A 144,179-nucleotide genomic window follows, 5' to 3' on the forward strand; every position below is an offset into this window, starting at 1 on the left:
ATTACTGCTCCCAAAGAGGAAGGGGGTTTAGGATTGAGAAGAATCGCAGATATTGACACTGCTGGGAAAATCAGTCTTGCTTGGGATTTCTTATTGTCTAAGGATAGGCTATGGGTGGCATGGTTTTCATGTTGCTATATGAAAAAGGCTTCTTACTGGAATGTGATTCCTAAAGTTGTTTCTTCAGTTGTATGGAGGAGTATTGTTGATGTTAAAGAGCTTCTGAAGGTCAATTACAGATACATTATTGGAACTGGGCAAAAATGTTTAAGTATTTATGGATCCTTGGTGTGAAGGCAGGTTCTTAAGAGAACTTTTTAACAATAGGACTCTTAGGTACTCGAGTCGTGATAAGAAGATTAGTATGTGTGACTTCATTAGAAATAGTCAATGGGATGATAACAAACTAAGCAACACTACATAGGAGCTGCTGTTGCTATTTAAAAACTAGTTGATAATGTAATACCCCTAATTTTCGAAAAGATAGTCTGGGTATTTTAATTAGTGATTTTAGATTTTATTGTATTTTTATTTAATTATGTGATTTATGTGCTTATTTGCTTAATTGACTAAGTGTGTATTTGTTTTAAATTAATTGTTTATTTATTTTCCTTTAATTGTTTAATTGTGATGTAATTTAATTATTTGATTAATTGGTGTTTTAAATGACTTGTGTTTTATATGGCTTGTATGACTTATTTGGTTTATATCTTATATGGTCGTATGTATAGTTTAGGTTTAGGGTTTTTCTTTTATGAAGATAGATGAGCCGACTTATAATTTAGTTGGAATTAGAAGTAGGGTTATTACAAGCCTATATATATAGAACAGTATATGTCTGCTAGGGTTGGAAAACTCTATTCATGTAATAGTTCTTGAGTGGAAACACAGAGGCACGTAATGGTTCTTGAGGGGAAAAACAGAGGGGAGCTTAAGAGGAAACTGTGAGAACCATCAGTTAGGATTTTAGCCGTGGACTGAAGGTCGTACCAAGGAGAAAGGAGTGGATGGCTTGTGGGATTGAAATCGAGCAGTAGGAGGTTTACCGGTAGTCGCAGTCGTCGAAGAATTTAGAGACGACGTTGAAAGGCTTCAAACCAAAACCTAAAGGCAAGTTTCATTCTATCTCCTTCCTGTAAACTTGTGTTCTATGCATTCTATATAGTCTCCAGGAATCTAATTTAAATTTTAAAATAGGTGTTGATGCATAATGAATCGAGCTGCAAACTGTTTTTACGTTTTGTGTAACTGTAATTGTTTTCTTGCATAAACCGTTTCGATTCTGTTTTAAATTTTTGTCAATTAATTTATAATGGAATTTGAGGAGTTTCTAGGACTGTTAGGACTTGGATTGGACTTTACAATCTTTTAAAAAAATTAGGACAGACAACTGGAACTTCGCCGGAAGCGAAGAAGAAGACAAGAGGCGGAGAAGCTGATCTCTCAGGAAGAGAGCCAGCTCCCTAAGGGAGGGAGCCGGCTCCCTAGGTGAGAGAGTTGGCTCTCCATGAGGGAGAGCCGGCTCTAGAAGCTTAAGAGCTGGCTCCCATGATGGGGGAGCGGGCTCTCTTGGTTGGAGCACACCTACGGGTGTTTTCTGAAGGTTTTTGGGTTCGAGGGGCTTAAAAGTGATTTATGGAAAGTGAAGAGGGGTTTTAAATGTTTAAAATTAACCTGTTAAACCCTTAAAATAGTTAGTATATGATAGTGTGCTAATCTTAAGAGACATCATGAAATATAAACATATAATTGGCATGCTGTCAAGGAATGAGGAAGATTTAATTGGCTAATTTGTTTTAGCAACTTAAACGGACTGGTAAGAAATTATTTATGGGCTGTTATATAAATGATATATATAATTTAATGAAGGCCAGAAAGGTTGGTTTAGGATATGGTTATAGACATCATGAGCTTTAAATACTAAGTTATATGCTGTCAGGAGTTAAGGAAGTTTTACTCACTGGTTTTGTTTTAACCAATTTAAATGGATTAGTATAAAATACTATTGGGGTTTCATATAATGTGCAGTTTAGACTTCTGAGTGTCATTATATCATGCACAGGTTTTATAATTGAGGATTAAATGGATGTCATGAGATTTAAATATTAATTTGCATACTGTCAAGGATTGAAGAGGATTTAATTACTAGTCTTTGTTTTAGTAATTTAAATGAACTTGTGTGAAAGTATCGCTTGGGAATTTTAGTATAATGTGCTCAGTTTATAATTTTGATAATCATTATATCACGCTATGGATGTTAATTGATGAACTATTATAATTTCTATTTTGTCAATTGGATGGTAATGGATGGTTTAAATTGTTTGTCATTACTTTAGCAATTTAAATGGAGGTTCTATGATTATAATCATATACTGGATGCATAATAGGATCTTGCCTATATTTGATTTCTATTATGTTTATCTCTGGATGTATTTGATGTTCATTTGAGTGTGCATCATTTATGGATCATATGCATTATATGCACCGGTATGGGACGGTGGCATATTGAGGATGGATTGGATCAAAACGCTAAGTCCTACCTATTCATACATACGGAAAGAATTAACTAAAACAGTTAAATCCTACATGGATGCATGTCCTGTCAACTAAAACAGTTGAACGGCATAACAGATGTTTGTTTTATTTTTCTGTATTAGGAAGATTTATATATATACTTATGGTATTGTGATATGAGCTTGAGTCTCAGGATGGTTAGGGTGCGTATATCGCAAAGGATGGGTAACTGGATATTGCTGATTTTCCCTGATAGGTCTAGGTGTACATGGCTACTGGAAAGTGTGATTTACATGTTACCTTCTATGCAGACTGAACTACACTATAGGCTAGTGAGCATCCTATAGTGTGTATCTATATCTATATGGACTATTTTAGTTATTACCAAGCTGTCTAGGATGTATCTACGTATCGGGTTTAAGTATGGATTGTAGTAGGATGGAACTTACATATGGGCCTGACCCACTTTTATTTTTTAAGTATTCGTTAGTACCAGGCTTAGAGCTTGATCATGATGAAACAGATACAGTCACTCACTCTTCTGACTATGTAGGACTTCCTTTCATATTTTTAGTTTTAGATTTTGGCTCTGTAATTATTTTCATTTGGAATTATTAGGGGTCCACTTGATGCATTCCCGAGTTGTACGGATTAAAAAGATTGAATTATATTAATCTATTATTTTGGAGGATTTTTTATATTTAGAATTCTTTTCAGTGTATTATTTTATTTTTAATTTTTTTGTACTCTTGTTTGTTTACATATTAATTGTCTGGTATCCCTCGAATCTGTACTCGGACTTGATCACCCGTGACTCTAGAATCGAGGGGTATCATAGATAATAGGTGGGGTGGATCAGATTAAATGGCTTCAACCTTTTTATTTCAAGGTCGCATGGGAAACTGCTAGAGTGAAATTAGAGGATGTGGTTTGGGCTGGTTTATATTGGAGTAGAGGGAGGCCAAGATGGTCGATTGATTCTGTTTTGGTGATGTAGAAAACAATTGTAACTCAGGCTTTTTTTTTGCTGAAAAGAGGTTTTAATTTAGCATCAAGATGTTATCTTTACTATAGAGATGATGAAACTTTGGATCATTTGTTCTATAACTATGATTATACTTGGAAAGTAGGGTGTTGCTTTGCTGAAATATGTGGATGGAATTTACAGAGGGGTTTAGGAGTTCACGATTTAGCAACTCAGTTTATTCAAGTTTAGCAACGAAATGATGTTAAGAAGATGGCTAAAGTTATGTTTAGTGCAATATTGTATTTCACTTGGTGGGAAAGGAATAATCGTTTATACGATAAGTAAAAAAGAGAGACTAAGGAGCTAGCTAAAAGTATACTATGGGAGGTTTTTGATGTGTTGGGGGTTAACCTACTGGACATGTTGTAATTTTTTGTTGCTTTTAGTCTAGGTTATTTTTGTCCTTTTTTTAGGACTTGGTTTGTTTCCCTTATGAGGGCATATCCTCATCTGTTTCTATGTACTATTTTGTTTTATATATATATTCCTTTCATTTAGGAAAAAAAATATATATATACAATACAGAGTTCTTTCTTTTGTGTTTGACATGGTATCAGAGCCAAGTTGAATGTTTTTGTTGTGTCCATTGGAGCTTCTGTTCTTTTTCAACCTCATCAAAGAAATAAGTTACAACCACGTTCTCGACTTTGTTGTTTTCTTGGCTATGGAATTGAACAAAAGGGGTATAGATGTTATGATCCAATTGATAAATGCCTCAAAATTTCTCGTTATGTCATTTTTTGGGAGCATAAACTGTTTTATACATTATCTAAGTTTAATGGTGTTCATGGTCAAGCTTTTCCTCTTCCCCCATTTGACACCTTTGCAGATATCTTTCCTGATTCTACAGAATCATCTGATATAGTCAACCATCTGCCAGCTGAGTCCCACTCATCTGCTCAGTCTGAGGTTCCTGACAGTGCGCTTACCACACAACTTCGTCCTCATTCAACTCGGGTAAGAAATTGTAATACCCCTAATTTTATAAAGGATAGTCCTGGTATTTTAATTAAGTATTTTGTTGCATTTTTAATTATTTAATTGTTTTATTATTTGGTTTGATTTAACTGTTTAATTGTATTTAATAATTATTTAATTGTTTGTATTTAATTGGTGATTTAACTATTTAATTGTGTATTTAAATTACATTACGTGATTCATTGTTTTAATTGAATATAAATGTTTTAATTATTTAACGTCGCTTTGTTAATTGGTAGCACACATAATTACAAGTTAGGTTTTTGTTTTATGGGCCGAGTAAGTCAGTTTAGGGTTTGATATGTTTTACGGTTAGCCGACTAGTTGTTATTTAGTTTAGGTTTCTGTATCATGTTATAAATTAGAATTAGTGTTTCCTTAAACCTATAAATATAAGTATTAAGGTTGCTTAGGGTTTTAGAACCCTATTCACGACTGTGGAGGCAGAGAGAGAACAGAGGAGGATTACAGTAGGAAGACGATGCTGGGATTTTGAACCGAAATCTCGGAGGCAAGTTCTAATCCTAACTCTCTTCCTTTGGCTCGTGTTCTTTACATGTCTAATGCAACTCTAGGACTAAATAAAGATTAAAATTAAACTGGATTGCATGTTTGAATGCTTAAGAACTGGTTATGTTTACAAGCTATGTATTGGTCGTTTTAAATTCTTTCTTGCGAAACTCCTGAAGTAATTCATGTAAACTGATGTAATAAGAGTTGAATTTGTCTGTAACACACCGGTAAGCATTAACATTAATCTGGTTCTCATGGTTGATTTATTTAGAACAGTATGTGTTCATGAATCGGTAATTGCTTGTTTCAATTCTTTCGTACATAATTCTTGTGTTGATTGATGTCGGTTAATGATTGATGATTTTTAAAATCTCTGGAACACACTGGGATTTAGTATTAACCAGTAGGAACCTTAGCAATGGAGGTCGCCGGAGCTGAAACGGGTGAAAGAAACAAGCAGTGTGGGTTTATGTGAGAAGAGGCGGCTCCGCACAAGGGTGGAGCCGCTCTAGTGTGTGTGGAGGCGGCTCCACATGGTGTGGAGCCAGCTCCATTCAAGGGGGAGGCGGCTCCCCTTGTTGGGGAAGCGGCTCCTCCCATTTTTGATGGATTTTTGGCGCGTTGTTACTTCTGGGGTTATTTTCTGACCTTCCTGGGGCAATCAAAGGCTGTAATTAGGGAATTAGATAATACCTAAGGTCTTGTTAAAACTCCAGAGAGCAGGATAATGGATAATGAACCACTTGGGGTTTATAGCTTAAAGCAGTATAAAGTTCCTACATAGTTTAGAGTACTGTTTTGGAGGTGGAAGATTTAAATTGCTTAACCTTGTTTATAGCAATTTTTCTGGAAATGGTTTATAGTCTAAATCATGTTTAAGAGGTATCAAGTAAGCATGCTAATGTATTTATTATCATTATTATGCTTATCACGGATTAAAGGATGTTTATACTTATTCTTTGTGCTATAAATTATGTGAGAATCATGTAACAGTGAGATATGACAAGCATGTTAGTTTACAAAATTCTATTATGCTTTGTATGGATTTAATTAAAGAAAACGTTTATTTATGTTCTATCAATTATATGGATTCTGTGGATTAGTTGGTAGTTACATTCATTATCTGTATTATCAACTATTGGATGTATGGATTGTATGCACCGGTATGGGACGGTGGCATACTAGGGATGGATTAGTTTCAAAATACTAAATCCTATCTATACAGAATAAGGGAATGGGTTATAAAACAAACCCTACTTATATTTAAGTCAAAGAAGCTGCACAAGCTGAATGACTAACTGGACTACTTACTATCTATGTTAAGTCAAAGAAGCTGCACAAGCTGAATGACTAACTGGATTTATTATGGATGGATAGGACGGACTTTAAGTATATATAATTATGGTACAACGATCTGAGCTTGAGTCTCAGAGTTGTCGGTTAGGAAGCGTATATGCAGTAGGATGCGTAGCTGGATATGATAGGTCGAGGTATACCCTGTTAGCTTAGGTACTCATGCCCACTTAGGTGCGTTTTGCATGTTGCATTCTATTCAGGTTGAGACCCCCTGCATAGTCTAGTGAGAGTTCTGTAGTGTGGATATATATATATATATATATATATATATATATATATATATACGGATTATATAGCTATTGTTGAGTTGGTTAAAATGTACATGCGTATCGAGTCTCTGCTTGAATTGTAGTAGGATAGAACTTGTTCGTGGGCCTGACCCACTTCTATTTTTCATGTGTTCGACAGTTCCAGTCGTAGGCTTGATCGTATTGAGCAGAGACTATCACTCACTCTTCCGACGATGTAGGACTTCTCTCCGTGGTTTAGCTTTGGATATTCTTTCAGTTGTTTACATTTCAATTTGGATTTTTATTAGGGGTCCAGTAGAGATGGATTCTCGAGTTATTTAAACTGTTCGAGGTTTTGGAAGGATTTAGATTTTATTAATCTTTAATATTAGAGGTTTTTATATTTAGAGCTCTTTCAGCTTTTAATTATTTATTTCTTATTTCATTTTTGTATTCCGTGTTCGTTTTAAATATTAATTATTTGATATTTCCCTCGGGCTTGGGCCTGGGCCTGATCAACCCGTGTCTCGGATCCGAGCGGTATCATAGAAATCCACCTGCACATCTTAATGATTTTCGTTGTTATTATGCTCTTGCTATCTTACTTTAACCTTAAACTTTTCGTGAGGCATCCTCTAACCCCATATGGCAGCACGCAATGCAAGAAGAGTTAGATGCACTATCCAAAACTTATACATGGGATGTGGTTGATCTGCCTCCTGGAAAGTCTATTGTAGGATACAAATGAGTTTACAAGATCAAGACTCGTTCAGATGGGTCAATTGAGCGCTACAAAGCTCAACTTGTTGCTAGAGTGTTCACACAGGAATATGGCATTGATTTTGAGGAGACATTTGCTCCTGTTGCCGTGGTAGCTTTTCATCATTAGGGACTTTTTCGGATGGATGTTAAGAATGCTTTTCTCAATAGTGATTTACTCGATGAAGTATACATGCAGCCTCCTCCAAATTCTCCTCATCCTTCTAATAAAGTCTGTAGACTTAAACATGCCTTGTATGGTCTCAAACAGGCACTGCGAGCTTGGTTTGCCAAATTCAGTCAGACTATCTCTCGCCTTGGCTACTCTGCTAATCCATATGACTCTGCTTTATTTGTTAGACGCACCAATCGAGGTATCATTCTCCTTTTACTTTATGTTGATGATATGATCATTACTGGCGATGATTTGATAGGAATTCAGGAGCTCAAACAGTTTCTCAATCAATCGTTAGTTCGAAATGAAGGATCTTAGACCCCTTAGTTATTTTCTTGGTCTTAAGATAACTACATCTACAGATGGTTACTATCTTACTCAGGCGAAATACATATCCGATCTTCTCTTGAAATCAGGTCTCACTGACAGCAAGATTATTGATACCCCCTTGAGTGCAGTACAAGACTTAATCTAGATGATGGAGAATCTCTTTGAGATGGTACTTTGTATAGCCAATTGGTAGGTAATCTAGTTTATCTCACTATCACTCGTCCCGACATCTCTTATGCCATCCATATAGTTAGTTAGTTCGTGACTATCCCTCGGTCCACTTATTTTGCTGTTGTTCATCACATCCTTCGTTATTTCAAAGGCACTATGTTTCATGGACTGCATTTTTCTTCCCAATCTTCGCTTATTCTTCGTGCCTATTCAGATGCAGACTAGGCAGGAGACCCTACAGATCGTCGTTCTACCACAGGTTATTGTTTTTTTCTTGGTGATTCACTTATCTCTTGGCGCAGTAAGAAACAGACTGTGGTTGCATGATCTAGCACAGAAGCTGAATACAGGGCGTTTGCTGATACTACTTCTGAGCTTTTGTGGTTGCGTTAGCTCCTTTAAAACATGGGAGTTTCTTCATCCACTGCCACTCCGTGTTATTTTACTACATCATCAGTTGCCCAATTAGCCTCCAAGACACATCAACAGCGGTGTCAGCAGTAGTGTGTCACCTGCCACATCAGTTGCCACGTCAGACACAATCAGCAGCGGTGCCAGCAGTAGTGCCACATCAGTTGTTAATCGTATCTCCATCTTCATCATAGGTGAAAACCCATCTTCACGTTACCTACCACGTCAGTTGTTAATCATGCCTCTATCTTCATCATGGGTGAAAACCCATCTTCACCAAATCACTTCCGCTATGCCGCTTTCAAGATCTCATTTCCAAACTCAAGATGATTTCATTCAATCCACCTTGATTTTGAGGAGGGCCGTTAGAATATATTGTAGAATATATTATTACTATATAGTATAATATATTCTAATCTTATATAGGATTAACCATATATAGGTTTACCTTGTATAGAATTATCATATATATAGTTACCATATACATATATGGTTTACTTATTCATCACACATAACCTCTCTTATATAAACTCCTCTTATATATATCTTATTACACATCAATATATACAATACAGAGTTCTTTCTTTTGTATTTAACAAGAATGACTACAAAAAGTAAGCACACCACACAAAGAGCACAAAGATTTATACGTGGTTCGGCAATAGCTTACGTCCACAGTTGGAATCCGGCGAAAATCTTTACTATGTGTAAAATTAAAGATTTCAAGTTTTCAACCATACTCTATTTATGTATGAATTTCAGAGTCTTTTACTTTCACCACTCCAAATCCTAAGCGTCCTTATATATTGGGTTACAAGTGACTAATTAGGGTTCAAGACTCATGAATAAAAATGGGTTTAATATGTCCTAGAAGTTTAAAATTTTAAATTTGAATATTCAAAACTTAAAAGGACAAGTTAATAACTTTTAAGAGTGATAATATTTGGCTCGCAAGTCTCCTTAAAATTTTCTATTCTTCAAAAAAAGACATTCTTAATTATTTGATGACACAAATGACAGATATAGAAAACTTTTCTCGTGATGGTGACCACTTGAAATGAACCACAAATAAAGAAACTACTCCTATGATATTCATAAGTGGTTTGGCTGAAAGGTTTTCTTTTATCACTAGCTTTAATGTAAACCACCTTACTAATCTATTGTCATTAATACAGTCATTTTGAAATGTATTAATTTTCTTGAACTAATTTTGTTTGTGTATCAAGTTTTTTTTTTTTTTTCTTGAAAAAGTCCCATCATTTCATAAAAATTGAAAAAAAAAAAAAAAAAAAAAAAAGGAAAATTGTTTGGAGGTTTAAAAAGGCCAAATCGGAAGAGAAATACTTCCCTCTTTCCTTCCCTCCCTCCCTTTCACATGTAGAAGTGTCAAACACACCATAATTACTCCCTTTCCATCACCCTATGGCAAGACAAATAATGCATGGCACAGTTAATTAATAGTAGTAGTTTGTAATGTCTTTAATGAACTATCTATATATATATATACTAAAAAATAAACCAAAAGATGATTTTAACTTAATTTCATGGGAATCGTTTCTTGGATGTTAACCTTTTCCCTACTCTTAGGTCAAGGGAGGCTAATGATGTTGATGCAATTTCATGGGGCCTTCCAAACATTTATCATCTACCATCCAACTGCTGACATTAATGAAACGATCAAGAGCGTGTAGACTTAGTAATGCATATATATATATATATATATATATATATTAATAACCTATATACATAAATAGTACTCATATGAATTCACTAGTCACATCTCCTCACCCCAATTAATCTAACACCTTTTCCCTCTTTTATCTAAATGGATATCAATATATATATATATTTATTTATTTATTGTGATATCCATTTAGATAAAAGAGGGAAAAGGTGTTAGATTAATTGGGGTGAGGAGATGTATAATACACGACTAGTGAATTCATATGAGTACTATTTATATATATATATATATATATATATATATATATATATATATATTTATTTATTGTGATATCCATTTAGATAAAAGAGGGAAAAGGTGTTAGATTAATTGGGGTGAGGAGATGTATAATACACGACTAGTGAATTCATATGAGTACTATTTATTTATTTATTGTGATATCCATTATATATATATATTAGATTTAAATTTTGAAGAACATTTCTTATTTTCTAATTCTATGTTAATTTTGGTCTGACTTCTGTCTTTTACCTATTCAGCAAATCAATATTCTTTTTCTCACCAAATTATTTACAGATTTGGTTTGAATATGCCCATACTTTGTAATTTCTTTTAGGTGTTGTTTGATAACACATCCACCACTAATTCTAAATGGATTAATTGTTTATTCAATTAATGCATTTGATAGCACATTTTAAATATCACTTAAAAAATAAGTGTCACTTAAAATGAGTTAAAATTTTAAATGACAACGGCCTCACTTGTTACTGAATATTGAACCATTAAAATAAAAATATATACATATATGTATCAAAAAAAAAAAAAATACAATTACAGCTTAAAACTTTAGCACACCTAATCCATTTATATCCACATGCCACTTCTTATTCGGATCCACACCTGAACTTGCAACCCGATCGCTTATATCAACTGTAATGCTTATATCAACTGTAACTGGTAAGTACTTCGCAATCTTATCTAAAAATTTAAATTATGAAATAGGACTAACACCTAACCCATTTATACCCATTTCACTTCCCATCCAGATTTAATATGTGCACACACTATTTTGCTTAGATTAATATATCACATGACTATTTTAAGTCTAAAAATTACAAGTGCTAAAGTTTTAAGTAGTAATTATAATTTTTAGTACTTAATTCTCAAATAGGTGGGTTTTGCTTAGATTGATATAGATTACTCACTATTTTCAGCATATATATATATATATATATATATATATATATATATATATATATAGACACACACACACACACAATTTGATCGTTAGATGGTATATTTTAGATTTACATGCACTGATGATATTGGAGGGTCTCCCTACAGAACTTAAATCATCGTTGAAGTTTGTTGTAGAATATTATATATATATATATATATCAATGTACACTCAACTAAGAAAAATTTGGATACATATATATACACACGTTATTGTAATTTTTTTATAAAAAGATTAGTCAACTACGCGTATAGAAGTTTGGACAGCAACATATAGAGGACATATGAGGCCAATTTCAGCAGAGTAGTAGTTATATTTTTACTCATAGGTAAACGTTCATCACAAATGTTGATAAATAATGGCTTAAACAAATCGGTTGATTTTTTTTCCCATGTTTTTTCAATAAAATGAGTTTCAACAATCAATCATATCTAATAATGGTATCATTGGAATGAATCAATATTGGAAGCCCACCTAATGAAAGGTTCGAGTAGTCGGTGAGCATCACGTTTAAGGGTTAATTCTTTTAAAATTAAACAATTTTTTGAAGTCACGTTGGTAGATAAAAAGTCATAGTTTTACGTCCTCAATCTCTATAAAGGAGGTGCTTTGCAGGTGTCTCGAGAATTTAATCGGGAGGAAATTCCGATCACCTAAAAAAAATTAAAGATATTTATGGTATCGATCAAATTGATCAAACTTCATAAGCATAATCATTTTAGTTGTTGAATATATATATAACGGTTCGCCGTATTATTTGATACACGACTACTTTTTCAAGTATGATACGTTATTCTTATTGGTCAGTTTATACTGACTTTATTCGAGTTCGTTATACCGCGACCACGATCGATATAGCGAACTATAATATATATTTATATCTATATATATATATATATATATATAACAGAGGAATTTTTCTCTTAACTTGAAATAGAAACATTTTTGTGGGAGAATTTGCATTTTCTCTTGTTGAATTAAAATGAACGTGTATTAGACAGGTACGTGCGTGTAATACCAGGAGATGAATCGCGGTCCTCGTGGAGCCAACTTTAATTGTTAACATCATACTTGACATTATATTAGCCACAGGTTTGAATGATTCAAACAAAGTGATGGTTGATAATGTTAATGATATATATTTCATCATACATTTTTATATATATATATTGTACGTAGTATGTATTATGCATCATCACAAAGATTTAATTGGCTAAGTACAAACTTTGTATGACACCCTCTTTGATACGAACATTTTGGCATTCTCATGCACACACACAAATGCACGCCAGTTTGACAAAATAAACAAGCGATTAAGACTATATATATATATATATATATATCTAATCACATCAGAATAAGAAATAAATAGGATTCATATATGACGATGAAGATAGCCTTGAATCAGTTTTTTTTTTTTTTTTTCCTGATCTTGAATCAGTTGATTTGTGATCATATATTACAACCTAGTTGACCTAAAATCTCAGGCCAGTGACATGATCAACACGTCTTAAAAAAAGTTGGCGGCAGAAGACCTGGTCAAGAATTAGGTGGGCCCTATAAAAGTGTGAAACACCCAATTGGCACTTTGCATATTAGTCAACTTAAAATTAAAAATTTTACGAAGTCATGGAAAGAAACCTGCAAAATGGGTGACCTAAGTAGGGTTCATCTTGGCATGCATGTCCTTCCTCTCACACCAATGGCGTTGACTCAACCACCTCCAATCCTTTTACCCCAAATCATACCGCAAAAGTCATCTGGACCGTCCATTTTCAACCATCTACTTAATTCATGATCTTAATCACCTTTCAAATCCTTAGAAAAATTAGACAACCTTTAAAAAAAACCATTAAATAGTAATATAGATTAATTTCCAAAGCCCCCTTAATAGTCACCCATTCCCACCTTCCATCTGCTACAAAAATAATACATATACATATATATATATACACACACACAGCCCTTTCGATCATTGTACAAAATGGTCCGTCTAATTCCATTAGACACTAGTGATCATTTTGGTTCCATACCATTAGCAATTGGCTTGTTCGTCTCAGTATCAGCTCTTGTTGCTCTGTGTGCAAAGCATGCAAGAACAAGCAGAGTCTCAACAAAGAATGTTGTGATCACGGAGACGAATAATCCGAAAATCGCTCCACAGTCACCGTTGAGGTCAGTGCCGAAGCAGCTCATCACAACAATCAGTAACAAAAGAATTCCATTCATCTACAACAGGAAGGGTGGAGATGATCCTTCGGAATCCGAGCTCGGGAACAGAGCTGGGGAAGGGTTCGGGGAGGGCGGGCTGTGGCAGAAGAAGATCCTGATGGGTGAGAAGTGCCAGCCACCGGAGTTTTCGGGTGTGATTTATTATGATAATTGCGGGAAACAGATTTCTGAGCTGCCTCCAAGGTCACCAAGGGCCAGCCACTTGCCTAGTTTTTCTTTTCCTGAGGTGAGAGAAGCCAGTTAGCTGCAAATATTATGTATGTATATGTACAAATTGGTTTTTTGATGGAGTACTCAATAAATCGCTTTCCTCTAGTTTTGTTTTGTGGGTATTATCAAATGTTAATCAAGTGGTTTGCAACAATTAGTGATATGGTTCTTTATGCTTGAATTCATTACTATTTTACTTGGGAGTTTACAATTGAATGGAAACATAGGTTACGGGTTCTAACTAGCAAACAGTTTTTTCGTGTGAATAAGACTGTATATATCTGACTTTCTACAAACCTCACATTGTCAGAAGTCTTAAATAAATTAGCTGGTTTCTCACCCAAAATTAGGTGCCACATAAATAAGTGCTGCTAATTTTGGGGACAAATGTGTTCAACACATTTGAGAAAGAATGCATAGATTGGGGATTGTAGCATTAGTGTCCAAAAGTCCCAAATTATTTATTTTATTTTATTTTATTTTTCATTTTTCCTTCCTATATTCTCAAACACAAAGGTTCATAAAATTCCACCTAATTTTTTTTTTTGTGTCATAAAAGCATAGTTTTCATCATATTCCCATATTTATAACAAGTATGATCACACTTTTATTACAAACCAATTCAAATAAATAAGAATAAAAAATTTCCTTTCGTTTCATCAGTAGGACCTTGTGAAACAATAAGAAATTAAAATTCAGATGTTTCCACCAAAACAGAGTTGTCCATTAAAATGGTCAAACCGACACTAATAGAATAAATTGAAACAATCAAAATATTTCATCTATATCACAGCATTTAAACTGAACCAACTCAACAAGACTTGTCGCAAATATATAAAAACAACCACATGAATCCATTTTTACTAATCTAAATGAAATTCTGTTCGAAAAATGCAATATTAAAGACCAATAAAAAGCCATATTTTCTTTCTGGCAAGGACAACAATCAGGCTATGGAAATGGCACTCAAAAACGCACAGGTAAGTAACCTAATATCCTAATGTACATATGTATTGTTTTGAGTATGGCAAAAGCAAAATTCAATCTAGTTCTGCATTGATATATAGCTGCGCAGGGGAAAATGGGGTGCAAATTCCAATCGGCGTCATCTGGTAATTCTGTAGCCCTACATTAAAAGAAACAGTCGATGAGATCTACAGTCTCTGGGGAAAAAAAAAAAATTTAAAAAAAACGCTAAAATTAGAATGGGAGTGAGGCGTTACTAAATATCGAACAAGAAAAATGATGCTAGCCAGAACATACCCTCACTGTTTCCAGTAGCTCCTTGAGATTGGCATCACTAATAAAGTGATAGCGAACTGGCTGCATAGCACAAGGAATATAAAGTCATCACACTGAAACGTAAGGCACATTGTTTGTTGATCAACTTGATAATTTTATCTTTGCACATTCATACACAAGGAATACGAATGAGAAGCTGGTTATTTATCCACCCCAAAAGTGCAAACGAGATCGTCATAAACCAAGTTCTATATTATTCCACCTAGATATGGCAGCAGGGGTAACACTTGATGAAGCCTTCTCCGAATGTTTGGGGTTGGCTACATTAATCCTATTTTATTATTCCAGGCTCTCTAATGACAAAGCCTTCTCCGAATATTTGGGGTTGGCTACATTAATCCTATTTTATTATTCCAGGCTCTCTAATGCCATACCTTTAGATAAACCACATGCTATCGTATATTTCCTAAATATATTTCAAGTTTTCAACCATATTAATTTTGATCTTTCCCTAATCCTAACATTACCCTCAATCAGAATCATGCCATCATTTCTAACTGGTGCAATCATTGACTGTTGTTTTACATGGTCAAACCATCTCAATCGATTTTCATGATCTCCAATTGCTGCTACTTCAACCGCTAAAAGAATGTGTTCTTTTCAAATTTTATCCCTCCTCGTCTTAACACACATCCATTTAACATTTGCATTTCTACTACACTCATTTATGAAAAATACGGCAGTGGATATATGACCACAATCACAAAAATAAAATCTAAGGACAAATTAAATATAAACACTAAACAGCAAATAAATAAGAGCAAGAGATGTAATTGGCCTGATTGAAACAGCTTTTGGAAATGAGCTTAGTGAATGTTTTCAGTTTTTCAGTACTTCTAACTGGAAACAGAAAACAGATAACAGAAATAATCATCCTGATGTTTCCACAATAATGATCCTTTTTTTTTTTCACTCAATTTCCTCAAATAATATTTCGAGAACAAAAAACCAAGCAATTTCTTTTTATTTTTCTGTTTTCATTACTCCGAGAAAAGAAAACTGAATTGGAAATTGTGGTGAACAATTTCTGAAATTTGGAAGGGTGTCAGGTGGTTTATGTTCTGCTCTGGCAAATTTGACAAGGAACTGAAGCACAAGACAGAGTAGAGCAGGGCAATCTGTTTAGCCGTCAAAAACAATATATTAGGACTCATAAGCAGTGTGTTGAATATTGAATCCGTTAGACACTTGCAAAAGAGCATGAACAAGTCTAGCAATTGGGGATGCAACTACAACTGGGAAGACCTTGAGGCATTATATGCATATAATGCTTGAGCATTAAATAAGTGATTGATTGCTCCCACAAAACATGAGGTTTTTTGAATCACACCACTTGTCAATTACATGATACTTGTCAGAGATACTGGCCAAGGGATGACAGATTAATCGCAATTATACAGGATTTAAACAAAGTAATAAACTCCTTGCAAAAGGGAATAAAATTATATGCTGAAAATAAAAGGGAAAAATGTAATGCAAACGCATGCACATAAAACATATATACGCATACATCAAAGAACTGTATGAAGTATTAACAGTTGAACACCTTCCTTATTGTTTATTGCTGATTATGAATCAATCAATTGCTTATATGCATTCATAGATCGCACGACTTTGAATTTTTTTGAGATAAGTAGATCGCATGACTTTGTATTACATTTCAGAGTGGTCAATAAGAAAACAATTTTGAAGGATGGTCACCCAAATGCTTCACATTAAGTTGGACAAAGATTCTTTTCAAAAAAAAAAAGAGTTGGACAAAGATAATGCAACCCAAGTAACAAAAAGCTTAAATATAAGGCATAAATATATATATTGCTCATCAAGTTCAGAGTAAAGACCCATGGTAATGAAAATCACTACCCAGGGAAGAGCCAGTTGGAACATAGAAAAAGACGAATGTGCATACCTGCAGTATCTTATTCAATGCTTTGGATAAAGCAGGTTTCAAGTCTCCAGGATGCAATTTCCCACTTTGGTAGTCAGCAACCAGTTCTTCGAAATTGCTGAAAGTCCTGAATTTAGAAAAACAAACACAGACATTTGATGCCATCAAATAAAGCCAGGATAATCAAGATTCCAAAAAAAATAAAATCTTCAAGCACCAGATTAACAAATGAGAAAGTAGAGGAAGTATGGCTCGCACAAACAGGATCAGAACATCTAGAACAAATATAAAATTTAACACAAGGTAATAAGAACCAAAAAGTTCGACAAGGTTGTCCAAAGCAATCATAACTCACTTTTGACCACCATTTTTTGCACTACGCTCAACCCTGAACTCATGAAACCATGGAAAGATAAGGTATTTGATGTACTCTAGACATGGGTTCCCCTCAACGTCTTTTTCCTTACAGAAAGCTCGCTTTATCTTCTCATTTACACGAGCCTGTGACATTCATTACAAGGTATTCCATAACTATAGCACCGAAACATGGGGAAAAATGTTGAATAACAGGGGAAGCTTCTATAAACAGGTAAGTTCAATGCTACATTCTGTTTTCAATAAGCAAATACTGTAAAAATTCAACTCCTTTAAATTCCAACTGTGTAACACCATATGATACCTCATTATCATCCATGAAGATGGATGAGTCTGGGTCACTTTTTGACATCTTCTCTTGCCCCTCCTTCAAACCAGGAAGCATGTCTGCAAGTCAATATAACTGTAAGTAACTGACTATATCAGGATAGAGAACAAATAAGAACTAAGAGAAGTAGGAAAGATGACAGATGTATACGATGAGACAATATGATAGGCTTGTTTATCCTCTTAATATCATCACAATATTCCCTTGCAAGCATATTCACTTTCCGCTGATCCATGCCCAATTGACAAATGTCAGCCTGTTGAGATTGGACAAATTGTATAATTTTACATTATCATTAAGCAAGACATATTAAATAGCAAAATAACCTTTAATAAATTGAAACTTCCTATTTATAAGCAAACAAACATTAAATATCGGAAAGCAAGTAATGATCATATTATATTAGCATGGACAAGCTAAACTCATGGTTTAAAAATGAAGGTGGTACTAGTAGTTTCTATGGCTGGAGCTAAATAGGAATAAAAGTAAAATTCCGCACATTACCAAGACATGCCTTAATAGTGATATATATATATATATATATATATATATATAATAGAAATTCCACATTTGGGAGCTTGAGGTTAAACATTTCATTGAGAAGATAAATAGCTAATTGCATCCACAATTTCATGACAAATACCTCAAGGAAAAATATGTCAGCACATTGCATGCAAGGGTACATAATCTGGGCTGCTGTCAAATCTTCTTGCTCTTTACGACCCATGATCTGAACACACCTGAAAGAGAGAAAAGTTCCTTGTTTGTAGGGGTTACTTTACAAAATAACAATTGAACAGTAATTAATCAGTGTCATAAATCTTGAACCTCAAAGTCCTAGCAAGTGTTATCCTTGTAGCAATATCTGTTACTAGATCCCAATACTCAACTGCCCGGGAATTAATTTCTTTAGAGAACCATAAAAATTCTATTTCACCACCTTCAGGATTTAACCCGAAAGCTTTCCATACCTCAATCATATAACATCCAACAGTTTGACTCTTTTTCAAGTCACCCCCCATTTTGTTGTTTAGCAGTGCAAACCGATCTGCAATCCAGATCTTTACTTTGCAACCAGCAGAAATCAGTTTGTTTATACTAATAATCTTCATAACTCCCTGTTAAGCAATGAAATGAAGGTAGCCATCAGTAAACAAAAATAACCAAGTGTACATATAACCCAATTTTCAACATCCATTTTTCAAAGTTTTACATGCAACTGTTGGATATAAGCTTGAGGAATCATAAAACTCTGATTTTTATACAAACAGAAAATTTTAAAAAGAAAATGAGGCAAAAAGTGGAGAGAATAAAAGTTTGGATGCATTACAATTCAATTGACTTTAAATAATAATATATAGTTAAATGTACATAATCAAAAGCTTCAAAAGGGTAATAAGATGTCAAAGAACAGACCTGAGCAATATGCATTCGGCCGGAGGGTTCAAACCCATCATAGCAAATGGGTTGGGGCTTCTTGGAGAGAAGGTTAAAGAGCTCATCTTCTTGTATGCACTCCTCTCCGATACTCCTCACAATCCTGAATTTTTCCTCTGCACTCATCCTGTTTCAACAATTAAACAGAAACCACTATCACTAATTTTGGCGTAGATTAGGGGAAGGTCCTGTTGAGTTCTTAATAATCATAATACTTTTTTCATAAACATGACAAAACCGAATTTTTAGGGATATTTCAAAAAACTCCATTCCACCCTTTTCTGATGTGATGATTTTTAGAAAAATGAACTTCATTGTATTGATTCAGAACACCGGGTCCTTCAATAGCATCAATACTTTTAAAGTTACAAGAAAGAGTGAATCCCCCGATTTCCCAGATGACATAATTGATATTTCTGTAAATTAAATATCATGCAAACCCTTTCGATACTAATTGAACCTTACTCTTACTCTATTTATTTTCTTTTAGTATCTCATCAAAATTAAAAAAAAAAAAAATTTATAAGTTTATTGAAGAAGTTTTATTTGCTCAATAAATTTCCCTTTTAGGCAGTTCATACCATCCATACATAGTGTTTTGATTTAAGAATCTAAAATTTAAATTCCTTACAAAGCGAAATAGTTAGTGAACCACTAAACAGCCGCTACAACAACCCTCGCCGTCGCCTATCCTCCCCCGTCATCATCAGATCGTTGCCATCGTCAACGCCGCTGTTCTCTTCTTTGCTGTCTCGGCGTCGCCGGAGCATTTTCATTGTCACTCGCCACTGTCGCTGGCGTCAAAAACAGCCGCGGGAGAGATATAATAGGGTTGTCTGATGTGTCAGTAATCAGTATAGAAGTAAGGGCAAAAATGACTTTTCATGATAATTAAATATATATTATATACATATAAATAACCTTTTTCACTAAAAATCAAACTGATTATCAACCTATTACATCAATTTTTTAACATACTATATCTATTTTTTAACAAAGTAATTTTAACGCATTAAATATGACTAAAATATTAAATTGGAGTTGAAAATTTCATTTAATACCAAAAATTATCACCTCATTTTGTGAAGAAAAAAAAAAAAAAAAACCACCCTCATTTTTATATATTTAAAGTATTTGGTTCATCATTTCTATTCAAATATATACACATAATATTATTCTAAATAAATAAGTATTTTGTTGAACGGTGTTTTAAATACAAAAACATATCTGATATAATGATTAGTTTAAACAGTTTATTTATGAGTTTGTCAATTTTTCTTTTGGGTATTGTTCAATGTTGCAATTGCTATAGTGAGGAAAACATGTAAAACACTAATAATATATTTGGTTTGTAATTATGAAAACAGTTTTCTGTTTTTAAAAAATTGAAAATAGAATTGTACAAAAAATACTGTTTGATTTAGTTTTCTGAAAACTTTTAGTTATAAAAAAAGCTTGTTTTTAGAGAATAAGGTCTTGCTTGGATTGTATTTTAGAGAACAATTTTAAGTTTTTTCAGATTTCAAATCTGCTTGGTTAAGAGAATTTACAAAACAGTTTCTGAAAAATAAAAACTCATAAAACTACTTGATTGCATGAGTTTTTGAAAATAGTTTTCTGAACTAAGAAAATAAATAAAAATATTATTGTACACTCTTTTATTTCTTTAATTTATGATTTTAACTATTAATGTAAACACACACACACACATATATATATAAAATTGTTAGAGGTGAATTCATTTTAATTGATATTCTTAACTTAATAAAAGTAACTTCATCTAGCATTACCTCTTAATGATGTCCACATTTGATTCATCAGATGAGTTCTAAAGGCTCTCATTTGTGCTGCATCATTATCAAATAAATTAAGTGCATTTAATACATCAATATTTAATATTAAGACGTGTGTATCCTGCATAGATTGGGATAAAGACATATAATAAGATATGTGTATCAAAACAAAAAACTATTTTGGGAGTTCAATTCCAAAAAAGACCTAATATTCTCTTAAGATTGTTCTTTATTTTTAAAATTTTTGAGAACTCTTTTTAGAGTTACAAACTAACCTGGTTTTAAAAAAAAATTTGGTGACCACTATTTACGAATATAGATACTCTAAAAAATAAAATATCAAACCCCACGTGTCAAGTGGTAATATTAACCCCCAGTTCATGTAACAATTTCCTTTAAGCACAAAGCTGACATATAATTGGCCCACTCCCTTCCAATTAGTCTACCTAATGCTTGTATATCGAGCAATTATTCGTCTATCGTTCCTTTCCTTTCTTCGTTCGCTACAACATTTTTGCTTATATAAAATGCTTGTATATCAATACATCAATATATATATATATATATCTTCTTGTTTCACTCGCTATTGACCGTCAAGAGATGGCTTCGAACGCTCTGCCACTCCTCCTATCATCATCTTCTTCTTCAATCAACCCACCAAACCCAAATTTCAGTTTCATCATTCGAACAAGTACCAGAACTAATCGAAGGAGGGCTCGAGCTCTGACCATGGTCGCTTCATCAGAGACCGATGCTCCTCCTACACATCAGAAATCCACAAAATTAGTGACATTTTTAGGGAAAGGTGGTTCTGGCAAGACCACTTCGGCCGTCTTCGCCGCTCAGGTATATTCCGATAGAGCCGTGTTTGGATGTAACTTGCATATGCATTTTCTTTATGGTGCTTTACTGTACATTAATGATATCTAGCTGATTGAAAATTTTTAGAACTGTTTTATTCTCCCAATTCTTAGCATAAAGATTGCATTTTTTTTTAATTGCTATTACTGTTTATTACCTTTTAATTTTATTTTAATTTTTTTGGTAAAGGAGATATGTGAATTTTCTCTTGAGCTTGGATTATAGTAACATAGACACTGTTTGGTTAGTACTTTTTGAGTAGTTCTAGGCCCTGTTTGTGTTTGGGGAGCTTCCTATTATCGAAAGTCCTTCCTTAATGGTTAATAAGGCCTTTGTTAAAAGGAATTCATTAGCTAATTTCTTGGTTACTTTTAAGTGTGACAGTAAAGGATAGGGGTGAGACATTTTTGTAATTGAAAGATATAAATGGGACATTGTAAAAGGTTGAAAATTATGATAGAAATAAAGAAGCATGTAATAATTTCAAAGGATTTTGTAATTGAATAAATATAAAATTAAAAAAAAATTAACTATATTTAAAATGTAGATTGTAAAAAAGTACTGAACTTTAAACACTGGTATAATAGAAGAAATGACATTAAAGTTTCTCAACGAAGCACCATCATCATCTATACCTTAATGAATTATGTTTTTACAATCTTTTCTGAATAAGTCATTTCTCCTATTATATTTTACATTCTAAATTCTTTTTGATAACTCCATCCCATACTAGCTTTGTAGAATCATTTCTCAACAAAGTATGCCATCCTTAAAAAATGAAAAATAAATAAATAAATAAATTCCTCTTGAGTTATCTTGGACCTACTGAGACTTCTTTTTTACCCCTCCTCCTCTTGAGTTAGAGGATTGGGAGTAGGGAATTGAATTTTCTTTGCTTAATTTATTTAGTTGATGGGCTTTGACTACCATATTTATCTTGTTCGCTAGTTAATTTGACATCTTCAATTACTTTGCATAATTAAGTTTATGCTATAGTTTATTTAAAATTAAACTTCTCATCTTAATTAATCTAATGTTTTTGGTGCCCAGAACTATGCCATGGCTGGGCTTAAAACTTGTTTGGTTATACATTCCCAAGATCACACTGCTGATTATCTTCTAAATTGTAAGATCGGGACTTCTCCTGTCACATGCAATGACCACCTTTCGGCTGTTAGGTTGGAAACTACTAAAGTGTGTTATTTTCTTCGTTCCTTTTCAGTTTTTTTAGATCTCACATTGAGGTTTCATTTCAGTTGTGTTTTACTCTCGATGAATCATTCTCGATAACTGCAGATGCTTCTTGAACCTCTCAATCGGCTGAAGCAAGCAGATGCTCATCTTAATTTGACCCAAGGAGTTCTTGAAGGGGTGGGTATGTAACAATCTTTTTGATTATTTAGTGAACTGTCATCTAAAAGAGCATGGTATCTATTTTATTTCGTCAATATATGTGGAGAAATCTCATGCTTCTCTCTTCATAATGTAGTAGGTGGTGGGAGAAGAACTTGGGATTCTTCCTGGAATGGACACTATATTTTCAGCCTTAGCACTTGAGAGGCTTCTGGGCTTCTTTGAGAATGTGGCTCAAAGATCCCACCAGAAAGATAAATTTGACATAGTTATATATGATGGCTTAAGTACTGAAGAAACTATACGGATGATAGGTGCTGCCAGCAAGGCAAGGTAAGGGAACTATCTCTCTCTCACACGCGCGCACACACACTCTCTCTCATATTGATCTGTATGCAATCACTTTCTGCACAGATTGTATTTGAAATATATGCGCAACTTGGCTGAGAGGTCCGATCTTGGAAGGTTGGCCAGTCCCTCTCTGTTGAGACTTGCTGATGAAGCACTGAGTTTAAGCAGCAGGGGGTTAAATCTCAATGGCAAATTGAGTTCAGAAATATGGGACACTCTTGAACAAACTCTGGAGGTATGTTATTCCGTTTTTTTTAATTATAATTCGGGGTTGTTGCAAGTTGCAACTCAATATGATTTGGGATTTGATTATTGTGCTCTGCAGAGAGGATCTTGTGCCTTTGCAGAACCACATAGGTTTGGCTGCTACCTTGTGATGGACCCGAATAGTCCACCTTCTGTGGATTCTGCATTACGTTATTGGGGTTGTATAATGCAAGCTGGTGTGCAGGTTTCTGGTGCATTCGGAATTGTGTCTCCAAATTCTCGTGTAGAATCAACAGAAACTGTTGCAAAGAAATTTTCGCCTATGCCTTTTGCTTTCATTCCACATGTTTCAACGGATTCCCCTCTGGATTGGAGTAAGATCATGCTGAATGGTCTCAGTAAAGATGCACAAGAACTTCTTACCATGCCAATAAACCACAGCAGCAATATTATGCCTTTGGTTAAGTTTGATCAAGCCAAGAAATCGGTCACCCTTCTTATGCCAGGTTTTGACAAGTCAGAAATCAAGCTATACCAAGTATGTGCATGCCATCCTATATTTTGCAGTCCCACTTCTTTTATTTATAGTAAACTAGGTATTGCTAGTATCGATTCTTTTAGTATCAATTTACTGTGCTGGCACCTGAAGGGAGATGTGATGACTGGAGAACACTTTTTACACACAGCAAAAATGAAAGCCAAGCATAGGGGAAAAAACAAATTGAAAGCCAAGTTTAATAAGTTGTGATTTATTTATACTTTTTATACCTATAGGACATAATTTCTTTTTTGTACTTTTTCTTCTAATAAATTGTGATTTATTAAATGATCAAATGCGAAAAAGATAGGGAAGTGATGGCACTTTAAAATGCTTTATTAATGATATGTGAATTAGCACATCTAGTATACTTTTGTTTTTGTTTAGCTCAGAGAGATGTCACAGTGGATTTTGTATTTTCTTTTTTAAGAAAACAATATATATTTGTATTCCATTGGCCTGATACTGAAACCATCATCTGCATTACGTTTGTGTGCTTTTATTGTCTGCTTTTTACTTGTAGAATCTTTGGACAGTTCAAAGAAAGTACGATTTTGATTAAATTTCAATTCCACCAATTGCAGTTCAGGGGAGGATCTGAGTTGTTGGTGGAAGCCGGGGATCAAAGACGCGTCATTCATCTCCCGTCTCAAATCCAAGGAAAGGTGGCAGGTGCCAAGTTTATGGATAGAAGTCTTACCATCACTATGCGATAGTTTAAGCATCTTTTCTTGCTTTCGAGTAGAATTTACCTAGTTTCTTTTATGGAACTATGAACAGTGGCAAGCATTGCCAACATTTTTCATATCAACACTATCAAATATGGGATTGTTTTACGAAATTCCAGATTCATTTCATCAGATGTTAAAAACATCTCTTGTACTGTCTCTCTGGGGTATGCCCCTTGTAGCTTGTATACCTCTTATTCTGAATAAAGCCAACAAATGACAGTTATATGGGATCCCTACGGTAGAGGTTTCTACATTTATGTAGGATACACACACACACACACATATATGTATATATGTTTCCCAACAAGATTCTTAACATCTATAGTGCTATAGCAGGGGACGGTTCGGGATAGTTCTACAAGATGTTTACCCCCACATAAGAAGTAAGCATTGGGCTAGCTATGCATAGAACAGTTGGTTCACATTTCTCTGGCTACAACCTATGAACATGCCAACCTGAGCAAAATTGCATAAGCAGAGAGGCTTTGTGAGTTGAGTTGTATTAGCAGAAAGTTCAATTCTACAAAAATAGAAACAAATCGGCTTATCAAAGTCTCGAACATCAAAGTCTCGAACACGATCAAGACGATCACCTCAGGGCTCTTACCTACACTGCAATTAAACAAACTGGACGCAGGACTGAGAATGCCATACATAATAGTGTAATTATTTGCATCTATTCAAACTTGAAGTCTCGTCTGTTCCTTTCTCCCTAGAGCACAACATATACGCACTGTTTCTTCTGCACAAAAGACATAAATTCGAAGCCTATATACGGTCCAAACATAAATTGTACCATGTAGACTAATTCTGACAACTCTTTGTTTGGCTATTGAGTCACACCTACAGATTTCCAACCCCTGCATCTTTGCTTGGTCTTTGGATCTGGTAAGCACATTGAGATTAGCTTGGATTAAGAAATAAACCCTGTATATGTTTTTTTTTTTTTTTTGATTGTACAATGTCCAACAAAAAAGATGTTTTCATCCCTATGTAAAGATGACAATGAAATATACAACTGAAAATCGGGTATATATTAGGGAGGAAAAACAAATAAAGCCGTCATTCTTCCAACTTATTGTCTTCAACTGTTTGTGCATGGACACGGCCCCTGAGTTCTTCAAAAGCCTTCATGCTCTCTGCATCAAAGCCTCCCGCAAACTAGAAACAAGTAAAACATTTCATTCAGTATCTGTGATAATTTGTCATGTTTAATGTTTTGAAAAGTTACAAGAAAGGTGAGAAGCAATGCTTTAGCAACACAAGCGTGCACAAACAAACACACATCTATTGAAGATATTACATATACTGAAATCCTCACTGAAAACCTGCTGGATAATTGACAGACGTGAGGATTGAACCTCAGGACTGTCTCAGCAGTCTACATTCTCATGGTTATTTCTCCTCCAATTCCACAAGGAAACTTAAAAACATTCAAGCTTGAGATGAACACAGATGTAAATACCTGATGAACACGGAAAGCAAAACGAACGCCTTGCAGAAGCAAAAATTCTCTGTTTGGCTCCTTCTCGGGTCCACTCAATGCGTCAAGTTCTGATGCTACACGCTTCATGTATTTCCTTGCCAATTGTACAGATGAGAGCTTGATCTGCAGGGAGAAGACATGAGAGTAGACCAATTTTTAGAATTAAACATCTAAGATTTCTCATTTCAGTGATTAAATTTGAATCATATAGATATCAATGCAGTTTATAGTTTGTCGTAGTATATATTTATGATTTCTCGTTGATTTATCAGAACAACATATTAGAGCTAACTAGTATCTGTAAGAGCTTGCTCATCAGTAAAAAGCACAAGTTACATAAAACGATAACACATTCAATGATCCCTTACCGGGACGAAAAAAAAAAAAATCAATAATCCAAACATCTACTGATCTACAGAACTGAATCTGCATTTAAGCACCATGAAGTTAGTTTCTTATAGTTTTGAAGCATACCTTGCCGACAACTCCTGTATCTAGCAACCAATCAACTGGAATTCCAAATTCTCGATATCTTGAAACGGCCATGTCCCGTGTACGCAAGAGTGCATACACACTCTGTTCCACTCTGGAAAAGAAAATTCAAAATACATATTATTAGCAGTTCAAGTTCACAAAAGAAAAGGAAAATTTTGAAATATTTTGTGTTCATTTAAAATCTTAGACAACAATACTAACAACTCTAACCAAGACTTTGAAAGAAAATAAAATTGCTCAAACATAGAAGGGATGGTCTTTTCCTAGCATGTAGAAATTTCTCAATTGGTTCCTCGGAACCTTCTCCTAACTATTGAAATGGCATAATTTTTCGAAAAAACAAGAAGACGACGTCCTGTCCTAACCATATAAGCCATCTCAGTGCTCTATATTAAGTATTAACTAATACATTCATGAGAAGAAACACATACTTTTCAAGCAACTTGTACATTTTCTTCAAAGCAGCTTCGCAGGAAAGTTTGGGATCATCAGCAAAAGAGGAGATTTGCTTCTCCAGCTTCAGCAGATCCTGATATTCAAAGGCTGCCTCTCTCAGTGCATCTGCTTTCCCTTCAGGCCAATCAAAGTTCTTGAGGACCGCTCGTTCATCAACCTTACAAATTACAGAAAATAAAATTTATTGACCGGTTTCATATCATGCATTGCAAGATATTCAAATGCTAATGTGGTTTATATAGTCATGATAATAAGAACAGTTTCCTGCAGTATGAAAAGCTCGAGTAGGGCAGAGTTATTTTATTTTCATAGAGCAATGCTGAACAAGAAGAGAGGTAATCTTAGTAAATTATATCAGAGTAGACTTCATGTTTTGTCAAGGGCATGACAGACAGATTTTTCATATTCCTGTAAATTTCTAATTCTTTATATAAAATATGAGCCCTTTTAATTCAAAACCGTGTAAATCTCTGATATACAAATAGCACATTTCAAGTATTGAAGTTTAGTGAATACCAGGAAGGAGAGTTCCTCATCTAGCCAGTTAACGAATGTCACCAAATCTTCTATGTTGGTAAATGAAGCTGCTCGAACTTCACTTGCCAGTGACTGCACAAAATCACCTTGAGTTTCCACATCAGCTTTTACCTGGGTCCAGGACAGACAGTATATCACTCTTTGTTAGAATTATGTAAAGAGCATCTTTACTTCATGCTCGAGATGTAACGTAAAATGTAATTCTTGAGAAATAAGATATCATACAGCTAATAGGAATGATGATCTGTTTTCAATTTCCCCGATCATGTTGCTCCTAGCATCTGCCACATTGGATGTTGAAGAAACCAATGATGATGGATCCTTCTTTGCCTCACGTTTCATCAATGATTGATAGAATTCAACCAGTTCAGGAGCTCTGTGAACTTTGTCACCACTCCCAGCACCTCTTGGTAGACTTCCTGGTGGAGGAGGCGGACGAGGTGGTCCACCAGGGGGGGGTGGCGGCGGTGGAGCACCTGGTGGAGGTGGTGGCCGGGGTGGAGGGGCTGGTACTCCACTTGGAGCACTAGTATTTGAACCAACAGGAGCACCCCCAGATGGTTTAGGAGGTGGCCGTGGAGTCCTAGGAGGTCTTTTCTCAATATGTGCAAATTTCATCTTGCTCACCATTTGAGAATCAACTGTTTTATCATCACCTAATTGAGCACTTGAATCTCCTGAAATAACTGCCTTCTCCTTTATTTGAGCAAGTTTTGGTGGTAAATATGCAGGTCTCTCGCCTGCTTTGGCTCTAAACTTATTGCTTGCACTCAAATTGTCACTGAACCTTGCTGCTCGTGCTTGGTCAGCTTTCTCCTTAATTTGCTTCTCCCTCTCTAAAGCTAACTTATGCCGATCTTTATATGCTGGGTACTTTTCATCTAAAACTCCTTCCACCGACTTTGACATCACCTGAAATGATGACGCGACATTATTCAGCGAGTCACTAGATGAAACCCGTGTCCTAATGTGTGGGAGATTTGGAGATTCTGGAGATTCAGGAGCTTCCTGCTCCACCTTCCCGAATGAAGTGATGGCTACACTATCACCTGCATTTCTTAACATCAGAGCTTCCAGTGGACCCCTTGGTTTAGAGCTTCCACTGAAGGACCTAGAAGGGGATAAAAGAGAACTTGAGTCATCTTTGCTTTTTCCCCATTTCTTCAGTTTTTGGATTAAACTTGGCTTTCTACTGAGACTACTGTATCTACTTGTAGAACTGTCTATAGAAGCATTGTCAAAATCCTCACTTCCTGGAGAAGATGGATGAGAAAAGTTGCTTTCAACATCTGTGTCCCCCTGGCCACGTTCTGATCCTGCATATTCTAACATCAGCTGTTTAGCCTTTTCTTGGGATCTTGGACTCAAACTCTTATTGAGATCACGAGCTGATACTTTTCCTGCAGGTGTTTGGTAATTCCGCAGCTCATACCTCAAGCATGCATTGACCCAACGAAGATACACCAGCTCCTCCACTTCACTGAACCTGTTCATCTGAAGTCCTTCGACTTGTTTTGAAAGGTCTTCATTAGCATGCCTTAAATTATTTACCTCCTGTCTCGTCTTGGCAACCATTTCACTCTGCAGCAGCATGAAGTGAAGTATCTCAAGTTAATTGATGTGGCTATTTTATTGTTACTTAGCTAGAAGGTTTATTCACTAAAACATAAAATACAAAATCAAATGTGGCTTGCTCAAAAGAAAATATATATCTCCACAGTCCAAGTGTCATATAATTCTTCGTATTATATGACACTTGAGAAATAAGCACACGGAGAAAGAGAAACATAAGCTAAATTGAGCACAAATGAGCACATGAATATGCTGAGAGCACCGGAGAGTTTTTACCTCTGTCATATTAGAAAGGGCTGTTACTCTGGCTTCAGCAGCATCCAGCTTAACAGTCAGCTCTCTCTTTTCATGCTGAAGCTCTCGGTTCTTCCGCTTTAGCTCCACAACCCCCACCTCTAATTCTTTGAGAGTTTTAAGCTGCTTCTCGACTTGGGCATCTTTCTTGAAGGCTTCTTCCTCCTTTGACTGAAGACCACTCACTTGTTGTTTGAGCAACAAAAGCTGGCCTTTTGTCTGATTAGCTTCGAGCTGAATCTGTCTCTGCAGCTCCTTTATCTTATTCCTAGCCACCTCAAGTTCTCTCCTAGCAGCAGCTCCCCGAGAGACCTCTTCCTGAAGCTTTTTCCTCTCGGCCTGCAAGGAATTGATGGTAATATTCAGCATGTCAATCTCTACGGTCTTAATCTTGAGCTGCCTCTGTAACTCAGTAATGTCCGACTCCTGCTCCTTCAAACCATAGTACTCGAGCAATTCACCTTCGAGCTTCACTTCCCTCTCCTCTAGTTCCTTCACTAGATTGCGTAGTCGCTCCAGTTCACTTGCATTGTTTGCCATCTCAGTTTCATAAACTCTCTCTCTCTCAATCTTTGATATGGTTTCTGTATCATACTTGTCACTGGGTAATCCAAAATCAATATCCCCCGATAAAAGGCGTTCAAATTCAGGTAAAATATCATCTTCAATCTCAGGTGAACTACTCCGAGCCAAATTTATTACACTGCTCATTAATTTAACCTCTTCTTTCTCCTCTTCCTCCTCTCCCTGCAATATAATCTTCTCAAGTGAAAATATAAACAAAAATTCAATTTCAATTCACTATTTAAACATGTAAACTGCATATTAAAAATATTTTGATGAAGGTTCACCATAATACTTACATCCTCCTCTTTGAGGCCATAACTAGAATACGTAAACTGCTCTCCGTCTTCCCTTTCATTCTGAGGTTTTTCAGAGGTTGCTTTGCCATTTTCTGAGTTCCAATTTTCGCCAAAACGCAAGTTAAACAGATTAAAGACCGAATGACAAAGTATTATACAACCAGAATAGAGTTCACAACTGTAATAAAATCTATTCCTCAATGGGAGCATACCTTTCTTAGACTAGTAAATTTATCAAACAGGTAACAAACAATCAAATGATAGATAGAAAGTACCTGAAGGCTTGGTTAAAGAGGGCGGTGACCTCGAGTTTTTGACATTAATCTGCTTAATTGCATAGGCTGCAATTGAAGCAGCAACCAGGAAGCCTAACCTGCTTATCATGTAGGTATTGTTGTATGTGAAAGATATTCAACTCTCCACTCATCTACAAACACAACCCAATTCTTAAAAGACAATCCCATAGCATATAACTCATACCATCAGACCAATAGAAATGCAAGACAATCCAGACTCAACCCTAAACCCAGGTCAAGAATGTTGAAAATATGCAGATTTAATGGCTATTTCCAACTACAAAACATTTCCACATCATTAACATTATCATCTTATCAGCTTTATAGACTCTTCAAAAGGAAAACCAAAAAAAAAAATAAAAAGGGTTTGTTTTTGATAAATAGAATTTAATCCCCACTGCCCATCTCAGAGCGACAGCAGCCACCAACATAACTAGTGGCTAGTCTTTCTCCAGTAGGATTGAAATTCTTGAAATGGGTGGTTTAAATCCTTTTTTTGCAGTGGAATGTCCAGTTAAACAACTAATAATATACAGACTGAAAAAGACACCAGCAACTGTAAAATTGCACAAAAACATTTGCGCTCAAATTTTTTTTTTTTCTTGCCTTGTCTTGCTCAAGGTTTATCTGCTTGTGGGACAGAATAGGAGAGGGTTAGACAATTCTTTAGTGCCCCACAATATACCTATCTTTTGGATTTTATACAGCTACTGGGTGGTCTTTGTCCATTCAGACTCTTCAATGGATGATACTCATATATACACCCACAATTCAAAACTATCCATCAGTCCCAAAAATCATATTAGCCTCACCCTCCACTGCAAAATTTCACATTCATATGTGTTTTTTCATACTAGGAACCCAGTGTTTTTTTTTTTTTTTTTTTCATAACTGCAGAAGGTTGTTTTTGTTTTTGTTTTGGGTAAATCTTAAACTAGGACATTTTGAGTTCAATTTTTGTAAAAACATCATAATTTAAATCATACTTGTAATTTAAAGGTGACCGCAAGTTTACAATATTCACTAGATCAAAGGTTGATTTTTTAATTAAAAAAAAAAAATCATTGATTAGAGTTTTCAAACCACCTTATTAAATATGAGGACCTACAAGCAAAAGGTGGGCCTACACAAGTATGGAAATCATTTATTCACAGTAGAATATGTATGGATTTAGATTTTAAACCCATTAGGGGTTATGGGTTTTTAAAAAAATCCGCCCGTCCTTTCTTTATTCTTTTATTTAATATATATATATATATATATATATCATTATTTACTATATATTTATAGTGTATAAAATTTAGATATTTTATCAATTTATTTATATAGATAAAAAAAAAAACAAAAACACGTAAATGGTAAACCTTATGTCCGTAAATATAAATTATGAACTTTAAAAGCAAGTCTAAATTTGAAGAAACACAGGCTCCGTTATCATCCTTAGGTGGGACCATTCAAAAGAGCACATATGTTTCCTTTTATCATGGGTTTGGCACAAAATAAAGCAAAAAAGTAGATGGTGGTTTTGGTGAAGGAATGTAGAGCTTTAATTCCTTGTGTCTGGGGATGGAATGGATATGTGGTGTGGAAGATGTAACTTGTAACATGTTAGCCAAAAGGAAAATGGAATGAACCAAACTTTTTATGGGAAAAGAGGATTTGACCTTTTTGCCCACCTAATTGCCTTTTTGGCTTTTCTCTCCCTTCTTTGTTTTTTCTTCTCTCCCTTCTTTGGTTTTTTCTCTTCAGTTATTTATTTATTTTTATTTTATATATATAAATTTTTTATTTCTATTAGGTGGATAGAAAGCATCTCACATATAAAACCTACGCATATTTTGAACATCCTTCACACAATAGCAATAATACTTTTATAAACTTCATTATTATTTTTATTGTTATTATTGCTGCTCCTATACACTAGTCAAATGGCTTTTAAGTTTTAACTCTTACATATATTTTAAGTAAAAAACATCTGTTCCACTTTAAATATATCTATGTTACAGTTGTGGCTCAAATTGTGGTGGGGAATTCTATTCTGAACAAGTAGAAATCTTTAATAGGACCGGTTGCATTTGGATAAAATGATTGTAACGATATTTTAAAGAATTGGAATCGGTTAAGCTTGGACATGATGGTTGTAACGATAAAGACTTGGAATCCGTTGTGCTTTAGCAGAACCGGTTGTGGATTTCGTAAATTAGTTTCCTATTTCAATTGGAGAAGTTGTTAAGCAAGATTGATATGGAAATTTCTTGGTAGGGAAATTGTAAACTCTTATCCAATAAATAATTGGTGTGAAGACTAGATAAATAAAAGATGGGTGTGAGAGATTAGGGCAGAAACAAAAAAAGTGATAATTGTAAAAAGAAAAAGTAAGTTGACTTTGTAAAAAGAGGAAAAGTATGTAATCAAGTTTTGAAGTTAAGATACTTATCAATTACGAAAATTTTGTTTTTTTTTTTTTGTTTTTGTGTTTTTATCTGTATTATTTCCCAATTTTGTGTCTGAAATCCTACCAACCTAGGATAAATCTTGGGCTACTCATGTTATACATTTATTCATTATATTTGTAGGTCTAGCAAGTGCTTGAAATACAGAAAATGATAGAACATTATGAACCCATCTGGATGGTGACATGGATGTCTTGATTGGTAGGGGGTGGAGCTTATGATGATGTCCATCCAAAAACAATTAAAGGTTTGGCACAGGAATCTATTAGTCTAAACCTGTGAAAAAACAAAAAGAATTAAAACATATCAGAAAGGGAGAGGAAAAAAAAAATCATTTTCTAAGTCATAAATTCTTAGGGCCTACTGCAGAAAACAGCCACAGTACTATCCCAAGCACCACTGGTTCTTGATGATCATTTTCTAAAGTCATTGTTTGGATGTTCCTAACCTAGTTTTAGTTTCAATTAAAAATGATCATCAAGTCCGGAGAGAATTGAAACTGTCCAATGATTTTTCGGTGCAGTTTCGACTAGTATGTTTTTAATTAAGAAGAACAATTCCTCACTGAAAATGGGCCAAAAATCAATACTCAAGTGCTAGTTAAAGGTTAGTGACGTGCCAATTTTAAGTCAAATTTCGTATTAGGGTTTTGTTTTTGTGTTTTTCAGTGCTAGAGAAGTTAGAAAGACTATTGAAAATTTCAAAATTTTTATTATGATCGAAGCTAACTCGGATTTTTTTAAAAAAATTTATAATTGTTTTAGTTCATTAGCTGCACTTTAAATTTATGAATCATTGCATGGGCCATGATGGGCTTTGTGGTGAAAAATAAAATAAAAATTGATGGGCTTTGCAATTTCCTAAATTATAAAGGAGAATCTTTTTCTTTTGGTTTGGTGGAAAGTATTCTTTTGTAAAAAACAATGGAACAATAGAATAGGTTGTTTATACCATTTTGTTACAAAATATAGAAAAGTATTCTTTTGTCAAATGAGAACCAAAAGCTGCAACTACCACTCCAATCATCACCCTCACCACAAGAATTGTAGGGAATCCAACCATAGGAAACAATTTTTTTTTTTTTTGAGAGGGGGTTGTTAAACTTGATTTAGAGATGTGTGTATATTCTTGAAAAGGGTTACAACTTACAACATACCAGAAGTTCTATGTACTTCGGACTATCATACTTCTAGAGTCTCTCAACCTTATATTATAACATCACATGAGTCTCTATTACATTAACAAGTTCTATATACTTTGGGGTACCATACTCCTGGAGTCTCCCAACCGTTAGATCATAACATCAGATAAACCTCACCATTACATTCAACAGTTGGAAGACCTAGGTACGGTACCAGGACTATTTTAGAATTTTTCACAACATAGATCCACATAATTGCAGATTCTATATGCAAGCTATTCTTAGAAAGTCCACAAGTTGGTCTAGGTTTAAAACGAAGTTTACCATTCAAAGTTTAGCATGGAACTTGCTTTCTTAAATTATAGTTTCAATGATAGCCGGGTTGGTTAAAATGTTCCTTACTCTTGCTAGGGTTAAAATAAATAAATTTTAATTTCAATGATAGCCATGCCACTTGCACACAAAAGGGTAATTGTTAGTATTTTAAGTCCACCTAATGCTCCTCAGTCGCCTAATTGGTAGAGTGTTCAGCTCCCAAGTGGGTGTGCCGTGTTCAAGCCTCTCCTCCCCTTAGTTTGTCAGAATTTAATATATATATATATATATATATATATATATATATATATATAGTCCACATGATGCTGGAATACAATCAGTAACACTCCCCATTCATAGCACAAGGACTTCTAAAAATAGCACCAAATCTGTATATAGGGAGGGTCTAACATCCATGTTCTAATTCAGGCCTAGCACAAGACAACTTAAATTTACAACTATCAGAATAATTTCAATCTGCTGGAATACTTTGAAAAATAAAAAAATCTTTCGTCCATTATTTCCTACAAATCTCTACTGAAGCAGTGTCCAAATTAATCTCTACAAATACACACAATCATCAAATGTATCCAGGAAAAATGCAAATAGTAAACACCAACTAGGAAAAAGCAAACAAACCATTGCTCGAAATATGCCAGAATTTTTTCTTTCTTCTCTCTACTAGTCTTGAAACCTCAACCTGTTGCTTAGAAAATAAAGAGCCACAGCCATCAAGGTAGAGAGATAGATCGGCAACATAATGCCAGCATTCAATACTCCAATTTCTATTTCCCAATCGCTTTACAACAAACACTCGTAGGTATGGAACACGAAAGATAATATTGTACAGATCAGTTTAAGACAAATGCTTGCCATTTGAATAAATGACCTTAGTTTGTGGGGTTTGGTGCTTTGGTGAGGCAGCAGCTAATATTACAATGCCGCTGAGCAGAGCCAATCCAAGTCCTATACTATTTACAATCATGGACTCTCTGCAATACTTCAATACATTTCCGTTCGTTTGTAAAAACGTCAACTTCTCGAGGAGCCCGGTCTCTGCTGTTACCACAGCCAAACCATATGTGTATAGGCCAACGAAGACGTGCCAAGGCAAGATTCTTACCCTTATTGCGCGCACCTCCCCTTTGTGCCAAAAGCTCAAAAAACCCATCAACCACTGCACCAACAGGGACAAATGTATCAAGTGATAGTTATACATAGATATTTCATCCACAGTGCATTGTAAAATCATATAAAGAGTACCAACAAAATTATTTTGCCGTTGCTCTTTAATTCGATACATCATTGAAGATGGTGCAGAAAATGTAGTTAACAATTACTCTTCAAGCTAGCTGAGAATGAATTAGGCACTAATCCTAAGCGTACACAAGATGATTAGGACACTGTTATAAGATGCTGAGGCCCCGAGTTCGAGCAATCCCACTTGGAGCCATCCCTTGGGAATTTATTAGGACCGGGGCATTGCATGTATATAAAGATCAGTGGCATCTAAAAATGGCCAGGACATCTACCTAGAGAGAGAGAGAGAGATGTGAACAATATTAGGCGTTTGAAGACAATGTTTAGCATGGAGCCATTAGAAGTTTCTAAAATTACAAATCATCTCAAAATTATGTTTTCCTTCTTAATAGTTTAGAAATTTCAAGTATTATTAGAGATCTATTCTATATAATCCAGGCTCCTCGTAAAGTAGTATAATAAATAATTATACAATGACCATGCATGTAAATATTGTTTTCCTTTTTTCTTTATTTGTTTTTGGTGGTGTTTGGGAGAGAAGGGGAAGGGGGTGTTAAAATTTTGGGCATTATTAGTCGTGGCTTATTAGGTCCAAAGACATAAACAGACATCAAGTCATTGGTTTGCATTATTGCTCTATAATTTAATTATATCCAATGGCAACATAAAAGTTGAATATGTGATTCCTAACTAACAAATAATCCAAAAACATCTATTCATGATGTTATTGAAATTTAAAATATATATATATATATATCTGGCACAATGATAAAGGTGCCTATATTTGTTTGAGAATTGAAAACAATAATTTACTATGTTTCTTGTCGATTGAAATTGATAGCAACAGGTGGAAAGGTTTGAAATGTTAGCATACCACCAGATGTGTAGCTTAGATAGTATCTTCAGCTAGACAAAGGTGTATAGTTCAAGACAAGTCCCACAAGAGGGAGGTGATGGGGATGGCCACCCATACAGAATGTTTCCGTTAATAAAAATATTAAAATAAAATGCTATAAATAAATTTGAAAATTCTAAATATCATGAAAAATAGTAATATATATATATATATTCTTCAATCCAACAGTTGCATCGTCAAAGACAAACATTGAGTAATCAAAGGGGGTACAATTAACTTTGTATTTCACCCTACAAACATATTCTACATTACTCGATGTATGTCCCACCTAGGACTGCAATTCGGGCGGGTTGGGCAAGCTTGGCACTCATCTCGGGATAGACCCATATAGAAAATCTTCAGCCCAAGCCCATCCCGAGCCGAGCTGCCCAAGCCCATCCCATACATAATTTGCCCTGCTCGAGCCCGCACTAAGCCCACCTCAGAAGAATTTGTGTGTAACAATTGAATCAATTAATGCTACACCCATGACTTAAACCTGAAACATTAAGCATAAATACCAAGCACAATACTAACTTAGCTACTACACTCTTGTGACTTAGAAACAATTATAAATATATATAATATTTTCGAGTTCGGGTTGGACTTCGGGCTTCATCCATATCAACCCAAGCCTAATCCGAATTGAATTCGGGCTCAAAATATATATCCCAGGCCCAAACTGAAATTAAAAAAACATTGTCCAAGCCCACAAAATTTCGGACTAGACTCGGGTTATTTCGGGTTGGGCTCACCCGAGTTGCAGCCCTAGTCCCACCTAATGTTACCATGAAGTTGACCTCATGACAATTGCCATGAGCTCTCTGCCATTTTGTCGTGATCATGTATAAATGTTGAATCATGAATCTGTTAAACTTTTACATTCTCTTTATTTTGACTTCATTTGACCAAAGTAAACTATCATCTTTGACCGCCTCAAATTAATTTTATTTTACAGTATTTTGAGCTGAATTTTTTTTACAGTGAGATCACCTTAATATTGGTTACGTGAAGATATAATTTGTGCACTATTTTCTTTTATCCAAAAAGTGCTAATTTAGAGAGCTCATGACAACGTATCCCTGGCATCATATAATAACAATATGTATCTGCGAATGTGTCTGTCGGTGTGCGCGTGTGTATGTGCATAATGCAGTTGTGAATAAATAATGTGGAGGGACACAACGGCATCATCACATTATTCTGTTGCTTGTAAAAAAAATATTATATTATCTGAAACTGATCAATGATATAAGAAGACAAACAGCAATAGGACTAATTTAATTTGGGAATTAAGAAGAAGTTAACCTGAAAGCCAAACAAGGAGACACAAATCAAACCCATCCATGAATGCAGACTGTAGAAATTAGCCACAACCCCATCTTGGCTATGGAACTTTGTCCAGATCCCAAAAATCCCAGAAGCCAAAGCCACCCCTTGAAGACAAAGGTGCACCGATTTCTTCAAATTTCTCGAGCCGGGCAACCATCTATGGACCAAAATCGCTGAAATCACAAAAGTCATAAAAAAACAATCACAACCCATTTTTCAAAATCAATTTCTTGTTTCAATAAGAACATGGGTTTGGCTCACAACCCATTTTTATCACTTTATTGTTTCAATAAGAACATGGGTCTGGCACAAAAATCATAAAAATCAATCCACTTTCAGATTTCAATAAGAACAAGGGTCTGGCAAAAAAATCATAAAAATCAATCGCAACCCATTTTTAAAAATCACTTTATCGTTTCAATAAGAACAAGGGTTTGGAACAAAAATCATGAAAATCAATCACAACCCATTTTCTAAAATCAATTTATTGTTTCAAAGAGAACATGGGTTTGTTCCAATTTCACAATTACCTTCTCCACTGATGAGAATGAAACCAATCACCATACATATAGGATGAAGCACCTGTTAAAAATACAGAAACCCCAACATTATTAGTTCAAATACAAATGCATGTATATATATGTGTATGTGTTATATATATATATATATGTAGAGAGAGAGAGTTACAGCATAGATGAGGTCTTCTTGGGAGGGAGAGCGAGGAATGAAGCTAGTCTTGAAGACAAGGGCCCAAATGAGGACAAGAACAGCAACAATGAGAGCAGAGAGTCTGGCAAACAAGAGGAGAGAGAGTGAAGGAGAGAGTGTGGCCATGGTTTTGTGCCTTTTTTGTGGGCAGTAGTACTCTGTCGATCACTCAGGACTTTCTCAGCTCATCAGTAAAGTTGCAAGAGTGAGTGACCACCGACACAGCTCTAGATCTGCTCCGAAAGGTTGATTAAAGCAATGAATCACAAAAAACCAAAAGCATAGTAATTAGTAAAGCAATACTTACAAGTAATAAATAATTGAAATAATGAAATTCAGCACATGAATACTTCAGTTTTTTTAGTATTCTTTCGATTCCGTAACCAATACAGCAATATTTTTATTAATACTTTATTGGGAAAACTATCTGTTCTTTGGAGTGTCATGCTATTTTACTAAATGTGGAATGATTATTCCAATAGGTTTCTAAAAAAACTATTATCCAGTGATTTTAAGTACATTTATAGAACACCATATTTTAATAATTAAAAACTCGACCACACTTAATTTTTTATTTTTATATTTAGATTCAGTGGATTCACCATACTTTTTTGAAGTTCTGATATCACAATGCGTTGGGGGTGGATAAGTAAAAATAAATCAATTACACACAAAATACAAAATTTATATAGTTCGTACATTTACATTTAAAAAAGAGATTCAATGTAACCGTGGAGATATATTACATGTAACAAGAAATTAACTAATAAAATATTCATTTTTATCAAAAATGATAATTTTTTAAAAGTTGTTACACGTGTGTTGCATATTGAGTGCGTCTCGTGATTTGCAATATCGGTCATGGTTGTGATATCGGTCGCGATGTAAAAGGACTCGGATAAAGTCAGTATAAACTGATCGATACGGATCGCGAATCGGACTTGAAAAAGGGTAATGTATCGGACGATATGGTGAACCATCTTAGCCGTGACTTTGTGATGAGTGCCTCAGTCTGTGGGTGGTGTGGTTTAGGTATCGACATGTCAGGACCGTTATAAGTTATTCAGGTAATTCTAAAATAAAAAATTAATAAATATAAGAATTAGAGATGCAATACACAGTGATCTCAAATCTGTTGAATAAGAAATATGAGATTGCATTTTATTTTTTTGAAAACAACTAAAAAAAACAACACAAATGCTTTTCATTTTAAAAAATTGAAGTGTAGCGATCCCTTGCGAATTTTTATATATCACATCCTTTTCTTAATATTAATAAGATCCAACTGTGGCATGGGTGCTTAATAAATTTTTTTTTTTCTTATATATATATATATATATATATATATATATCTCGTTAGGCTGAACACTAACTCCATAGTCTAATATTTCCAAAGCTACATTAATGTCATTTGCCTCAAGTCTTCCTAATTGTTAAACTGTTATTGTCAAATTTATTTTTTTATTTTAGTGTCATAACGGGCAAATACTGAGTTATTGATTGATGATCAATGTGCCTTCATCTTGTTATCTTGAAGTTTCCATAGCCAGCTCAAAAGTTTCAAAGCCCCAATTAGCCATAATAAAAGAATTTATTGAGTAGGATGTCAATTTTACCCTGCTCGGCCGTCGCTTCGTTTTTATTGGCGGATAAATTTGAAAAAAGAATTTAAAATTTAAATATATTTAAGATATCACTGTCCTTGAAATTGAGACGGATGGAGACGGATCTCAGATGTTAACATAATTGTAGATGATTTATAATGTTAATTCTTATGCAGAGGACATGCATTGTTTTTTCTTGTTGGCTTCCTTGGTTTTCCCAAGTCAACTTCCTTGTTTCTCATTGTTTCATTGTTTCTGCATTGTTTTTCTATAGTGAAAAAATGAGCCATAATGAATATGCAGCATATATATGCTATATCAATGCAAGGTTATGTTGCAAAATAAATAAATAAATAAGAACAATAAAAATGTAAAATAATAATTTGTAAGGTCTAAGACCATTATAAAACCTCCACCCTTTGATTTTCTACCAACCGCGTAGGAATTAAAGTTTTTTTATTTTTTATTATTATTTTTAGATTAAAACAAACACACTCAAACTCTCAACCTCAAATTTGAAGATAAGAGATTGTCTACCTACAGCTTGGACTCGAGTCATACACGAAATAGCATATAAGTTAGTGTAAAAGGAAGATGCACTGTCTGCTTTTATATATATATATATATATATATATATATGAGGGGTGTTAAGTTTAGTAATTGACGCTTGTATTTTATTTTTTATAATTAATTATTATTTTTATGCTAACTTCTTTTTGAGTCTCTCATTATATATAATTACTATACTAGCCTCCTAATTGAGAAGCTTCAGAAACTTCCACGATTCCATTTCACTTTAAAATTTTATTTTTTACAAAATTTTATATCTAAATATTTGAAGTTTCAACACTAAAATTTTCTTTTTTTACAAAAGTGCATATCTAAATGTTTGAATTTCAAATCTGAATTTTTTCAAATCCGTATTCTTTGTATTGTTCTGATTTTTCATATTAAAAAAAAAAAAAAAAAAAAAAAAAAAAAAAAACCTTTATCGTAAAATAAAAAGAAAAAAGTACTATAATTTTTTTTTCAGATTATACTTTTTTTTTATTTGATTTGATTTTATTTTTATTTGAAAATCAACCTAATACTTCGAAACAGAGAATAGGGATCTGATAGTACTTTTTTCACTGATTTTTTTTTTATTTTTTTAATCTGAAACCTCCACGGTTCCATCTCACTATAAAATTTTATTTTTTACAAAATTCCATATCTAAATATTTGAAATTCCAACACTAAAATTTTCTTTATACAAAAGTTCATATCTAAATGTTTGAAGTTCAAATTTGAATTTTTTTCAGATCAGTATTCTTTGTATTCGAAGTATTGCTCTAATTTTTCAGATTAAAAAAAAAATTATCATAAAATAAAAAAGAAAAAAGTACTATAATTTTTTTTTTTTTTTTTTTTTTTTTTCAGATTATACCTTTTTTTCATCTGATTTTATTTTTTTATTTAAAAAACAACCGAATACTTCGAAACAGAGATAGGGATCTGAAAAAACATAATTTTAGAAAGAGAATCAAATTATAATACTTTTTTCACTGGTTTCTTAGTTAGGAGGTTAGTATAGTAATTATATATAATGAGAGACCTAAAAGTAAGTTAGCATAAAAATAGTAATTAATTATTAAAAAAAAAGATACATGCGTTAATTATTAAACTAGCTACTGAAATTCTACACTCGCAAGGGCGACTGTGATTAGCACTCCTTTTTACACAATGTGCGGCCGGTAAAGACATTTCCAAATGAAAAAGTTATCCTATGTCCATTAGTATGCACTAACTTCAAAAATAAATAAATAAATAAATAAAAGTTAATAATATTTTGGCCTGCCCAATTACTCATTTTTGAAACATGTATCATCATAACCCAAATTAAATAAATGTGTCCATTGAATTTTAAGACAATTTATGTGAAAACCTAAAAATATCCAATCACTCCAAGCCAGTTAAGACAGACAATGAGCCAAAAAACATATTCAAAGCCTTGAACAAAACGACATGGTAAAGAATCTATTATTTGCCTATTGTTAGGCCAACTCATGATACCATAGTAAATACCGATTCATCAACCTCCTATTCCTATATATATACAAACCTTACCAATGCCAAGAAAAGCATTCAACACACAACACACCAATCACACACACAAACACACACAGAGATATGGAATTCTCTTGCAAGGATTTCAAGGTGGGGAAGTGTGAGGGTGAGAAGGTGGTGCACGGTGAGACCATGCCACTAGTGCTACAACCCCCAGAGCCTAGCAAGAAGGACCTGGAGTCTCTCCTCTTGGCTCTGAGGAACAACAAGGAGTGGTTTGACCAAATGGTGATCAAGAACAGTGCTGTCCTCCTCCGGGGCTTCGACGTCACCAAGGCAGAGGACTTCAACGACATTGTGGAGGCCTTCGACTGGGATGACATCCGCTACGTTGGGCCGGCACCGAGGACACATGTATACAAACGTGTATGGACAGCCAATGAAGGACCTCTCTCTGAATTCATATACTATCACCATGAAATGGTCCTAGTAAGTACCCCACACACATACACACACACATATAATTTGAAGTCATTGTATGAACACAAATGATATTGTTGTAGGTGTTGAATGGTCACTATTGATATGACACTCCAGTATTAATCATATTTTACAACTCAAGCGCACACTTGATCAAAATTGTCAAATAATCTTCTTGACATCAGCATATATATATATATATATTAACAACTCAATTTGACTAAAGCACAAACATGATAAGAAAGTGATTGATATGAATACAGATCAAAACATAACAACACACTGAAATTGTAATCAAGAGTTGACTTATTCATCAATTTTAAACATGTCTTAACATTTTAACTGTTATGCCTGCTGGCTCACCAGATTAAGGAATATCCCAAAAAGGTGATACTTTTCTGTGAGGTACCACCGCCAGAAGGTGGACAGACGCCTTTCGTGCCAAGCTTCCGAGTAACGGAACAGATGCTGGAAGAGTTCCCAGAAGTGGTGGAGGAAATTGAAGAGAAAGGGTTGAAATACACATTCACTGCTCTAAGCAAGAATGATACCGCTTCCATGAGAGGTAGAGGCTGGGAGGACACTTTCGGAACTTCAGACTGTGCCGAAGCTGAGAGAAGGTGTGTATATATATATATATACAAGGAAAATGATATTTAAGTCCATGAATTAGACCTAAAATATTAATCCAAGCAGAAGGCATATCTAACTTCAGATATGTTTGAAGTGGGACTTGAATAAAATTCATTCGGCTAGTGTTTTAGGTCTAACTTATCGGATAGAAGAGCTTGTTTGGTTAATGTTACCAATGAGGTACTTAATTAACCTGAGCAGAAGGCCTATCTAACTTTAGATATGTTTCGAGTGGGACTTGTCTACTTAAAAACAAATTTATAGAATAAAAGTCATTTAGCTAGTGTTTTAAGCCTAACTTATCGGTTAGGTTAACATTGTTTGGTTGACGTTACCAATGAGGTACTCAATTGAATCAACTTCTTTGAAGTTGACAAAGTTAGTGTTTTGTTGCAGGGCAAAAGCTTTAGGGATGGTGTTGGAGTGGCTACCAAACGGCGGGGTTAAGGCGATCCTGGGGCCGAGGTCTCTAACAAAGGTGTTTGAAGGAAGGAAAGGGAGAAGGATGTGGTTCAACACTGTGGTGGGGATGCACGGAAAGGAGATCAGCTCGGCAATGATGGCAGATGGAAGTGAGATACCAGAGAAGGTAGTGAAGAGATGTGAAGAGATCATTGAAGAAGAGAGCATCCAGTTTAAGTGGGAGAAAGGTGACGTGCTCTTCTTGGATAACTTGGCTGTGCTTCATGGAAGGAGGCCTTCTCTTGCTCCTAGAAAGGTCTTGGTTGCTACATGCAAGTAGTTAGTTATTGCAATGGTGTGTGTCGTTCAAAAATATAAAATGTAATTCTGAATAAATCATTATAACAAAACATTGGAACTGTTTGGTTAATAATACTTTCTTTTTCTGCCACAATTGGGATTACAGTGGATTAATTATCAATAATAATACTTCTTTTTTCTGGCACAGTTGAGATGATATTGATTATTTATAAAATATATTCTTTTTTTTTTTTTTTTTTTGTGAGTAAGCAGTTGATTATGAGCAAATTGTTCTTGATAAATTTAATGCAATTATACAATACCGGTTACTTTGTAGAAGGTGACTCCATTTGAACTCGCATTCTTCTACTTGTGAGGTCAAACTTACAGAACTTTCTAGGTGTCCTAGATATTTATGTTGGGAAACGTGCAAGTTTTAAAAACTTTTCGAGGGATTTTGATTCATAAATCTTGATTCATCACATAGAGACAAGTTTTATGCAAAAATAAAAATATGATGTATCATTCAATTAATGGATTAAATACTTATATCAAAGGTCTGAGTAAACCCTTAAAACTTTCCTCTAAAGTGAATGTTCTCACTTATTGTAGATCCCTTAGCAAGATGCCTTCTCCTTGGATCTCCATCTTCTTGATAATTATTTTGCCTTTAGGAATCACTCATAAGCCTCCATAAATTACCTTGGAAAAACTAGGCTTGTGGGAGCCTCCATTAGATGAGAACATAAACCCTAATTTTCTAGAGAGAGAAAATATATTCCTTTTTCCTTCTACTAAAAATCACCTCTAAAATATACATAGACCATGTATATTTATAGGCAACATAAAGGTAAAGAAAAGGAAACAACTAATCCTTCTCAATCTCTAATTCACATGTCTCAAATCTAATATGATTCCAATATCAAGTTGGGCTATGAGTGAGAATCCATTGGGCCTATTATTTTATTGGCTATAATGAATTAATAATTGGCCCGGTCCATAGACCCAATTCAATTAATTCATAAATTAATTTCTACTTCACTAAAAGAAATTAATTGAACTCCAATTAAATAATAAATAACCTCTAAGTCAATATTGCACTTTGACCCCTCTATGCATAATTAGTTATCGGATAAATAAAGCCATCAATCCGACTACTTAATTAATATATCTATTTTGGTACCTCTGATTATTTCTGACTCGATCACAATAAAACATTTGTTTGACAAAAATAATAATTTAAATAAATAAATATATAATAAATCATTTTGTCTAAAAACACACGAAGGCCTTCGAATTTACTTTGTGATCAATCATAATCAATACAAAATAAATACAAGTAGCAATGATGCAAATATTGAAAATATAACCCTCTAACTATTAATTACATAATTACCCAAAGTGTCGGTCTAAGGATCCCGAAGAATCCGCCGAACAAATCAAAGTAATTATTAATTAATAAAAGAGTTTATACTTTTCTCATGCTTAAGAGTCAAATGCCATGATGGTGATAGGGAGTAATTGCATACGACGGCTCTCGCAATATATCTCAACCTAACGCGGATCAAGTTCAAGTCTTAATTAATTATGAGTCCATCCATAATTACCGACTATGAACAATTTATAATTACTATTTATATATCATGCATTGATTGTTATCACATACATATATATAAATATTTCTTGTAATTACATGGACACTATCAATTTCATAGTGAATCGAAACATAATACATTGAATTCACCAATTATATAAATCATAAATATTTCAGATATGTCAGGAACATATGTCACTATAATCCAGATAGGAATTTGCTATGCCAGGGCATATAAATCCCAACAGCTCCCACTTGCCCTCATAGCCAATTCAAATTGCACCTAACTCCAATGTTATCCAGATGATGATCAAAATTATTGATCAATGACGCCTTTGATAATGGATCAACAAAGTTGTGTTCCAATGCAATGTTCTAACTACAAGTGCATTTTCTTGCCGGACAATATCATGTAGAACATGATACTTCCTCTCAGTGTATCTTGTTCCTCTATGGAACCTTGGGTCATTGGTTTGGACTACTTCTGCACTATTGTCACAACATAGCTCAATAGGCAGGCTAGTATACTCCACAACCTCTAAATCAGTGAGATCAAACTAAAAGGCTTCCTTTGCCGCCTTTAAGGCTGCAATATATTCCACCTACAGGTTTGAGTCAGCAGTTGAAATCTGCTTAACAATCTACCAACTGATCTCCCTTCCATTAAGTGAACATACACTAAGTCATGAACCTCATAGTATCTACTTCTGATTGAAAATCAGAACTAGCATATCTGACTAGGACCATATCATCACATCCATAAATGAATATGATATCATTGGTTCTCCTTAGGTACTTAATGATATTTTTCACAATAGACCAGTTGTCAAGTCCAGTATTGGACTGATCTCTACTGACTATCCCTACTATGTAGCGGATGTCCTGTTTAGGATAGACCATGGCATATATGAGACTCTCATATGCCGAAACATATTATTCCAGTCTCATTTGCTCAATCTCCTTTGATAGTCTTGAAAAACTACTTACTAGAGAGAGCCATCCATATCAATAAAGCAAGAACTCATTCTTTGAGTTATGCATACTAAATCTGGTCAAAACTTTATCAATGTAGGATTATTAAGATAAGCCTATTTTCCTTTTAACCTGATCTTGCAAAAGCTTGATCATAGGAATCTAGTTTACATCCTGAAAATCCTTCATTTAAAAGTAATTGAACAACTACCTCTTTATTGATGACAAAACTTCCACATCATTCTAAATGAGTAGGATGTCATCAATATATATAAAATTAGAAAAATAATGACATTCCATTGTACACTCATGATTTATTCACTAAGAAATCTTCTGGTATCTTTTTGTAGATTAACTTGCCTTCCATAGGAATCACCCTACTAGAAAGTTCTACAAAATCCCAGAATTTATTAGAATACATAGACTCCAACTCTGATTTCATAGTAACTCACCAAAACGATCTGTATCCACATCGGTTCACGCTTCCGTGTAGCTTACTGGGTCCAACTCATGTTTAACAGGGATGTCCATAATGGTCTCACCTAAAAACATGATTCTGTCGAATTGGATGATAATCCTCCCACTACATCAATGTACCGATGCAAGAATCTGTGTAGTAGATGATGTTAACGCATCAATAGGGAATTCATATATTATTCTCAATCTCTATAATAAGTGTGTTCACATGTGGTACATCTGGTACTCATACCAAATTCTCTAACATTATGCTACTAGGTATGTGATTCATAATATGATTCTCCTATAGATAAACAGTGAGTGAAAACAATCAACTTTTATCTTTGAGATCATGAAATAATCCATCCTAGTGACATTTAGAGTAGCTATCAAATCTAGCATGCCTATGATTTGCTTCCAACTTACTTGTCCATATCAAGCGCACATGTGCAAGACTACCCCATATGTGCATATAATTCAAACTAATATTTAGTAAAAAACACAGCTCAACGGTATCCTTGAGACAGACTAAGATGGAATGCAGTTCATAATGCGCATCGATGTCATTAACGCTAAACTCTTAAATGAAAGAGATAATGTAGCATAACTGATCATAGATCTAACCATGTTAAGTGGAATTCTGTTATTCCTATTTGACACCTAAATACATTTAGCGTCAATTGCGGAAAACTGGTACATAATACCCTCATTGACCATATAGTCTTTGCACTATCCCAAGAAATACTCATATCCTCGATCAGATCGAAGTGTCTTGATAAGTTTACCTAATATGTGTTCCACTTCAGTCTTAAACTTCTCAGAAAATACCAAGAGTTTAAGACTTGTGTTGCATCAGATAAACTTATCCAAAACGTGAGTAATCTTGCTTGGATGTTTATAAGACCACACGTGTCAGTGTGTACCGACTCCAATTGTCCTTTATGTCTATTTCATCTGGCTGATTAAGTCCTAAGAGTTATCTATCCTTCAAAATAGGGTTCACAAGTTTGGTTTAGGCTCCCCTGCCTCACTAGGTAATTAACCTTCTTTGACCAATCTTTGAATCTTATTTTGATTGATAACAACCTAAAAATAGACATTAAAAATACAATGAGTCAGGAATAACAATTTTTCTCTTAACATTCAATTTAGAAGATGCAACATTAGTTTTTACATCCTGCAAATCTTAAGAGTTTGTGATTATAGTATATTAACCATCTTTCAATGCACCAAAAGCAATCGCATATCTATTCAATTTTATAAAACTAGTTTTACAAAATAACAACACAGTTTTTATAAACCAAAAGTGAAATAAGAATGAGATTGCGTTTCACTTCTGTGCATAAAGATAGTTCTTTAATACTAATATCCTCATACTCTCTAATTTCAGATGTAATACTCCCACTGACCTAACTACAACCTTGGCATCAGGTCAAAAGATAAATATATATCCATATCATCAAGGCTTCTGGATTCCTGAAATCCTTATGATGAATTGCAAACATGTTTAGTGGCTCCAGAATCTATCCATCAAGAATTAATAGATGCAACCACATAACATGGCTCAATAATTAAATATATATTTTCCTATGCCACGTCATTGCTTAGACAGTTCGTCCTATAGTGTTTTAGTTAGCGGCAAAAGAAACAGTTTCATTCGCCCTCAACATACACTGCCTTATTCCCTTTAACCTTTTAGATACCTATGTTTTGTACTAGCCTAGTCCTCTTATCATCCTTCTTCTTTGCTTTGCCCGTCCACTTGGGCCTAGAAGAAGATGGTATAGACTAGGTTAGATTGATATGATTATCCCTTCATCTGTTACCAATTCTATAAGAATATCAGCGAGTGTGAACTCAAACTGATTCCTTATTTAGTTTACTCTAACAGAATCGAATGAGTTTGGTAATAAGGCAATAATCATGTTAACTTGAAACTTACCACTCAAGTCAGCCCTATTGATCTCCAGCTAATTTTTAAATAATAAACAATCATTTTCCAAAATTCGATTTCATACTGGAGTTCCTTAGGCTATCTTGATGCTATTCAAGTCTGATAAAGTACTTTGGCATACTCTCTATCTAATCTCACCAAAACATCTTATTGACATTTAACATGATGCTTGAAAAAAATAAAATAATGTAAATGTTAGTTTTGGAGCGTATTCGAGTTAAACTCTAGAATATTGCACCAAGTCATCTCATTTGCGTTATTTCACTTATTCAAAGCATTAATGTTCTCTTGGGTATCTTAAAGTAAAAGGATTGGGTTTAGGAGTAATAAATACATTTGTACCCTTACGTTGTGAATAAAATATCTAAGTTCATTTCTCAGTTAATATTAATGAGGTCCAGTTACATTGAATATGTAAGCAAGTAGATAAATTGGATTAAACATAATTAATCTGAATATAAATACATTCATACAATATGCAAGGTGAATTATTAATACTGTCATGCATATTTAAAATTAAAATGAGCTTGTTAACCACATAATACAATAAATCTCAATCGAACAAGCGATCATTATCATTATTGGTGAACAATCCCTTTTAATTAATGCGGGTCCCTCAACTCTGTAGCATAATAAATCAACTAATCAATATGTCAATAACTTATCCTGTTAGAGGAGTTCATTATTACTATTGTTGAGATTCATTTACTATTAGGCGAGCACTTCCATTAAAATAGTATGTGGGTCCCTTAACCACTGCATGAAAAATCGAATAACCAATACGCCAATAACTTATTCGGTTGGCGAAGTTCATTATTGCTATTGGCGGGCAAATCCCATCATTTCCATATCTCTTAAGACAATGTCTTGTCTATCTATATGAAATAATTCCCGATTATGTTTAGCCTTTCTAAAATCACCTAGTATAGACCACTCCGTTGGGGAGCTAACACTATTGATTTTAGATTGAGTGTATAACGTTATTAAAGCTCTAATGAAAAATAAAACATTAAATATCTTGTCATTATAATTTAGATTCTTTAAATCATGCGTAGGGCCTTATTTTTAAAGATCTAATTACAACGAACATTTAATATTATTATTTTTATGAGATAACCATTCTTGTAATATTAAGATTCTTCAAATCATGCGTGGGGCCTTATTTTTGAAGACCTAATTACAATGGTGTTAATAACGAAGGCCATGGGGCAATGTATAAAAATTCCGGCTCACACTCAATTTTTAATCATCCATAATTAGGGTTTTCATTTTATTCATTTACATGATATAATGCATGCAAAACGTCTTGATTTTAATCCAATTAAATTTAGAAAATATTTGGACTTTAAACGATTCACTAATATTTAATTTGAAGCACACTTTAAAAATAATTTACAAAAAATAATTTTGCGTTTCCCAATAAGTGCCCTCAAATTAATTAGTAATCAGATCCAATTAATTTTCATAACTTAATTAATATAAATCAAGCCATTTAAATAAATATCATGGATCCAATGCATGAATAATAATTAATTAACAATTATATATTCCATGCATTTCATACATCGCATAAATAAATAAATGACAGATAAAGCAAATAAAACGGCCAATGGAATCAGCTTTTAACATTTAACTACTCTAAGTATCGCGGGAAGATCATCCATCGGCTTGCAAACACCCACATAAGGCTGGTACACACCGAGAGAAGCAAAACACCGCTTGGAACGCGCCTGGAGGGCCCCACACGCGCTCACACGCGCCTGAGGCATGCTGCAGGTGAAGGCACGCGCCCCCACGCGCTGGCACGTGCCTGGGGCGTGTGGGACCCCAGAAAATTAAATTAAGCCTCAAAAAAATTCCAGAAAAATTCCAAAAAATTCGGAAAAATTCCAGAAAATTACTGAAGCATAATTTAAACCTTTTGGACCTTCTTGAAGCTTCATAGCATCCTTTGATGAATATTACATGGCTTTAAAAATATTTACAACTTGAAATACAATGGGAAAAATAAATTACATCATTGAACTTTCAAACGGCTAAATCAAAGCCTTAATTACATTCATCCAAAGATAAAATTACATTCAATATTCCTATAAGCTTCATCCATGGCCCAACCATACATCATTATTCATTCACAATTATTCATACATCATCATGTATCAATATATATCAACATATTAAATCATACATCAATAAAAATATATATGAATATAATTTTGGATCCATGAATGATGATTTTCATAAAATCATGATCTTTAGTAATGAATCAAACCATACTCTGATACCACTGTTGGGAAACGTGCAACTTTTAAAAACTTTTCGAGGGATTTTGATTCATAGATCTTGATTCATCACATAGAGACAAGTTTTATGCAAAAATAAAAATATGATGTATCATTCAATTAATGGATTAAATACTTACATCAAAGGTCTGAGTAAACCTTTAAAACTTTCCTCTAAAGTGAATGTTCTCACTTATTGTAGATCCCTTAGCAAGATACCTTCTCCTTGGATCTCCATCTTCTTGATAATTATTTTGCCTTTAGGAATCACTCATAAGCCTCCATAAATTACCTTGGAAAAACTAGGCTTGTGGGAGCCTCCATTAGATGAGAACATAAACCCTAATTTTCTAGAGAGAGAAAATATATTCCTTTTTCCTTCTACTAAAAATCACCCCTAAAATATACATAGACCATGTATATTTATAGGCAACATAAAGGTAAAGAAAAGAAAACAACTAATCCTTCTCAATCTCTAATTCACATGTCTCAAATCTAATATGATTCCAATATCAAGTTGGGCTATGAGTGAGAATCCATTGGGCCTATTATTTTATTGGCTATAATGAATTAATAATTGGCCTGGTCCATAAATTCAATTCAATTAATTCATAAATTAATTTCTACTCCACTAAAAGAAATTAATTGAACTCCAATTAAATAATAAATAACCTCTAAGTCAATATTGCACTTTGACCCCTCTATGCATAATTAGTTATCGGATAAATAAAGCCATCAATCCGACTACTTAATTAATATATCTATTTTGGTACCTCTGATTATTTCTGGCTCGATCACAATAAAACATTTGTTTGACAAAAATAATAATTTAAATAAATAAATATATAATAAATCATTTTGTCTAAAAACACACGAAGGCCTTCGAATTTACTTTGTGATCAACCATAATCAATACAAAATAAATACAAGTAGCAATGATGCAAATATTGAAAATATAACCCTCTAACTATTAATTACATAATTACCCAAAGTGTCGGTCTAAGGATCCCGAAGAATCCGCCGAACAAATCAAAGTAATTATTAATTAATAAAAGAGTCTATACTTTTCTCATGCTTAAGAATTTACACTCCACAAAACTTTTATTCTCGTGAAATATTTTATAATCTACTCTATCTTTTATAAGCTCTTCAACATTCTAGAATCTTCTCTCTCCGTAACACCAATTTTTTGAATTTCATCCGATAAAAATATTAACTCTCTTCCTCTCTTCTCTTCAAGTAGGTGAAGAGTAGTTTTTATTAAATGATGGGATCAATTTCATTATATCGTGCATTCTTATTAACCAGGCATGCCATTCTCTTTCCCCCACTCTTGGAAGCCATGTAGATGGTTCATCCCTCCATTTCCTTCCCTCCAACTAAAGCACCAAGTGGTAGATTAAAAGTATCTACATTTTTAAACATCATATGTAGTGTTTTGGGCAAGTCATTAATCTACATTTTAGGCTACAAGAATCCTCTGTGAAAACCCAATCTTTTACTACCTCAATGGCATCAGAATCATTCTGCAAGTTGTAATGTTTCTGATTAATTTTTCTTATTTCCCATTTTCGGAGATTTTTCAATCTTTCATTGTCGTACATTGTTTTGCGTGTTGGACATTGTGGGGTGTACCGAGTGAATACTGATGTAACGACCCGAACTCGAAGGTCCGTATCGCTAACCGGATTCTTACCCGAACCCGAGGTCAATTAAAAATATTACCGTCCTCTTCTATATCAATACATAATATACTTGTCATCCTAGGGTTTATAAATAATATAATAATAATAATAATAATAATAATAAAATGAGATCATAGCTACAAAATATGTCAAACAATCCACTAACCCATCAAAACTTGTGGAGGAACGTCGTCCGCCACTTTCTTCCCATGACCTGAAAAAAATGTTAAAATGATGAGGTGAGTTAAACGTTCAGTAGGAAGTGTCTAAGACACACCTCTTATGACCCCGTGAATCCACATAGAGAATAGAAAGCAAGAGAACAATATCATATCTCGGGAGGTAAGTAAAACCATTGTATCATTAACAAACATACATATCTCAACCAATTATCAAACGCACCATATATGCCAATGATGTGCCATGCCATGCAATGTCACTCCCTGTTTCCGAAACCATACCGTTTCAACTTCCAAATCGTAAGTGTAATCCGATCCAAGGCATCCCCAAGGTGTCATGAAAGGGGGATTGACTAACCATCCATGACCATAAGGCACCTCCAAGGGGTCGCATCCGGCCTGGTTAGCTCAACCACACTAGGGTCTCTCCCTAGTCCCCTCTCTAGACCACATTAACACCACAGATCACTAGGCGCCTCCTAAATGTCCGGGTTTTCACAAATACTTTTAAAAAAAAAAACTTTTCCCCAAAATAATTTCATTGGTTTTAAAAAAATATATTTTTCCCCTTTTTCTTTCCCAATGGATGCATGAATACTTCATACTTCACAATTTATCATAATTTTTATATCATCAAACCTTAACAACATTTCATACTAAAAAAGAATTTTCTCATGAATTTATAGCATGCTTTAAGTCAACAAAATTTTTACAATTATACCTATTAAATAAGGACATAATCACAAAAGCATGCTTTCCATATCCAATCAACAAATCATACACATATATATTATTTACACATAACACACGTAGAGATACACATCATATCTCTAGCATCATGACAATTTCTCAAGAAAAATTTACAGTAAATCCCATACATTCCATCTACATCATGATCACATTATTAAGGGAAATCTTAACATTTATTTTCATAATTTTAACATCACTTTTCTTAACAATTAAAAATCATGGGGCACTTAAAATGTTAATACTAAGCATGTGTCTTCACCAACAAGTATATAATCATAATCATTGGTTCAATTAACACATATAATACACATTCATCACCTTTATTACATACCACCACAACTACATAGGCAAAATTGCTAAAATCAAACATGCTTATAATCAAATTAAAAGGGAAAACTTACAAAAGATTAAAGAAAATATGAATTAGAGCACCTTACCTCAAAGGATGCAAAAACCTAATTCTAAGCCCAATTTTTGAAAATTCTATGGTTGGCCAAAGATAAAATTGCTTACATCAACTTGAAGATCTCGCCGAGCTCTTCGTTTCGCAGCAAACGGCACCAAAAATCTCTCAAAAATGAGAGAGAAATCAAGGCCTTAAGGATGTAAATATAGAGAGATAGGAAGTTCTGGTAGTGAGAGAAAGCTTGGTCACGATTTTTGGGAGAAAAATAATCAGCCAAAAGATGATATAACAATGTAATAAATTAGTGCTTCATGGGGCCCAGTAGAAAAATAAAAATAGGAAATATTACAATCTACACTCCTTAAAAAGATTTCGTCCTCGAAATCTACCCTCCTTAAAAAAAACACTCATGGCCACATGCCTTTTTGAGAAAGACCCCACAAAATTGCAAGACTAAGAACTTACTAACTTTATTACCTTTGATACCGGACGTCACCAGGCAATCACACACCACTGCCACAAAACACAATGCTCACCACCCTATGAGGGTACTCATTACTCACGACATCAGAACACGAGACCAACTAGACCCTACAACCGACTCTCAACGGACATCGGTCTACTCTACACTACTACGTAAGACTCCGAAGCCCGAAAGAAGAATGGTCACTAGACCACCGAACATAACAACATTCACTCTCAATTCCTCCCTAAAAGGATACACAAAATCTCAAACAAAGAACCCCGTTCATCTCACAATCAAGCTCAACTCTAATTTACACATCTCTCTCAGACTGAACACTCACTACCTAACACTAAACTATACCATTACATACCCGTACAACGACTACCAACCACACCAAGTGGCAATCACTAAACTTATCATCCTCAAGATGACTAAACAACAAATCTCCCAATGACTACATAATCATGAGTCACCAGAGCCATAAAACGTACTATCTTGTACCTATAACTCAAATCCTCAAAACAAGATCTTTAATAATCAATGATCATACCACACACCCTTTACCAGACACTTGGTATTACCTAACACACTCTGTCACCCAAAACAAACCATATGAATCCACACTGTCACACCAACACAACGGACAAAACCGTACTCTCACTATCCCTGAGAAATCGAAACAATCATTGACCTTTGACCCTACATCGTGCTAAAGAGGGACTAATTCAGGAGACATGGTTGGCCAGGCCATTCTCGTCATCAATTCGGTCTCAACACAGACGTAGTTCCTGTCTTCAGGTCCAAACCTCAAACACACTCCTACACAGTCTACAAGGAAACCGTGAGATCCACTTACTTTCAATCCATCGCTCTACGTAACCTCAACAATTATACAGTCATATACCTACTCTAAAAATCCCAATTATACTTCAATAAAACAACCATAAAAAGCTAAAAGTAATACGGCACCAAATACCACAGTTATCAACCAACATAAAAGATCTTTAATTCCCCTTTTAACACCCATACCAGGTAAACAACACCATAGCATTACTCGATTCAATTCTTACCTTATCAAAACACGCAATGCAACTATTTCATGCCTGATATCACAAAATCAAAGTCAATCTTTCCCATTATTTCTCAACGGAATTCCACATTCACTTTCTTTAATCACGTATTTCTAAGGCGACATCGACACTTGTCCTCAAGACACTGCTCGAATCAAACGTCTATAAAAACATCCAAGTACATGACTCACATCACATCATATCACTTAACCATCCTCAAGCTTACAGTTCCCAACATACCCCTAGCCATCACCGAAAGTTTTAGACACCGAAAACACAATCCTTATTCGGCAACTTGTACCGTCAAAACCACCCTCAAAATAAGCACTACTAAAATCAAAGACTACACCTCCCTCCGTGGGAATGAGTTAACCAAATCAACTAAACCTTTACCGATCAACTCAGCAACATAACAAATCATACACAAGTCCGTCCACCTACGAACGTGCATAACTCTTAAATGAAAAACAAAACTCATGACAAACAACGTCCTTGCCAGAACTAGAACAAATGGAAAGGATAACAAACCCCGCTATCATAAAAGACTGACGACTCGCACTTGAATGCACCCGACACCTTGTCACATGTTACACACCAACTGTCCAACCATGGACACCCAATCTCACCTAAGATGAACTGAACTCCTTACACACAAAGAGAAGAACCAAATGAATACCCTTACAAAACTACGAACTTAATTCTAGGCAACCTCGCCACTAACGGACCATCATACACTATCAATACAGAAACCTCGCATACGATACCCCGCAACACCCATGCTAACCAAAACCAATCAGATCCCTACCACCTATTCGTCGAGTACTAAGATACAACTCACAATGCAACCATCAGACAAAAGCATCAATGCTCACAACATACCAACATTAGAAACGATCACAACCCATCGGACACCACATCCCGTCACTCCCAAATAACAACCCATATGCCATAAAATGACACTCTACCACCCGTTCCATTACTACCTTCCAAGATGATACTATCTCGATCATCGTGCACACCCGACTCATGACCTCAGTCACATTAACCCACTGATTCGTCAAAAGAAGAAGGCAATTATCTGGCAACATCGTCCCCATTGGCTCTAAAAGGCTAAACAGTCCTCAATCGCCTCGACTAGCGCACAACCCCATCACCTACCTGACTACACAGAACAAACGACTCACAATCTTTAATCCATCCTCGGATCTTACCCTAAACCATTATGCTCATCCATACAAAACATCACGCCATTACACCTTCACTGTCACTCATTCTAAACAACAGTTTAAACCTATCATCCCAGTAGACCATTAAGCCACTACCAATCAATTCTTCTTCCAACATCCTTAAGACAATACCATCATAACAAGAGAGTATACCTCACTCTCGACACTCCCCACAGTAACCGCTACATACCACTAGGATAGAACCCTTACACGGCAATGCCATGCCGATAGATCCTAAAGAAAAGGAATGAACACAAAAACCAGAATGCTTAACACCCAACTATCTCCTTAAACCATCTATAACATAGTCAGTCACTAACACTTAATCGGCTTCTCCGACCATTCTTCCCAAAACAATCTACATACTCAACCAAAGAAACCTTACGCCCTAGCGTCAACACCATCACTTTCCCTTTTTACCATTCCTCTAAACACCCCTGGCCCTGATAAAAGTCAAATGGGGCTACCAACTAGACCTACGAGATCACCCTCGTTGTAATCATTTTAATCATCAGTCTATCTCTTCGGATCCTCAAACAACTAGCATTTCAATGACCCCATACTACCTGCCTTATTGTGCAATCCTGCACTATACAGCTAAAACTAATCACTATACCTTACCTCGAGACTTTCTTGACAATTGTGATAACCTATAACCCCGCTCATCCACCGTGCTATGTAATCAACTTATCGGGAGTTAATTACCCGCAACACACTCCTGTAGCTCTTCGAAATGGGATCACTCCTCAACTAACCAGTCTCTAAAACATACTGTTGCAAGATCACGTAATGAATCACATCTAACAATCAGTTACTCGGCATAGGCATGACTCTAGTCAATGCCTACGCCACCCTAGACTTATAGAGCCCAACAAGTCCCCTTAACAATAAGAACCAATACATTTCCTTGGACTATACCAGAATACCCCAAATACACGTCTACAACCCATAGACTACACTCGTGACTTAAGCAACTCCTGTCACACCCACCACAAACTAGTTCGAAAAGAACCTCCACACCAAACCGTGACCCAAGTCACAAACACTAACCTCCTAAGGTCATACATTTCTCCCTCGAAACCCTCACTCGTACACCTGACTTCCACGGTCACAGGAACCCATTCACCGATGCATGAAACTCACATACAACAAAGACACCATGCCATGAAATATGAACCCATTCTAAAGTCATGCCCTAAGCACCGCACAAAATGTAACAAGAAAATCAGAATGACTACACACTGAATAGCTCAATCCACGAGCTAGAAGTCTACACAAGTCGTTCGATAAGAACCAGTACCGAACAACCCTGGAGCAACTGAGCTCCTCGCTTACTCAGGTTAAAACTTACACAACTCTCAATGCCATGACAAGTACTCTACCATACTAGCAACCATCCACTTGCTTAACCGCATAAACACATAAAAATATAGATACATATACATATACAAAATGGATGAATCCTACAATATCGTATGAAACATGCTTACTTATACCATGATCATTACTTGTCACATTATCATAAAAGAAAATTGCACCAACTGTGCCTACTACTTGTTATCGTCATGTATCACATACTTTCCACCTTATCATGTATAACATGCTTTCAAATACGTTCACATTTCATTTACATAGTTGGGTTATATAACTACTTTACATGCATGGCCATGTAACACAAATTTTAGCATTTAAATACAAGAACATGTGAACACTTTATTAGAAAGCATATGTTTCAAAACCGTAACACATAAGCAAGTAACAAGTAAACATGCTTCTCAAAACAATAAACATTTTAACATGCAATACTTCTAAATCAACTTAAGTCCCACTCAGGTTAACCCTACCTATCGTTCTTAGGTTTTTGAACCTAAAGTTCTGATACCAAATTTGTAATGACTTGAACCCGAGGGTCCGAATCGCTAACCGGGTCTTTACCCGAACCCGAGGTCAACTAAAAACATTACCGTCCTCTCCTATATCAATACATAATATACGTGTCATCTCAGGGTTTATAAATAATATAATAATAATAATAATAATAAAATGAGATCATAGTTACAAAATATGTCAAACAGTCCAATAACCCATCAAAACCTGTAGAGGAACGTCGTCCGCCACTTCTTTCCCGTGACTTGAAAAAAATGTTAAAATGATAGGGTGAGTTAAATACTCAATAGGAAGTGTCTAAGATACATCTCTTATGACCCCGTGAATCTATATAGAGAATAGAAAGTAAGAGAATGGGATTATATCTCGGGAGTCAAGTAAAACCACTGTATTATCAACAAGCATACATATCTCAACCAATTACCAAATGCACCACGTATATCAATGATGTGCCATGCCATGTAATGTCACTCCCTGTTTTCGAAACCATACTATTTCAACTTTCAAACCGTTAGTGTAATCCGACCCAAGGCACTTCCAAGGCGTCACGAAAGGGGGATTGACTAACCATCCACGACCACAATGCACCTCCAAGGCGTTGCATCCGGCTTGGTTAGCTCAACCACATTAGGGTCTCTCCGTAGTCCTCTCTCTAGACCACATTAACACCACGGACCACTAGGCGTCACAAACACTTTTAAAAAAGAAAACTTTTCCCCAAAACAATTTCATTGGTTTTAAAAAAAATACTTTTTCCATTTTTCTTTCCCAATGGATGCATGAATGCTTCATACTTCACAATTTATCATAATTTTCACATCATCAAACCTTAACACCATTCCATACTAAAGAAGAATTTTCTCATGAATTTATAGCATACTTTAAGTCAACAAAAATTTTACAATTACACCTATTAAATAAGGACATAATCATAAAATCATGTTTTCCATATCCAATCAATAAATCAAACACACATATATTATTTACACATAACACACATAGAGATACACATCATATCTCTAGCATCATGGCAATTTCTCAAGAAAAATTTACAATAAATCACATACATTACATCTACATCATGATCACATTATTAAAGAAAATCTTAACATTTATTTTCATAATTTCAACATCACTTTTCTTAACAATTAAAAATCATGAGGCACCTAAAATGTCAATACTAAGCATGTATCTTCACCACCAAGTATATAATCATAATCATTGGTTCAATTAACACATATAATACATCCATCACCTTTATTACATACCACCACGACAACATAGACAAAATTGCTAAAATCAAACATGCTTAGAATCAAATTAAAGGGGAAACTCACAAAAGATCAAAGAAAATATGAATTAGAGTACCCCTACCTCAAAGAATGCAAAAACCCCAATTCCAAGCCCAATTTTCAAAAATTCTATGGTTGGCCAAAGATGAAATTGCTTACATCAACTTGAAGATCTCGCTGAACTCTCTGTTTCGCCGCAGACGGCACAAAAAATCTCTCAAAAATGATAGAGAAATCAAGGCCTTAAGGATATAGATATAGAGAGATAGAGAGTTTTGGTAGTGAGAGAAAGCTTGATCACGATTTTTGGGAGAAAAATGATCAGCCAAAAGATGATAAAACAATGTAATAAGTTAGTGCTTTGTGGGCCCAGTAGAAAAATAAAAATAAGAAATATTACAATCGAGAGTTAGTTGGGGTATTTTTTCAAGTTCATAACTATTAGAAATCCATTGTTGACCATTCTGACATTTTTTGTTTTTTCTGGGCTGGGAGGTCTCAGGCGGGACCCATACCCGAATTTTTCGTGCACGGGATTGTTTTTCGGTGTCAATTCACTTCATATTTATTTATTTGGTGCATATTTGGGTGACTACGTATCAAGAGGTGTGTTTGTGGCATGTATATATGTGTGTATATATACATATATATGAGGAAGAGATATTTTGGGATCACGTGGACCTCACTGGGGCATTTTACAGCTAAAAGGGGCCAAAACCCATTTTTCCTTTTCATTTCTTTCCTTCCTTTATCGCAACTCTCTCTCTTTTCCTTATTTTCTTTTCATTTATGCCTCAAATTCTCTTTTATTTTTCGGCCAATCGGTCGAGGCTCGGTTCCTTATTTCTTTCATTTCCTTATTTTTTTCCAGGCTCGGTTCCTTGACGGAAAGTGTTCCTCTCATCATTATTTATCACATAATTCAAGGATTTAATTTTTTAGAGGAGCGATGATTATTTAATGAATTTTTAAAGATTTTAGATCTAAGGCTTCAGAGGGGGTTTTGAGCCACTTCAAGTTGGATTCCAGAGTCGCGCCTTTAAACCAGTTTACTCTCCTCATCATCGGCTACGTTTCCACAAAACAGTTTTTCATATGGCCTATGTTAACGGCCGTTGACTGGTGTTGACTTTTCGACCGGGATGTCTTTTAGCTGTTTTCAAAATTACAAACTAAGCAAGCCCTAACCCTAATATGTTATCTCGTGCATGACCCAAGTCCAAGCTGTAATTAGTGTAAAAGGAAGATTCACTTGCTTGTATATACATACTCAATATCATGCCAAAATTAAGCCATTATAGTTATTAGTTTTACACAATGTGCATGGCGGCCGGTAAAGACATTTCCAAATGAAAAAGTTATCCTATGTCCATTACTATGCACTAACTACCAAAAAATTAAAAAAATAAATAAATAAAAATTAATGATATTTTGGTCTGCCCAATCACTCATTTTTTAAAAATGTATCCTTTTATTTTTTTTATTTTTTTAGGAGATTGAAAAATGTATCATCATAACCCAAATTAAATAAATGTGTCCATTGAATTTTAAGACAATCCATGTGAGAACCTAAAAAAATATCCAATCGCTCAAGCCAATTAAGACACAGACAATGAGCCAAAAAAACATATTCAAAACCTTGAACAACACGACATAGTAAGAATCTATAATTTGCCGATTGTTAGGCCAACTTATGATACCATAGTAAATACCGATTCATCAACCTCCTATTCCTATATATATACAAACCTTACCAATGCCAAGAAAAAAGCATTCAACACCCAACACACAATCACACACACACATACACACACACAAACACAGAGAGATATGGAATTCTCTTGCAAGGATTTCAAGGTGGGAAAGTGTGAGGGTGAGAAGGTGGTGCACGGTGAGACCATGCCACTAGTGCTACAACCCCCAGAGCCTAGCAAGAAGGACCTGGAGTCTCTCCTCTTGGCTCTGAGGAACAACAAGGAGTGGTTTGACCAAATGGTGATCAAGAACAGTGCTGTCCTCCTCAGGGGCTTCGACGTCACCAAGGCTGAGGACTTCAACGACATTGTGGAGGCCTTCGACTGGGATGACATCCGCTACGTTGGGCCGGCACCAAGGACTCATGTCTACAAACGTGTGTGGACAGCCAATGAAGGACCCCTCTCTGAATTCATATACTATCACCATGAAATGGTCCTAGTAAGTACCCCACACACATACACACACATAATTTGAAGTCATTGTATGAACTCAAATGATATTGAAGGTGTTGAGTGGTCACTATTGATATGCCACCAGTATTGATCATATTTTACAACTCAATCACACACTTGATCAAAATTGTCAAATAATCTTCTTGACATCAGCATATATACATAAACATATAATCATCTTGACATCAGCATATATATGTATATTAACAACTCAATTTGACTAAAGCACAAACATGATAAGAAAGTGATTGCACTTATTATCTAAACCTGATATGAATACAGATCAAAACATAACAACAAACTGAGATTGTAATCAAGAGTTGACTAATTCATCAATTTTAAACATGTCCCAACATTTTAACTGTTATGTCTGCTGCCTCACCAGATTAAGGAATATCCGAAAAAGGTGATACTTTTCTGTGAGGTACCGCCGCCAGAAGGTGGACAGACGCCTTTCGTGCCAAGCTTCCGGGTAACGGAACAGATGCTGGAAGAGTTCCCGGAAGTGGTGGAGGAAATCGAAGAGAAAGGGTTGAAATACACATTCACTGCTCTAAGCAAGAACGATACCTCTTCCATGAGAGGTAGAGGCTGGGAGGATACTTTCGGAACTTCAGACCGTGCAGAAGCTGAGAGAAGGTATATATATATATGTATATATATATAAGGAAAATGATATTTAAGTCCATGAATTAGACCTTAAATCCGAGCAGAAGTCATATTTAACTTCAGATATGTTTGAAGTGGGACTTGAGTAAAAGTTATTCGGCTAGTGTTTTAAGTCTAACTTATCGGCTAGAATAGCTTTGTTTGGTTGATGTTACCTACGAGGTACTTAACCTGTCCGAGCAGAAGGCCTATCTAACTTTAGATATGTTTCAAGTGAGACCTGTCTACTTAAAAACAAATTTAAGAAATAAAAGTCATTCAGCTAGTGTTTTAGGCCTAACTTATCGGTTAGGTTAATATTGTTTGGTTGACGTTACCAATGAGGTACTCAATTGAATCAACTTCTTTGAAGTTGACAAAGTTAGTGTTTTGTTGCAGGGCAAAAGCTTTAGGGATGGTGTTGGAGTGGCTACCAAACAGCGGGGTTAAGGCGATCCTGGGGCCGAGGTCTCTAACAAAGGTGTTCGAAGGAAGGAAAGGGAGAAGGATGTGGTTCAACACTGTGGTGGGGATGCACGGAAAGGAGATCAGCTCGGCAATCATGGCAGATGGAAGTGAGATACCAGAGAAGGTAGTGAAGAGATGTGAAGAGATCATTGAAGAAGAGAGCATCCAGTTTAAGTGGGAGAAAGGTGATGTGCTCTTCTTGGATAACTTGGCTGTGCTTCATGGAAGGAGGCCTTCTCTTGCTCCCAGAAAGGTCTTGGTTGCTACATGCAAGTAGTTATTACAATGGTGTGGTGTTGTTAATCCAAGAATCAACTAGAAAGTCGGTTCACAATTATAAAATGTAATCCTTAATAAATGATTATAACAAAACATTGGAACTGTTTGGTTAATCATACTTCTTTTTTCTGCCACATTTGGGATTACAGTTGATTAATTATCAATAATAATACTTCTTTTTCTGTCAGATTTGAGATTACATCAAAGGATTGATATTGATTGTTTATAAAATATATGATGGTAAGCAGTTGATTGTAAGCAAATTGTTCTTGATAAATTTACCGCAATTATCCAATACCGGTTACTTTGTAGGTGGACTCCACTTGATCTCACATTCTTGTACTTGTGAGGTCAAACCTTTTTTTTGATAAGTAATTACTCGTAAGGTTAAACTTATTTATCACCTTTCATTCATTCGGTTAGACTCTAACCAAATATATGTACTGTCCTTATTTAATTGTCCTACTCGGAAATTATGACTCGTAATTATGTGAGTCACAATTTACTAAGAGGACAACTAAATAAGAACGGAGGGAGTATAATAAATTGACAACTACACCCATAAACAACCAAATATATATATATAAATTGACAAATACACCCTCATCCTATATATATAAAACTTTCTATACGTCTTAAATATTTACACTCCAGAAAACTCCTCCTCTTCTCGAGTCGGCCAGCATACACCTCTTATTTTCATACAGTCAATTGGTATTTCCGGCCAATCAAAATCTAAGAAATCAACTTGTGATGAGCAAATTTTATGAAATAATTGGACAAATTTCATTGTATGGTGAATTTTTATTAATGCGCATGCCCTTCTCTTCCTCTAAGTTAGACACATGCTTGATCCCTTCTCTATCATTATTAAAGTATCTACATTTTTACCCTCTACATTAGGGCAAATATATTATGTCTATAATATATTAAATCGGTCGGACCTCGATATCTGTTTTGTATAGCTAATCAAATATAATATATTATATCAGACCTGATCAAAATCCATATCTAATTTGTATAGCTAATCAAATCCAGCTCGGCCCAATAATTTGCCAAGATTATCAAATTATCAGATTGTTAATGGGTTCGGGTTCTTAACAAGTTATAGGATTAAATTTTCAATCCTCTGTGTCCATTGAATCTTTAACTTGGCCAAATTGTTCACCAAAACCATCAAAGCTCCACAGAGAAAAAGCGCATCAGGTATAGGAAGGACTTCTTATAGAAGCACAGGGGAACAACCTATATCAAGGATGGTAGCCCCTCCAGAGAAGTATAATAGAATGAGGGCGGATAAAGTGGTTTCACGCTAGCTACAAAAAGTACAGTAAGGAAGGGGATTAGAGCTTGCTTTCCTCACGCGGATGTCAAAAGGAAGAAGCCGCTTTTAAGGCTGGCTTTAACTGCCTTGTCCACCCGATCCCATGTTGACTCATCACAAAAGCTCAAAATGTCTACCAACGACCCCCACTCACAACAAACCGGCCGTCCATTCCATAACACGGCTCTTTTCTGAATTAAAGATGCACATAATTGATTCCACAATGCCTTTTGTTCTGAATACAATCTCTACCCCTCCACATTCATGAAATTTAAACTGATAGAAACAATACAATTTAAACTATCAGTCACATTTCTTATCAAATAAAGCCTCATTGGCATACTACTACTATTACCACGATCGAAACCAATTGCTTGCTTACAAGCTCCATACAGAAATTGTAGTAAACTGGGAAAAGAGACTGAAACAACCCGAAAACAATTAGACAGACTGTATCCTAATTTTATTTATAAAAGACCCCAAAAGTACAAGGCACAAACATTACCAGAACAGTCCTAAATTTTCTCTTCCTGGTTGACAGTTGGGCTTCAGTTTCTGCCTGAGCATTTGGAAAACGTAACACTCAGATCTACAAACCACGCCCCGACAGTGCACGCCCACGACCCCTCCCAGGGTAACCATACCCTCTTCCATAATAAGAGCCACGGAAGCGACCACCACGACCAGGTCCGCGTCCACCTCGGCCGCCTCGATACCTCGAAAACTCTCCGAATGTCTGCGTCCATTGAACGGGTAACCATGTTGAGATGAATACAAAAAAAGATGATACATACAAAATAGCACATAACCAGAATAATACTCACCTCTGTGTCTATCTTCACTTGCTCAGAGAACCTTGTCCTTCCACTATTTGATTCCCGGTCAAGAGCATTGGAAGAGAGGGAATCGAAAAAATCATCCTTATTGTAAACAGGCTGCTGTTGGAACACAAAGCACAATCAAGAATGTTGACATCAGACACAGTAAATTCAAAAATTTTACATCATGGAGGTCACATTTTAGCTTGAAATTGTAGCACAGGATGGCAATCTCACCTTGGCCCCAAACTCCGATGATTCAGCATCATCTTCATCTTCAAAATCATCTTCATCACTGCCTATTCCATTTACTTCTTTGTCCTTTGAATTAGATTTGTTACTCTTGCCAAGATGACCCCATACTTCATCCTTCTTGAATTTCTCATTCATTGCCATAAAATCAAAATCTTCGGTGAATTTTGTTACTGGACGTGAACTCTGAAAACCGAACGTGCAATATTCATTAAAATTCCCTCAATGCTGAGCATTTCCATATAATGTTCCTATTTATCAACTCAAACTAATTGCCCGGAACAAAATACAATTCTTCACCCAGGCAACAACTCGCATCAGGAAGTATTTAAGCTACAACTAAAAACACACTGCCTTTCAGGGTAACTAAAGGCTAACACTTATTTAAAAAGTATTATTTAACCACCCAGTATAGGAAAATGTAGCAGAGACAAGGAAAATTAGAATAAATGAAACATGTGTATTCCCCAACAGCTATTGTCAATTTAAAGGAAATTGAATAAAAGTATCAGAATGTCTACTTGTTTAATTTAATAACATAAAAACCAAAGGCTGCATCATTAGTGGTACTTCCTTGTGTTCCAAAGTAGAAGGTCGAGGGTTCGAGTCCCCATAAGGGCAAGTTGGAGTGCGAGTGTGTTTCTTGCCAAGGAAAAATAAAAAATAAAAAATAAAATAAAATAAAATAAAATAAAATTACCCCAGTTCCTCTCCCCCTTTCACGCCCCCTGTAGCCATGGTGAGAACCGTGAGATTGAAAAGGCCCTCCATTCATCTAAAGGGAAAAAAAACGATGTGTTAGAGTCCTCATCAGTGTCAGTTTCCATCAACTAAGGGTAAAAGTGACATGCTCGTTCTGCACGTCAGTAATTTATATAACATATACTTGTTATCAGAGCCTGAAATCAATGTTATCCAAATACCAAGGCAACAGAGATTTTAGATTCTGATTTCATGAAATGATAGGGGTGAAAAAACTTGAAAGAAAAGCCAAATGATACACTTGATAGCAAAAAAAAAAAAAACAGCTTCCTAATAACCTAAGGGGAAAAAAGTAAGACTTGCACAGAAAATGGACCACGTCTCACACACAGGCCTGCAAATCCACGCACATGTAGCACAGACGTTGTGGAATTGTTTTTCTTTGATAAGTAAAAGAACAATTCTTATTCTTTTAAAAGTGAAACACTTCACCTACTAAACAAAATGAACACAAATAACCAATAGAAAATGATAAGAAGACGTCATTTGGACCCACATGAATATGTCTATAGGTTACTTTGGTTTCCAATTGTAGTACCGTTGCTCCAAAGTAAAATCATTATGAACAAAAAATGAGGAGCATGATCCAACTCCAACAAGAACCTTCATTGCCAAAAATGTAGGAAGGGCAGCAGGTGGGGTCAATGAGAAAAAAACACAGATGGATTTTGAAGGGAATCTCATATAGTTATTATCATCCAGGACCAGAATCTTAAACAGCATAATGACAAGGGGAATTTAAAAAACAAACCCTTTGGCCAGCACGTGCAGGTTGAGGTAATGGCAATATTGGAGGCTGAGCTTCTACAGAAACTGAAACCGATGGTTCTGATGATGATGATGCTAATGATACTTGAACCACCTCAACGTCTTTATGGGCGGTTTGTAAAGGCTGGGAAATTGTACCTTTTCCAGACTGCAACAACTGACCAGGGGTTACAAGGGAAGGTGTTAGTGTTTCTGAATGACTTGTACTAGGTGGCCCAACAATAGAGGACATGGGCGGGGATGGCGTTTGATATGGGAAAGTTGGAGCAGAAATTGCATTAGGCTTGTTAGTGATTGGTGGGACAACAGCACTTATATCTGGACTAGAAGTAGTCAAAGGAGATGGCAACGGCAAGCTAGCATTTGGTGTTGCTGTAGGGAAAGCAGAATTAGGAGCCTTGTTTGGCAGCGGATTGGGTAATGCTTCAGGAGCAAACACAACAGGTGGCACATGAGGTAGAGTTGTTGACAAAGTTGAAGGTGGTAGAGGAGTAGATGTTAAATTAAGGGAATTGGTAGTGGTGGATATTAAAGGAGAAGGATATTCGGGTAAATTTGAACCTGACAAATTTGAGGCTCCAGTAGGCAAAGATGGATGAAAACCAGAATACTGCATTGGCTGCTGCATGGAAGGAGGAATTGATAGCCCAGGCGGTGGTCTAAGTAAAGACTGTTGATGCAATTGAGGAAGACCATTTGGGGGACCATAGTATCCTTGCCAATACATTGGCATAGCAAGCCCACTACCATTTGCACTTGGAGGAGGAGAAGGACCCCAAGAACCCAAGTTTCCTCCAGGTTGATATAAAGGCAAACCACCTTGGAAAGTTGACACAGGCCCAGGGTGTCCCAACTGTGCAGTATGGGAACTGAGATCTGTCACAGGCCCACTAACAGCAGAAGGCAAGCTTGAAGATGTAGCAGCTGGGCGAGGATAGTGAGACTGCATAAACAATTGGGAGTATATTAGTATCAAATTCACTTGTTTTATAATATGAGACATTCTTCCTTTTAGTCACCTGAATAATAGCTGGATCACTGTTTATAGAAGTTGTAGTCTGAGCAGGCGGAGAAGGAGAAGATTTAACCTGTAAATCCTGTAAAAATCATGAAGAATGTTTCAGGCTTTGGCTAAAGTCAAAGAGGAAAATAAAATATATAAAATTTCCTATGAAAATAACATACAAAATTTCCAATCAAATTATGAGGCACAATGATTCAAAAACAAAGGCAAAAGACCAGCAGTTGTCATATCTATGCATTAAGTTTAAGAATGATCACCAACTATAAGGCCTTGAAGAATTAAATGCTATGGTAATTCAAAGATCAAGGTTGTACACACTCGCCCATACTTGATCCAGGAAGTAAAGCACTCTCTTTGGTTTATTTGGACTATTAGCAATTTCAGGAAGAATGCCTAAAATCCTGATTTGTCAGATAACTCAGTTTTAGCATATATCCAAATAAGAGGCTCAAAGACCAGTTGATTCTCTACTTGAAATACAAGATGATGGTCACAGTTTCATAAATTAGCAAAGTAATATTGTTGTATATCTTTCTTTTTTCTTTCTTTTACTGAAAAATATTGTTGTATATCAAATCCAACATGAGAAGATTAATTAAAACCAAGGTACAACAAGGATATTTCCTCTCTTTAAGCAGAAGAAAGTTGGCAAAGGATAAAATACAACTATGTGACAAATTAATCAGGATTAGAGTTCCCATTATATTACCTTGATGTCACTTCCCCGGAACAGTATGTATTCAAAAACCTTGTCACTAGGAGGGACTTGTGGACCATCCTTCTTACGTCCTTCCGTTCCAAATGATCTTACTGTCATGAGATAGATCAGCATCAGCAATTAATATCACATCTCACTGCTTTAAAGGAGAACTTGAATGCAACTTATATAACATGGGAATGTCAAATGTGTTTTAAGCAAACTACAAAAGGAGTCCCACCAATGCTATGTGAACTGCACTATTACCATATAAAATGCACCAATTTTTTTTTCCCAGAGATAGCAGCCTGACTTATATGGATCACATTTTTCAATACTTAATTATAAAATTCATTGCAGTATGGCTTGAAAATTTTGCTGCTGTCAAGGCTTCATCCCAGAGTAAAAGCTCAAATTTCTTAAGATTGATCTAACACTAATTCTCTAACTTTATTGTCCGGGATATTTCAAAAAGGGAGGCCCTACCCAGTTCCACGCCAACCTCTAAGATCCAATTAATTTTGATAATTGAAATCTAAGAAGCATAGACATGGACAGGAAAAAAAAGACCGCAAACATGCCGCATTGACACGGAAAATCTTTAAAAACTGGGTCATGAAATGGTGAGTACACGGCAATAAGATATATCTTATACAAAAATGACATTGCATATAGAAACTGTAATACGAAATTTGTTATAAATCAAATATTTGAAAATTACCACCATGGTAAAACTTCATGCAAATTTAATAAATCTTGAATTTGATTTCTCTTACTGTAAACCTTTTTTTATTCTTAAAGGAAGTCTTATCCAACCTTCAACATTCATTACATATATATTAACAAATGTCTCAAGTGTCTCTCATGTGTCCAAAATTAAGAATTTAATTTTTTTTAATTAAACACAGATGTCTAAGATGTGCAGCATGCATATCCGGGAGTGTTCGATAAGTATTAGCACGTGCCCAATGCAAACGTGACTCCAACTATTCATCCAAAAAAAAAAAAGAAAGAATTGACTCCTAATAAGATTAAAATGACATGCTTTAGGTTCATCCTGAAAAATGGAGCCTGTAAGGCACATCCATTAACAAACACATAAAAGTATGAAGGCTATCCGGTATTAAAAAAAATTTGGTAAGGAAAAATATACATACACCAAAAATTGGCTTCCGTAGATAGACACAAGCCCCTTTGGGTTAAATGAAAGCTTTCCAAGATCAAACATTTTTTGGGGTTAAGTGAAAGCATTTGAACAACAAAATATGGATCATATCTTCAAATTGAACGAGAGTTTCTATGTAGACGAGACCGACCAGTGCACGTTGTGGTGGCCTTCCTATAATTAGAAAAAGCCTTCAGTAAACCATTGGTCAAGGAATACACAATTTCTCGACGCAAGCTGGGGAGCATATGTCAATCCAAAGATCAAGGTGGTCGTGTATACCTGAATTTGATTATACTTGAAGCTTATACAAATTAAGAACGGGTCGGAAATTAAGATTTTTGAAGATGAAATTTTGGTGGAAATAGATGTCTCGCCTTTGCTAGAACATGAATAGTCCACAGAAATTGTGAATGGGACCAATGGGTAACTACAGCCAAAATTTCAATTTGTTTAGCTTAACAGGAGAAATGCTTTTCAGGCAATTGTGAATAAGCAAGGAATGGGGGTTAATGAATATGCTACTCTCAACAACAATATACCAGAACAAGACCAACTCGTCTAGCACAATTTTAATTTTTTAACTCACAAAGCTGTCATACATGCATAGAAATTTACATTCAAAGATTATTAAAAGCTTGACGCCATCAAAACTAATACAAAAGAACAACACCTACAAATTACATAATTTATTTTTCGAGAAAGCCCTCAAATTCATGATAACAACAGCAAGAGAGAAAAAAAAAAAACAATTTTTCTAGGTAAAGCACCACAAAATCTAACAAAGAAACCAAGCTAATCAAAGAAATTTCAAACTAAAAAAGCATTAGATTATTAATCAAAAAGTCAGAAAATCACTGAAATCTATAAAAACGAACGAAAGCCCCAATTAAAAACGTACCGTTTCGCAATCCAATACTGGACTCCTCGGTGTTGATACTGTACAAAACACCCTCGTATCTGATTTCACTCTTGGATGTCAAGCTAATCAAGCTTCCGATGTAAGAATCGGCCGAAGAACTAGATCTGGAACTCTCTGCCGCCATAATCGAGGCAGCCGATCTCCCACTTCTAGAGAGAGAAACTATATAGAGAGAGACTAATTTAGATAGAGGAGGAGGAAGGATTCAACACACTTTCTTGTAGAGAGAGAAAGTAGAAGAGAGGAGAGGGAGGGATTTGGATTTATGGATCCATTTGAAGTTATGAAAAAGAACAATGTCTAGGGTTTCAGTTTCGGGTTATCGAGCCGAAACGGGAAAGTCTATGGGCTGTGTGTATGATTGTGTGAATCGTAAAGTTTTTTGCTTTATTTTTTCTGGTACTGTATCATCCAATAAGATGAGGCCACGTCACTTAACTTTGGACTTGTTGGTCTTTTAGCTCACCAGCTCTTTTCTTCCTCTCTCGTTCTCTGTTTCTTGCTCGTTCTTTTCCTCTCTGTTAAGACTTCTCGCTCTAATGCTTGGGGTTAGACACAGAAACAGAAATTCAAAGGTTAGCCCCTCTCCCTCTCTCTCTCTCTCTCTATATATATATATATATATATATTTCTATTTACTCAAATTACTCTGATAGTCTCTCTATTGATAACAGTATTTTTATTTGATTTGATTTTTACTACTTGAATTCTCTTAGAATGAAACTAGAAATTTGGAAATTATTACTTGTTTTGCTGATTTGTATGGAAATTGGGAATTAACACTGGAGTCCTTGATCTCTGTGAGCATTAATCTTTACGATTGGATTTTATATTGCATAGGGTTTAGGATTACACACACACACAAAGAGTAGAGAGAGAACTAGAAGACTAGTATAGCCAATTTTTTTGTTTATTTATTTGTTTGTGCTGTTTTTCATTTTTCCCTAAATGCATGAATCAATTCTATTGTTGTTGGAAAAATTAAATATTTATAAAAGATGGTTAAAAATATTTTTTTTAAAAAAAATAGAATGAATTTAGTACAACATTATACGTTGCAATGGTAAAAGGATGGTGAGCATGAAAATGTTGATACTTACATGGAAATAAAGGGAAATGGTTTGTAGACACTACACATGTTCCATCGTCTCTGGCACCCAGAGTTGAACTTACATTTTGGTAATGGCTTCCTTTAGGCTTTTATAATGATAAAATTGCATTAGTGTGAATGGTAGGATTTACATTTTTGTAATCATCGTCTTGAATGGCACTCGGTAGGCAAGACTAGTACAACGTAAAGGCCTCGTTATCATCTCGAGTGGAATGAATTAAGTTGGTAATGACATCAGTTGTCGTTTGGGCTATAAAATCAAAAGCTAGAAGTACTAATTTACTTCATTCAGTCCCAAATCTTGTTCCCAAATCTTTCTTGGATTGCAACTAAAGAAATCAAGAATGGACTCACTGGTTGTTGGAATCACCTTCACATAAAGGTGGTGGTGGTTTGGGAAACAAGATTTTCGAGATCAATGCAAGATTGGGAGTTTTAAAATACATGAACTCTGTACCTTCCTATTGTTGTCGTGACCAAGAACATTATCTATGTTGCTCAGTAGAGTGTAATGGGAAATTTGTGGCGATATCAAATTATAAGCTGCTTTGTGGTGGAGGCAGAGTGGATTGCCCTCTGAAGGAATTTAGCTGGTAAAAGTGTCCTTTTAAAGCAGGTCAGTAGAACATAATGGTTGTTGTGAGTTCATATTATAAGCTGCTTTGTGAGAGAGGCAAGCTGGCAAAGTGGTTTCTTCTGGAAGGCATTTGGCAATTGATAGTGTCCTCGAGGTCTCTGTTGTTGTTTGAATTGCGGCTCCAAAGGCTATCTTGACTAGGAATTTGGGGGAAAGTAGGAAGAAGCTTTCTGACTGGTGTTGCATGTGAATAGACTGTTAGTCATCTTCTGTTACATAATCATGTGGTCAGAAATCTTTGGAGCATGGTGCTGTCCATTTTTTGGACTTCATTGGGTTATGTTGTGCTCTTCTAAAAATTTGGTGATTTGCTAGTCAAACTGTTGTGTTTGGAAGAATTGAAGCCAAGCATCGCTCAGTGCTGCTTCATATTCTTTGTTGAGCATATAGAGAGATGAATGAATAGACAGACTTTTTAGGATACTGATCCCAATTTTTGGTTTTAGCAAGTGTCAAGCTGCCCATCCATAGAGTCACAAATGCTATGCCTAGTTCTCTTTAGTTCTGGATTACATGAATGTTACCGGATTTTTTATGTTTTTCTATAATTTTGTATAAAAGTTGAATAGTTTGAGTAGTTATGATTGTTGATGCTAGGGATGGCAATGGGGCGGGGCGGGGATCTCATTCCCCATCCCCGGTAATTTTTTTCATCCCCATCCCCATCCGCCCTCCATTCCCCATCCCTGCCCTGCAATTTCCTTCCCTGCTTAATATACACTATAATTTTTTTAACAAATAATTTTTCTTATTTTCAGAAGTATGTTTATATATACTTAATATAATTTAGTAATATATCATTATATATAAGGGTCTTTTAGTAAATGTACACCCTAAACGGCGGGGCAGGTACCCTATCCCATCCCCGCCGACCTGCCAAGGATGGGGAATTTGCCATCCCTAGTTGATGCTTAAATATACATTGAGTGAACATGCCGGCATAGGTTGTTCTTCCTTTGACACCTTCAGTGAATACTTAAACTTATTAAAGGAGAAAATTTGTTTCATTTATTCACTTGTCCTCAAAAAGATTTGAATGTGAAGCAAAAGACAAGCTTTTATCTTTTTGACAGAGTAGGACAGCATAGATTCAAATTTTATCTAGTTAACAATTATGAAAATAGTAGTTATCCACAAGAGTGGTAGTGGAGTCTTTTTTTTGTTTTTTTCCCTCTCCATTTCCTATTTGGGAGAGTGGTGAGGGTAAAATCCATTTTTATTGCACGGCACACTCAACCCACATATCCATTTATTTATTTTTAGAGTTTTCAGATTTCATGTTATGTCATAAATTGGGATTTTAGGAAAATCCTTTTGAAGTTTCCTCTGCATTTTTATGAATGTTCATGGTTTCTCTTTTCGTTTTCCCCCTTTTCTCTTTCTTTGGTAAAGAAAGAGCATTTTCGTTTACATGGATGTCCAAATCAATTTTTTTTTTTTGCTTTTATTATTATTTTTTTCTTTCTAAAATGACAAGGCAGGCATCATAATGCAATTTAATGCAGATGCTGAAAAGTTTGAAAGTGTGCAAAGCGTATGCCATTAGTTAATGTCATCAAAACTTCTTAATGCAAATGATTTCACACTATTGTATAATAGTATATTAATTCAATACTTCTATAAATTATGTTATGATTTTCAATTTTTTCATTTTTCAGAAATAATTAATTATTACAATATAGAGTATTATATACACGGAAAACACAAATAGATTTTCAGTTGGTATGTTCTCTCTCTCTCTCTCCTTTGAACTAATCTAATGTTTAAATGACTCGAATGGAGGAGATCTGGAATGCATTTAACGACTTGACTGGGCTTCAGTTTTGATATTAGCTTTAAATGTCTGCTTACTACAATATCACATGAATCTATTATTGGTTGAGATTCAGAAGCTTCTTGATGAGCTCATGAGAAGCAAGGTGGATGAGATGAAGCTGAAGGAAGTTGAAATCAACCACATGGAGTAAGAACTCTGAAAATGAGAGAGAGAGAGAGAGAGAGAGAGAGGGGCAGTTGTTGATTATTTAGTATTGAGATCGTTGGTTGTAGCGTTCAATTCTATCACGAGAGTAGATATGACTGAGTACTTGGGTTGTGAGATTGTTGGTTTGTAGTGTTCAGTTATATTCTTGTTCTTTGCCGAAACTCTTTAGACAACATCCCTTGCTTTTTATGCATCTGAAGTTGTTTGATGATTCTACGGAATGAAAACATAAGATTCATATAGCCAACATCAAATAGTCGAGAAAAGGCTTTGGTTGTTGTCACTGTTTAAGTTGTTTGACAATTTTGAACTTATTTCTTATTCAAGATGAAAGGATATTACATCGGTATTACATTTTCTTATTAATATATTCCTAATTTTTTAGGATGCGCCTTAGCGGAACAACAATGTTGCTCCATTGTGACCTAGAGAGGTCACAAGTTCGAAACCGGAAACAGCCTCTCCATGTGGAGATAAGGCTGCATACGTCTAATGCTCCCCATACCTCGCAACTGACGGTAGCCTCATTCAATGTGTTAGCACTTTTTTTATATTACCATTTTTTTTTCCCCGGAAGGTTATATTACCAAATTTTCAGAAGAGTGGTGTATGATTGCAGGTTGTAGAAAGTGACTTCCACTATGCTTGTCAGCACCAAAAAGTCAGTGTTGATTCCTCTCTTCAGAAGAAGTTGAAAGGGTGTGTATGAGATGGCAATGGCCAATTTTTGCTCTGACAGTTTTGTACCACCTTGGGACCAATATAATACCTGCACTCAATCCAGACTAACTACGAAGCAAGATTGGCTGAATTTGATGTACTTGAGTAATGATGGGTGGTGTGTATTATTGTAGTGATAAGGCTCTAAGTAATCAAATGGGTGAAGCCCTACTATTGTCACAGGTTGGTCTGTTTTCATGTGTTTATAAATGAGTTGGTGGTCCTCTAATTTCCAAGGGCTATCAATTCTGGGACAATGTTGTATTAGAGAGGCTTGTAAATTATGCTCACTTCCAAAAGCATTTTAGAGAAATCAGTCATTTGGTCCAACTCAGTTTGAAATGTTACTTTTTCTCCTGAAATTTTGTACTTATTGTTTGGATTGAGATTAATCTTTTGAGCCAATCATATATGAAATCAAGCACGTGTCGAGTTGGTCCATAAAAATCGGAGAATTGTGATCTATTGGATCCAATCACGGAATGTGGTTCATAGCACCAATGAAAACTATTCTAGATAACCCCAAGGGGTTGTTGGCAGTGGCAAGGTCACTTGGTGCATTAGGTTTGAGTTTCGACTTTTACTGAGTGCAAACAATTTTTTGGAAAATTACGCTTCCGCGGCTACGCTATACGATTTACCCAACCCGGGTGGAGAGGTGTCATTCCTATGTCCTTGGAGATTAGTAGGGGCGAAACCCCAGAATTTAGATTTGAGGTTCTACTCCCACTGGGTGCAAGCAATTCTTTGAGATTATGCTTCCGCGGCTATACTCTGTGACTTACCCAGTCCGAGTGGAGAGGTGCCCTTCCTATGTCCTTGGAGATTAGTGGGGGCGAAACCCCAAAATTCTAGATTAATTTGTATAAACTCGAGTGTTGATATAATGTGTTTCTTTACCTGAACTTTTGAATAATTTTCATAAATGGTATTAGAATTTTGTTTCCATGTAACTTTATTGTGCAGAAAGTAGGCATAAAATAAATAATCTTTATGAAAATGTTTGAACAATTGCACTTATGATGTGTATAGTTTGTTTTTGTATTTGTAATATATATTTTTTAAATGACTAATCTAATTGAATTTTTTTTTGTTTCATGCATATTGCATTTACAACTTTATTAATCTCAATTCCCAAATAGCATCTGTAAGTAAACATTGCAAGGATGGTGGTAGAAGGGGCTCCATAGGTGATAAGAGTGTCAGGTGGTGCACTCTCTCAACCACTCACATAAACTGCTTAGACAAATATACATACATATATACTATATAACATACTACAGAACATATATATATATATATTATATAGTACTGTATATTAATGAGTTTCAACAAAAATCTTTTATTGATTTTTCTTTTAAATCATATTAAAAACTAACAATTTGGGAATGAGTGAGCAGAGAACATTTGATTTATTTTTGGTATATGCAACATTAAATGATAAGGAAGTAATAAATGACTTTTAATAATCAAATGAGGCCAAAACTGGAACAAGGAGGATAGATAGTGACTTTTCAGCCTTTGAGGCCTGGCAAAGGAAATATAGTGTGGCTAAAAATATATCCGTAGCCTGTCTCAGCCTCCTCCACCTTCCCCATTGAGATGCCAGTGGTCCAAACTGCAGAAGTCCCCAGCATTCATTAACCCATTGTCTCCTTTAGTGCTCTCTCTCTCTCTCTCTCTGTATGTATACACACACATATACACACTAATATATATACACACTAATACACACACACACACACACATATATGAAAAGTTGGTTCCAATACTGACCTTTTACAAAATTTCCTGATTTTTGAGTTAACTCCATTTCCTTTTAAGGAAAAGTCACTATCCAAGAGCTTTTTTTTTTTTTTCAAAAGAATAACAATGTCAAGTATTTACAAATACACCAACTATTCTGAGCCCAAAGAGAAAATAAGATTGGCACACAGGCATATAGTCCATGTTAAACCTTAACTTCAAAGGGTGTTATACACACTACAAAGTATAAAAATTTGGGAATTTATAAGAAAACATGGAATGAGGCTTGCATGCCTCTCAAATTGAACAAGCAACAAGAGGGTTCTTGTAAAAACCCAATTAATTAAGACATAACCTTCTGTGATTTATTGGGAGATTAGTGCAAGACTGAGTAGAATTAAATAAATAAAAAAACATTTATGGCCAATTTATGTAATTAAACTTTTAAATGTTCATTACTAAATATAACGTTACTCTTTAGAGTCTCACAATACTCTCTTTTGTTTCTTACAATTTCATGTGTATCTGGTGTGCGGAATTCATTATCGAACAATATTAGCAAATGGAACACGTGTGAGTGTATGTTGGCATTCGTCTAATACGAGTGCAGTCGTCTCCTCGCATCTCGTGTGTGTCTTATATAATATAATATTATTGTGCGAATCCTAATTCACACACGTGTAAGCGTTTACACGTACAATATTAGGGATACTGCCTAATACCGACTGTACCGTAAAAAACTTGTATTTATGACCTAGCTCTGCCAAATTGACTTATGGTTAGGAATATATATAACTTAGTAAAGTTGAGTAATGGAGTGTCCGAACATCACACGACACATGTAGCAAGCAAAGTTGACATGCTGGTCCATTTCTCACCAGTTATTTTGAGATAAATCAGGGTTGGAAATGAATGAGATGATTTGACTTGAGATTGAACCTTAGGATAATATTCTTGGCTAAATCTCTCAATCCCAATTGAGAATTACTCATAGTCCATCCCAAACCCCATTTAAAGCCGAGCAAAGTACTCAACTCTCTAAAAGCCCTCTCAGAGTCCCAGTGTCAATCTCTTGTCTTTTCTCTCATCTTTACTTTAGGAGCTGTCAAAAAACCCAACAAGCCCAAACCAGAACAAGTCACCCAGAGATAAAAACTCATATTTGTCTTGCATGCATTTACATGCATCTCTATGTACTATGCATGGAAATTGGTCCCCCACACCCTTATAAACCCTAACCCTAACCCTAACCCTAACCCTAACCCTAACCCTGACCCTAACCCTATAGCCATATGTAATTATACTAATAAATATTGAGAATCAATCTCTGATGGAGAGAATCACAAGCCCTCAATGCAGGACCATATATAGTTGGAAAATGCTATTATTGCTTTCCTTTTCATATAATTGTCACTTGCTATTATTACTCTTGCTGTGCATAGAGAACTGTGCTATAGCTTTTAGCTGAATGACTTCTTAGATCTTGTGACCTCTGCTACTCTCCCACTTTCTTCCTTGGCATTGCTATAAAACAATTGCTAGAAACAGCTCACTCTCTGGAAGTTTTCTTCTGTGCTCTCTCAATTCCCCTGTTTGTTTCAATTCCATTTGGACTTTCCTCTCTAAATACCAAATGGGTTTTTGAGAAAATGAGTGATTCATTCATTTGGATTTTACTCATAATCATCAGCTCTAAATATTAGTTGTTTTGTGTCCTCTGCTTCTCACAGTGTCTTTTACATTTTTAGGTCTCTGTTCTGTGTCTTATTTTCTTCTGTGTTTTTTCAGTTTCACTGTTTGATTCAATTCCGTTGGACTTTCCTTTCTAAATACTAACTTAGTTTTTTGAGAAGATGAGTGATTCATTTGGGCTTTACTCATAATCATCAGCTCGAGTCCTCTGTTTCTCACACTCTCTCTTTTACATTTTTGGGACTGTGTTCTCTAAGAAATCTGAGACCCATATGAATCAATCAAAAGGAAGTTAACTTTTCTACTAGCCAAGCTTCACCATTTTGGATTTTCCCCTATTTTGTTCAGTTTTTAACTCTGTTCTAATCACTTCCCTTCTTGGGTTTGGTTTGTTTTTGGCTTAAATCACTATGATGAGCTTGAAAAACACAAGTCATTCTGTTTTTGTTCTCATCATCATCATTATCTTCTTTTCTTTGGGTGTTTGGTGTGATGGAGAAGATGACCTTGTAGTGGCAACTATGGAGGAAACAGAGAAAGATGCTCTGTACTCAACTATTCAGGGGTTTGTTGGTAATTGGTGGAATGGTTCAGATCTCTATCCAGATCCTTGTGGTTGGACTCCTATACAGGTACTTCAAACTTCCCAATGATACAGTATTTTTGCTGTACATAGGATAAGGCTTATTTTATTATCTTCTTTGGGAAAATGTGTGGATAGATTTTCATTAATATACACATTTGGACATTCAGATTACTGTTTACTGTCTTGGAATCTACCTAAAACTTACATATATATACTTACACATACATATATATCCTACTGTATAATCAAAGTTGGTGACTATTATTGTCTGAAGTAGAAATAACATAAATCATTTACATTGAACACCAAGAAACTTGTTCCTTTTTTAAAAATTTAAATAATAATAAATTAAAAAAATTATTCTTGACCTCTGTCATGATATGCCAAGACTCTTTGTTTTTTGTGATTTTGGACTTCATAAGACTTTTTTTTTTTTTGCATCAAATCATTATGCTCATTTGTCAAAATTGAGAATGTTTGTCTTAGTGAATTGCATTTTGCTTTTCAATATCTTCTACAGGGTGTCTCTTGTGATCTCTTTGATGGCTTATGGTATGTCACTGGGCTAAACATTGGCCCCGTTCATGACAACTCTCTTGATTGTGCCTCAAATGTGGAATTTAGACCTCATTTGTTTGAGCTCAAGCATCTGAAAACACTCTCATTCTTCAATTGCTTCATGTCACCACACCACCATCCGATGGCGATCCCTACTGAGAGCTGGGAGGTGTTTGCCGGGAGCTTAGAATCACTGGAATTCCGATCAAACTCGGGTCTCATTGGCCAAATTCCTACTACTTTTGGTCACTTCAGAAAGCTGCAATCTTTGGTGCTAATAGAGAATGGATTAGGGGGTGAATTACCAAAAAATATTGGCAATTTAGTCAGTTTGAAGCGGCTAGTCCTCTCCGGAAATTGGTTTACAGGACGAATCCCGGATAGTTTTGGTGGGTTGAGTGAGCTCTTGATCTTAGACTCAAGCAGAAATTCACTGTCTGGTAATTTACCAGCGACATTTGGAGGGTTGAGTTCACTCTTGAAGCTTGATTTGAGCAACAATCACTTGGAAGGAAAAATCCCAACACAAATTGGCAATTTGAAGAATCTAACACTACTGGACTTGAGTAACAACATGTTTTCAGGTGGATTGACAAAGTCAATCCAAGAGATGTGTTCCTTGGAAGAGTTGGTGTTATCAAACAACCCAATAGGTGGAGACCTAATGAGTCTAGAGTGGCACAGCTTGCAAGGCCTCGTTGTTTTAGATCTCTCCAATATGGGCTTGACAGGTGAGATTGCAGAGTCCATCACAGAGCTAAAGAGGCTCAGGTTTTTGGACCTCAATGACAATAAGCTCACAGGCAATGTCTCACCAAAGCTTGCAGCTCTGCCTAGTGTTGGTGCACTCTACCTGAATGGCAACAATCTGACAGGTGAACTTAAATTCTCTGGTGGGTTTTATGGGAAAATGGGTAGGCGTTTTGGGGCTTGGAGCAACCCATTTCTCTGTTACCCAAATGGGTTGGGGTCAAAAAGTCATGTACCCTTTGGGGTAAAACCATGTCAGCAAGAGGTTGGATTACATGGGTTTGATTTTGATACAAATTCAAAGCTAGGAAATGAAGATTTGGTTCATAATTCCCAATCCATTTCCTCTTTGGGGTTTTCAAGATATGCTGTTGATGGGTTTTGGTGTATAATTCTGGTGGAAACATTTGTGTTTGTTCTGGTCTTGAATTTTCCCCTTTAAGGGTTTTACTTGGAGAGGAGATTAGCTGCTTGGAGTTCACAAGATTATCTTTCAGATGTAACAATAGCTTTATGTTTTGTTTTTGTTTTTGTTTTTTGGTCATCTAACTTCAAGTTAATGCTATCTCTGTAATACAAATTGTTTATAGTTCGTAATCATTTTGTTGATTCATGTGGATATATTATGCTCTATTTCCATAGATTATATGTTTTTTTGTTGTTTTCTCATAATTTAATTACTTGTACAAATCAACCTGTATTTTCAACAAATAATTTATATTTTTGCAGTTTTAACAAGAATTAAGTGTTATGATAAATGTTGTTTAATTCGTGTTATTGACTATGATAGTCTTTTAGGCCCTGTTTGGGGGATGCTCCATCTTGTTCTATGCCCTTCCCTACATTCCCTACAGTGCAAATGGACACTATAGAGGACACCAACTTGTTTGGTATGGGCTGTATTGTGTCCAAAAGTGCTAGAACAAATTCTGTTTTTGGGCCAATTTCCGGAACAAAAAAATCATGTTCCAAAGTGTTCCCAAATTTTGCAAGGCCCACTATTCACTGTAGAATGGAGAACAACAGCCCAAAAACAAGGAATTCTGAGAACACAATTTAAAGAATCGGTCCATCTTGTTCTAGGGTTCTCTCCAGACAACTGAGGCGATTCACAGTGGTCTTCTTGTTACTGCTGTGGGGTTGAAATCGATGACACTGAATCAGATCTGAAGGTCATCTTCTTGGAACGAAAGAGTTCCTCTGCTTCTTCTTCTTATTTTCGTTGTGCTATGTCTAACATTTTTGACGTTGTTTGAAGATCAGGCTCAAATCGACCATGTTTGTATGAAGATCTGACCTCCCTCTGTCTCACCTCTGTATTTTTCGACGAACCCAAGCTTCGTCGCTTCTCTCTGCACTCTCGGTTTACCCCAAGCTCTCTCTCTATTTCCTCATCTCTCTCATCTCGGTATGTTGAGATTTCTTACAAATCTTTTAACCCCTCGTTCTCCAAAATCTATCCCCACTTCATTCGTGCTAATATTTACTGGTAGGTGCCCCAACACTTTAAAAGTTTCTCCAACAATTTTCTGGATAAACTCTAGTTTGATTGTTGACTGTCTATCAGGATCCCTCTATTCTGATTTTGGATGAAGCAACTTCTGCTTTAGACAGCAGGTTCGAGTTTTTGGTGAGACAAGCATGATATAATATTAATTAATTGAAAAAAACTGAAAAAGAAAAAAAAAAAAATCATTCTCTGCAAAAGAGTTCTTGAAGAAAAATATTTAATAAAAATAATGAACCGATGGAGTTTAAATATCAAAATGTCAATTCAAGCAAAAACATACATAAAATTTACTAATAAGAGAAATAAAATTGTACTAAGATAAATTTTACAATTTACAATTTACAATTTATAATTTATTTTATTGGTTTTGATAGTAAACTAAGATAAATTTTTAAAACTATATATATATATATATATATATTAAAAGTTATATCAATTGTATATTAAAATTATTCTTTTTCACCTCAATTTAAATGGAGAAAGAAAATAATTGTGACTTATTATTAGATAATATAATATATGATTAAATTTGTTTTTCTATTTTTAGTAAAAAGGTAATGAAGATTAAAATTTTTTATTTACAGGTTTTTATTGGTAATTTTTTAATAAAGAAAACCCAACACTCGTACTAATTTCATGCAATGAAATTTATTGGTAATATTTACAGGTTTTTATTGGTAATTTTTTAACAAAGGAAACCAACAATTTTTTTTTGGTAACTTATAGTTTTGGAATTTGTCACTTAAAAAAAAAATATATTTCATAATTTTTTTTTTTAGTGATTTTGGTTACACTTTTATTCTTCCAAATATGTTCTGTTCTCATATTTCTTAGAATAATATACATTACCAAACATGTTCTACCATGTTTTTGTTCCAAAATTCTCAGAGCAAATTTGGAAGACCAAACATGTTTTGTTCTCATTTCAGAACATCACACTACAAAACACTTGTTCTGTTCTAGAGTAGAGCAGTACACTACATCACACTATACTTTCCAAACGGGCTCTTAGTGTATGTAAATATTTAATTTATAATATTTATAGAAATACAAACCCACCCAAGGGTGTCCCATCCAACAAACACTGTTTTAGCATTATTTATTTCCTGTAAATCACCCCAAAGGGTGACCTTTTGCTCTCTATTGAACACGAATAAAAAATATCATTCTATTAATCATGTGGTACAAGTACAATAATAGAATACTCACTCTACTATAATTGTAAACCTACAAATTCTCTAATCTTTAAAATATCTTCAATATTCTAAAATCTTTTACCACTCATTACAATTCTATTCAATTCTACAAAAGTGTCTCTTTAACATGCACATGTTTCCTCAGCACATACATGTTACGTACATAATGTAACCTCGCAATCAGACATTAGGCGAAACAAAATTCTCTTCGGTCCAAATTTCATCAAGTTATAAATTCAACCTACAAAAAAGCTACGAAATGAACTAAAAATCACGTCTTTGTATGGCACTTTCATAACTTGATGGCACCGGATAACTGTTCCAGCGGAGAGGATTTCTTCCACGTTAGGGTAGAGCTCTTTTTACGTTGCTTTAGAACAGCATTGGTTTATCATCGTAGGTAGAAGGGCAATCTTGTCAATTACTCCTAAGGCACGGCAGCTCTGGAAAGTGGATGTAAAGGGTTAGACTCGGCCTGTCTCACTGTGTGGACTGCATTGGTTGCTTGTAGACATAAGGTCTGCAATAATAGCTTTACATTTAAGTAAAGATGATGATGATTCCCTGAATTTAATGCTGTGTCAGCTCATCTACTCAGCTATTTTTTATACTAGGGTTCTAGTTTGAGGTTCATAGGTACCTTCTATTGCTCTTTGGACCTCAACTGTGGTGAGAAGAGTAGTACTAGTACTAACTAATTGAATGTTCTTTACAGCTTTAGTCGACATTTCCAGAGTTATGTATTCTCTTCCTTAATTATCAGCACTGCAATCAAAAATCCTTTTCAGGGTTATGTTTTAAATAATCCGCATTAAGGAAGGGATCAATAACGGTAACGCTTGACTTTTCTGTTCTCCTTCATGAAAAATGTGTACATAGTTAAAAGACTGAATTTTCTTATTATTATTTTTATTTTTTACTTCGGTGTGTTCGGAAAGGCATGAATCCTTAAGATTTCTCAATAACCCGATTAATTTTCGATTATTTGGAAAGGAACCTCCCCACTCGGGCTAGATAAATCAGAGACAGCGAAAACTAGACACAAAGAATACCTGACGGGAGTCGAACCCTAAACTTTAAACTTGTTAAGCTCTTGTTAAATTTCAAAGTGCAACGAGTAAACCGCTGAATCACATCCAACACATTTAAACGACTTCGTTAAATGACTTCCATATCTCAAATTCAACACATTTATTTAGGTTTAAAAAAACAAAAAATCCATGCATAGACTATGAGTGCGAGGTGGACATGGAGAGTCCGCTTGAATTCAGTTGGATGGTACCAATGAAATCGAGTACTGACTCCCATTTTTTATTAGACATTGATTTTGAATTCGTTGAATAATGAGATTCCACTTATAAAGTGTTAATTCAAATAATAAATAACACGAATCTATATATTTTGTAGTAATGTTTTTTTTTTTTTTCTCCAAACTTTTCGTTTAATTTAAAGTATGTGAAGTTTCACGTAGGGACAATGAATAATTTGAATGCACTACTAGGACATACTGTCAACTATTAGATGGTGCAAATATGGATAGCAAAGTTTGTTTGAACTTGATTTATATCCATGCCTTGAGTCAAAATATGAACATACATATACCTAAACACAACTACATTAAATTGAAGCATTGGCATCTTCAGGGGCATAGCAAGTCATTAACTAAATCAAGTCATTAGTATACATACTTTGTGGACTAATACAAATGCAACACTTGATGAAATTGGTCTTGCCTATTTATGAAAAATGCTGACCACAAGTTAAATTTTTTGCGTCCATATCTTCTCTGGTTTTAAACCTAAATCTTTGTACCAAACGGTGGAGGATTGAGGTTAACCCACTGATGGGTCTCACATACTAATTGCAATCCTCATTTGTGAACGTATAACATAGAAGAGATTTCTGTTGATCCATGAATACGAATTGGCACCCTTAAATTGAGCCACGAACAATCCATAAGACTAATTATTCCTCTTGTTCATTTCAATTTCATAAACCTTTTTACAGTTTTTGAGATGTTTAAGTTCTTCTATATATGCTGTGTTAGGGTTTTCAATTCTAATGTAGTTTGACACCTAAAATTAGATACACTTTGTGTAAATTTACAAATCGAAACAATAAATTTTCTTTTTGGCCAAACACATCAGAATTATGCATATCACTCTAGATTACACAAGGTAGTGATTCTTGGGCCGTTACATAAATGGTTGACTAATTAAGTGTTGTTTGTTTGTAATTCGGTGAACATTACTGTTAAATATAGTTCCTAATAAATAATAGTGTGCAATTGGTTGAGCAATATTATTTAACTGAAGCTTTTCAATAAGTTAAACCACCTACCTTCAACTTTTGTTCAAATAATTCCAAATATTTGTATTTAAGCCGGTCAATGCCGCCTTGCATTCCAACTATCGAACCCAAAATCTAATATTATACTGTAATATATATATATATATATATATATATATATGTATGTTTTACTTTTTAATGTTTTTTAACCCATTCACATTCAAAGACTGAATAGTGATTAGCATGCAAATGGTTTCACCTCTCTTTCATAATTATTTGCATCCCAACTTCACACTAAAAAAATATAGATGCGCGCGCGCATATATATATATATACACACACACACACACTAATCTCAAAAATCTATATCCAAAAAATCCCTCTAGAATGGCTGCTTCTTCTTCACCGTCATGCAAACCAATACATCTTCCATGGCACTTCCTCTGCACACTTTTTCTTATCATGTTCCTTGTTTGTTCATGCACTGCGACCGGACCGGCCGGGGAGAGGATGATGGCCGAGAAAGTGAAGATGAAGTCGCCGGAGCTGAAGCATGGACCGGGTTTTCCGGATCGAAAGATACTAGCTACCACATTAGCCAAAGGGGTCCCAATTCCACCTTCTGGTCCATCAGGTGGTCACAATTAAGTGGTGAACCCTACACCTCAAAATTGATTTTAAGGGTTGCAAAGTTTTAGTGAACTTCGATATTAAGTCTTATGAGAAAAAATCCAATAAGGAGTTGATCTTTTTAATTAATATATTCGCTTTAGATTCTCAATTACATTGTATATATGCAAAATTTTGTTGGTTTTCTTGTATAGTTTTCGTTACATGTAATTAATTATATATTGGAAGTTTGAATATATAGTATGTAAGGATTATATCGGAGATTATAACTTAAAAAGATGAATTGTTTATGTAATTGCGTTCATCGTGTTGAATTACGATTATCATTAGCACTCCTTTGTCTTACTATTTCTTAATATTTAATAATCATGTCGAGATTTCTTGTTTGATTGGATTTTGTGCAAATATGTGAAGACGGATTGAAATGGTTATAGAGATCAAAATCCCCTACTGTGAAGTAGTAATTTTGATCCTCTAATTGGTGATGTAGCGTACAAAAATATTAGAACGTAGAGCTGAACATTTCATCACTAACCAAACAGTACTTATAATTAAGTCTCCCAACCGTGGTTTTAAATCTAAGGCAAAAAGTCTACAATTGTTCATAAATATTAAAAAAAATATCCAATGAAAAAGTGGAATTTCAATTATGAAAGCAATCCTTTACCATTCTCATTGGTGGATTAATGCATACCACCTTCCCATTGAGATTTCTATTGAATGCACTGCCTTCTATCCAATATATATCTGTATATAATAAGTGTTATGGAGAAAAAATTACACACCTATATTATCTCTATATGTCTTGATTCATGAATTTCTTTTCAAATTAATTCTTTAAATTTTTTTTATACAAACACTCACAAAGCGAGTAATTTATTTTAGAGACACATTGAACATGATAAGATAATTTTTTATTTTCCCCCTAATTAACATGACAACTAACATTGTAGCCAGACAATTGTTGTACAAAAATAAGAAATTTAAGAATTAAAAAAAAAAATGAGACTTAATTTTTCTGGGAATCAAACCTAAGATCGATAGGGTGAGGGTCACTTTTGGTCTGACCCTATCATCACTCGGACAATACCGCCACGCCTTAATAACTTGATTCTGGCAGTACATATTTGTTGTTCCGTATTGGGTTTGGGCCGCCTCTCAATTCAGGTTGGGTTAACAAAATATTGGGCTTGGACATCTTGTTTCGTTGTATCTGCATCTTGGGTCGAACACACTGATGCCTTCTCCCCTAATCAGGCCAATTTTCTGGGCCTTCTACAGTGATTAATACAATTACGATTTCCTTTCGCAAAATTATAATTTGAGTGAACTCAGTGAAGAAGGAGAAAACAATTATTTATTTATTTATTATTATTATTTTGAAAACATTTTCATGATATGTGACTCGATCCTCTTCAAAAAAGAAAAAAAGAAAAAAAGAAAAAAGAAAAAAAAGAGGAAGGTATTTGATATAGTGCCACGTGTCTAGGACCTAGAGATGTTTGAGGTCCGTTACTCACGCAAGCAAATGTACGAAGTCAAAGGTTGCTAGCCCTTATATGCCCTACAAAACGGTACATGGAACAGTCCTGTCCCATGACTCTCTCTCTCTCTCTAACAAACTCATTTAAACTCCTAAAACCCTTCAAAATCAACTTTAACATCTCAACCTAATCCATATTAATTTCTTCCAAAAACAACCTCAAAAGAGTCATCCATTGAAAATGGCAACTATCTTCACAACTTCATTCAAACTCATCATCCTCTTAGCTCTCTCCTCTCCCCTACATCAGCCCCTACTCGTAAATTCAGCTGAATTTGAAGTGAATGATGAGAAAGGCTGGATCATTCCCTCCTCTACTAGTAACCAAACTTACAACAAATGGGCAAGCCACCATAGGTTTCAAGTCAATGACACTATTAGTAAGTGTAACACATTAACCTATATGTCTCTTTGTTCCCAAAGGGGAAGCTAGGTTGAGTGTTGGGGCTTGCTAGGGTTTTCGGGTCCTGTTAAGAGCGAGCTATATTGCATGTGGTTGTATGCACGTTTGCCTATTGAGTGATTGTATGCACGTTTGCCTATTGAGTGTTCAAACCTGTTAGGGTTTTCGGTTCTATTAAGAGTAATATTGTGGTTATATGCACATTGACTTGTTGAGTGTTCGAGTTTGTTAGGGTTTTCGAATCTTATTAAAAGCAATACTGTGGTAGCATGTACGTTTGCCTATCGAGTGTTCGAACCTGCTAGGGCTTTTGGCCCTATTAAAAGTAATATTGTGATTGTATGCACATTGCCTTGTTCAGTGTTAGAACCTGCTAACTTGAATTGCTTGATTTCGAAAAAAAATTAAAATAAAAATAATAATAAATTACTATATAGTTGTCTTCAGGCATAGACTCATAGACTTTTATATATATATATATATATATATATGTTGTACATGTATAACATTCTTTTTTTTACTGTTTTACAGGATTTAAGTATGAAAAAGATTCGGTTTTGGAGGTGAGTGATGAAGAGTACAGTAAGTGTCACTCGTCTCGCCCGATCTTCTTCTCCAACAATGGAGACACCATCTTCGAATTCAATCGTTCAGGGCTGTTTTATTTCATCAGCGGCGTCTCGGGACACTGTGAGAGGGGACAGAAGATGATCATCAAAGTGTTGGAGACTAACTCGTCGCAGCAGCTCCAACCACCACCAAGCCCAAATATACCTGACCTGAGTGCTGCAGTTGGTCCCACTGTTGTTGTGTTGCAGTTTGTTGTGTCATTCTTTAATTTCTTTTAATTTGTTCTTGTTTTAGATTATATTTTTTGTTCATTGGTTTCTAATATTTCTTTTAATTAAATCCTTGTTTTAGCCAAAATCTTTGGACTCTATTGATAGTTATTGTTATAATGAGATTGATGTCTATGAAAAGCATCACAAATATTCAAAACTGTTTATTTCATCTAAATTATGGAGTGTGTGTAGTGATGTTATTCATTTGGCCTAGAAACAAATAAACTGAAAGGCCTGTGGCCTAATAGTTCGAGTCTCACAAGACCATTGTGGTTTTTATTTTTTATTTTTTGTCTCTCAATCTCAAATAACTGTTACAATGCTTTTGGGTAGATTAATTTGAACCTACATTTGACTCTGTTCTATTCATTTGCAACTCTAACATAGGAGCACTTGAAGAGATACCTACAATTGTTCTCTAAAGATCGGGCATGGGCCCTACATATTATTGTTCATTATACAATGCTTCACGGGTATTTACATCGTTTACAGGTATTTACATCGTGCCCTACATATCATTGTTCATTATACAATGCTTTACGGGTATTTACATGTGGTACTCTTAGTCAATGCATTTCAGGTGAAGATGATCATAGACAACCAATACTAATGGGACATCTGAATACTATTGGGAACTGTTGGGAATGGTTCCGGAACCGTACACACCCCTAGAGGAGACCTCTCTATCTCCTAAGGTATGAGGACCGCAACACCCTAAACGTTCCTTTGAACATTAGTATTCTTGAAAATCTATATCATAAAATTGTCATACTTTTTGTGGCTTATCACTATCAGTACGATTATACAGTAAACCTTTTTTAGTAGATTTCTGTTAAGAGATTGTACGATTATACAGTAAAAATTGTCATTCTTGGCTGCCGGAATTGGAACTTGAAACTCGGGTTCTCAAGCTAGAGAGAGTCGTTGCTGTGCTAAAAGCAGCAAAATTTGGCAACAAATGTGTGAAATCTAAGTATAGCAGTAGTTCAACTTTAGCTTTAGGATAATGGATTTATAGGATTTGATTGATTTCAAATCATATGGCCAGCCTGCTTATAATTTAAGTAAATTTGTTTAGAGCTCTTACATTGTTAATTTTATATCTATTATTCAGTAAACTTCTTTATGAGTGCACTTATATATGTTTTACGTAACTTCTTTTCAAATATGAGAAAGATTCAGTAATGGCGATGACTGATGAAAAGTACGGTAAGTGTCACTCGTCTCAACCGAACTTCTTCTCCAACAATGGGGACTCTGTCTTCGAATTCAGTTCATGATCTAAATTTTGGCTTCGATTTGTTGGACGTAGTCCTTTGACTTGTGTATATAGCTCTAACTTTCCTAATGGTGACAGTTATTTCTGATCTTGTATGCAAGCTTTTCTAAATGTTAGTTGAATTCATATTGTGTGGTCGGGAAATCTTGGCATGGTGAGTCTGGAACACACAACTCATTGCAAATATCTTCCCATTTTCCAGTGAAAGACGATAGCCAGTGCTTGAAAAATTCTTGGGAATGCCAAGAACTTTGCCGATCACATCAGTATGAACAACATAGTCCTTCCCAAACAATGACACCTCAAAATATCCTAAATCATGAACCTTGCGGATATTTGAATAGAAATAGTGAACTAAATCGGGACTATAAGAATTCGCCATTGTGGTAAACAACAACCACTTGTGCTTCTCAATGTAGTCAACCAATTTCTTCCCCGGACTATCACTAAGTTTCTTCAAGTTCACATTTCTTTCCGATTTAATCGGACCTCCTTATACACCTTAGTGTATAATTGCCAAGCATGCTCGTTGTAGAAGTGTTTTTGAGCAAACTCAATTTTCCTAATATCAGATACTGAAGGATACCCAGATGGTATCTAAGTAGACTGCGAGCTAGAACGCACAGGAGAGGTGGGAGCATCCCTTGGAGCGGTTGAACCCTCTTGTGATTCCCGGATGGTTATACTTGTTCGGGCTCTTTTGGGAGGTGGCGGAGATGCAATTCCTTTTCCTTTGGCTTGTCGAGACAATTTTGGAGGCATCTTGTGTTCAAAGAATTTTGGTTTGACGCTCCGAATCTCACGTAGTAATTTTTTGGAACACTTGGTATGCACTTTACAACTTGTTCTTGGACAAACAAGTTTGAATCTCCAAAACCCCCAAATATCAACACCACAACAAGCAAACAATAACTCAATCTCAATCCAACCAACTCTTAATCTTCAACTTGAATAAGAATATTAACCAATCCACTAAGTTCTTGTCAAAAACCCCAACCTCCACAAAATTTCTTGAAATCTCAAACTTCAATCTTCAATCTTCAAATCTCAAGTTCAAATGATGGATTCCATGTTCAACTTGTAATTCATGATGCGAATGATGCAAGAATGGAACAAAATATGAAGATATATATAAGTATGTATATGAAGTTATGTAGAGAGAAAGAATTACATATAGAGAGAGAAAGTGGATGTATGCAACCAACCCAATGCCAAAATGGGTTTCTTAAAGCCTAATTAAGTCCGCTGCCAGGAACCGGTAGCCAAAGTAGGAACTGGTTCCCACTGGGCAGTGAGTAAAACGTGGTTTTGGATAATTGTTGAACCGGTACCAAACTTGTGGTACCGGTAACCAAGCTCCAAAGACTTATGTGCTGCTCCTTTATAGCTTGAATCGGTAGGAGGTTCCTAGAATTGGTAGGCATATGACAGACCTGAAATTTTTAGACTTAAAATTTTCAAAAAACAAAAAAATTTCTAAGAGTCTTTTGAAACACTCAATGATCAAATAAATAAACTACAATCAAAACCAAAAATCTTTTTGAATTTTTTTTAGATTTTATATTTTTGAATTTTAATTTAATTTAATTTAAAATTAAAATAAAGAACAAATCATTGGGCAGTCAATTAAAGTCATTCAAGTCCACACATGATCCAAATTTCCAAAAAATTTTCAGAGATATCTATGAACATAAATTTTGTCTCAACAGAATATTCAATCAATTTTAATTTTCAGGAAATAATCACAACACGAATTTTAACTTGTAAATTTTAATGAAACATTTAGAAATCAATCTAGCAAGTTCATGTGTGTGTATGCAATCCATCTCATCAATTTTTAATCAATTAACAAAAATCATTGTCCAAACTATATTGATTGAAAAACATCAAGATAAAATTGTCTTTGAACAATTTTTCTAAGTAAGGTGGCTTTCACTCTAATGAGCAGACAGTAATTCCCCAATTCAATTTGTCTCTGGCCACCTTCTTTTTTACTCATTTAGCTCCTCTTCAAAGTCTAATGAGAGCTTTCGAACACATCTTAATAGGTAGCATTTTCCTAAACAAAGAATTCAACAATTTTTTTTATTTTTCTTTTTCATGCTGAATCTATTTTTTTTTTTTTTTATTTTTTATTTTATGGTCTTATTTTTTTTTTTAAAACAATAACCTTTATAACTTTTATGATCAATATACTCCAGTCAACGATTCACAGATTTTCAATCAAAATTTTCAGATTTAGATTAGTGCACAAAAGGTTATGAACATAAGAGATTCAAATCTAAAAATTACTTAATCAATGCAAATCAATTTTAATTGTATAGATTACAAACCAAGAATCTATTTTTAATTAAAAAACATGTGTCCAAATTTGCATTCAAAGATAGATCATAAATTCAATGGAAGTATTTTCACAAATATTTCATAAAGATTATGATCAGAAACTCAACCCTAAACCAAATCCTAGCAAGTGATCCAATGGCAACAAAATTTTCTTTTAAACACAAGCCATGATTACTAAAATTCATAGGACTCAATAAAAAGGTGAAGTCTTTTTGGAAACTTGTTCCAAGGACTTAACAGGCACATATTTGATCAAATCAGACTTTTTGATCTACGCATCTCACTCTCAATTCCTGAAATTCGTTAACATTCTTTACCTCCCCTTAAGCAAAATTTCAGTTCTAGAACACTTAGGTGACAATTTTTTTTTCCTCCTAGAACACACCTTTTTCTTAGCATGAGAATTTTGAGACTGAATTTTAGAAAAAATTTTCTTTTTCCTGCATGTGAAGGCATGAGTTATACTTATATCCATTCTTTCCACAAAAAGTGCAATGCAACAATTTAGGCACATAAGATATATCAGAATGTGATGCATCAGGCAAACATAGTTTAGGCATAATAGTAGGTTTAACAAAATTTGTTTTATATACCTTGATTACTAGAAGAACTTTTAACAAATCATAACCCTGTTTTATCATTCACATCATTACCCATGTTGATTATCTTGTTCAAACTATTTTGACTCATATTGAACCCTTTCAGTTTATCTTGTTCAGATTTCAATTCAAGTTTAAGATAATCATATTTCAAAGTAAGACATTCCTTCAATGAGTTAGCAACACTTACCTTATCCTCAAGAATGATGATTTACTTCTTAAGCTTAGTGATGACAAAATTGCTTTCAACAGCCTTCCTTTTGCCTTCTCTCCTTTTACTTGGATAAGCTCATTTGCTAGCTTATTGATTGCATGTTTGGTCTCAATGGTTTCTTTGACCATCTTCTTCAGTCTTTCTTCGTCCTTTTCAGCCTCTTCAACCTGTTCATCACGAACTTCATTGTGTTCATTATCTGAACTGTCAGAGTTAGATAAATTAACGACATGAGAACCTCTATCAAGAAAAGTGATATAAGAAAAATCATTAAAATCATCCTGAAGAGAATCACTATCACTTAAAGTAGAATTTTCAGACATAGAAACTTTAATTGTTTTTTCTTTATTCCTATCATTTTGTTTTTAATTCCTAGGACTATGACAAATATTGGATGCGTGACCTTTGCCACCACAATTCCAGTAAGTAAATTCCGTTTCTTTTGATTCTTCTACTTTCTTCTCATTAAACCTAAACTTTGACGTTTTGTCAAAATTTTGAGAATTAGCCATGTTGCTATTCCTTCTCCTCTGTTGCCTTTGAAAATCTGACTTAATTGCCTTGACAAAAATATAATATCATCCTCAGAGTCATCATTCACAGAATGCTCAACCTGTGTAGATTTTAAAGCAAGATTTTTCTCCTTCTGACTTAAATTAAAATTCTGCATCTCAAAAGTTTTTAATGAACCTACCATCTTATCTACTTGACAAGTAGTCAAATCCCAATGTTCAGAAATGGTTTCAACCCTAATCTTGAATCTTTTAGGTAAAGATCTTAAGATTTTCTCACAGATTTTTTTATCACTAACTTTTTTCCTTAAATGACGCAGTTCAGAAATTATTTCAAGAAGACTAAAATAAAAATTAGAAAATGATTCATCTTCTTTCATCATAATATTGCCAAATTTATGAAAGAGCAACTGAATTTTGGACAACTTCATTTTTGAAGTTCTTTCATGAGTAACCTGCAAAATATCCCAAGCCTCTTTAACCTCTTTAACAGTTTTACAATAAGAAATTCTAGCATATTCAGATGGAACAACAAAATTAATAATTGAATATAAAGCTTTGTCATTAGCATCATTACGCTCAGTTTTAATAGCTGTAAAAAAAAAAGTATCTTTTAACTCTTTGACTATTTTACCATCCACAGTTGTATCTACTGTAAGAGGTGTATAGCCAGATTCAACTATTGCCCAAGTTTTACCACCAGAATTTTGCAAATAAGCTCCTATCCTTGATTTCCAAAAATTGTAATTATCTCCTTCAAATAAAGGACCACGTTGATTAGAACCACATTCTTTCAACGCATAAGATATGATTAAAACAATTTTTGAAAATAAAACTAAACTTTCCAACAAGGATCAACTCAATATGTAGAGATTGGCTCTGATACCAATTTGTGAGTCGTACGCAGCGGAATGTATAAAGGAAAGTTTTAGGTTTTGTAAAACAGATTTTTGTCATTACCAACTTTATTTATTTTAGCAATTAAACAGTTAATCATATGTAGATAAAATAAAGCAAAGTATAAAGTTAGAGATGACACCAGGATTTTGGCGAGAAAACCCCAGTTGATAAAATACGTCAACTGTTATGGGAAAACCTCGTGGACTGTGCAGTCCAAAGTAAAGCAATCCACTATGCTTGAAACAAAGTATACCGAACTTTGACTCTAGCTCACACTCTATCGTTCTACCAAACACCAACTGCTGACCCTCTGTCTTTGCGACTCCCCATTCAACAACAACTTGACCTCAGACTTATACTTGATATTTGTAGAAAAGTAGCAGGTAGATCAGATAACACTCCACGAATGCTCCAACCCTTTCAAAGTGTGATTATTTTTACTTCTGTTTTTCAATCGTCTGAATGATATAGAAGAAGATCTGCTTTGCCTGATCGATGTAGATACAACTGTATGATCACGATCAGAATTCGAACCCCACAACTCTAACCTTACTAGGTGAATATGTGTATGTTCTAGAAAGACAACAAAAAAATCAACTGTGATTTTCTGAGGGGGATAAATTTCCTAAGACTTTGTATGATATATGAATAATTATTAAAAGCCGTGAATAAACTTATGTGTATGACATGGTTTATATAGAGGTTTTCAAAGTCGTGTTCCTTCTGAAAATAAAGGAAATTTCGTGCGTAGGACTTAAAAGGAAAGTTGGATTAAAAAGGAATTAAACAGAACAAGGAAACTGAAAATTTTTTGCAAACAAGACTTCTGGGACTGGTTCCCACATTTGGTAACGGTTCCCAAAGGACAGTAAAAGTTTCTCGGATTGTAGCTTCTGGAACCAGTTCCCAAATCTTGGTACTGGTTCCCATGTAACAGAATTCAACCTGAACTTAGAATTTCTGTATTTTTGGAAATCTGAAAATATACCATGTATATTATTGTGTCCTAAGTGGAAAACGATGTCCTATTGTGTTATTATTTTCTTTTCGATAATCAACAATACTTTTCTCTTCTGAACAAACTTTCAATTCTGCAGTCGATGTCGAGTTCGATATGGTAACTAAAATTATAACTCAACTAGGACTTGTTTTGTTATCGAAATATGCCAATTACAAAAATATATCTCACAATGAACAACAAAGTAGATAAGTAAGGTGTTAGTCGCTTTTGTGTGAGAGTGTTTCAGAAGAATGGCATCACAAAAAGTTGAGAAAACTACTGGACAGGTCAAGAAAGAGCCTGCCAAAGCCCCAGTCTCCAAACAGGCCCCTAGGAAGCCAGAGCAGATGACCTAGCAGCCTAAGAAGAAGGTTTGTGCATTCTCACATACATGAGATGTATATATATATTTAAAAAAATTATTATATGTATAGTTGTTTTGATTGGCATTTTAATTGTATTCAGGCATCTGGTAGAGGTGCACCAAGAAGCTGCTCAATATAGTTGTTGGTCCTTGTCATTTTTACTGAAGTTATGTATCTCTTACTAGGCTTGGCCAAATGAATTTATAATAAAAGATACATATATTTGGAAGATAATTGCATCAATTTGTCTTATCTACTGGTTTTCTGCCTTGTTTATTTAAGAAATCAAGTGTCAGGACTGTTGCATGACAGAATCTCAACCTAAAAGAAATTCTAACTGGCCATGAACATATGCTCAAATGGTCCTAAAGCGAAATAGGATATGAAAAAATGTGACTCTCCACAAAACCTTTTTCAATCCCAAATAGTTGCAGAAAGTAATTAAAAAAAAAAATGTTTTTTTTTTTTTTTTTTCTTTTTCCTGACACATAAAAAAAACTTAGAAAGCAGGACAACAGTCATCCTTTATAACATTCAACACCCCGAGAGGATTAGAACTCCAATCCAATCCACAAAGGCGAAATATATCTCTACAAATAGAGAGCATATGTTTGATTTCATAGATAGTCACAGTAGGAACTTCTTCCGAGACTATGAACTGCATGACTGGCTTGCGAGATATTAATTATTTTTGGCAATTATCGTAGACATAACAAGTCCAAGTTGAGTTGTAATTTAAATTACTTGTTTTACAATTCATCAAGTTCGACAGGGACTACAGAACTGGGAAGGAGTTCAAACTTACCATACTTGAAGATTTTGTGAAGAAAAGGGTAAGAACACTATTTTAGGAAGGAATATGAACAAGGTTGGACATTCTACATTTATTATGTTAGTATGAAATTCTCGTAGAATGAAATAAGGTTGAAAGAATTCGAATATTCAGGTCTGCCAACCTTGAACCGGTTCAGCTTCTTTGAACCGGTTTAAAATGCTCAAGTTTGAGTCATTGCCAAACTTGAACCGGTTCAGCTTCCTTAAACCTGTTCAAGATGTCCTGTGCTATACAACTTCAGTTTCCTTATTCTGAATTGTTTCCCAGTTGGTCTAGAATTGTACCAAATCATTTGCACGAATTTTTCCTTATTTTCAGTGGGATTCGGTCATTATATACTCTATATAAACCATGTCATATACATTGGTTTATTCATGGCTTTTACATTATAATTCTGATATTATTTAAAGCCTTAGGAGGTTTATTTCTCTCAGAAAATCATAGTTGATTTTTCTGTAAACGCAGTCACACTTTGGAAGGGTTGGAGCATTCGTGGAGTGCTGTCTGATCTACCTGCTACTCTTCTACAAATATCAAGTGTAAGCCTGAGGTTAAGTTGCTGTTGGATGGGGAGTCGCAAAGCCAGAGGATCGTCATCGGTTGGTGTGGTGTAGAACGATAAGGTGTGAGCCAAAATCAAAGTTCGGTATACTTTGTTTCAATCATAGTGGATTGGTTTACTTTGGACTGCACGAGTCCACAAGGTTTTTCCCATCACAGTTGATGTATTTTATCAACTAGGGTTTCCTCGCTAAAATTCTGGTTTCATCTCTAACTTTATACTTTGCTTTATTTTATCTGTATGTGATTAACTGTTTAATTGCTAAAATAAGTAAAGTTGGTAACGACACAGATCTGTTTTACAAAATCTAAAACTTTTCTTAATACATTCCGTTGCGTACGACTCACATGGCTTACCGGTATCCTTCAACTATAACATTGTTGGCATTCAATAACAAGATTAATCTCAAAGCTTCACGGAATATGGAACCGTCAACCACTATCGTAGAGGAGATACCTTGCAAGAAAAAAAAATGTTGCTGCCTTTTTAAACCTATATCAAATGATACTATTGGAACCAAAAAAAAAAAAATGGAAATGAAGCTAAAATATGCAATATTATGGTAAATATCAACTAATAAACCAACTAGTGTTGATATTATACCAAATTTCCTCTAGACCACACATGCTGGTACAAAATGTAAAGCCAAGCCACAGTTTGGAGTGTTGCAGTTTTGTTATGCCATGCTTTAATTTTTTTAATTTGGTTCTGATTTAGATACTATTTTTTCGTTTATTGGTTTTCTATTTTTTTGTGTCCTTGTTTCAGTCAAAAGCTTTGGAATCTATTGCTAGTTATGAGATTGATGTTGATAAAAAGCTTCACAAATCCAAACTTTTTATTTGAACTAAATTTTGGAGTGCCTGTGTGTGTGAATGATATGATTCACTTGATACTTTTTACTTCAGAAGAAAGATGATAAATTAATGCCATTTATAGTTTCGAATTGCCACCACCACAACTTTAAGATGTAGTGATGAGCTGAGATGAATTAAGATGTCTTATTCAGTAATGCACATGAAGTAATCCCTCAACAAAGACTATAAATTCTTTAAAATGAATATCCATTATGGGGTGTCATTCCAGTAACCGTTTGTTCTGATTCAGGGACAACTTTTACTACGTCTGTGAGAAATTTGTAGAAACATGGTTTTTGTTTGTCCTTAAAATTCAGTAGGTCATTTGATGTTATCTAAAAAGCAATTTAAGGATATTTATTTCACCCCTGCAAGTCTTTCCATGAAGTGAAATCAGAAAAGTAGAAATAATTTTTTGTACCAACAGGTAATACTCAATCTCTTGCAAAAAAAAAGGTATTTTATTTGTTCCTCAGATCACTTCAACTATATATTTTCTTAAATTGCATAGAGTGTCCTTATTAACTGCTTCATAGTTAGAAAACTTAATACATGAAATAAATTTCATGATGAGTACTCCGAGCATGACTATCTTTTAATATCAATTGCCAGATTCTTGAATATAATTATGTGTAAGGGAAAATTCTGTCCTGAAATGATCTGGAAATGAAATTTTTACTTTTAGTATAAGTCTTATCTTCTGAAAATACCAGGCAATGCTTTAGCATACGATTCGTACAGGACCAGTAAGATATGCCTAACCCAAAGCATCTGATTCAGCATTTTGCAGCACCAGTCCAGTTCAGTTATTCCATTTCCTTGAAATGATTTCAAGATCCATGCTTTGATTTTGAATTCTTAAGTATAAATAAACGTGTTTCGATGGAGCTGATAGTACGTTGTGAACAAGAAGGTAGATAAGTAAGGTGTTAGTCCTTTTTGTGCGAAAATGGCATCACAAAAAGTTGAGAAACCTACTGGGCAGGTCAAGAAAGAGCCTGTTAAAGCTCCAGTCTCCAAACAGGCCCCTAAGAAGTCCGGGCAGAAGCCCCGGGAGCCTAAGAAGAAGGTATGTGCATTCTCACATACATGCATACATATATAATCAACATATGGTAGGATTTTTTTCATTGTATTTAAGGCATCACATGACTTTAGGATATATATATATATATAATTTATTATCTTTATAGTTGTTTTGATTGGCATTTTAATTGTATTCAGGCATCAGGTAGCTGTACACCAGGAAGCTGCACAAAGTCCGTGTAATTTTTACTGAAGTTATGTCAGCACTGGCTTGTGAATGATATCTATGTATCTCTTCCTAGGCTTGGCCTAAATGAAATTATAATAAAAGATACATATCTTTAAAAGATAGTTGTGTCAATTTCTCTTATATATGGTTTTCTGCCTTATTTATTTTAGAAATAAAGTGACTGTTCAGTTGCATGACAGAATATCAATCTAAAAGGAAAAAAAAAATTTCTAACTAGCCAATGACGTATGCTCAAATGGTTGACTCTACGCAAAACCCTTTTCAATCCCAAATAGTTGCAGAAAGTAATAAGAATTTTTTATTTTATTGTTATATTTTACCTCACACATAAAAAAAAAAAAAAAAAAAACAAAGCTAGAAAGCAGGACAGCAGTCATCCTTCGGAGCATTCAACACCCCGAGAGGACAAGAACTCAAATCCAATCCACAAATTAAGGCGAAATATCCTGCAAACACAGAGCATCTCTTTGATTTCAGGGATAATCACAGCAAGAGTTTCTTCCGAGGCCTAACTGCATGACTGGCTTACAGTATCCTTCAACTATAACATTGTTGACATTCCATAACAAGACTACGGAAAATGGAATTTTTAGCCACTGTTACTGAGGAGATATCTTGCAAGAAAAAAATGTTGCTGCCTTTTGAAACCTATAACGAATGATGTGGGCCGGAAAGATACTATTGAAATGAAAAAAAAAATGGAACTGAAGCTAAAATATGCTTAACATTATGGTAGATACCAACTAATTAACTAACTATTGTTGATATTATACTAATTTTTTGTTTATTGGTTTTTTTTTTTTTCGTCCTTGTTTTAGTGAAAAGCTTTGAACTCGATTGCTAGTTATTGTTATGAGATTGATGTTGATCAAAAGCTTCACAAATCCAAACTTTCTATTTGATCTAAATTTTGGGGTTTATGTGTGTGTAGTGTAATGATATGACTCATTTGATATATATTTTTTTTATTTTGGAACAAGGATGATTAATGCCATTTGTAATTTCAAATTGCTACCACCACAATTTTAAGATGGAGTGATGAACTGAGATGAATTAAGATGTCATATTCAGTAACCTCTACCTGAACTAACATAGTAATTTCATGATGGAATTTATATGATAGTTCAAAAAATTGGATTGGTTCAATAATCTTCAACCACTCGACCAATATGTCATCTCTTCCATTCTAGTGGATGTCAAACAGGCCACAACTTTGCTCCGTGACCACGCTTTAATTTGTTGGACATGGTTTTTTGAATTATGTAGAGCTGAGGATTGTTAATACGTACCTATCTCAGGCTGAGATAATATTTGTTGAAGTTTTTGTTCAAATTGATGCAACCATCATGATAGAGACAGTTATTACTGATATTGTTTACAAGCTTTTCTAAATGTAAAATTGAATTCATAATGAAAATTATTATTGAAAATATTTCTTAGGGCTCTTACCGAAAAAGAAAATATTTCTAAGGTCCAATTATTTCAATCCAAAATTTGCTGATAAAAAATATTCCGGCCTCACAAAAGAAGCAAATTCAATAGGACAAAAGCAAGTGACAATCAATGAAGAAAACTCCAGGAAAGATGAGTGGTTCAGCAGGAAGAATAAGAACTGATGGTGATCTCTATGCGGTCCATAAAGCCATCAAAAAGATTCTCCATTGTTGGACGGCATTACAATGACTCTTTGGCCGCGTAAACCCTGAGCAAAAAATAGGCTCTCCATTGTTGGGTGGCATTACAATGACAGTTTTGACATTCCTAGAAATCAAACCTAGAAGTTACAAATCATAATGCTTGATTTATTTTTGTCTGCATTCAGATTTTAACCTACATACATACTCAACTAGGTTCAAGGCCGGATGATTAGAGATGAATATAAATTATCCAAGAGACCAAACTGAAAAGAAAGGGTTCACTCTAATATGAAAACACACAAAGGGAGGATTAACAGAAAGGCCAAATAGAATCTCAGTGCGCGAAGTCCCCCACATCAAATTGTCCAAAAAATGATTTGGACATGAAATTTGTTCTTGCTCTCTAAGGCTTATGCTCCGAAAATATCTGTGAATGCTTTTAACATAGCATCTGATTCCCTCGAACTGATACATCTAACTTTTCATTATAGTGCGAGCAATGACTAGCTTCAAGATATATCCATGCTTTGATCTTGAACTCTTTAACTATAAATAAATGTGTTTCGATGGATATGATAGTTGTAGCCAACAAGGAGGTAGATACTTAAGCTTGGTTTTAGTCCCTTTTGTGTAAGAGTGTTCAGAAGAAATGGCATCACAAAAGGTTGAGAAATCTTGCTGCTCTGGCCAGGCCAAGAGCGAGCCTGTCAAAGCTCCAGTCACCAAACAGGCCCCTAAGAAGCCTGAGCTGAAGCCCCTGGAGCCTAAGAAGAAGGTATGTGCATTCTCACATACATGCATACATATATTATCTGTATATACTATATATAATTGTTTTGACCCGCATTTTAATGGTATTCTAGGCATCAGTTGGCGGGACACCAGCAAAGAAATAAGAAGAACAAGAATGAGTAGCAAAAAAATAAGAGGCTGCCTAATCTAGTTGGTGGTTGTTGTCATTTTTACTGAAGTTATGAAAGCACTGGCTTGTTAATCATAATATCTATGTATCGCTTACTAGGCAAGGCCTAATGTAATAAAAATGCATATATTTTAAAAGATTATTGTGTCAATTCCTCTTATATATTGTTTTCTGCTAGAAATTTTGTAATGTTTATATATATATATATATATATATATATATAAGAAATAATGTTAAATGTTATTATAATTAGGCCGTGGGACCCGCATGCATTTTTGGTCATTAAAATGCCCAAAGGTCAGTTTATAGACCACATTAGTCAACAGACTACGCCACATCAGTAACGATGGCCCACAAATCAAACGGTCAATGGTCAAAGATACGTGCCATTTACCACGTTATCACTATACCTCGAACAGAATTGTGAAGACTTAAAGACCTGAGTTGGGAGTAGGACTCAGAATTACCTGGGATCCGAGAGGTATTTGGTTTGGTGGCTGAAGTCCAAGGCTCGTCGAGTTGACCCTCGACCTGACTCGCAGAGAGAGAAATACCATTTTGACTCCCGAAATTATCAACCTCATTTTAATATAGCTTTATAATTATTTGAAATATTTCTCTTTTTTAATTATTATATTAATTAATTCATATGTGATGTCATCCAATAACATCATCTAACCTCTCACCTGGCCTATATAAGGAAGTGTTCCAAGGCCAAGAGGGGTAGAGCAAACAAGGAGGAAAACACCTCCTAGACATTGAGAGCTCTAAGCCGCTCTCTCATAGGTTGTCTTCACAACCTTTATCTACTGCTACGTTTTATCTCTCCATCTCTGGTTTCTATTTTTTTTTTTTTTTTTTTTCTCTTTTCTTACACTAAAGTCTTGATTTCTCCTTCATCATTGGGAATTTTTGGATGCCGTTTGCGACAAATCGAAGAGATCGGTGAGATCTTCAAGTGGGTGTAAGCAATTTCAGTTTGGTGCACTTTAGGGATTTCGAATTTTTGTCTCACTTTGGGAATTTTGGGGCTTTCTATAATTAAGAGGTAGGGATGCTCTAATTCATATTTTCTTTGATCTTTTGTGAGTTTTCCCTTTTAATTTGATTCTAAGCATGTTTGATTTTAGCAATTTTGCCTATGTTGTTGTGGTTGTAGGTAATTAAGGTGATGGATGTATTATATGTGTTAATTGAGCCAATGATTATGATTTATATATTTGGTGGTGAAGATACATGCTTAGTATTGACATTTTAGATGCCCCATTATTTTTAATTGTTAAGAAAAGTGATGTTGAAATTATAAAAATAAATGTTAGGATTTCCCTTAATAATGTGATCATGATGTAGATGGAATGTATGAGATTTATTGTAAATTTTTCTTGAGAAATTGCCATGATGTTAGATATATGATGCGTATCTCTATGTGTGTTATGAATAAATAATATATGTGTGTATGATTTGTTAATTGGATATGGAAAGCATGTTTTTCTGATTATGTCCTTATTTAATATGTGTAATTGTAGAAATTTTGTTGACTGAAAGCATGCTATAAATTCATGAGACATTTCCTCGTTAGTATGGAATGTTATTAAGGTTTGATAATGTGAAAATTATGGTAAATTGTGAAGTATGAAGCATTCATGCATCCATTGGGAAAGAAAAAGTTTTAATATATTTTTTAAAACCAATGAAATTGTTTTGGGAAAAAGTTTTTGAAAAGTGTTTGTGAAAACCTGGACGCCTAGGAGGTGCCTAGTGGTCCGTAGTGTTAGTATGGTCTAGAGAGGGGACTAGGGAGAAACTTTAGTGTGGTTGAGCTAACCAGGCCAGATGCGACAACTTGGAGGTGCCTTGTGGCCGTGGATGGTTAGCCAATCCCCCTTTCGTGACGCCTTGGAGGTGCCTTGGCTCAGATTACACTAACGGTTTGGAAATTGAAACGGTATGGTTTCGGAAACAGGGAGTGACATTGCATGGCATAACACATCATTGGCATACGTGGTGCATTTGGTAATTGGTAGAGAAATGTATGTTTGTTGATGATGCAGTGGTTTTACTTGATTCCCGATATACGAGATGTGTCTTAGACACTTCCTACTGAGCATTTAGCTCACTCTATCATTTTAACATTTTTCAGGTTAAAGAAAGGAAGTGGCTGTAATACCCCAAATTTTAGAAAGGATAGTCTGGGTATTTTAAATTATGATTTTGGATTTTTGTTGCATTTTTATGACTTATTTGCTTAATTGATTAATTATGAATTTATTTTATTATTTGCTTAATTGTGTTAATTCAAATTAATTGTGTATTTGTTTTACTTTAATTGTTTAATTTTGATTTAATTTAATTATGTGATTAATTAGTGTTTTAATAACGTGTATTTTAATTGGACGTATATATAGTTTAGGTTTAGGGTTTTTCTTTTATTGAATTAGCTGACTTATAATTAGTTGGGAATTAGAATTAGGTTTTTGTAAAGGCCTATATATATATAACATTATAGGTCTGCTAGGGTTGAAAAACCCTATTCACGTAATAGTTCTTGTGAGGAAAACACAGAGGCATGTAATGTGCTTGAGAGGAAACACAGAGGCATGTAATGTGCTTGGGAGGAAAACAGAGAGAGTCTTGAGAGATAACCTGTGAGGCTAAAGGAGAAAGAAGGGGTTGCTTCTGGATGGAACCAAGAAGCAACAGAGGAATGAAACAGTGATCAGAGGAGGAGAACAGTCTTGGGGTTGCCGAAATTTAGAGACGACGTTGAAAGGTTTCAAACCGAAACCTAAAGGCAAGTTTTATTCTATCTCCTTCCTGTAAACTTGTGTTCTGTGCATTCTAGTTAGTCTCCAAGGGTTTGATTAATGCTAAAACAGATCTTTTATGCATGTTTAATCTTTATTTAATCCCGTTGAATTAATCTGGTTTGCAAATTCTAAAAGTTTTGTTAACTGGTTCTTGTTGTCTTTGCGTTTAAACTTTGTTTAATTGAGATCATGGATGTATATTGATGTCTTGTAATTAATCTGGGAAGTTGAATGAACACTAGAACAAGTATTAAAAGAATTACAGAGGCCATGGGAATCACCGAAGATGAAGCATAGACGCAGAACGATTTTAGGGAGTGAGACAGCAGGCTCCCAAAAGTAGGGAGCCAGCTCCCTCATCAATAGAGCAGGCTCCAAGGAGTATGGAGCCAGCTCCTAGCTACTAAGAGTAGGCTCCCAATGTTGAGGAGCAGGCTCTCATGCCAAAGGAGCAGGCTCTCAATTTGAGAGAGCCTTCTCTCACCCAGAATTGCGTATGGTTGGTTTTTAGGCGCTGTTTGGACTATACAGGGTATTTCCACTCCGTTTAAATTATATTAAATGGTGTAATTAATTGTTATAGACCTGTAATATTATAGGGAAACAATAATTCATAAATGGATTAAGGAATGAACAGTGTGAATTTAGGGAAAAATCCTACATATTGCACTTTGGTTGTTAATAAACTTACATACTGGAACTTAGAGATTCTTGTGTATAAAATTTTATACTGTTTAATCATATTTAAATAGAGTTATAAGTATAGTGAATTACTTGAAATTAACTATGCTTGGTCTGGATTAAATTGGCATTTAATTTGCTAGTAACTGTATCAATTGGTGGACGGTTTGGAGGATTTGAATGCTTAGATTTATTTTAACAATTTAAATAATTGGAACAGGATTTTTAGGTTCTATAATGAATGCCTAATATTGTTATGTATGTATTAATCTATATTGATGCATATTCTAGAAAATGAAAGGATTTTTGGGATTTTGATATAGTGTGCCAGTTAATACTTCTGATTATCATTATAACACGCTATGGGTTTTAAATTGATGAACTATTATAATTTATGTTCTGTCAATTATGTGGATATGGATAATTTAAATTGTTTATCATTACTCTAGCAATTTAAACGGAGGATATATGGTCATAAACATATGCTGGATGCATAATAGGATCTTGCATATATCTGATTTCTATTATGATTATTTCTGGATGCATTAGATGTTCAAATGAGTGTTGCATCATTTACGGATCATATGCATTATATGCACCGGTATGGGACGGTGGCATATGAGGAAGGAATTAGATCAAAACATTAATCTTTACCTATTCATACATATGGAATGGATTAACTAAAATAGTTAAATCCTACATGGATGCAAGTCTTGTCAACTAAAACAGTTGAACGACACAATGGATGGTTGCTTTATTTTTTTTTTTCTATATTAGGAAGGAAATGGATTTAATTAAAATATTTAAATCCTAGTTTTATGTAGTGTCTTGGCGACGAACAGTTGAGCGGCACTACATTGGTTTTGGATGGGAGTTTATATATATTATGGTACCGTAATATGAGCTTGAGTCTCCTGATCACGGTTATGATGCGTATATCGCCTTGGATGGATAATTGGACCTAATGACGTTCCCTGGTAGGTCTAGGTGTGTATGACTATAGTACGTAAGTTTTGCGTGTTACCTTCTACTCAGATGTGATGATTATAGGTTAGTGAGCATCCTAGAGTGTGTATCTATATCTATATGGACTATTTTAGTTATTACCGAGCTATCTAGGATGTATCTGCGTATCGAGTTTATGTATGGATTGTAGTAGGATAGAACTTGCATGCGGGGCTGACCCACTCTTATTTTTCAGGTGTTTGTCAGTACCAGGCTTAGAGCTTGATCGTGATGATGCAGATACAGTCACTCATTCTTCCGACTACATATGATTTTCTTTCTTATTTTTAGTTTTGGATTTTGATTCTGTAAATTTATTTTTCATTTGGGATTATTAGGAGTCCACTGGATAGATTCCCGAGTTATAAGGATTGGAAGATTTAAATTATATTAAACTTTTATTTTGGAGGATTTTTACATTTAGAATTCTTTTCAGCTTATTATTTTATTTTATTTTAATTCTTTTGTATTCTGCTTGTTTACATATTAATTGTCTGGTATCCCTCGGATCTATGCCTGGACTTGATCACTCGTGGCTCTAGAATTGAGGGGTATCACAGTGGCGGACGACGTTTCTCCACATATTTTAATGAGTTAGTGGACTGTTTGACACATTTTGTTGCTATGATCTCATTTTATTATTATTATTGTTATTATTATTATTATTATTATTTATAAATTCTGGGATGACACGTATATTATGTATTGATATAGGAAAGGACGGTAATGTTTTTAGTTGACCTCGGGTTAGGGTAAGGACCCAGTTAGCGATTCGGACCCTCGGGTTCAGGTCGTTACAAAATTGGTATCAAAACCATGGTTTGAAAACCAGTAGGACGACGAGTAGAGGCCTATCAAGGGTTGTGTGGTAGGTGGATTGCATTGTTTATGTGCTTATGTGTTAAATATTTGTTATCTGAGAAACATGCTTACTTGCCTAATTGTTTATGTGTTTACGGTTTTAAAAGGCATGCCTATTTACTAAGTGCTTACGTGTTTAAATTACCGTTATATGTAAATGAAATGTGAAAGTTTTTTGAAACATGTTATAGATGATAAAGTGGAAAGTATGCGATATATGACGGTGGCAAGCAGTAGGCACGGTTGGTGCAATTTTCTTTTATGCTAATGTGACAAGTATTGAGCCTGATATGTGCAAGCATGTCTTGTTTGGTATTATGATGGTTATTAGGCATGGTTATGCAAGTATTTTTTTTTTTAAATGAAAGACGAGGTGTTTAAAAAATAAATAAATAAATAAATTTAAATGATGGAACATGATTGTATCATGGTATGGGATACAGTTATTATTATTATTATTATTATTATTATTATTACATACACATGTATAGGAGTATGCGGTTGAGAATGGATGGTTGTGTGGGTTTTGACCTGAGTATGTGAGTAGCTCGATTGCTCCAGGGTTATTTGGGGTGCCGGTTCTTATCGAACGAATGGCTTGGACTTTTAGCACATGGATTAAGATATTCAGTGTGTAGTCATTTTGATCTTTTTGTTGCATTTTGTGTGGTGCTTAGAGCGCAACTTTAGAATGGGTTCATATTTTATGGCATAGTGTCTATGTTATGTATGAGTTTCATGCATCGGTGTGTGGGTTCTTCTGACCGTGGAGGTCAAGTGTACGAGTAAGGGTTTTGTAGGAGAAAGGTATGACCTTAGGGGGTTAGTGTTTGTGACTTAGGTCACAATTTAGTAGTAAGGTTCTCTTCGAACTGGTTTGTGGTGGGTGTGATAGAGGTTGCTTGAGTCATGAGTGTAGTCTATGGGTTGTAGACGTGTATTTTGGGTATTCTGGTACGGTTTAAGGAAGCGTGTTGGTTTTGATTATTAAGGGGACTTGTTGGACTCTGTAAGTCTAAGGTGACGTAGGACCGGTTGCGGGATGTGGATCATTTCGTAGTCATGTAAGAATATGTCTTAGACACTTGTTAGTCGAGTGTGATTCCCACTTCGGGAAGCTACAGGAGCGTGTTGTGGGTAATTAACTCTCAGTGAGTTGATTGAATAGCTTGGTAGATGAGTGGGGTTATAGGTTGTTATAGTTGTCAAGAGAGTCTCGAGGTGGTGTATAGTGGAAAATTTTAGCTGTGTAGTGTAGGATTGGACGATAAGGCAGGTATTATGTAGTCATCGGTATGTTTAATGGTTGCGGATGAAGTGATAGATGGTAGGTACTGTGTTACTAAATGGATTGTGTTTTGAAATTGAAAGTTGTGGATTAAAGTTAAATTTTATGTTTCATTTGGGGTATGAAGAAGTAGTGCTAATTGTTTGAGGATCCGAAGAGATAGACTGATGATTGGAATGATTGGGACGAGATCAAGAGTGTTATGGGGAATGGTGAAAAGGAGAAGAATGATGTTGAACCAATGGTGTGAGGTTATCTTACTTAGGCACGTAGATTGTCTTAGGAAGAATGATCAGAATAGTCGATTAAGTGTTATGACTGATTGTGTTGTAGATGGTTTGAGGAGACATTTGGATGTTGACCATTCTAGTTTCTGCGCTCATTTTTCCTTTAGGATTTGTCGGAACGATATTGCTGTATAGAAATTCTTTTCTAGTGGCAAGTAGTGGTTGTTGCGGGAGTTATCGAGAGTAATGCTTATTATTTTGTTATGATGGTGTCACAGGAAGAATTGCTTGGTAGTGACTTGGTGATCTAGTGAGATGAGAGGTTTGAGTCATCATTCGAGGATGATGGTAGTAGAGTCGTTATGGCGTGATGTTTAGTATTGATGAGCAGAATGGTTTGGGATATGATCAGAGGGTGGATTGGGAATATGAGGTGTTGTTGTATGTTATCGGGTAGGTGATGGGATTGTATGCTAGTTGAGGCGATTGTGGTCGGCTTAGTCTTTAGAGCCAGTGAGGACGATGTTGCTAGATAGGCGTATTTTTCTTTTGACGAGTCAATGGATTGTTGTGACTGAGGTTACGAGTCGGGTGTGCATGGTGATCAAGGCAGTATCGTCTTGAAAGATGGAACGGGTGGTAAAGTGTCATTTTATGGCATATGGATTGTCATTGGGAGTGACGGGATACGGTGTCCGATGGGTTGTGATCGTTTCTAGTGTTGGTATGTTGTGAGTATTGATGCTCTTGTTTGATGGTTGTGTTGTGAGTTGTATCTTAGTACTCGACAAATGAGTGGTAGGGATCTGATTGGTTTTGGTTAGCATGGGTGTTGCAGGGTATCGTATGCGAAGTTTCTGTGTTGATAGTGTATGATGGACCGTTAGTGGTGGGGTCGCCTAGAATTGAGTTTGTAGTTCCGTACGGGTATCCATTTGGTTCTTCTCTTTGTGTGTAAGGAGTTTAGTTCATCCCAGGTGAGATTGGGTATCCATGGTTGGACAGTTGGTATGTAGCATATGACAAAGTGTCTGGTGCATTCAGGTGCGAGTCGTCAGTCTCTTGTGAGAGCGAGGTTTGTTACCCTTTCCATTTGTTCTAGTCCTGGCAAGGACGTCGTTTGTCGTGAGCCTTATTTTCCATTAGGAGTTGTACGTGTCCGTGGGTGGACAGACCTGTATATGATTTGTTATGTTATTGAGTTCATCGGTAAAAGTTTGGTTGATTTGGTCAACTCACTCCCACGAAGGGAGATAAAGTCATCAGTTTTTAGTAGTGCTTGTTTTGAGGGTGGTTTTGACGGCACGAGTTGCCGAATAGGGATTGTGTTTCCGGTGTTTGGTACTTTCGGTGATGGCTAGGGGTACGTCGTGAATTGTAAGCTTAAGGATGGTTAGGTGATGTAATGTGAGTCATGTACTCGGTGTTTTTATAGGCGTTTGATTCGAGCAGTGTCTTGAGAACAAGTGTCGATGTCGCATTAGAACTACGTGATTAAAGAAAGTGAATTTGGAATTCCGTTGAGAAATAATGGGAAAGATTGACTTTGGTTTTGTGATCTCGAGCATGAAATAGTTGCATTGTGTGTTTTGACAGGTAAGAATTGAATCAAGTAATGCTATAGAGTTGTTTACCTGGTATAGGTGTTAAGAGGGGAATTAAAGATCTTTTATGCTAGTTGATGATTGTAGTATTTGGTGCCATATTGCTTTTAGCTTTTTATAGTTGTTTTATTGAATTATGATTGGGATTTTTAGAGCAGGTATATAATTGTATAGTTGTTGAGGTTACATAGAGCGATGGATTGACAGTGAGTGGATCTCATGGTTACCTTATGGACTGTGTGAGAGTGTGTTTGAGGTTTGGACCTGAGGACAGGAATGATGTCTGTGTTGAGACCGGATTGATGACGAGAATGGCCTGGCCAACCATTTCTCCTAAATTAGTCTCTCTTAGCATTATGTCAGGTCAAAGGTCAATGATTGTTTCAATTTGTCAAAGATAGTGAGAGCACGGTATTGCGCGTTGTGTCGGTGTGACAGTGTGGATTCAGATGATTTATTTTGGGTGACGAAGCGTGTTAGGTAGTACCAAGTATCTGGTATAGGGTTTGTAGTTCGATCATTGATTATTGAAGATCTTGTTTTGAGGATTTGGGTTCTAGGTACAGGATAGTACGTTTTATTGTTCTGGTGATTCATGATTATGTAGTCGTTGGGAGATTCATTATTTAGTCATCTTAAGGATGATAAGTTTAGTGATTGCCGTTTGGTGTGGTTGGTAGTCGTTGTATAGGTTTGTAATAATGTAGTTAAGTGTTAGGTAGTGAATGTTTGGTCTAACAGGGATGTGTAGATTAGAGTTGAGCTTGATTGTGAGATGGACGGGGTTCCTTGTCTGGGGTTTTGTGTGTCTTTTAGGGAGGAGTTGAGACAGGATGTCGTCATGTTCGGTGGTCTTGTGATCGTTCCCCTTGGACTTTGGAGCCTTGCGTAGCAATGTAGAGTGGGTCGATGCCCGTTTTGAGTTGAGTATAAAATCCAGCTAGTTTGTGTTATGATGTCTTGAGTAATGAGTACCCTCATAGGGTGGTGAGCATTGTGTTTTTGCGGCAGTGGTGTGTGATGACTAGTGACGTTCGGTGATGTTGGTGAGTTCACGGTTTTAGGGTTTTGTGAGGTGTTCTTGGGAAGGTGTATGGTTGTGGGCCTCCTTCTTTAAGGAGGGTAGATTTCGAGGACGAAATCTTTTAAGGAGGGTAGATTATAATGTTTATGATATATATATATATATATATATATATATATATATATATATAAGAAATAATGTTAAATGTTATTATAATTAGGCCGTGGGATCAGCATGCATTTTTAGTCATTAAAATGCCCAAAGGTCAGTTTACAGACCACATTATCTCTCTACTGCTACGTTTTCTCTCTCCCCTTTTTTTTTTTTTTTTTCTTTTTTTTTTTTCTTTTCTTACACTAAAGTCTTGATTTCTCCTTCATCATTGGGAATTTTTAGGTGTCGCTTACGGCAAATCGAAGAGCTCAACGAGATCTTCAAGTGGGTGTAAGCAACTTCAGTTTGGTGCACTCTAGGGATTTTGAATTTTTGGCTCACTTTGGGAATTTTGGGGTTTTTCTATAATTAAGAGGTAGGGATACTCTAATTCACATTTTCTTTGATCTTTTGTAAGTTATCCCCTTTAATTTGATTCTAAGCATGTTTGATTTTAGCAATTTTGTCTATGTTATTGTGGTTGTAGGTAATTAAGGTGATGGATGTATTATATGTGTTAATTGAACCAATGATTATGATTTATATACTTGGGGGTGAAGATATATGCTTAGTATTAACATTTTAGGTGCCCCATGATTTTTAATTGTTAAGAAAAGTGATGTTGAAATTATAAAAATAAATGTTAGGATTTCCCTTAATAATGTGATAATGATGTAGATGGAATGTATGTGATTTATTGTAAATTTTTCTTGAGAAATTACCATGATGCTAGATATATGATGCGTATTTTTATGTGTGTTATGTGTAAATAATATATATGTGTATGATTTGTTGATTGGATATGGAAAGCATGCTTTTGTGATTATGTCCTTATTTAATATGTGTAATTGTAGAAATTTTGTTGACTAAAAGCATGCTATAAATTCATGAGAAAATTCTTCTTTAGTATGAAATGTTGTTAAGGTTTGATGATGTGAAAATTATGGTAAATTATGAAGCATGAAGCATTCATGCATCCATTAGGAAAGAAAAAAGGGGAAAAGTATTTTTTAAAAAACCAATGAAATTGTTTTGGGGAAAAGTTTTTGAAAAGTGTTTGTGAAAACCCGAATGCCTAAGAGGCGCCTAGTGGTCCGTGGTGTTAGTCTGGTCTAGAGAGGGGACTAGGGAGAGACCTTAGTGTGGTTGAGCTAACCAGGCTGGATGCGATGCGTTGGAGGTGCCTTGTGGTCGTGGATGGGTAGCCAATCCCCCTTTCGTGACGCTTTGGAGGTGCCTTGGGTCGGATTACACTAACGGTTTGGAAGTTAAAACAATTTGGTTTCGGAAACGGGGAGTGACATTGCATGGCATGGCACATCATTGGCATATGTGGTGCATTTGGTAATTGGTTGAGATATGTATGTTTGTTGATGATGCAGTGGTTTTACTTGACTCCCAAGATATGATCCCGTTCTCTTGCATTCTATTCTCTATGTGGATTCACAAGGTCATAAGAAGTGTGTTTTAGACACTTCCTACTAAGCGTTTAGCTCACCCCATCATTTTAACATTTTTTAGGTCACAAGAAGGAAGTGGCGGACGACGTTCCTCCACAAGTTTTGATGGGTTAATGGACTGTTTGACACATTTTGTAACTATGATCTCATTTTATTTTTATTATTATTATTATTATTATTATTATATATAAACCCTAGGATGACATGCATATTATGTATTGATATAGGAAAGGATGGTAATGTTTTTAGTTGACCTCGGGTTCGGGTAAGGATCCGGTTAGCGATTCGGACCCTCAGGTTTAGGTCATTACAAATTTAGTGACAGTTCAGTTGCAATCCCTTTTGTGGTAATATTTTACTTTTTTTTTTTGGGTAAAGTACATAAACACCCCTTGAGGTTTGGGGTAAAGACATACAGATGAAACTTAGCCTATTTTGGGACAAAGGCACCCCCTCAAATTTGATACAGTAACCAAAAACACCCCAATAGTAATGAATTGACATTTTTGCCATTTGACTTTTATATTGACTCATGTGAATATTGAAATTACCTTTTTAACCTCTATATTTTTAGATTTATTTATTTATCTCTCAATAATTTGTATATACACATATATATAATCAATATATATATCATTCCGCACAGTTCAATATCATTGAAAATTAATACCTAACAAAATAAATAATTGAACAAAATACAAATTAAGAACAGTCTAAGAACACAAATTACAAAACAAAAAATAAAATAAATAATAAATAAAACAGAGGGCACACCGTTGAAGATAAGAGCTTTGATTTTGGAACGAAGATGAGGATTCTGTTGGCCGGATTTTTTTGTGACTTGCCGGAGTTCGAAATCGCCAGTTAGTTGTTGCAGTCACCTCCGCGAGAGAGAGAGAGAACGTAACTTAGCAGCGATTTGCGGCAGCGACGTTATGGTGGCCACAATATGCAGCGACGACAACGACAATATCCATTCACCATTGCCGCACTTATCTCATCGGCGACTATGGGGCTCTATGGGTCAATGAAATTGAAGGCGGGCCGCGGATCTAGAGTCGGCCTCATCGGATTCGAAGGATCTAGAGTCGACAGAGCTCTCTGCAATGGAATAGCCGGAGCTCTGTAGAAGATCATGCGTCGGCGAGGAGTAGGCCATGGCCGTCAGCGGAACTCTTTGCCATGGACTCGTCGAAGCTCTGTACAAGAATCATGAGCTGGCGAGGAGCAGGCCACCGTCGGCACCTTGACACTTGGAGTGCATCCTTGCTTTCGAATTCCTCGGCGCTTGCACCTTTTCGACAACCCTTTACCACCCTGTTCGGCGACTCTTCCACCTTTGGTACATGCGCATCCTCTTTCCTTCTATAGCTATCAGTGCGAAACACATACCTACTGATTCGAGTCGCAACCCCAATCTACCATGAACTGGTATAACTCCCCTGTCATTCAAAAATATCCGACGGCACCGAGGTAAAGGACGCGCTGTCTTCTCCGTTTATTATATATATGTGTATATACAAATTATTGAGAGTTAAATAAATATATATATATATCTAAAAATATAGAGGTTAGAAAGGTAATTTCAATATTCACATGGGTCAATATAAAAGTCAAAGGGCAAAAATGTCAATTCATTACCATTGGGGTGTCTTTGGTTACTATATCAAACTTGAGGGGGTCTTTGTCCCAAAACAGACTAAGTTTCATCTGCATGTCCTTATCCCAAACCTCAGGGGGTATCTATGTACTTTACCCTTTTTTATTTTTATTTTTTTATATTAAAATATATTAGTAGGAGTTCCATTGATCAAGTGATGAAAATCAAATATATTTGAAAATCTGACAAATGCCTTAATATGGTTGCTTTGTTAGCTTCTAAAAATATCTCTTTATTACATATTCATCTATGAACAAATTCTATTGACTGTTAATTACCGGGGAAAAAAAAAAAAAAAAAAAAAAAAAAAAAAAAAAAAAAAAAACAAATTCTATTGCCTGTGCATTAATGGAATATCCAAACCTTTTATTGACTACACACTAAAATTGATTCCCATTTAATCGAGCGCTATTTAAGATACTATTGAAGCATGTTATGAAAATTTTGATTGAATAATTATATAAAACACTTCAGGCTCTCCCTCCTCCCCATCCCTTCTTTTCTTTATCCTATCATTCTTTTTCTTTTCTTTTTTTTTCTTTTTTTTTCCTTATATAATCTCTATTTAACATCATTAACTGACAATTTTGATTTGAATTTTGTTAAATTCTTCAGAATTTAAAGTTTAAAGAGAATAAAAAGGATATATCCTTCTTCCAAAAGAAATTTGAGTTTATTTTTTTTTTTTCTATAAATTAATCAAAAAATAAAGATGCAAAAAAGAGGTCAATACCTGCAATCACATATTTCGCTCACACAAACCTACTCTTCTGAAAACCCAAGAGAGTAAGCTAAAAGACACTTTCTAAGAAGCCTCTCACAACCCTAACGCTAAGGGTTCGATTGGCATAGTTTTTGCTTCTACTTTACAACAACAACAATTAAGCCCTTTTCAATTACTTGGGTCCTGCTATATGATATCCCATGTTTCTATTATACTCTATTTGAAGTCATAACCTGAGTCAATTCACGTACTATCAAATATTGGTCATGACAAAGTTTTATGTTGCATGTCAATTTACCTAACGCAACGCTCCTCCTTTATCCAAGCTTAGGATCGTTGTGTGTAAAGAACAGGCAGTTTTTGCTTCTATTTTTACGCTGAAGAAAAATAAAAGCATAACCAACATTCCAGACAGTTTTTGTCATTTTGCAGAAAAAGAAGACATTATATATCACTTCTATTTGGCTTATAGGTGCTTGACAACTCTAGTTTTGCAGAGTTTCTCAGTTGGAATTATTTTCATTTTGCAGAAAAAGAATTCATTATATATCACTTCTATTTGGCTTATACGTGCTTGACAACTCATTTTGAAGAGTTTCTCAGTTGGAATTATTTCATGTAAGCATCTAATCAACAGTTTGTTTTTAGGATACTATCGGCATGTTTTTTTATTCCCTCTCAAATATGAAAGGCATATTTGGTATTTTGAAATTTTCATTAAACTCATGAAACAACTTCCAGGCAAAAGCTATCTAAAAATAAATAAATAAATAAAAACTAGCCAAACATTACTAAAAACAACTACCAAGCTCAAGAAGTCAAACGCAGCTTTTGAAAAACAAACATATTCCAAATAAAATGGGAATCACTAAGGAAAATATGTTGTTTAAATTTATGTAAATAAAGCATATAACCTATATCTAATTTTTGGCAACTAAGTCATAAAAATCAACCAAAATGTGGTAGCAAATAAATTGTTAAGAGAAAAGAGTGTGTAAAATATACGTGTGTAATTTTTTTTTTTTATCTCCTGCTACGTCACCAATGTATAAAATTATTATATATTTTACATAATTTTTTTACATGGCTACATGAGCATGTATCCTTTCTCCCCCCTCTTTCTCATTCTATTAACGAATGAACCCTATATTAAGTAGGTTTGTAAAAATTATGTAGACCTAGGATATATTTTTACAAAAAGGTATAAAACAACTACTGGAACTAAAAATAAAAAATCCAAATTTTTTATGTAAATCTATTATAACACATCATAGTTACACAAATATATATATATATACACACACACTGTTGAAGATGTTGTAAGGCATCATTTTACATAAAAATCTTACTCACATCAGGATATATATGCTTCAAGATTGGCCGGTAATATTGTGTGTGAGTAGAAAATGCCATGAAGCATCTGATGCTCTGTTATTTAAATGCAATCCTAATCAAGTATCTGATGCTGTTATTAATGAATGCATGCTAATCAGTAATAAGTCTATTCTATTCCTTTGGATTTAACTTGTGATTATACTTCTGTCAAACTCTCTTATAAATACACCATGTTTTAGAACAAATGGTACCTGAGTAGAGCAACTTAGATAAGTTTTTTTTTTTTTCTCTCTCATATCTTAGGTTGAATTCTATACCGAAAGGAAACATGCCGCCCCTCCCTCCAAGCGACTCTGACACTGATGCTGATGGAAAACCTGTCGAAAAACCCAGCTTTTGGACCATTTTGATAAGCTTAATCCTAAATCGTCCCTGTCCCCCATACATTGTCGAGCAAGGTGAAAGGTATTGAATTCAATCACAAGGCATGTCCATGCTTATCAAAACTCATTTTCAATGCTTTTATGCTTGATCAAATTATTAATATTTATTTTGAATCATTACATAGGCGATAAAGTGGAAAATTAGCAGCGAAACACTGACTGGTAAAGGTGGGACATGACAGTGCTGCAGAAGGAGCTATATGTATATGTATGAAGATGTTGATCATGGATGTGACCATTTATAATACAATAATTTAATGGATGACATTCTGGATCATACCTCCTAAGTCTGTTGTTCATTGTTCTCCTTTCCAGGCACTACTAAACCAACAAAAGTGATTTGATAAAATTGGCGAACCTGACTATCATTATATACAAGTGAAAAATTACAAATATAGGAAGAGAATAAAAATCAAATCGAGAATAAAAATCAAATCCCTAAACATAAGCACCCAATAAATCTGCCACAATACAAGGAATCCAATTGTGTCCTTGAGCAATCTTTAAGCTAAATGACATGCGATCCATGCAATCAAACATCATCGAACATGAAAACATTGTTGGGTTTATTTCCTTCTATATAAAGGAAAGCCCAAGTGGGTTTTATTAAAACCCAAAGCCTAGCACTTTAGAGTGAATAACCCTAAGGAAGTCAGAATAAAAAGGTAGGAGAGATCAGCCGTAACTTACACAAAAGAAAGAGAGAAAAACGCAATTTTTCTTCACACTGCCCAGATTTCATCAAACTTCCGATCCCGCTTCGTCCGTGGTCCGATCGAGCTAAAATTTGGAGGTGTGGTTTACGACTCAATGAGTTAAAATCTGGACGGTGCAGATCGGATTTTGAGCTCGGGAACAGTGATTCATGCCCATGAATAGTAACCGGGTTTATGCTATTTTCTCTCCAATTCTCTTTGTTTTTGCCAAGATTGATGATATCTTGATGAGATGTATTGTAGCCTCTAATTGCGATTAGAGAAGACTTTGTGTACCTATTATTTAGTTGATAATAGAGATTTTAACTGGACTAAGTCCCGTGGTTTTTGTTCCTCAAACTAGGGAAATTTTTCACGTAAAAAATTGCTTGTGTTCTTGTGGTTTGGTGTGATTGATTTTCTTTTCTATTATTTTTAGCACATATAAAAATAGAGATACACTATATTTGCTTGCATATAGGGAGAAGAGTTATTCCGTTGTGTTTGTTTATTGTTATCTCTACCAACAAATATTAATATTATTAACTACAATCATTTCACGGATAATATACATTTTTCCCACTATCTTTAGCAAAATGGAGGAAAGTGACCAGACTCGAACACAAATTTTTCAGAAGAGGAAAATTTTTCAGAAAAGGACGACGACAAGAAGCAAGAGAAACGCACATTGTTCTCATAAATAATAATATATTTTCGTGATATGTACAACGGTAAGTTGATTGAAATAACAAAAATATGGCTCTTGAGCTATTGAGTCAACTAATGTGGATGTTTAGAATGAGCCGACTCTTCGAGCCAACTTCAACATGAATTCAGGTAAAAGGCATTTTCTTGGAGTTGCTACGGCATCTTTGGCAACACCCAGATGTTAAACCGGAAAACTCAAGCATTTCAAACAATTCCCAAATTTTTGCAATCACATAATTCATTCAAGGGACACACACAAACCTACTCCTCTAAAAACCCAAGAGAGTAGGCTAAAAGACACTTTATGAGAAGCTTCTCAAAACCGTGGGATTGATCGCTCGTTTGGCATAGTTTTTGCTTCTACTTTTACAACAACAACCACCTCCGCTTTATTTAATGCTATAGCCTGAGTCGATCCACATACTACCGGTTGTCAGCCCCCTCATTTATCCAGTCTTAAGACCGCATGTGTAAAGAATACAAGCAGAGTTTTTGCTTCTACTTTTATGAAGAAAAAAAAAGAGAAGTTATCACTTCTGTTTGGCTTATTTGTGTTTGACAACTCTATTTTTGAAGAGCTTCTCATTTGGGATCCATAAAAAGAGCGTGAAATCAACCGTCTGTTTTAGGACACGGTTGGCATTTTTTTTTATTTATGGTATTTACAAGAAAAATATCTAAAATTATATAACAATCTTTATTAGCAAATTCTAGGAATATTCGAAAAAAAGATAAACTAAACTATTGTGAGACTCTCAATAACAATAATAATATCATATATGCTAATACTTTTAGTTATCACTTTCTAAATAACAAATTTTATAACTATTTGTATCTTGTTTGATAACTCAATAATAATCTTGTTGAATATATATATATATATATATATATATATATATATATTTGAGTTAAAATTCATTATGGTTTTCTAATATTTCATCTAGATATATCTTTTCCAAATGGAATTTAAGTGTAACGACCCAAAAATATACCAAAATAATAATAACAATAATAATAATATATAAAATTTTGGCATAACCTCCGCAGAAAAAGTCTTTCTACAACCTGTTGAAATACATAAAAATGCAATCGCCTCACTTGGCCTTAAAATTAATCTATCATGTCCCAACACACAATACAAATAATATACCACATTCCCAAATAACTACATACATATAAAAAGGTCTCGTTCCTCCATCACATCCAAAAAAGGAATCACCAGTTCACTACCTAGTCCCATAATCCTTTACAAGGAACGCATTTTAATTACATCTAGTTACAGTCCATAAAATATAGCTAAAATTTAAAAGTCTATAACTTACAACATTATGCTAATTAAACTAAAGTTTCACAAGATAGTTAGATTATATTCACAAAATATTAAAGTTCTAATACAAAAGATAGCAAAATAAGTAGATCTCCAATTTCGTCTAAACTTATGGTGGATCGTCGTCCGCCACCTCTTTTTAGTGACCTGAAAATGTTATATAAAGGGGTGAGCAAATTTCTCAGTAGGTGGTGCCTAAGATACACCTCTTGTGACCCCGTGAATCCAGACAATGAATAGGAATAAGGGAAAGCGGGATCATGCCATGCCGGAAAAAATACAACACAATTTCAAGGTCATAAATAAACAATGTTGTGCCATGTAATGCAATGCCATGCTATGTCGGATGCGATACCCTTCGGATCCGGGACACGGGTTGATCAAGCCCAAGCCCAAACCCGAGGGAAATATCAAACAATTAATATTTAAAACGAACACAGATTACAAAATGAAATAAGGAATAAATAAATAAAAGCTGAAAGAATTCTAAAATATAATCCTTAAAGATTAAATGCCCAAAAATCCAATAATCCAAAACCTCCAATTGTTAAACAACTCGGGGAATCCATCTCTAGTGGACCCCTAATAAAATCCAAACTGAAATGTAAATAGCTGAAAGAGCATCCAAAGTTAAACCACGGAGAGAAGTCCTACGTCGTCGGAAGAGTGAGTGATAGTCTCTGCTCAGCACGATCAATCCTAAGACTGGAACTGTCGAATACCTGAAAAATAAAAGTGGGTCAGGCCCACGAACAAGTTCTATCCTACTACAATCTGAACAGAGACTCGATACGCATGTACATCCTAAGCAACTCAACAATAGCTATGTAGTCTGTACATATATATATCCACACTACGGAACTCTCACTGGACTATGAAGAGGGTCTCAACCTGAATAGAAGGCAACATGCAAAACGCACCTGAGTGAGCATGAGTACCTAAGCCTAACAGGGTATACCTCAACCAACATAGCCAGCTACGCATCCTATTGCATATACACCACCTAACCGTCGACTCTGAGACTCAAGCTCATATCTCGATACCGTAAAAATATATTTAAAGTCCTATCCTATCCATCCATAAGAAATCTAGTAAGCCGTTCAGCTTGTTCAGCTGCACTGACTTACATATCCATAACAAGTAATCCAGTTAGTCATTCAACTTTGTTTCAGCTGATCTGACTTAAATATAAGTAGGATTTATTTTATAATTCATTCCCTTATTCTGTATAGGTAGGATTTAGTATTTTGAAACTAATCTGTCCCTAGTATGCCACCGTCCCATACCGGTGCATACAATCCATCCATCTAGTAGTTGATAATACTGATAATGAAAATAAATATCAACTAATCTATACATCCAACAATTGATAATTAAAATATTAAATATAAACATCAATTGTTCCATACTAAGCATTATAAAACTTTGTAATTTAACAGGCTTATTTGATACTACTCCGTATAGTCTAATAATTGATAATACAAATCATACATGTAAACATCAATTAATTCCAAATAAGCATAATAGAATATATAAATCCACATGCTTGTCTTATAACACTGGAGCATGATTAAACTATAGAATCATTCTCGAAAAATTGTTAAAATTATGTTGAACAATTTAAATTCTCCGCATCCAAAAACAGTATACCAATTTGTGTAAGAATCTTATACTGTTCAAACTATAATACAAGGTGGATTATTATGCACTAACAAGGCCCTTGCGAGTTTTAAATAAGCTTAGGACACCTCTGAGAATCTCCAATATAGCTTCAAATTAAACTGGAAGATTAAAATCCAAGTACAGAAGTAAAATCCATCACTGAAATTAAAAACAAACTGAAAATCCATAAAGGAGCAGGCTCTAAAAAGATGTGGAGGAGGCTCCAATTTAAGGTAGAGGAGGCTCCAATTTTAGGTTGAGGAGGCTCCAATATATGGTAAAGGGGGCTCCAATTTAAGGTAGAGGATGCTCCAATTTAAGGTAGAGGAGGCTCCAAAAATGTAGAGCATGCTCCAATAACATGTAGAGCAGGCTCCAAAAATGTAGAGCAGGCTCCAAAAAGATATGGAGCCACCTCCACTCTTACCAGCCACCGTCTTCTCCAACGCCGGCTAATTTCTGACTTTCTGATCATCTGTCCTCCACTCCTAAAGTTCCTAGGTATCTAAAACTAGGTCCAGTATGTTCCAGAAAATATTTAAATTCATTATTTGTTAATCACATCAATTAAAACATGAATTATGCAAGAAAATTTTAAAAAAGCAAACACCAATTCATGTAAAGGTATACCATTATAATTGAAACTAACATGCGAACTAGATTAATCTTTAATGTTTGTTTACTCCTTAGGCATGTAAAGAACACGAGTCAAAGAGAAAGAGTTTGGAATAGAACTTGCCTGTGAGATTTTAAATTAAAATCTCTACGCCGTCTTCCTAGATTTTTCAGCGATCATTCACCGTTCTAATCCCTCTATTTCTCCTTGGTTCCATACACGTACAAAACCCTTTCAATCCTTCCTTGGTTCAGCCTTAGTCCCAGCTAAACCCTAGTTTTCCTCTCTCTGTTTCTCTCAAGTCTCTCTCTATTTTCTCTCTGCCTCCGGTACTTGTATAGGCTTCCAAAACCCTTGGCAGATTAATACAGATATATTTATTGGCCAATCCTTTAACCCTAACTCTAATCATATTACGAGACGGAAAACTAAAAGAGAAATAAAGCTAGTCGGCCAAAAACTCAATCACCTAAATAGAAAATAAAACCCTAATTAAACATTTAATGAAAACAATCAATTAAATTACCACCTAAGCATACATAAATAAAAACAAATAATTTAACTAAATAAAAACAATTAAACAAATAATTCAATTTAAACAAAAACACACAAATAATTAAATTAAATAAAAACCACAACCCAACAAATAGGCAAATAAACAAATAAGCCAAAAAATGCAATAAAACATTAAATAAAATGCCGAGACTATCCTTTTAAAATTAGGGGTATTATATTCTTCCCCCATAACAAAAGGAATTCCGTCCTCAGAATTTGCTCTTACCTTGTTCTAATATTTCAGGAAACTATGAGCGAATGACATCCTCCCGTTCCCAAGTAGACTCAGCTTCATTGTGATGACTCCACTAAACACGCACTAAAGGGTTAACCTTATTACAAAGAATTTGATCCCGACGGTCGACAATACGACACGGTGGCTCCAAATACGTTGCATCCGGCTGCAACTCAATCTCCCCAACATCGATATACTGATACCGATCCTCATCTCGCAGAAATTTCTGCAACAAGGAAACATAGAATACATTGTGTACACGATCCAAATTATCCGGAAGTGCCAACCGATAAGTTACAGCTCCAACTCGATCCGTAATCATGAATGGACCAACAACCCCCGGTGACAACTTCCCTTTTGTCCTAAAGCGCATTACTCCTTTCATATGAGACACTTTGAGCAGAACTTGATCTCCAACTTGAAACTCCAAAGCACGAATGCGACGATCAGCATAACCCTTCTGCCTACTCTAGGCAGTGCGCATGCGATCCTTAATAAGAGCAATCTTTTCAGAGGTATCCTTAATGAACGCAGGACCCAAAAATCTGCTATTGCCAACCTCCATCCAACAAACAAGCGATCGACACGGTCGGCCGTACAATGCCTCAAATGGTGTCATCCCAATAGTCTTTTAGAAACTATTGTTATATACAAACTCTACGAGTGGCAAATAATCCTCCCAATGGCCCTTAAAATCAAGAACACACGAACGAAGCATATCCTCCATGATTAGATTAACCCGCTCGGTCTGACCATCTGTCTAAGGATGATAAGCAGTGCTAAGATGTAATTCTGTACCCAAAGACTGCTAAAAACTCTTCCAAAATCCTGACACAAAGCACGAATCCCTGTCCGATATAATAGACAATGGAATGCCATGCAGCTTCACAATCTCGGTAATGTAAAGTCTCGCCAATTGCTCCGAAGTGAAGTCAGTGCGAATAGGCAAGAAATGAGCTGATTTAGTCAATCGATCCATGATAACCCAAATGGAATTGTGATTTTTGAAAGAATTTGGAAATCCGTCCACAAAATCCATAGAAATGCTCTCCTATTTTCGCTTCGGTATCAGTAGTGGCTGTAGACCTCCTGGCGGCCTCTAATGATCAATCTTGACCATTTGACAAGTACTACATTGAGAAACAAAAAGAGCAATATCCCTATTTATACCTGCCCACCAAAATTGCCGCTTCATATCCTGATACATTTTGTCTCCTCCTAGATGAACAGAAAACTCAGAGTGATGAGTCTCAGTCATCACATCCTTCCTCAAATCGTCAGTAGAGGGTACCACTAACCGTCCCTTGTACCTCAAACCTCCATCAATCCCAACATAATAAAATGGAACCTCCACGGATGTTATCTCGGCAACTCTGTCAATGCACTGCTGATCCGTGAGTTGTGCCTTCAAGACCTTGTGAATGATAGAAGGTGTAACTACCATGCAAGCCATGAAAACATCCGACAACTCATCCAACGCCTTCAAAGCATTCCACTCAGTGGTGAATAAAACAGAAAAACTAGCATCGGGTCAGCAACTGAGTGCATCTGCCACCACATTCGCTTTCCCTGGATGGTACTGAATAGAGAAATGATAATCCTTTACAAACTCAACCATCTGCACTGTCTCATATTCAGCTCCCACTGAGTGAACAAATACTACAGACTCTAGTGATCACTAAATAATCTGAAAGACTTGCCCAACAGATAATGCCTCCAAATACGTAAGACAAAAACCATAGCTGCCAACTCCAAATCATGTGTTGGATAATTAAGCTCATGAGGCTTAAGCTCCCGAGATCCATATGAAATCGGTCGCTCCTCCTGCATCAAAACATATCCAAGACCTTGTAAAGAAGTATCTGTGTAGACAAGATACTCTATCCCGCTCTGTGTAGTAGACAGAACCAATGCAGAAGTCAACTTAGTCTTTAGCTCATCAAAAGCTTTCTGACAATGCTCATCCCACACGAACCGTACACTTTTTTTAATCAGATGAGGGAGTGGTCCCGTTATCTTGGAAAACCCTTGGATGAACCTACGATAATATCCTGCCAATCCGAGAAAAGTCCGAAACTCGGTAGGTGAAGTAAGGTGTCCCCACTCGACCACTACTGAAACCTTGGCTGGATCTACCGCTATTCCCTTTTTTGACACCACATGACCCAGAAATTTCACACCATCTGCTAAATTTCACACTTTTCGAATTTGGCATACAACTGGTGCTCACGAAGTGTCTGCAACACTATGCGAAGATGTCTAGCGTAATCATCCTCTGACTTTGAATAAATCAAAATGTCATCTATAAAGACAATAACAAATTGATCTAAGTAAGCCCTGAAGACTTTGTATGTCAATGACCTCATTACTCGAGCTATAGAAGTGGGTGTGACAGCTGCACTTTAAAATCAACCACAGGTTCAGCAGGCACCTGTAGCAGCACCAATGGTTCCGACTGATCCTTAGGAAAAGGCTAGGAATTTTTTCACAAAGGGGAGGCCACCTGAGTTCACAGGCTTCACTAATGCGAAAGCAGCTCATCAGTGGAAGAAGGATATCGAGCGACATCTTCGTATAGTTCATTGCACGGAGGTGCAGAAGCAGATGCTTGCTACATTCAAGCTGGTCGGAGATGCACTACAGTGGTGGGAGTCAGTTACCACCATAAAGTAGAGGACTTTATTGTCTTATGATCAGTTCAGTGCTCACTTCAATGAGAAGTACTTTCCTTATGCAATTAGGATAGCTACGAAGACAGAGTTCCTTAATCTACAGTAGGGGAACATGATGGTGGCGGAGTATGAGTAACAGTTCACGCGCTTGTTTTTTTTTGCACCAGAGAAGGTGGATACAGAGGAAAAGAAACGTAATAGTTTTTGTTAAAGGATTGATGTGGTCTATTAAGCGAGCTATTAAAGGTAGTCCAGCCTACACCACTTATGCTCAGGTGGTAGACGCCGCTCTATAGCAGTACCAGTTGACCGTGGACTTCAGACAGGCTAAGGGTGAGAAGCGGGGTATGATATCCTTCAGATCCGAGACACGGGTTGGTCAGGCCAAAGCCCAAACCCAAGGAATATCAAACAATTAATATTTTAAAACGAACACAGACGACAAAAAGATTTAAGAAATAATTATTAAAGGTAAAATAATTCTAAAATATATAATTCTCAAATAATAAAGATTAAATAATCCAACTCTCCTCAAAACCTCCAAGAGTACAACTCGGGAATCCATCAGGTGGACCCCTAAATAAAATCCCAACTGAAACTAAAACAACTGGAAATAAAATCCAAATCCAAAACATGGAGTGAAATCTTACGTCGTTAGTAGATTGAATGATCGTCTCTGCTCCGCTGAACAAGCCCTAAGACTGGAACCGTCCGATACCTGGAAAAATATAAGAGTGGGTCAGGCCCACGAACAAGTTCTAATCTAACTACAATCCATGCAGTGACCCAATACGCAGATACACCCTAGATATCTCAACAATAGCTATCTAGTCCATAAATATATATATATATATTCACACTAAGGGACATTCACTGGACTATATAGGGGGTTTCAACCTGAATAGAAGGCAACATGCAAAACGCACCTAAGTGGGCATGAGTACCTAAGCCTAACAAGGTATACCTCAACCTATCATAACCAGCTACGCATCCGCTGCATATACGCGCCCTAACCATCGACTCTGAGACTCAAGCTCATGTCGTGGTACCATAATCATTTATATAAAGTCCGTCCAAAACCAGAGTATGTCATTCAATTCTTTGTTGATCTAACATAAGACTCCTAATCCGGTTAGCCACTCAACCTACTCAGTTAATCTGACTTAACTGCGAATAACAATAAATCCAGGTGGTCATTCAACTTACTTAGTCGATCTGACTTAACCGCGAATAACAATAAATCCAGGTAGTCATTCAACTTACTCAGTTGATCTGACTTAACCACAAACCACACTTAATCCAGATAGTCACTCAACTTACTCAGTCGATCTGACTTAAATAAAATTAGGATTCAATGTTTTACAATCCTTTCCTTTAATCCAATAGGGTAGGTCTTAGCATTCTGAGCTAAACCATCCCTAGTATGCCACCATCCCATACCGGTGCATACAATCCTCAACATTTATGTAAATTATAACACATAAATAATAGTTTAGCAATTTACAGTCCAAAACCATTATCCAAATAATTGCAGAAGAGTATCTAATATTTCAGCAATTAAAACCCAAGTGTTAATTCATGCAATTGCAGAAAAGGTTTAATATTTCAACAATTAGCATCCAAAGCATGCATAAATCAATTCTAATAAATAAATGACCCTATCATGCATATAAAATAACTTTTATAATCAGACCATATCCCATTAAATTGCTAGAATTAAATTAAGCAATTAATTCTCGTCCATCCATTAACAGCATAACAAGTGCATTAATTTTATACTGTTTGTCCCATTAACTTCTGGGTAAACTTTAACCAATTAAAGGTCTTAATAACATCCAAAATTAACTTCTAATCCCTCAGTGAAGTCCCAGAACCATTCAGAATAGTTCAACCCTCAAACCATCTCAAAACAGTGCGTCAAAAACATTCAGAAAAGGCAAAATTGAGAAAGCCTGCTCCATAACTTTGGGAGCAGGCTCTTTTGCGCATGGAGCCAGCTCCATGACTCTTGGAGCCGGCTCTATGAGTGTGGGAGCCGGCTCCCACTTCCATGGAGCCGGCTCTCTCCTCATCTGAGAGCCTTCAGTCCAATTTTCTCCGATTTCGACCGTTCTGCTTCGTCTCCGGCCGTTTCAACCCCTTTGTTCCTCTTTAATACTAAACCTAAGAGTCTTATATAATCCCAATAGCATCCCAATGGTTTGTTTACAGGAGTTGAAAGCAATTACAGTGTTTACAACCATACCGATTTAACATGCTTAAAGAACAAAATTGAAACTTAGACATGCAAGAACTGTAACCGAATTGATTCAAACACATACAGATCATCAATATAACATATAATAAATATGCAAGATCTAGTTAATGATCAATTTAATCCCTAGAGACTATCTAGGTGCACAGAACACAAGCCAATGGGAAAGAGGAAGAAAAGAACTTGCCTGTGATTTCAGTAACGAAATCTCGGCGTCGTCTCAAAGTTTTCAGCAATACTGAACACCGTCAAGCCTCCTACTACTCTGGCTCTTCCCTTCTCCTAGGTCTGACCTTTAAGCCGCAGCCGAAACCCTCACCGAACGTGCTATGTTTTCTCAAAACCTCCCTATGTTTCTCTCTGTAGCTTTGGTACGTGAATAGGGTTTCTCCAACCCTTACTACAGACTATAACCGTGTATTTTTAGGCACAAATATAACCTAAGTCTAATGGTAATCCAAGACGGAAACCCTAATCTAAGTTAAACCCTAATCGGCCATAGAACAAAACCTACATTAAATCTATGTCCGCTACCAATTAATAAAACTAAGTTACCTAATTAAAACATTAAATTCACTTAAAGACAATAGAACAAAGAATATAGTTAAACCAATTTCAAATTAAAATTAAAACATTTAGCGAAAATAAAACAAAGAATACAATTAATTCCATTTAATTCAAATAAGTCAAATATCAAATAATAAAATCAAATAATAAACGCAAATAAACAATTAAACAAACAAAATTAATAATGAAACAAAGAAAAATGTAATAAAATAAATAATAAACCACCGAGACTATCCTTTTAAAATTAGGGGTATTACACGAGGTGATAGGGACTTTGCAAGTCAGTCAGCTGAGAAAGGAAATGGCATTGGACACCGACAGAATGACAAGGGCAAATTCCAGGGACAACATTCTTGGAAGAAGCACAAGGGTAGTTCATATACTCATAGGGATAGGGCACCTATTTAGAGGCAGCAGAATGGGGGACCATAGGCAGGACAGGGTCAGCCACAGGCTACCAATAGAGGAGAGTTTGGTCATACTTCCAAGCAGTGTCCTAAAGCAAGACAGGGACAGGGACAGCATGTGCAGCAGGGACAGAGGGCACCAGTACCTTTACCCACTCCACAGGTTCCACGGATTCAGGGACAGACATATCTGGCTTTACCAGCACCACCATAGCCTCAGGGATAGGCACCACAACAATTGCATTATGGCAGGGTGTATAACCCCATACCATAGGATGTTTAGGCACCTCAAGCTGTTGAGGGTATGTTTCTTATTCATGGTTCACAGGGTCATGTTTTATTTGATGCGGGTGCTACACACTCATTTGTATCTAAATCTTTTGTTACTTTATCTGGGATGACGACGAGAGTATACGATAGACCTCATGGTATTTCTACACCGTTAGGCAATATTCCCATTTTACATGAGAGTGATGGGCCTGTGACACTAGATATTGGTAAACTCATATTTCTAGCTAATTTATTGATCCTGGACATGCACACTTATGATGTGATACTTGGGATAGATTGGTTATCTCACTACCTTGCCCAAATTAATTGTTATGATAGCTCTATTGTTTTCACCATACCTGGTCAGGATATATACGTCGTTGTTATGCCACGTTCTAACGGGGTCACTAGCACGTATTTGTTCTATATGGAGGAGGAAACGGAGGAGACGATTACTGTGTCATTGGATAGTATACCAATTGTACAGGAATTTCTGGATGTTTTTTAAGAGATTCTAAGGTTGCCACCTAGTCGAGAGATAGACTTTGTGATTGACTTAGCTCTAAGCACTACGCCTATTGCTAGAGCACCATATAGGATGGCACCAATAGAGATGCAAGAGCTGAGGGATCAGATTCAGCAATTACTTAGCCAGGGTTTTATTCGTAGAAGTACTTCACCCTCGGGAGCAGCGGTTCTATTTGTGAAGAAGAAGGATAGGTCACTCCGCCTGTGTATAGATTATAGGGAGTTGAACAAGGTTACCATACGTAATAAGTACCCTTTGCCCAGGATTAATGATCTTTTTGATCAGTTGAAGGGAGCTACATACTTTTCTAAGATTGATCTACGTTCTGGATATCATCAACTTCGGGTTAGGGAGCAAAATGTTCCAAGGATAACGTTTCTCACTAGATATGGATCTTATGAGTTTCGTGTCATGCCATTCAGGTTGACAAATGCACTAGTAGTCTTCATGGATTTAATGAATAGAGTCTTCAGGGCTTACTTTGATCAATTTGTCATCGTTTTCATAGATGATATTTTGATTTATTCTCAGTCGGAGGACAATCATGCCAGACATCTTCGCATAGTGTTGCAGACACTTTGTGAACACCAGTTATAGGCCAAGTTCGAGAAGTGTGAATTTTGGCACCGGGAAGTGAAGTTTCTGGGTCATGTGGTGTCAGAAAGGGGAATAGCGGTAGATCCTGCCAAGGTTTCGGCAGTGATCGAGTGGGGACAGCCTACATCGCCTACTGAGATTCGAAGTTTCCTCAGATTGGCGGGATACTATCGTAGGTTTATTCAGGGGTTCTTGAAGATAGCAGGATCACTCACTCACTTAACTAAGAAGGGTGTACGGTTCGTATGGGATGAACACTGTCAGACAGTTTTTGATGAGCTAAAAAATAAGTTGACTTATGCGCCGATTTTGTCTACTCCACAGAGCGGGATAGAGTATCTTATCTATACAGATGCTTCTTTGCAAGGTCTTGGGTATGTTTTGATGTAAGAGGAATGACCAATTTCGTATGGATCTCGTAAGGTTAAACCTCATGAGCTTAATTATCCCACACATGATTTGGAGTTGGCAGCTATGGTCTTTGCCTTACGTATTTAAAGGCATTATCTGTTCGGAGAATCCTTCAGATTATTTAGTGATCACAAGAGTCTGCAGTATTTGTTCACTTAACGGGAACTGAATATGAGACAGCGTCGATGGTTAGAGTTTGTGAAGGACTATCATTTCTCTATACAGTACCATCCAGGGAAAGCGAATGTAGTGGCAGAAGCACTCAGTCGTCGACCCTATGCGAGTCTTTCTATTTTATTCACCACTGAATAGAATGCTTTAAAGACATTTGATGAGTTGTCTTATGCTTTTATGGCTTGCATGGTAGTTACACCTTCTATCATTCACAAAGTCTTGAAGGCACAACTCACGGATCAATAGTGGATTGACAAAGTTGTAAAGATAGTTTCTTCGGAGGTTCCATTTTATTATATTGGGGTTGATGTAGGTTTGAGGTACTAGGGATGTTTAGTGGTACCTTCTGCTGATGATTTGAGGAAGGATGTGATGACTGAGACTCATCACTCTGAGTTTTCTATTCATCTAGGAGGAGACAAAATGTATCAGGATATGAAGCTGCAGTTTTGGTGGGCAGGTATGAAGAAGCACATAGCTATTTTTGTCTCTCAATGTAGTAGTTTCGGAGGTTCCATTTTATTATATTGGGGTTGATGTAGGTTTGAGGTACAAGGGATGTTTAGTGGTACCTTCTGCTGATGATTTGAGGAAGGATGTGATGACTGAGACTCATCACTCTGAGTTTTCTGTTCATCTAGGAGGAGACAAAATGTATCAGGATATGAAGCTGCAGTTTTGGTGGGCAGGTATGAAGAAGCACATAGCTATTTTTGTCTCTCAATGTAGTACTTGTCAGACAGTCAAGATTGATTATCAGCGGCCACCAGGAGCTCTACAGCCACTACCGATACCGGAGTGGAAATGGTAGAACAATTCTATGGATTTTGTGGAGGGATTGCCTAATTCATACAAATATCACAATTCCATTTGGGTCATCATTGATAGGTTGACAAAATCAGCTCATTTCTTTCCTATTCGCACTGACTTCACTTTGGAACAATTTGTGAGACTTTACATTTCAGAAATTGTGAAGTTACATGGTATTCCGTTGTCTATTATATCGGACAGGGATTCGAGCTTTATGTTAGGATTTTGGAAGAGTTTTCAGCAGGCTTTGGGTACAGAGTTGCATCTTAGTACTGCTTATCATCCTCAAACAGATGGTCAGACCGAAAGGGTTAATCAGATCATGGAGGATATGTTTCGTTCCTGTGTTCTTGATTTCAAGGGCCATTGGGAGGATTATTTGCCATTTGTGGAGTTTACATATAATAATAGCTTCCAGAAAACTATTGGTATGGCACCGTTTGAGGTATTGTACGGCCGACCATATCGATCTCCTATTTGTTGGATAGATGTTAGAGAGAGTATATTTTTGGGTCCTGAATTCATTAAGAATACTTCTGAAAAGATTGTTCTTATTAGGGATCGCATGCGTGCTGCCCAGAGTAGGCAGAAGAGTTATGCCGATCGTCGTACTCGGGTTTTGGAGTTTTAGATTAGGGATCAGGTTTTGTTCAAAGTGTCTCCTATGAAAGGAGTAATACACTTGGGAAGAAAGGGAAATTGTCACTGCAGTTTGTCGGTCCATTCATGATTACGGATCGAGTTGGCGCTGTCGCTTATCGGTTGGCACTTCCAGATAATTTGGATCGAGTGCACAATGTGTTCCATGTTTCCTTATTGTGAAAATTTCTGCGAGATGAGGATCGGTATCAACATATCGATGTTGGGGAGATTGAGTTGCAGCCGGATGTAACATATTTGGAGGCACCATGTCATATTGTCGACCATCGAGATCAAATTCTTCGTAATAAGGTTATCCCTTTGGTGCGTGTTCAGTGGAGTCACCACAATAAGGCTGAGTCTACTTGGGAAAGGGAGGATATCATTCACTCACAATTTCCTGAAATAATAGAAGAAGGTAAGAGCGAATTCCAAAGACGGAATTCCTTTTGTTAGGGGGGAAGAATGTAACACCCCTAATTTTAAAAGGATAATCTCGGCATTGTATTTAATGGTTTTATTGCATTTTATTTGCTTATATGTTTATTTGCTTATTTGTTTAAATTGTTGTTTTATTTAATAAAATTATTTATTTAAATTGTTGTGTTATTTCATTGAATTATTTGTTTAATTGTTTTTATTTAATTAAATTATTATTTTTTAATTATTTGTTTTCATTAATGTATGTTTATGTGGAAATTTAATTGTTTGTTTTCATTAATTGTTTAATTTGGGTTTTGCATTCCTTTAGGTAGTCATGTATTTGGTATAGCTGACTTAGTTATAGAATTTATTGTTTTTCTCCTTCTCTCAATATAATTCATATTAGGATAAATATAACCATATATGTCTGTCTATGGTTAGAAAACCCTATTCACGTACATTGAAACTTGAGAGGAAAACAGAGAGAAACTTGAGAGTGAAACAGAGAGGCTCAAGGAGGAAGAAAGGGGTTGCTTATGGGTTAAACCAAGAGCAACGGAGGTGTTGAACAGCAGTCTGGGAATTTGTTGGAAAACTCAGAGACGATGGTTTAAGGTTTCAAAACTGAAACCGAAGGCAAGTTTATATTCTAACTCCTTCTCTTAGACCTGTGTTCTGTGCATGCCTAGATAGTCTCTAGGACTAAATCAGATTTTAAAATGGATTTGTTATGCATGTTAAGTCAGACTTTAATCTAGGTTATAAATTGATAAATTGAAACTGATTTATTGAACAGATTGTTTCTATTAATTGTTTTATTTCTTGTTAACGATGCATATTGGATTTTTATGAGTTTTTGAGATCTTTGGAACATAGATTGAACATTTAGAAACCATAATAAGATATTACAGAAGGGTTTAAACACCACCGGAAACGAGGAAGAGGAACGGAAATTAGGCTATGGCTCTCAAAAGGAGAGAGCCGGCTCTTCAAAGGAGGGAGCCTACTCTAGGGATTAGAGATCCAGCTCTCACAAGGGTGGAGTCGGCTCTACAAGGGGTAGAGCTAGTTCCCCATGGGGGAGAACCAACTCCACCAAGGGGAGAGCCGACTCCCTTGTTTTGGGAGGCGGCTCCTTCTCTAGTTTTTGGTTTTTCCATGGTTTGAGCTCTATTTAGCCGATTGGGGTATTCTGGAATTGTTTTAAATTGCAGTAAATGGTCTAAATAATTGTTTTAGACATTTAAAAATACTTGGAAGTAGGGTTATGTTAATATGCTTGGGAATGGAACAACATAAGGTTAAACAAAAAACCTGCATGTTGAGTATTGAACAATTAATTTAATTTCTTGCTTGTATTTAACAAATCTTCTCTACATGATTTAATTGTGTTAATCACGTTTCAGCAGTGTTATAACTGTAGTTGATTAGCTGAAAAATAACTATGCTTAGATTGGATAAATTGATGTTTTAATTTATTATATATTGCATCAATTATTGGACTATTTGAAGGATTTAAATGTTTAGTCTTATTTTAACAATTTAATGGACTAGGACATGTTTTATAAATCTTGTAGTGGATGCATAATATGGTCATATACATATTAGACTTTGTTTATGCTTATTTTGGACTATGGTTGATGATTAAATTTATCATTTACTGCATCAACTATTTGATTTGTGAATTGTATGCACCGGTATGGGACGGTGGCATACTAGGGACGGATTAGTTCAAAATGCTAAGTCCTACCTATTCTGAAATAAGAAATGGATAACTATAAAAGTTAAGTCCTACTTAGATATATGTCAGGTCAATAAACAGTTGAATGACATACCTTGTGTTAGATGGATTTTATATATATGATTATGGTGCCGTGATATGAGCTTGAGTCTCAGGATCATGGTTAGGGTGCATATATCGCCTAGGATGGATAACCAAATATAGTTGTTGTTCCCTGGTAGGTCTAGGTACACATGCCTATGTTATATGCGATTTGCATGTTATTTTTACTCAGGCTGAGACAGACTTATGGGCTAGTGAGCGTCTTATAGTGTGTACTTATATATATATGGACTACTTTAGTTATTGCTAAGATATCTAAGATGTATCTGCGTATCGGGTCTCTGCATGGATTGTAGTAAAGTAGAATTTGCTAGTGAGCCTGACCCACTCTTATATTTTTAAGGTGTTCGTCAGTTCCAGGCGTAGAGATTGATCGTGCTGAGCAGAGACAGTCACTCACTCCTTCAACTACGTAGGATTTCCTTTCATATTTTAGTTTTGGATTTTATTTCCGTACTTTACTTTATAATGGGATTTTGATAGGGGTCCACTAGATGGATTCCAGAGTTATACGTATTGGAGGTTTTGGAAAGTTTAGAATTTATTAATTTATAACTTTTGAGGATTTAGTAATTAGAATTCTTTTCAGCCTTTATTATTTATTTCTTAATTCTTTTTGTATTCCATGTACATTTACATATTAATTGTTTCGTATCCCTCGGATCTGTGCTTGGACTTGATCACTCGTGACTCTAGAATCGAGGGGTATCACAGTACTGGTCGCAGAAGAGAAGCAATCGTAGCCCTCAAAGCGTTCTGCAACATGTGATTCAGTGCCAGTTCAGCCGAACCTTCACCCTCTTCAATGGGTGTCACAACCTCGTCCCTTCTAGTGGAGACACTTTTCGGGGGAATCAAGTCCTTTAGAAGTGTATCCTTTTCAACTTGCTCCGTAGGATTGGAGCTAGAACTTTCACCAACATCACCCATTGTTGGCCTAGGGCCAACTCCTCTTGGTTCTTTTCGCGGTAGCATCGTGCTATAAAACAGGAAAATGGTTCAACAACATTGACACTAAAGTCCAACCAAGAACGACTCAGCACAAAATGATACTACACTGACACTTAGCATGCAAGACTATGCAATAAGCATATTAGCTTAAACACATAAGCACGTAAGCAAGTAAACAGTTAAGTATACTTTTCAAATAACGAAACATTTTAGCAAATAGCCATATAAACAATGCAAATGACTTCCCACACAACCCTATGTAGGCCTCTACCCATCGTCCTAAGGGTTTTTGAACCATTACTCTAATACCAAGCTTGTAACGACCCGAACCCATGGGTCTGAACAGTTAACCGGGTCCTTACCCGAACCCGAGGTTACTTAGTGGCACCATTGTCAATCCACAAGCCAAAACACCTTCAACGCTCAAATATAACTCATTACATGCTCCAAAGAACCATAACAAAGCAAAGGAACAACTCTCAAAGTAGTGGAACAAGAGCCGTGGAGGCTTAGCATTTCGGTCGGCCGACATGCCCATTCCGGTCGTCTGAAGCAGACTAACTGGTCGACCGGTTATGGCCCAAAAACTTGGGGAGGCCGCTGGAAGTTTCGGTTAATGTAATACCCCTAGTTTCAAAAGGATATAATTGGCAATTAATTATTTTATTTTATTGTATTTTAGTTGTTTGTGTGTGCTTAAGTGTTTTTATTAAATTATTTAAAGGTTTTTAAATTTCAATTTTGACTATTTGCTTGATTGTCTAAATGTTTAATTGGTTAATTGAATTATTTGTTTTAATTGAATTATATGCTTAGGTCGCATTTGAATGTGTAATTAAATGTGTTATTTTATTTATTTATCTTTAAAACGAGGTTGGGCTTGGATAGGATTAACGGACTGTTTGAATAATGTAAATAGGTACAGTTTTTACCTATGGAAGTATATACATGTATATATGGATATATATGTATATAGGGTAGTTTTAATTATTGGTATTTATTAATAATTAAACTGGTATTGTTTATCATAATTTAATATATGTTATAATTTTAGAGTTACGTGTATATTCTTACGTATTTAGCCGACTTGGATTATAACTTTTGTGGTTGTTCTTTTCTTTCTAGGATTAAAATTAGAATTAGGGTTTTAGTTTTCTAAACCTATAAATATATCATTAGACGTCGGCTTAGGGTTAAGAATCAATAAAACTTCATTCACAAACACTCGTTCACAAATAGAGAGTTATAGAGAGAAAACAGAGAAAGAGATTGTAAGGAAAACAGACGGATTTGTCGTCAGGGTTCGGCTGCGGATTAAAGGATGGACCTAGGAGAAGGGAAGGTTGAGTAATAGGAGATTGACAGTAAATTGGATGTCGTCGGAAAATCTAGGAAGATGGCGACAAGGTTTTTATTCAAAAATCGTTTTTATTCAAAAACCATATAGGCAAGTTCTTTTCTTCCTCTTTCCCGTTGGCTCGTGTTCTGTGCACCTAGATAGTCTTTAGGGTTTAATTAATCATTAACTGAGTTTTACATGTATAAGATATGCTATATTGATGATCTGTATGTGTTGCAACTCACTCTGTTACAGTTCGTGTTTGTTTGAGTTCCAATGTTGTTCTTTAAGCATGCTAAACTAGTATTGTTGAAATTACTATAACTACTTTTAACCACTGTAAACAACCCATGGGGATGCTACTGGGATTAGATAAGACTCCTAAGTTTAGTATTGAAGAGGAACAGAGGGGTTGGAATGGACGGAGATGGAGCAGACGGGCTGAAACGGAGTGCATCGGAGCAGGAGGCTCTCAGAGGAGGTGAGAGCCGGCTCCATAGAAGTGGGAGCCGGCTCCCACACATGTAGAGCCAGCTCCAAGGTCCTTAGAGCCAGCTCTAGGCTGATTAGAGCCTGCTCCCAAAGTCTTGCAGCAGGCTCTCTCTCAAATTTGGTTTCTGATGGTTTTTTGACACACTGTTTTGAACTGTGCGAGGCTTCAACTGTTCTGATGGTTTTGGGTCTTGACAGAGGACTTAAGAAGATGGTTTTGGGTATCAGTAAGACCTTAAATTAATTAAAACTAAGTTCTAAGTACTTAGGACAAACAGTATCAAATTAGCGTAATTGTGTTAAACTGTTACCAGATGGAAGAGATTAATTGCTTAAACTAAATTTTAGCAATTTAATAGGAAACAACATGATTATAAAACTTGTTCTAAATGAATTATAGGTTCATTGATGTATTGAATTTGATCTATGAATGCTTTGGAGGCTAAATGTTGAAATCTTAATATTTTTCTGCAATTACTTGGACTATGGATTTGGATTTTAATTGCTAGACTATTAAACTATTTATGCAATTACTTGGATTAAATGCTTGGATTTTAATTGCTGGATTATTAAATTATTTATGCAATTATTTGGATTATGGATTTGGATTTTATTGCTGACTATTAAACTATTTTAGTAATTACCGGGATGGTATTTTGGGATTATAGTTGATGTACTGTTTCAATTCTGTTTTATCAACTATTTAGATTATGTGGATTTATGTGATGTACTGATTGAGTTATTAAATCATTTATGGATCATATGTATGGTATGCACCGGTATGAGACGGTGGTATACGGAGAGACGGATTAAATCAAAATGCTAATTCCAACCCATTCATACATACGGAATGGATTAACTAAAATAGTTAAATCCTACATAAATGCATGTCCTGTCAACTAAAACAGTTGAACGACATAACGGATGGTTGTTTATATGTCTGTATTGGGAAGGATAAGGATTTAATTAAAACATTTAAATCCTAATTATATGTCGTGTCCGAGCGACAAATAGTGGTCAGCACGACATTGTATTTGGATGGAGGTTATATATGTATTTATGATACCGCGATATGAGCTTGAGTCTCAGGATTGTTGGTTAGGATGCGTATATGCAGTGGATGCGTAGCTGGCTATAGTAGGTTGAGGTGTACCCTGTTAGGTCTAGGTACTCATGCCCACCCTTGTGTGCGTTTTCGCATGTTGCCTTCTATTCAGGTTGAGACCCCTACTGTAGCTCAGTGAATGTCTCTTAGTGTGGATATATATATTTTACGAACTTTATAGATATGGTTGAGGCATCTAGGATGTATCTGCGTATCGGGTCTCTATTTGGATTGTAGTTAGGATAGAACTTGTTCGTGGGCCTGACCCACTATTATTTTTCAGGTATCGGACAATTGCAGGTTTTAGAGCTTGTTCGTGCTGAGCAGAGACGGTCACTCATTCTTCTAATTGTATAGGATTGTTGTTCTATTTTGGTTTCTGGGATTTTTTTCCTAGTTTTGTTATCTTCAGTTTGGTTTTGAATAGGAGTCCACGCAGTATGGATTCCCAAGTTGTATATGATAGAGGATGATTTGTATCAGATGATTTTGTTAATCAATAAAAGTTTTTTGGTTTATCGTTTTAGTTCTTTTCAGCGTTTTTATTTATTCTTGTAAATCATATTTATATTTTGTGTTCGTTAATTGTTAATTGGTTTGATATCCTCGGGTGATCGGGCGTGGGCCTGACCAACCTGCATCCGGAAATCCGGGGGTATCACAGTTGGTATCAGAGCACTCCAGGTTCTAATGTCCTTAGGAGTGTTTTCGTTATAAGACTTCCACGTTGCGTCTCTTAAAACTTAGAGCCATATTAGGATTCATTTTACTCTATTTACGGTTCATTAGGAGGAGCAGATGTCAATTAAATTCTATAGCATGGAATGGTTGACACTGGGAGGAGGATGGGGTTCAAGGCGAAAGTGATACGGACCCAACGGAGTAAAGGAATACATTGTCGAGTTCTTTGCCGAAACAGAACTTGGGGATCGAAGGTTTAGTTTCGAAGTTGGCACTCCTTAGAAAGTATAAGCCAAGGAAGGATTAAGGTGTGGGTGTTAGGTCACCGCATGTCGAGGCCAACACAACTTCGGATGTTCTCAAAAAGGAGACAAACGAAGTATGGAATTCTGAAGAGGATCCTAAGGGAGGAGATTTTCGTGTATCCAAGAAAAGGGGGTATAGAATTTTGAGGATGAAGGATCGCACAAGTGTGCTCTCATTCATCAGCAGTATAGTGAATGGTACAAATGGAGTTGGTGTGAACCAATCTACATATAGTTAAAGTTTCGTATCATATCTCCGGGAGTTATTTGAGAAGTACTCTTTAGGAGTTTGGGAATCGGATGGAGTTCTTACCAGAACAAAGACGTGATTTTATATCACATTCCGGAGAGTATGGGGATTAGGTTGTGGCATTCTAAGTTGCTTTGTAAAGCCACATTAGATGGTTTGCATTCTACTTATAAGGAGTATGATGGTTAAGATTTTGGATATTTGCTTAGACAAACGATTGTGCAGTTAAGCTATGGTTAATGGACAGGTTTCAAGGATTAGATGATTACCAACGAAACTACGAAATGAACTTTTGTGACCTAATTTGGCAACTTGAGTTCAAAGGAGGTTTTCTTCTCTGGAATGGAGTATGTCTTAAGTAGAATTATATTTTGGTTGTTTTGTATATTGTGTGTATCTACGTGTTTCATCTTTGATTGTTATGTGTTTCGGTTTTGTTATTACGTGTTTCATTTTTGTTAATTAGTCTGGATTGGGAGTATGGATTGGTTGGGGACACAAGTATGTGATCAACCAACTATTATTTTGATGACATGGGTAATAGCGCTATGTACGCTTGGATTTGTGAATGTATGGTCATAGGATTGGTTAGAAATACAAACTTCTAGCCAATCTATTGGACCTAGATATGCATCAATATGGTATGCTATTTAGGATGGGATAGTTAAACTATCAATACGTGTCAACTAATCTAAAATGATTGGTTTGATATGCTCTATGCTAGATATGGATTTGTTTTTACAACACCCTGATATTGGTGGATGTTATTATGATGGTATTCATACGGTTGTGATAGACAAAGACCACTGTAATGCCACCATGGTTTATTAAAAGCGTCGGAGGGGCATAGCATGTTCATGGAAAGTTCAGTAGATTGTCCCGAAACGAAAGGAGGATTTTGTGCTGGTTTAGGTATTTATTTGAATGACGCCGAGAGAGGCTGGTATACTGATTAAAACTTCATCAGTTTATTCGTAACCCAAGACACTATTCAAAAGGGTGTCATTTGGAGGAGTTACTGGTGTTGCACTTAGAGGAGGAACTAAAATTTCTACACTATATAAAATGTGGAATTTTTTTTTTTTTTTTTTGAGGGTCATAATTTGCAACAATTAGCTGTTGTAAGGACATTGATAACTATATGGAGGATGGAAAAAGTTCCATAAGCATTTGAAGCGGGACAAGGAGTCAAATTGACACGACTTATTTTACAAAGGTAGGGTGTGTCGAAGATATGATGGTGAGACCGATCACCTATCATAAGAAAGAGGTGCACGGTATGTGTGATACCCCTCGGATCCGAGACAAGGGTTGATTAGGCCCAGACCCAAACCCGAGGGAATATCAAACAATTAATATTTTGTAATGAACACGGAATACAAAATAAACTAAGAAATGAAATTAAAGCTGGAAGGAACTAAAAATAGAATCCGCAAAATAATATAATTATTAAAATCCATCAAACCCAAACTCCAAAACTCCATCAGTTTACAACTTGGGAATCCATCTCTAGTGGACCCCTATTAAACATCCAAACGGAAGATAGAACAACTGTAATAAACATCCAGAAATAAACCTATAGAGAGAGCCCTACATCGTCGGAAGAGTGAATAGAGACCTCTGCTCAGCACGAACACATCTAAGCCTGGAACTGTCGTGTACCTGAAAAATAGAAGGGGGTCAGGCCCACGCGCAAGCTCTATACTACTACAATCCAAACAGAGACCCGATACACATGTACATCCTAAACAATTCAACAATAGCTAATAGTCCGTAAATATATCTATAGTCACACTAAAGGACTCCCACTGGACTACAGGCCGGTCTCAACCTGAATAGAGGTAACATGCTAAAACGCACACGAAGTGGGCTTATGTACCTATACCTAAACAGGGTACACCTCCAACCATCGTAGCCAGCTAAACATCCCGATGCATATACGCTCCCTAACCATCGGTCCTGAGGCTCAAGCTCATACCGAGGCACCATAACAGTACATATATAAAATCCATCCAAAATCCCTGGTATTGCTGCTCAACAAGTAGTTGCCATGACAATACAAATCCACAGGACTTAACTTTTAGTTAATCCCATCCTTATTCCAAGTAGGTGGGTAATGGTATTGTTTTAAAAACCAAACCCATCCTTAGTATGCCACCGTCCCATACCGGTGCCTACTTTCCAATCCTCCAGTAGTCAAAAATACTAATAAATCAAGTATATATCAACTAAATTCCAACATCCAACATTCAATGTTAGCAGTGATAAAATAAGCATTGATAAACAGGGTCACAACAACAACATATACTTACCCAGTTTAAGTTGTTCCCTTTAGTCTGATATAAAGACAGAATTAATTAAAACTTCCATTTAACACCTTACAAATGACATACAGATATGTAGGGTATGTATCACAAAATCCTAACCTCCACAGTTGATACTAACTGTGATAATGTAAGCATCAAAACAATATTCACAGTATGTATGTAGACATGCTCAAATTATAGTGTTCCACAAAACCGATCTAGTGTTAAACTCAAATCCTCCTAGTATTTAAGTTCCAACAGTTGCTATTACAAAAGTTAAGATAGCTATCATCTAGACCCATCCTTCCAATAATTTATACTAGCAGTGGTAAGGAAAAACGTGAACCACAGAACCGCAATGCATCCACAAACATGCTTAGTCTAGGTTGAACAAGCATACAACACTACTGTAACTACCAGTTTCATAGCAAAACAAATATCATTTTCGTTTGGTTTAATCTTCATTAATCC

The 144,179-nt window shown here is 35.4% G+C and overlaps 9 protein-coding genes and 4 long non-coding RNA genes across 22 annotated transcripts; 9 read left to right on the forward strand and 4 right to left on the reverse strand.

Moving 5' to 3' along the window:
• Positions 1–14,529: 14,529 nt before the first annotated feature.
• LOC132302671 (tyrosine--tRNA ligase 1, cytoplasmic-like) lies at positions 14,530–19,975 on the reverse strand. Of its 3 annotated transcripts, XM_059799585.1 has the most exons (10): positions 19,789–19,975; positions 19,137–19,284; positions 18,549–18,838; positions 18,364–18,460; positions 17,871–17,976; positions 17,697–17,779; positions 17,373–17,518; positions 17,039–17,144; positions 15,091–15,150; positions 14,530–14,953 (listed from the first exon to the last, which is right to left on the reverse strand). In XM_059799585.1, the coding sequence occupies exons 2-10, from the start codon at positions 19,281–19,283 to the stop codon at positions 14,933–14,935; spliced, it is 1,056 nt and encodes a 351-aa protein (XP_059655568.1). In that variant the 5' UTR covers position 19,284; positions 19,789–19,975; the 3' UTR covers positions 14,530–14,932. The 3 variants fall into 3 exon arrangements, with proteins under 3 accessions (XP_059655568.1, XP_059655567.1, XP_059655569.1); XM_059799584.1 differs by having other exon boundaries at positions 19,137–19,975; XM_059799586.1 differs by having other exon boundaries at positions 14,530–14,990; positions 19,137–19,975.
• A 1,419-nt stretch (positions 19,976–21,394) lies between these two features.
• On the forward strand, positions 21,395–25,214 carry LOC132302669 (uncharacterized protein At1g26090, chloroplastic). Of its 2 annotated transcripts, XM_059799582.1 has the most exons (7): positions 21,395–21,796; positions 22,862–23,005; positions 23,108–23,182; positions 23,304–23,497; positions 23,579–23,750; positions 23,841–24,260; positions 24,845–25,214. In XM_059799582.1, the coding sequence occupies exons 1-7, from the start codon at positions 21,551–21,553 to the stop codon at positions 24,974–24,976; spliced, it is 1,383 nt and encodes a 460-aa protein (XP_059655565.1). In that variant the 5' UTR covers positions 21,395–21,550; the 3' UTR covers positions 24,977–25,214. The 2 variants fall into 2 exon arrangements, with proteins under 2 accessions (XP_059655565.1, XP_059655566.1); XM_059799583.1 differs by lacking the exon at positions 22,862–23,005.
• A 248-nt stretch (positions 25,215–25,462) lies between these two features.
• On the reverse strand, positions 25,463–31,432 carry LOC132302668 (protein CHUP1, chloroplastic). 2 transcript variants are annotated; one of them, XM_059799580.1, is made up of 9 exons: positions 30,970–31,432; positions 30,695–30,786; positions 29,814–30,590; positions 28,191–29,546; positions 27,945–28,076; positions 27,404–27,585; positions 26,952–27,063; positions 26,457–26,600; positions 25,463–26,152 (listed from the first exon to the last, which is right to left on the reverse strand). In XM_059799580.1, exons 1-9 carry the CDS (start codon positions 31,076–31,078, stop codon positions 26,054–26,056), a joined length of 3,003 nt encoding a protein of 1,000 aa, XP_059655563.1. In that variant the 5' UTR covers positions 31,079–31,432; the 3' UTR covers positions 25,463–26,053. The 2 variants fall into 2 exon arrangements, with proteins under 2 accessions (XP_059655563.1, XP_059655564.1); XM_059799581.1 differs by having other exon boundaries at positions 29,814–30,578; positions 30,970–31,431.
• A 3,934-nt stretch (positions 31,433–35,366) lies between these two features.
• Positions 35,367–39,473, reverse strand: LOC132302672 (probable transmembrane ascorbate ferrireductase 4). 2 transcript variants are annotated; one of them, XM_059799589.1, is made up of 5 exons: positions 39,402–39,473; positions 39,074–39,327; positions 38,917–38,968; positions 38,363–38,559; positions 35,367–36,076 (listed from the first exon to the last, which is right to left on the reverse strand). In XM_059799589.1, the coding sequence occupies exons 2-5, from the start codon at positions 39,218–39,220 to the stop codon at positions 35,756–35,758; spliced, it is 717 nt and encodes a 238-aa protein (XP_059655572.1). In that variant the 5' UTR covers positions 39,221–39,327; positions 39,402–39,473; the 3' UTR covers positions 35,367–35,755. The 2 variants fall into 2 exon arrangements, with proteins under 2 accessions (XP_059655572.1, XP_059655571.1); XM_059799588.1 differs by lacking the exon at positions 39,402–39,473 and having other exon boundaries at positions 39,074–39,366.
• A 3,394-nt stretch (positions 39,474–42,867) lies between these two features.
• On the forward strand, positions 42,868–44,975 carry LOC132305572 (clavaminate synthase-like protein At3g21360). The gene is made up of 3 exons (XM_059803199.1): positions 42,868–43,233; positions 43,591–43,844; positions 44,254–44,975. Exons 1-3 carry the CDS (start codon positions 42,868–42,870, stop codon positions 44,597–44,599), a joined length of 966 nt encoding a protein of 321 aa, XP_059659182.1. The 3' UTR covers positions 44,600–44,975.
• Positions 44,976–62,608: 17,633 nt separating this feature from the next.
• Positions 62,609–64,425, forward strand: LOC132305574 (clavaminate synthase-like protein At3g21360). The gene is made up of 3 exons (XM_059803200.1): positions 62,609–62,974; positions 63,374–63,627; positions 64,036–64,425. The coding sequence occupies exons 1-3, from the start codon at positions 62,609–62,611 to the stop codon at positions 64,379–64,381; spliced, it is 966 nt and encodes a 321-aa protein (XP_059659183.1). The 3' UTR covers positions 64,382–64,425.
• Positions 64,426–66,019: 1,594 nt separating this feature from the next.
• Positions 66,020–72,457, reverse strand: LOC132302673 (protein decapping 5). 3 transcript variants are annotated; one of them, XM_059799591.1, is made up of 8 exons: positions 72,095–72,457; positions 70,041–70,141; positions 69,327–69,404; positions 68,291–69,250; positions 67,478–67,552; positions 66,763–66,963; positions 66,532–66,642; positions 66,020–66,443 (listed from the first exon to the last, which is right to left on the reverse strand). In XM_059799591.1, the coding sequence occupies exons 1-8, from the start codon at positions 72,237–72,239 to the stop codon at positions 66,297–66,299; spliced, it is 1,818 nt and encodes a 605-aa protein (XP_059655574.1). In that variant the 5' UTR covers positions 72,240–72,457; the 3' UTR covers positions 66,020–66,296. The 3 variants fall into 3 exon arrangements, with proteins under 3 accessions (XP_059655574.1, XP_059655573.1, XP_059655575.1); XM_059799590.1 differs by having other exon boundaries at positions 66,532–66,645; XM_059799592.1 differs by lacking the exon at positions 67,478–67,552 and having other exon boundaries at positions 66,532–66,645.
• A 144-nt stretch (positions 72,458–72,601) lies between these two features.
• LOC132302675 (uncharacterized) lies at positions 72,602–76,897 on the forward strand. The gene is made up of 3 exons (XR_009480893.1): positions 72,602–72,690; positions 76,233–76,365; positions 76,467–76,897. It is a non-coding gene; the product is annotated as an uncharacterized LOC132302675 (long non-coding RNA).
• Positions 76,898–79,654: 2,757 nt separating this feature from the next.
• On the forward strand, positions 79,655–82,518 carry LOC132302674 (piriformospora indica-insensitive protein 2). Its single transcript, XM_059799593.1, has 2 exons — positions 79,655–80,637; positions 81,112–82,518. The coding sequence occupies exons 1-2, from the start codon at positions 80,416–80,418 to the stop codon at positions 82,339–82,341; spliced, it is 1,452 nt and encodes a 483-aa protein (XP_059655576.1). The 5' UTR covers positions 79,655–80,415; the 3' UTR covers positions 82,342–82,518.
• Positions 82,519–89,248: 6,730 nt separating this feature from the next.
• Positions 89,249–91,319, forward strand: LOC132304686 (early nodulin-like protein 6). Its single transcript, XM_059802419.1, has 3 exons — positions 89,249–89,447; positions 90,002–90,287; positions 91,169–91,319. The coding sequence occupies exons 1-3, from the start codon at positions 89,249–89,251 to the stop codon at positions 91,317–91,319; spliced, it is 636 nt and encodes a 211-aa protein (XP_059658402.1).
• Positions 91,320–99,582: 8,263 nt separating this feature from the next.
• On the forward strand, positions 99,583–101,174 carry LOC132302676 (uncharacterized). Of its 3 annotated transcripts, none has more exons than XR_009480896.1 (3): positions 100,191–100,205; positions 100,559–100,847; positions 101,003–101,174. It is a non-coding gene; the product is annotated as an uncharacterized LOC132302676 (long non-coding RNA). The 3 variants fall into 3 exon arrangements; XR_009480895.1 differs by lacking the exon at positions 100,191–100,205 and adding an exon at positions 100,220–100,234; XR_009480894.1 differs by having other exon boundaries at positions 99,583–100,847.
• A 1,928-nt stretch (positions 101,175–103,102) lies between these two features.
• On the forward strand, positions 103,103–108,525 carry LOC132302679 (uncharacterized). The gene is made up of 3 exons (XR_009480897.1): positions 103,103–103,466; positions 103,555–104,661; positions 108,303–108,525. It is a non-coding gene; the product is annotated as an uncharacterized LOC132302679 (long non-coding RNA).
• Positions 108,526–118,640: 10,115 nt separating this feature from the next.
• Positions 118,641–119,162, forward strand: LOC132305575 (uncharacterized). The gene is made up of 2 exons (XR_009481630.1): positions 118,641–118,907; positions 119,011–119,162. It is a non-coding gene; the product is annotated as an uncharacterized LOC132305575 (long non-coding RNA).
• Positions 119,163–144,179: the final 25,017 nt, after the last annotated feature.

The sequence above is a fragment of the Cornus florida genome, unplaced genomic scaffold (assembly GCF_030987335.1).
Source record: "Cornus florida cultivar Cherokee Brave unplaced genomic scaffold, ASM3098733v1 CherokeeBrave_3.0.0_Hap2_Chr04, whole genome shotgun sequence".
Lineage (NCBI taxonomy): Eukaryota > Viridiplantae > Streptophyta > Magnoliopsida > Cornales > Cornaceae > Cornus > Cornus florida.

Excerpts from the sequence above, each read along its gene's own strand:
- LOC132302671 (XM_059799585.1), bottom strand. The coding sequence starts at position 19,283 with ATGAGTGCAGAGGAAAAATTCAGGATTGTGAGGAGTATCGGAGAGGAG. Across the intron at positions 17,780-17,870 it reads GCCTATCATATTGTCTCATC|ACATGCTTCCTGGTTTGAAG; the intron begins GTATACATCTGT and ends ATTGACTTGCAG. Across the intron at positions 17,519-17,696 it reads TCTTCATGGATGATAATGAG|GCTCGTGTAAATGAGAAGAT; the intron begins GTATCATATGGT and ends TGAATGTCACAG.
- LOC132302669 (XM_059799582.1), top strand. The coding sequence starts at position 21,551 with ATGGCTTCGAACGCTCTGCCACTCCTCCTATCATCATCTTCTTCTTCA. Across the intron at positions 23,006-23,107 it reads TTAGGTTGGAAACTACTAAA|ATGCTTCTTGAACCTCTCAA; the intron begins GTGTGTTATTTT and ends CGATAACTGCAG. Across the intron at positions 23,498-23,578 it reads GGTGCTGCCAGCAAGGCAAG|ATTGTATTTGAAATATATGC; the intron begins GTAAGGGAACTA and ends CTTTCTGCACAG.
- LOC132302668 (XM_059799580.1), bottom strand. The coding sequence starts at position 31,078 with ATGATAAGCAGGTTAGGCTTCCTGGTTGCTGCTTCAATTGCAGCCTAT. Across the intron at positions 30,591-30,694 it reads ATGGCCTCAAAGAGGAGGAT|ATTATATTGCAGGGAGAGGA; the intron begins GTAAGTATTATG and ends TCACTTGAGAAG. Across the intron at positions 27,064-27,403 it reads ATGTACAAGTTGCTTGAAAA|AGTGGAACAGAGTGTGTATG; the intron begins GTATGTGTTTCT and ends TTTCTTTTCCAG.
- LOC132302672 (XM_059799589.1), bottom strand. The coding sequence starts at position 39,220 with ATGGCCACACTCTCTCCTTCACTCTCTCTCCTCTTGTTTGCCAGACTC. Across the intron at positions 38,969-39,073 it reads AAGAAGACCTCATCTATGCT|GTGCTTCATCCTATATGTAT; the intron begins GTAACTCTCTCT and ends TATTTTTAACAG. Across the intron at positions 36,077-38,362 it reads TCTCCTTGTTTGGCTTTCAG|TGGTTGATGGGTTTTTTGAG; the intron begins GTTAACTTCTTC and ends CTGTTGGTGCAG.
- LOC132305572 (XM_059803199.1), top strand. The coding sequence starts at position 42,868 with ATGGAATTCTCTTGCAAGGATTTCAAGGTGGGGAAGTGTGAGGGTGAG. Across the intron at positions 43,234-43,590 it reads ATCACCATGAAATGGTCCTA|ATTAAGGAATATCCCAAAAA; the intron begins GTAAGTACCCCA and ends CTGGCTCACCAG. Across the intron at positions 43,845-44,253 it reads TGTGCCGAAGCTGAGAGAAG|GGCAAAAGCTTTAGGGATGG; the intron begins GTGTGTATATAT and ends GTTTTGTTGCAG.
- LOC132305574 (XM_059803200.1), top strand. The coding sequence starts at position 62,609 with ATGGAATTCTCTTGCAAGGATTTCAAGGTGGGAAAGTGTGAGGGTGAG. Across the intron at positions 62,975-63,373 it reads ATCACCATGAAATGGTCCTA|ATTAAGGAATATCCGAAAAA; the intron begins GTAAGTACCCCA and ends CTGCCTCACCAG. Across the intron at positions 63,628-64,035 it reads CGTGCAGAAGCTGAGAGAAG|GGCAAAAGCTTTAGGGATGG; the intron begins GTATATATATAT and ends GTTTTGTTGCAG.
- LOC132302673 (XM_059799590.1), bottom strand. The coding sequence starts at position 72,239 with ATGGCGGCAGAGAGTTCCAGATCTAGTTCTTCGGCCGATTCTTACATC. Across the intron at positions 70,142-72,094 it reads CAGTATTGGATTGCGAAACG|TAAGATCATTTGGAACGGAA; the intron begins GTACGTTTTTAA and ends ATCTCATGACAG. Across the intron at positions 67,553-68,290 it reads CTGCACGTGCTGGCCAAAGG|ATGAATGGAGGGCCTTTTCA; the intron begins GTTTGTTTTTTA and ends TTTTCCCTTTAG.
- LOC132302674 (XM_059799593.1), top strand. The coding sequence starts at position 80,416 with ATGATGAGCTTGAAAAACACAAGTCATTCTGTTTTTGTTCTCATCATC. Across the intron at positions 80,638-81,111 it reads GTGGTTGGACTCCTATACAG|GGTGTCTCTTGTGATCTCTT; the intron begins GTACTTCAAACT and ends TATCTTCTACAG.
- LOC132304686 (XM_059802419.1), top strand. The coding sequence starts at position 89,249 with ATGGCAACTATCTTCACAACTTCATTCAAACTCATCATCCTCTTAGCT. Across the intron at positions 89,448-90,001 it reads TCAAGTCAATGACACTATTA|GATTTAAGTATGAAAAAGAT; the intron begins GTAAGTGTAACA and ends ACTGTTTTACAG. Across the intron at positions 90,288-91,168 it reads CCCACTGTTGTTGTGTTGCA|TAAAAATTGTCATTCTTGGC; the intron begins GTTTGTTGTGTC and ends ACGATTATACAG.